This window comes from Lepidochelys olivacea (assembly GCF_965140295.1).
Source record: "Lepidochelys olivacea isolate rLepOli2 genome assembly, chromosome: 5".
Lineage (NCBI taxonomy): Eukaryota > Metazoa > Chordata > Testudines > Cheloniidae > Lepidochelys > Lepidochelys olivacea.
The window spans coordinates 38,984,532-39,106,427 of record NC_140415.1 but is presented as its reverse complement, the minus strand read 5'-3'; the positions used below and the strand labels follow the sequence as shown (position 1 = coordinate 39,106,427).

Sequence of the window (121,896 nt, the reverse complement as noted above, 5' to 3'; positions counted from 1 at the left end):
CCCGCCATTACCCTCAATGCCCCCTCCCAGTGCCCCCTTCGTCACCTCCCAATGCCCTTTCCCAGCACCCCTCAATGTCCCCTCCCGGTATCCCCTCCATCTCCTCCCAATGCCCCTCCCAGTGCCCCCGCCATTGCCCTCAATGCCCCCTCCCAGTGCCCCCTCCCCGTACACTCCCCCGAGGCTGCACAGTCGTTGTGCTGGGAGCTGGCCGATGCATTGGCCTCTTTGTCCTGCCCCTGCCCCTGCAATCAGGGAGAGATGAGGGGTCACGTGGTCACTTTGCAGTCCAATGAGAGGGCAGCATCGTGGGGGCCCTAATTCAAACTCTTCTTCGGCTCCGCCTTGTCCTGTGTCTTGTCGGGTTTCCGTGGAGACAGCGGGGCCTACCGGGCTATGGAGCCGCGACTGGTGGGCCCCGGGCCCTACCGGGCAACCCGGCTGGTAAGTTCCCGGCCCGGCCGTGCCAGGGCATCGAGCTCGGCACAACGCCCCCCCCCCCGGCGCATCTCCCCCCCCCGGCCTCGCGCCCCCCCCCAGTCCTCCTGCCCCGGACCGGTCCCCAGAGCCCCCCGATCCCGTCCCCTCCGAGCAGTCGCCGGAGCCCCCCAGCCTCGCCCCCCTGCCCTCGAGCGGTCCCTGGAGGCGAGCCCTCCGACCTCGCGCTCCCCGGCCTCCCTCACCCCCTTGCGGTCCCCGGAACCCCCCTGTCTCGCCCCCCCGAGCGGTGCCCGGAGCTCCCGGCCTGACCCCGCTCCCAGCGGTCCGCGGAGCCCCCCTTCTCGCCCCCCCTAGCGGTCTGCAATGGCAGAGCCCTCCCGAGGGGTGCCCGGAGCCCCCCGCCCCTGTCCTTCGGGCTGGTCCCCGGAGCCCTGTCTAGTTCCCCTCCCCCCGCATCTGCCTCTTTCCCTCTTTAGTCTGCCTCCAGTCGCCTGGCTGCCATATCCTGGCCACCCCCCACCTCCGCAGTGCTGCTATTTGTAGTCTCCTTGGTCTCTCCCTCTACCTGCAGCCTTCTTCCTGCCCTCTGCTATCCCAGCCCCCAAATGGCCTCCCACGACTGTATCTTAGTCCAGTAGCTTCACCTCCTGGCTCTGAGCCCCAAAATACTGACACACACTTGTACACTCGCACCCTGCTGGGTCTGTTAGACTGTGAGCTGTTAGGGGAGAGAAAAGGAAGAGTGACACCAAGAGGGATGTTCAAGGTTTAATAAAAGCAGAAGTGACCTACAGTGAGCTCTTCCTTATGCACAAACTTACACCAGTTTAACTAAGGCTGTGTCAACACTTAAACTGCGACAGCAGCACACCTGCAGGAACACAATTGCAGTGCTGCAGCTATGTTGCTGTAGTGCTTCAGTGTAGACACTACAGTGACCGGAGTCGCTTTAGTAGTTAATCCACCTCCCTGAGAGGCGGTAGCTAGGTTGATGGAAGAGTTCTTCCAACATTGTGGAGTCTATGCTGGGGGTTAGGTCAGTTTAACTGTTACACAGGCATGTGGATTTTTCACACCCCTGTGTGACATAGCTTGGTCAACCTAACTTTTTAGTGTAGACCTGGCCTTAGGGCTAATGTACACTCAGCAATTGAAGGAGCAGAGTCTGTCACTAGTAACTCACCTCCCCAGGACATAGTAGCTAGGTTGATAGAAGAATGTCTATTTTGGGGGTTTAGGTGGGCATAGCTGTGGTGCTCAGGACTTTTGATGACCCGAGTGTCATAGCTACGTCAACCAAAGTTTTAAGTGTAGACCAGGCCTAAAAATATGTGTGTGTTTTGTTTTAAACTGATTTACTTAAACCGGTGCAAACTCCTCTGCTCCTATTTCAGTTTAAGAGCGGTTTATATTGTTTTTAGTTTAAGCAAGACTGGAATAAGTCACTCTGAAACTGAGTACCTTCATAGGCATTTGCACTGGTTTCACTATATGGGTTTTTAAACTGATTTTAAGTTAAGCTGGTGTAGCTTTCTCATGTAGATGTACTCTAAGGTATAACTTTCAGAATGTATTAAATGAGGAGTTGATACTTTACTCCATGCTCTATTTAACGAATATTCTCTATGTTCAGCAGATTTATTTAACTTGCTGGGGGCATGGCACTGGAGATGTAGCAGTACAGGTATTTTTCATTCTGTCTAGTGGTTTTAGTCCTCAGGCTAACAGCAAAACTTTGGCCACAGTTGTGACATGATTGATAACTCCGGGACCTGAATATTTGCAGTTTTATTTTGAATCCATTAAAACCAATGCCTGCAAAATGCTCTAATTGTATTGGTATTGATTTCACATACAGCATCATTTCACCCATAAAGATTATTTTTAGAGCTCCTGTAATTGTATCTCTCTCCCCCCCCTCTTTTCCAGTGGAATCAGACCATTGAACTCTTTCGTGAAGGGATGCCATTACGGAGGCATCGTAGTCTTTTCAAAAACTATGAGTGTTGCTTCAAAGCCTCAGAGGCAGTAGACTGGTTACATAAACTGCTCAGATGTAACCAAAACTTTGGCCCAGAAGTGACTCGTAATCAAACAATTCAGCTGCTTAAAAAATTTCTGAAAAATCATGTTATTGAAGATATCAAAGGAAGATGGGGCAAGGAAGACTTTGAGGACGACAGTCATTTATATAGGTAAATCATTGTATGATGTATCCTGGGTGAATTTAGTTCTTGTGAAAGTAAGGAATTAATGACATTAGTTAGGGGTTTTGCAAACCCACTTACTTTGTGCATCTACTTATCTTTAAGCATGCTCACCCGTTATCTTTTATTACAGTCCTGCTCTTCAGTAGACCCAGAGATTCTATGTTGTTCTAATATTAGGAATCAAGTATCAGGGAGTAGCCATGATAGTCTGTATCCACAAAAACAACAAGGAGTTCGGTGGCACCTTAAAGACGAACAAATAAATCTGTTAGTCTTTAAGGTGCCACTGAACTCCTTGTTGTTAATATTGGGAATGTTACTTAAAGCACCCTTGTATCTGAAGTTTTATTTTTTGAGCAACATATATAAACAGTTTCTAGTCACTCCCAAATAATCTGTAGTATACAAACCTAGTTTTTGCTTACTGTGACCAATATTTTTACTAAATAAATCAAAACATACACTAAAGTCCCCAATGGACTAACACTTATGCATGTGATTAATTATACACGCTTGAGTACTTCCCTTGGTGGACTCCTGACTACACTTCCAGGAAGTTTTGGTCCTCGTTTATCATGGGCATCTGGGAAAATCAACTCCAGAGATAACTCCATTGAGTTTCTTCTGGGTCTCTTCCTCCTGTTTTCTTTCTCTCTCTTAGCCTTCAGCCCCCTAAATTCCTTACTCTGCTCTGATGTTCAGGAGTTTCTGCAGGGGCCATTTTTTCCAACACCTTAGGGAGAGAAGAGACAGGTGTTTTCTGAATCTGAATCCTTCTTGCACTGTTAGATATCGCTTAGCATGTGAACAAGACTCCACCATCCCTGTCTATCCTGAACTGCTCTTTGTGTGGCCTCTTTTTTAAGTCCCATAAGTTTTCCCTCTCTCAGTATTGTTAAATGGAGGGATTCTTTCAGTTAGTGCCTTTATGTTTTCCTCCAGCTGCCTAATAGCATACCTGCCATGGTAATTGTTCTGGCTTCATTCCTAAACCATGTACCAAATATTTTGATTGTCTTTTCTGGATAACTTTAGAGATAGAGGGTTGATGAACTCTGATGATTTTCAGCATTTGTTACAAATTCATTCCATTTATTACCTTGTATTTTTCCAAGGCATTTGCTTTTGAAGGCATTTAGATGTCTGTCTGTACCTTTCACCAGCTTCCAGCTTTCAAATTCATGTATTAAGATGGAAATAACATTGGAATTGAAGATTTGTAGTTTGGGGTGTAAATTGTAGATTTTCAATGACCAATTCTTGTTTAAACTGGAAAATGTGGCTGCAAGCTTGCGCATCATGATATTATTTCCTTCTGGACACCCCCCATTGGCTTGCACGTTCCTGCCAAGATGTGTGAATTAATTCACTTCTTGTATTCCTTTGCCTTCTAAAGTAATGCTTGAGTGGGAGTTTCTGGAGTTCTTATTACACTTGTTTTTTCATAACTGATTAGTAACTTTGCCTTCTTTGCTATGCTGGACAGACTTGCAATCTCTGCTTGCATGTTAGTAGAACTGTGGCTTAGAAGAGCTACGACTGTCCAAACACTGGGTAAATCTCAAACAAGACTGGAGGCTACGTATGTTGGGTTAAAAAGAAATTTAGGTCACCAAAAATTAAAAATCAACTGTTCATTGAGACCATCTTAGGAGGATGGGACAATTTTTTAAAAATTCCTGTCACTGGGGCCCTCTTCCTTAGCTACTTGAATTAATAACCAGGGATTTATCCCTAGGAAATATCAGTGTCTATTTGTTGTGTGGAAGAGCTGAGATTACTCAATTCAGACAGCTATTCCTTGGTCTTGGTTTGAAATAATACCATGAGATATATAATATACAGATCCCATATTTTCATTGTTTACAAATAAAATATTTTATTGTGAAATTTGGATATAAGACTGCTCTATCTTGACCTTTAACCACATTTGAGGCACTCCAGAGCAAACTGGAAGATCACAAAACATTTAATTTCTAAGACGTATATAATTTTGGTTGAAAAAGATGTTGATCGGAAAATAACCCAGATGAAAAGGTGGGAGAGGGATTTGGACAAATTGATCTAGATGTACAGGTCTCTGTATGGCAAAGGGGATATACATCTTCAATTAGTTTAGCTCACAGATGCCATCTACACAGTAATTTATAAAAATTTCATTAGACTCCAGTTAAGATGCATCATATTTTTGCTACTAGGGATGCACTCCATTTGAGGGATTGCAGGGACAGGGGAACATACTTGCACATGTGGTGGTTGTGTCTAGAAATTAGATGGTTTGGGGAGAAAATTATTAAAGAGATTAATCTTATAGCAAAATGCCAACTTCTGAGAGATCCCCTGACCAGTTTACTTAATGCTCCAGTAAGGATCTACATTTTAAACAGAAATGACAAATTTAATTTTTTTCATTGTTAGCAGCAAGACTTTGTATTGAAAGTTATTGGAAAAATGTGACTTCTCCTATGGAAGTGTGGTGTAGTAAAATATGGACCGGCCTTATAATGGAGAAATTTTCATGCCCAGTACATACACACGAGAAGTGCCCCCAAAAGTTATTTAGAAATTTGGTCACCCTTTTTAGCATACTCTGAGAGGGGGGACTCCTCAGCCACCAAGCCAGAATTGCTAGCTAGGTACTTCTGAATATTAACCTGATTCTGATAAACATATTACACCGTACTATACTTATTACTTAATGTTTTATTGTAATTTCACCTTAATAAAGTTTCAAAAAAGGAAGGGAAAATAAAGGGCAACATCATCAGCAAAATCTAGATCTTCTAGCGTACTGCTGTTGAACCGTATGATGGTTGCGTTGTATCCATTTATACTTTTTCTTATAATGAAGTTAATGGGAATACCCAACAGTAGATTTTATTCCTGCTATTTCTTGGTGCAACCTATGCCCAGTAGGAGTCCATCCAACTCTGGACCTCCAGAGCTCGATCACCATCTTGGGAAGAAAAAGTTCTGGATGAAAACACCTTCCAGATTGTGCTCTTTCTTTCCCCCTCCTTTCCCTCCCTCCCATGGTAATACTATATTATCTGGTCAGCCTGAAGGATACCTACTTTCATGCCTCAATTTATCCCAGGCATTGGCAGTCCTTCCCTTTCACTTAGGGGAATCTTTATTTCAATTTGTCTCCCCACTTCTTCCTATTTTTACGTTTCAGGCTTCCAACAAGATCCTGGTAGCATTGCAAGGGCATATACCTATACCCTTATTTTGACAATTTTCTCATCCATGCCTTCTCTGAGTCCCAGGAGATTCACTCTCAGGACAGTGTTCTTCAATATCTTTGTTTCCATGGCTTCCTGATGAATCTGCAAAGCTCTCTCTCCCACCCTGGTAATGCCGCACTGAGGAGCGGTGGTATACATTTAAATGTGGTAAAGCAGGTTGGGAGCCCTGTTCCAGGTTCTTATTTCCTCTCTTGTCTTGGTAAAGGCTATTTTTCATCTGCCAGGCCATTTCATAACCTGTGTGGACATAGTCTCTTGGGCTTGCTGCTTGCCTTCACCTTGTTGGTTTGGTCAGGTCCTCTCCTTCACTAGTCCTTCTCAGGTTGAGTGGAGCTTGGCAGGCAATCTCCTTTTGTAATGCTGGTGCCGTGTAGTGCAGTTCATTTCAGGATCAGGTAAAAACTGATGGAGAGAAAGATAGCAGGAGATGAAAAGGGATACTGGAAGGAGAGGAAGACAGACCAGGATCTCACATGTATCCGGCTGGAGTCCTCGCTGGTGCAGCGCTGATAGTCAAAAGTTGTCCCCACTTGGTGTCATGATGAAAATCCTTCTGTTGTGTGTGCAGTGGGGTGGGAGAAGTTCCTTTCTTTCCTCCCCCATGTCTTTTTTTTTTTTTTTAAGGGTCCCCAAAAGGGGCAATTGGCAGACTTGTCCATCCTTTTGTTATTTTGTCCACCAATTAGATCTAATTTTTTAAGCACCAATTTTGGTCCCTTGATTTCCGAGTCCCCATCTCCTCTTGTTTACTAGTCATATCTTAAAAGTCCTTGGGTAGCATCTCTATTTTTAAATAAATTCTGTCTTTTTTGTCTCCTTCTTACATCTTTTCTTAAACAATCGTATAAAACAGATCATTGTGACAATGCATTAACCTTTACCTACTTTTCACCTGCTAGGCCCCAATTATTACATCATCATGTGCTGAGCCATTTTGTAACCGGCATGTACCTAATGTGTTGGATCTGTTTTCACCTTTGGCTATTTCAACCATACCCAGCTAACCTAGTGCTATTCTCTGAGAGAATCACTTTGTTCCTCCAGTCTTCCCTTTTGACAGCTTCCATTTCCTCAAGAGGGTCTCTACATCCTACTTTCTGACCCTTCTTTCCTTATAACCATTATTATTCAATATTTTATATTGCAGCTTTTCAAATTGGGGTGCCAACATTGGGCTACTTTTCCATTCAAGGGGTTTGGTCTTTCGCCAAACAGAGGCCAAATATCACTCTTCTATAGCTCAGGGCCTTCTTCCTAGTCCTTTAGGCCTGAGAGCTCCGTGTCATGAGCAGACATGTCTTGATTCAATGTGGCACCAGGGCTGCTGTTGCCTACATGAATAGATGGATATACTAAAGCCACCTTCCCCTAGTAGAGGTTCATATTTTCTTCTGGTGTGTGGTTTCTCCAGGGCAAGAGCACTACTGTTGCACAGCGGCTCAGCTGTCATTCACTCACTCCTGGGAGTCGATCTTTTTTACCTCTCAGGATGCATAGTTTAAGGTGTGCAGTCCTACAAGCATCACACTGATGTCAATTTTCTTTGAGTAATGGTTGATACATCCACAGCCTGTCTGAAATATTTCTTCCTAGCATGTAAGAAGATAGAGACATTTGAGAAGGTAAAATTATACACCAGTAATTCCCTTTCTCTTTCCCCGCTTGCTTGTGTCTCTCTTGCATATCTCCTCTAGTCTGTCTTGTCTATTAACATCTCTTTAGCCCAGGAAGTCATTAGTTGATTGGAAGAAGGCTGATTAGATGCTCAGATAGGTAACTTGATTGCCTGCACTTCTGGTAAGTGGAGCCAGAAAGCAATCTATTTAGAATCTTCTTTCCTAGGATGAGAGGTGAGGAGGAACAAAAGGAATGCATGTTAGTAACTTCTCCTGTCTTCAACTTTTGCTAGCTGATAATTGGCTGGGGTCATCAGAATAGGTAAAATTCATTTAAGTGTTGTCTGGGTTTTCGTGTCCACGTACTCCCATGGTAACAACCACCATTAAAATATTTGTAACATTTTTATTAAAGATAGAGAAAAGAAGAAAAAAACGTAATATTTGAAACATAAAGAATTAAGACTTTCATTTTAACAATTTCTCTTAATTCCTTTCCTTTAACTCAACAGAATCTTTCATTTGAAAAAACCCTGTTTGACAGTGCTTTTACATAGTATTAATGGTATTAATTGTCCTATTCGGATCGTCCTATTCACCGCAGCAGTGAAAGGAGCAGACCGTGGGGCCGCCCAGCGGCTCCACGCCAGCAGCTCCTCCGGCGTGACTGTAGCACCTCCAGCCCTTCCACGCATGGCGTCTCCTGTCTGGGGTCTGAACTGCAGGGCTCTCCTGGGAACTGCAGTGGCGAAAGAAGCATAATGTGCAGCTCCTCTGGTGAGGCTGTACCGCCCTGGGCCCTGCCCCCCAGCCCTGTCCTCTGGCGGGGCTGCCTACAGACCCCGGACAGAGGATGCTAGACACAGCCGTGTGGAAGGGCTGGGGGCGGTACAGCAGCTCCATGTTCTGCTCCTCCAGTGTCTTTCCAGTACAGCGTACCGGCTACAAATATCCTACTGGTATGGCATACCATACCGTACCACCCTACTTGCACCACTGGATGTGGTGAGATGATTTAGTTGTCCCTGCCTACAGGCCAATCTCCTTTCTTCAGCAGCAGCATATGCCCTGCACACTCCCCATGCCCTACCCTAGTCATAAAGGGGCAGCTCCCATTTCTGTTATATAATTTATATCACTATTAACAAAAACAACAAATAGAACAATAAATGATGTTCAAAACTGTTACTAAATATAAACAATATTAACCTATTTCTAAAAAGTCTCTTCTAGGGAACTCACTTACATATGTTCTTGACGGGTTCATTGATATTCCTTCTGAAGACCCATCTTTCTCTGGTATCTTGACCACAGTTCTTTGCTCAAGGGAAGCAATTTCATGGCGCTAATATGGGCTTTTTCTTTTTTAGTTGTGATGCATGTGGGTGGAACCTGTGATGGGTCAACAAGTATTTGGATCAGGGTGTGCTCTGTGACTGGTCCATGACACACTTTATTGAGAAGGAAGATACATACGGATCTGTTTCATGTGCTGTCTATTTTGCTTTGGTGCGTTGTGCAACTGTCTTGAGAGCTAACGCTTGACAAGTTCTGCATGTGCCGTCTTATTATTTGTTGTTCATTGTTGTGAAACTTCAACTCTAAGTAACCATTAATCAGTGTAAATGTGGTGGTGGTGTTTTATTATGTTGGAATGAATCTCTGCTTGGGCAATAAGCATTGCACTCCAGGTGGGTAGTAAGGAATGCTAACTCTCTAGTTTTCATGCCTCTTTTCCCCCTTCCTCCCACATTTTGAGAGAACTTTTTGAGGTATTTTTGTATGCATTTATATAGATTTTAATCTCTGGCAGATTATATGTTTTACCAGTATCTTTTAATTGACGTAGCCTTCATTCATTTTCTGGTTTATTTTTATGATCTTAACTCATCTATTTTAGTAATAATTTCAAAACTCGTTTGAAAGATTAAACCAGGTTAATAGATCTTTGATCTATAAGCAACTGCTTACTATAATTCTCATTTTCTTTATGAACCTTGAATACCGTGTGCAGTTCTGATTGCCCCATCTCAATAAAAGATATATTAGAAGTGGAAAAGGTACAGAGAAGGGCAACAAAAATTATTAGCATTATGGAATGGCTTCCATTTGAGGAGACAGGAAAAAGACTGGCACTGTTCAGCTTGCAAAAGAGACAATTAAGGGGAGATCTGATAGAGGTCTAAAAATCATGACTGGTGTGGAGAAAGTAAATAAGGGAGTGTTATTTATTCCTTCTCATAACACAAGAACTAGGGGTCACCAAATGAAATTAATAGGCAGCAGCAATGTTCCCTCTAATTTTTTCCACCCATTTGCGGAATGAATTTTGCTATGTGCACCAAGGTAATGTGCGGATGTGCGCCACCAGTAGAAACAAAAAACCTAGAGATAATATATATATTTTAAAAAAGTTACCATAGGGATAATTACTCCAACCAGGACAGGTCAGGCATTTTAGAACTCACAACTCAAAGAATTAAATTTAAGCATAAGAGAGAAATAAAAATGATGAAATATAAAATAACGCTTTGAAAGAATAAAATTACAGAGAATATATGTGCATTGCAGGAAGTATCAAGAAGTAACAACAACAACAATAATACAAGTGTGTGAAAGACTTTGTGTGTATGTGTGGGAGACATAGACTCTGTGTGTGACAAAGTGTGTGTGTGGGCCGTGGAGGGGAGAGGGATGTGTGTGGGTGTCTGAGAGAGACACACACACACACACACACACACACACACACACACACACACACACACACACGTGTCTCTCCCCTCCACGGCCCCGAGGCTGTGGGGGAGAGGCACCTCTCCTGTCCCAGCCACAGCCCCGGTCGGAGCTGGGGCTGGGGGGGAGAGGCGCCTCTTTTCCCTCCCCCCCCCCCGCACCCCCAAACACCCGTCACCTCACCCCGCTGCCCCCACCCTCCACACTCTCCATGCTCAGCAGTGTGCGTGGCTGGTGCACAGACCCTTGATGACCTCATGTGTGGCCATGTAGGCATGCACCTGAGAGGGAACACAGCAGGTTTAAAACAAACATAAGAAAGTACTGAACTTCTTCACACAACACACAGTCAATCTGCAGAACTTGTTGCCAAGGGATGATGTGAAGGTTAAAAAAAGAATTAGATAAGTTCATGGAGGATAGGTCCATCAGTGGCTATTGGCTAAGATGATCAGGGACACAACCCCACGCTCTGACTGCCGCCAAGGCTCTGACTGCCAGATGCTAGGACTGGATGACAGGGTATGGCTCACTTGATAATTGCCTTGTTCTGTTCAGTCTCTCTGAAGCATCTGGCATTGGCCACTATTGGAAGACAGGACACTGGGCTAGATGGATCATTGGTCTTACCCAGTATGGCTATTCTTATGTTCTTATGAACTTGGAATACTTTTTATTTTATTTTAAAGTATGCAGTAAGATTGTGACTCTTTCACAGCTTGTTTCTTATTGCATGAAAGCTCAGCTATCCTGAGAAATGTTTTTTCTACATTGTATCTTATAATATACAAGATAATGGTTCAGGTTAACTAACAGTACATGTTTCAGTGTATGACTATATTGGTTGATCCATGTTATAGTTAGAGCCCTGCACGGATACAAAAATGTGGATCCGTATCTGATCCGCAAGAATCAACTTGTATCCGACCCGCGATCCACAGTCCGTCTTTTATCTGCATCCGCACCATACCCGCAGCAGCACGCTATCTCACCGTGCCTCTATGGCTTAATAATTGTGCATACTATTATTGTTTGTTTGTTGTTATTTTAAACATCAATCTTATTATACAACAGGCATCAGAACAAATAGCCTTTTACACTAAAAATAATAAAATAAATGTCTCAAGTCAATACTGCTCAAAATCACAAACTGAACTATAAAATAAAAAAGACTGTCGCCTATTTAGAGCGATTTATAAAGTCATCACACTTAGAGCTCAGTAAGCCCAGTTTCTTTGCACCAGCCACTGTTCTCCCTGTGGAAGCATGCAAGGGGAATACTATCGCAGGGCTACAGTGCTTAATTTTTGCTGGGGCTGAGCCCTGGCACCTCTCAGCTTGGCAAGTCATCCTCCTAGAGGGATTGTGAGGAGCAATGACAGGTGCTCCATGACAGTTTCCCCATGTGGATGCAGGAGGGGGGTGCACAGTTTAGGAGGTAAAGGGGGCATAGGAGGGGGAGTGCAGGGGGTAGGGGCGCACAGGAGGGGGGTGAAGGTGCTCTCTGGCTGCTCAGCCAGTGCTTAATTTGTGCCATATCAGGTCAGTCGGAGAGGGAGGAAGCTGTTTCTGCAAAGTAAGTCAGTATGGCTTCCCTCTCTGACTGACCTGATACGGCAATGAAGTCAGGAGAGGTTTTCTAAATTGCTTGACTGCTTAAACTGCGGCAATAGGAGCATGTGGGATTTTACTACCTGTCTTAATCTATCGCCTCCCCTTTCTCTGTATATGGAGGGTGAGGGAATATGGGATCTGGAAGGCGGGAAAGCAGCCTCATAGGCTATGAGATGTGTTTCACTGCCTTTTGAGACCCTATATTTAGAACTCTGCATAAATACAAAATTTGTGTTTGCGTCCCATCTGCGATCTGCAAAAATGGTCTGTGGATATCCGTGGATTTGCAGGGCTCTAGTTATAGTAGAATCACTTTATTTGTATATAGTTCTGTCACATGTTACTCTTATAACAAACTAATCTCCACTCAACTCATTTCTTAATTAAATGTAATTTATCTTGTGACATTTTGTGACCTAAGGGTTTTTTCCCTGGTGAAAAGACTTTCTTTTGTGTGCTGAAAATTGTCCTTTCACATTCATGTCCTCCTTTCAAATATCTTAAAGCAGTTTTGATTCTGTCTGTAGTTGGATTTTTTTAAAACAAGATTATAAATCTGCTTTATAAATGCAATTCTGTTGGTATAGTACACTTGGATTTCTCCAAGGCATTTGACTTGGTACATCATGGCATTCTGATTTAAAAAAATCTTGCATTATATGGACTTAATAGGGGACACATTAAAAACTGGCTTGCTGACAAATCTCAGTGTCAATGAGGGGGCCATTTCTAGAAAGCTTTCATGGTTCAACACTTTTTAATATTTTTTTTAATCAACTATCTAGATGATGGTATAAAGTCTTTGCTGTTAAAGTGTGCGCATGACACACAGATTAGTGGGATAGTAAAGGAGGATAGAGTACTGTAGGAGAGTGATCTGAATCACCTGGTAAAATGGTCACAGGCTAACAAAATGCATTTTTAATACACTTAAATGCCAGGTAATATATCTGGGAACCAAGAATGCAGGTTATACTTAAGGGGTGCAAGACACTGTATTAGAAAGCAGTGACTCATGGCGTGTCTTCACTATGACACTAAATTGGTACAGCTGGTCGATGCAACAGCATTGATTTAGCGGGTCTGGTGAAGACGCTATATGTTGACAGGAGAGCATCTCCCGCTGACATAGCGCAGTGTGGAGACCATGTTAAGTCAATGTAAGTTACATTGCTCAGGGGGGATGGGTTTTTTACACCCCTGAGTGATGTCACGTATGTCGACTTAAGAGGTAGTGTAGACAAGGCCTCAGAGAAAAACTTAGGGGTCATTGTTGAAAATTGCCTCAGCATGAGTTCCCAGTGTGGTGTCATGGCAAAAATGACTAATCTGATCCTTGCATGTCTAGAGGGGAATATCAAGTAGAAGAAGGGAAGTGATATTTTGTCTCTGTATACAGCATTGGTAAGACTGCTGCTAGGATACTATGTTTTATTCGGGTGTCTGGGCTTCAGGAAGGATGTGGCAACGAACAGAACATAAAAATGGCCCTACTGGGTCAGACCAAAGGTCCATCTAGCCTAGTATCCTGTCTTCTGACAGTGGCCAGTGCTAGGTGCCCCAGAGGGAATGAACAGAACAGGTAATCATCAAGTGATCCATCCCCTGTCGCTGATTCCCAGCTTCTGGCAAACAGAGGTTAGAGACACCACTCTTGCCCATTCTGGCTAATAGCCATTGATGGACCTATCCTCCATGAATTTATCTAGTTCTTTTTTGAACCCTGTTATGGTCTTGGCCTTCACAACATCCTCCGGCAAGGAGTTCCACAGGTTAACTGTGAGCTGTGTGAAGAAATACTTCCTTTTATTTGTTTTAAACCTGCTGCCTATGCATTTCATTTGGTGACCCCTAGTTCTTGTGTTATGAGAAGGAGTGTAAATAACACTTCCTTATTTATTTTCTCCACACCAGTCACGATTTTCTAGACCTCAATCCTATCCCCCCTTAGTCATCTCTTTTCCAAGCTGAAAAGTCCCAATCTTATTAATCTCTCCTCATATGGCAGCCGTTCCATACCCCTAATCACTTTTGTTGCCCTTTTCTGAACCTTTTCCAATTCCAATATATCTTTTTTGAGATGGGGCGACCACATCTGCACACAGTATTCAAGATGTGGACGTACCATGGATTTATATAGAGGCAACATGATATTTTCTGTCCTATTATCTATCCCTTTCTTAATTATTCCCAGCATTCTGTTCACTTTTTTGACTGACGCTGCACGTTGAGCGGATGTTTTCAGAGAACTATCCACAATGACTCCAAGATCTTTCTTGAGTGGTAACAGCTAATTTAGACCCCATCATTTTATATGTATACTTGGGATTATGCTTTCCAATTTGTATTACTTTGCATTTATCAACATTAAATTTCATCGGCCATTTTGATGCCCAGTCACCCAGTTTTGAGAGATCCTTTTGTAGCTCTTCGCAGTCTGCCTGGGTCTTAATTATTTTTAATAATTTTGTATCATCTGCAAATTTTGCCATCTCACTGTGTACTCCTTTTTCCAGATCATTTATGAATATGTTGAATAGGACTGGTCCCAGAACAGACCCCCCTGAGGGACACCACTGTTTACCTCTTTCTGTTCTGAAAACTGACCATTTATACTACCCTTTGTTTCCTATCTTTTAACCAGTTACCAATCCAAGAGAGCACCTTCCCTCTTATCCCATGGCAACTTAGTTTGCGTAAGAGCCTTTGGTGAGGGACCTTGTCTGAAAATCTAAGTACACTATATCCACTGGATCCCCTTGGTCCACATACTTTTTGACCCCCTCAAAGAATTCTAGTAGATTGGTGAGGCATGATTTCCCTTTACTAAAACCATGTTGACTCTTCTTGAACAAATTATGTTCATCTATATGTCTGACAATATTGTTCTTTATTATTGTTTCAACCAGTTTGCCTGGTACTGAAGTCAGGCTTACAGGCCTGTAATTGCCAGGATCATGTCTGGAGCCCTTTTTAAAAATTGGCGTCACATTAGCTGTCCTCCCGTCATCTGGTACAGAAGCTGATTTAAACAATCGGTTACAGACTACAGTTAGTAGTTCTGCAATTTCACATCTGAGTTCCTTCAGAACTCTTGGGTGAATACCATCTGGTCCTGGTGACTTATGGCTGTTTAATTTATCAATTTGTTCCAAAACCTCCTCTAATGATACCACAAATGCTAGGGAAAGTTCAAAGAAGGGGCCACAAAAATGATCTTAGAGCTGGAAAACGTATGATTTGAGGCTTAAGGAGTTCAGTTGATTTAGTTTATAGGAAAAAAAAAAAGGTTGAGAGGTTACCTCATTGCTATGTTTTAGGTACTTACACATGGAAAACATTTGATAGTGGGGTTTTTCAATCTTGCTGACAAAGGCATAAGAAAATTTAATGGCTGAAAACTGAACAAATTTAGTCTTGAAATAAGATGCAATTTCCTAACTATTAGGGTAATCAGACATTGGAAGACCTTACCAGTGGAAGTGGTTGTCGTCATTTGGAGTCTTTTTTTTTTCGGGGGGGGGTGTTAATATGTCTACACTGCAATTAAACACTTTTGTCAGCTGATTTGGGCTTGTGGGGCTCAGGCTACAGGGCTGTAAAATTGTGGTGTAGATGTTAAGGCTGGAGCCCAAGCTCTGGGACCCTGCAAGGGTGGAGGGTCCCAGAACCTGGACTCCAACTGGAGCCTGAAATTCTACACTGCAATTTTATAGCCCCACAGCCAAAACCAGAGTCAGCTGACATGGGCCAGCTGGGGGTGTTTAATTTTAGACATACCCTTAGACAAGATTAGGAATCTTTTGAAAAGATAAACTCTAATACATTTTCTAAGGAAAATTCCTCAGCCTGTGTGTGCAAGCAGTTGAGCCAGATAGTTGTGATGGTCTCCTCTGGACTTGGAATCTGTAACTCTGTGAATCCCCCAGTTCATCTCCTTCCTTCATGAGCCTCCTCTTCATGGGGAGAACAGAAATGCTTGCATTGCCCTCAGCATGTTCATAACCCTTGCAGCTCTGCATTAAAGACCACGACTGTCATCAAGTTTTATACTTCAGGGCTTCAACTGGCCACCTGCAGTGGGCAGGAAGGAATTTTGTTTCCTGCAATTGACCAGATGTATTCAGAATTATTCATCAGATTTGGGGTTGGGGAGAAATTTTTCCCAGGTCAGATTGGAAGGGACCTTGGATTTTTTCGACCTTCCCCTGTAGCATGGGGCACGGATCACCTGGCTAGGGTAGGGGTAGTCAATAGGCGGACTGCCAGATCCTTTTGAATTGATCTCCAAATCTTTTTATTTACTTATAATTATTATTTTATTTATTATTTATTATTATTATCATTATTTTTATTATTTTCTCTGGACTCTGGACCTTGACTATACCTTGACCAAGAAATTTGGACCTTTTAAAAAAATTAATTGATTATCCCTGTGCAATGGTCATCTGGTCATATCTCAGCTAATCAATTCCATGCCATTGTGAAGGCTTTGTGGATTGATGGCAACTTAATCTTTCCTGTTTTCTGCTTGTGATACACAACTTAGTTTCCCGAGGACTGAAATGCTTTGGTCTAATTAAAGTCTTTGGGCTCAGTATAGGGGTATTTGGGTGAAATGTGATGGCTTCTGATATGTGGTAGGTCAGCCTAGTTAAAATAATGGTCCCTTCTGGCCTTAAACTCTGAAATATTGGTGGCAATCTTTTGGCACTGGTGGGTATTCAATTCTTATCCTTAAATACTCAACATATTTTGTGTGTTCTGCTTAATATTTGCAGAGAGAGAAAGTCAGTTAGGCAATTTTTGAGTGAAATCAAGAATTTTGCATGATTTCTTCTTGAATAGACACAATCTTTCTTCAAGTATGCTTGATATATTTTTTTGACTTGTTTAAGCCATCTATGACTGTGGAGTTTGGATTTCCAGTACCCAATCATGCTCAATATGCACTAAAACAACTTTCGCTTTCCATCTTTATTTTTCAGTATATTTAATATCCTGGGAGCTCCCTCTGGTGCACTTGCCTTAATGCTGCTTTGCAAATATGTCTTCAGCTGTAATGGTGTAGGTAGGGGTGAAAAAGAGGTGAATGTAGGTATGTTCCTTTTTTTAATTGAATCAACAAATACTACACAAGTTTTGGGGACAGTAGTCACCTTTATACTTTATGTAAACTGTTAAATTGATCCTTTTTATGGTGACTTTCAATGATGCAGTACATAAGACCATTACTAAAAGATGTAAAGGGTAGTCTTCCATTTCTGTTTTATAGGAGTGGAGAAAATAAGTGAGTAAACTCTGACTAAAACTTCCAGGCACATGGTCAAATGCCTAAATTGCTGATGAAATTAAACCACCAAAAATATGAACATATTAAGTACAGCCTAATGCAAGAGAATACTTATCATTTTGTAATGGCAAATACCTATGGTTTATACATCAGTATGTCTTCACTGATTGCCACAATTTGAGGCTTCAGTGCTGTTGGGTGTTATATTTCACTGTGGTGTGTAAAAGCGTTGACACCTGTAGGTTCTGCAGTTTCTGGAATCTGAGCAGTTGCATTTAAAGTTGCTCAGAAAAAAGACCTGCACCTCAGATGGCTGGCTGACATCTGGGAGGATTGTGGCAGCTCTTTCACGACTGGTGGCAGTGTGGGTGGCACTGTCTCCAGTCACCACTTCAACCATAAACTTCTCTGGGGCGTTGTTTCCCTCTTTTCCCACCCCCTCCCACATCCAATACTCTCAGCTGAAGGCTTCACTAACCCCAAAGGTCAGTCTTGGTTTGCTGTATCTAGGGTGCTTGCTATGAATAATTAATCAGATTAGCTTTAACCATCTCAAAGCCTGAGGTGGTCCGTCCGTTGGCTCCACAACCCAAAAGCGTGACTTTGCCTAAAGCTGAGTTCAATGCTATCAGGAGGAGGTGAACAAGCCCACTAGTACCTCTTACTGTGAGAGGTATGATAGCCTACTTTACCTTCCTTCCAAAGGGGAAGAGGGTAGATCTGGGGTGTGACAATCTTCCCTCACTGTACAAAATGCTGGTACCGTTGTTTATTCTTGGACTGCCAGGAGTTGGCTCTATCAGTCTCATTTCCTCATAGCCAGTGCTTCTGCCTGTTAATCACTCTTCCTGAATCTATGGCTTCGGCAGGGAGGGCAGCAGTGGGAATGCTGAAACAATGGAGATGAAATGGAGGTTGCTTGGAAAAAAGGCGGGAGAGAATTATAGGCCAAGAGACCGTAAGAAAAGCACCACAGACATGGTCATTTAAAACTCTAAAAATGATGTAATTAGTAGTGAGGGTATTAACTATATTGGTTATAAGACATACTACTAGAGTTGTGACATTTGTGTGGAGGAGGCTTTTGTTGTCTGTAGTAAGAGTTCATGCCCTTCTTTGGATACTGCTAAACCATCCCTGCCAAGGCTTTGACATGTCTCTGGTTTATAAAGATTCTTTTGAAGAGGGATTCTGGTGATGGTGGTTGTGACGTTAAACCCCATATTCTTCATGGAAATATGGTTGTGATATGAATATGGTATGACTAAGATATACTTTATGCAAGACGGCTCATGTAAGGTATCATTGGAAAGGTTATGATTTACTGAATGTGTTTATCCAATTTGTATGCATGTATCATTTTTATATCTGAAGCTGGGAATATTGACCATGTCTCTGTATTTCAAATGTGCTATGTTGGATGAGGCCAAACAATGGTAGTGGCTTCTTGAAGAAATGCACACAAGCATAAGGATCACCCCAGGAATTGTGTGCAATAGAAACCTCTCAGAGATAGCACTACACAATGGGAACTGTTTAACCCATGTCACAGCAAAAAGCTTTCCAGCAAGTGGGGGGAAGATATAAAAGAGGGACAATGACAACAGGAAGGGTCCTCACTCTCCCTACAACAACACACCTGAAAACACCTGAGGAAAAAAGACTGAACTGTGAGAAGTGATGGTCCCAGGCTAGGATCTTTTAGCCTGTGTATGAAAAGCTGGGAAAGCGAAGGCAACTTGTGCGTTAAGAATCTGCCAACCTGTTTATCACTCAGGATGAGAATTTGTTAATTTGTATCTTACCTATCTAGTGTGTTAAGCTCAGTCTGTGGCTTTTGTTTATTTACTAAGGCAATCTGCTTTGTTTTGTTTGCTATCTCTTTAACCACTTAAAATTCACCTTTTGTAGTTAATAAACTTATTTCTTGTTTATAATAAAACCCAGTTTATGTAATTTCTAAGTGGGAGGGCAAGAAGTTGTGCACGTTTCTCTTCACACTGAGGAAGAGGGTGGATTTTTATGAGCTTGCGCTGTGCAGATTTTTCTATACAGTGCAAGACAGTATTATTTTGAGTTTATCTCCCAAAAGTGGTGGGCACGTGAGTGCTGGGGGAGTCCTCTCGCAGAAAGCTGACTTCAGTTTGTGACTGCAGCGGGGTGTGGCCCTACCTGTGTGTGTGTGCTACAAGAGGCCAGAGAGCCTAATTCAGCAAAGCAGGGAGAGGGAACCCTGGCTGGTTGAGCAAGAGAGGGTCAGTGAAATTCCAGTATATCAGGTGGCACCCCAGAAGGGGGATCCAACCTGTCACAGTGATGTTTTGGGAATGGGTATGTGTGTGTGTTCGTTTGTTCAAAAACGCTTCCCCATATAGGATAACCTGCACCCTGAAAGGACTTTTATCTTGCATACTGCTCTTCCCCCCAAGATGCAGGTGCAGAGAACCTGCAATCTACTCAGTATTGGCTGAGTCGCTTGCACTAGCTAGTTGAGCTTTGAAGAAAGCCTTGTCAACAAAACTGAAGGGAAGAGTGTGTTTGTGTGTGAGAGAGAGAGAATGAATCCCCTTGAAAATCAATGAAAATGTTTGATCAGTTGGAGGAGTGGGTAGTGAATTTTGGGGAAAATTTCTGTCACTCTAGTTAAAATGTCCCCCTCCTGTAGGAGACAGGCCTAAGTTCCTTGTTAGCTGGCACTTCTGGGGGAGCTTCCCCTTGGTTGTAGGGACTGTGCATGGGTGGTGAGGCTTAATGGTTAGTTAGGTTCCAAGCCAAAGATGAGAGACAGAGTCAGATGTCAAGCTAGGGGTCAAAGTGTTGGGTATAGAATCATAGAATATCAGGGTTGGAAGGGACCTCAGGAGGTCATCTAGTCCAACCCCCTGCTCAAAGCAGGACCAATCCCCAACTACATCATCCCAGCCAGGGCTTTGTCAAGCCTGACCTTAAAAACTTCTAAGGAAGGAGATTCTACTACCTCCCTAGGTAACGCATTCCAGTGTTTCACCACCCTCCTAGTGAAAAAGTTTTTCCTAATATCCAACCTAAACCTCCCCCACTGCAACTTGAGACCATTACTCCTTGTCCTGTCCTCTTCTACCACTGAGAATAGTCTAGAACCATCCTCTCTGGAACCACCAGAGAGTAGGAGGGTAGGATGTGGGAGCAGGGACCTGGAGTGAGGCAGGTACCAGGAATACACAGGAGTCTGGGTTAAGGAGGACAAGAACCAGGAACAGCCAGAGAGGCGGGAAGGCAGGGCTCAGGAATCATGTAAGTAGGCAGAGTCTATAGTAGCAGCCAGCCAGGGATTCCTGTAGTTGCTTGGACAACTTCCTGTGACTCTTCACGGTTTAAATAGAGCTTTCCAGCTAATTGGTGGTGCTGGATGTTTTTTCCAGTGAGGAACTTTGAGGGTGGGTCCTTTTGTGAGCTAGCTCCCTTCTCTAGTTGTTCAGGTGAGCTGCTTGGTGGTGTCCATGTGCTGAGCACTGCCTGGGGACCCGTAGGCCTGGGTTCAAGCCTATTATCCCTCACATTGGCTGGACACATTCTTCCAGGGTCCAGTTCCTCACCTACACTGGCTAGGGGATTGAGTCCCCACTTCCTAGGGACTATTGAGTTAGCCCTTCTGGGGGCTCTAGGCCCATATTAACTCCACCCACTACCTCTGAGAGTACTCCCAAATTTGTCCCAAGATAGTGGGATAGGCCAGCCCCACTACCAGGATCATAAGAACGGCAATAGTGGGTCAAACCAAAGGTCCCTCTAGCCCACTATCCTCTCTTCCGACAGTGGCCAATGCCAGGTACCCCAGAGGGAATGAACAGAACAGGTAATCCTCAAGTGATCTGTCGTCCATTCCCAGCTTCTGGCAAACAGAGGCTAGGGACATCATCCCTGCCCAGCCTGGCAAGTAGCCATTGATGGATCTATCCTCCATGAATTTGTCTAGTTCTTTTTTGAACCCTGTTATAGTGTTGGCCTTCACAACATCCTCTGGCAAGGAGTTCCACAGGTTGACTGTGTGCTGAGTGAAGAAATACTTCCTTTTATTTGTTTTAAACCTGCTGCCTATTCATTTCATTTGGTGACCCCTAGTTCTTGTGTTATGAGAAGGAGTGTAAATAACACTTCCTTATTTATTTTCTCCACACCAGTCATGATTTTATAGACCTCAATCCTATCCCCCCTTAGTCATCTCTTTTCCAAGCTGAAAAGTCCCAATCTTATTAATCTCTCCTCAAATGGCAGCTGTTCCATACCCCTAATCACTTTTGTTGCCCTTTTCTGAACCTTTTCCAATTCCAATATATCTTTTTTGAGATGGGGCGACCACATCTGCACACAGTATTCAAGATGTGGACGTACCATGGATTTATATAGAGGTAACATGATATTTTCTGTCCTATTATCTATATCCCTTTCTTAATAATTCCGAACATTCTGTTTGCTTTTTGACTACCGCTGCTCATTGAGTGATGTTTTCAGAGAACTATCCACAATGACTCCAAGATCTCTTTCTTGAGTGGTAACAGCTAATTTAGTCCCCATGCACTCACCAAGGCCACTGTTCTGCAGTGCTGGGCATTCCATCACACTAGTCTAGTCGTAAGGGACTTGGCCTCTGGCTGAGCTCTAGACAGTCTGCCTCCTTCCAGGGTTGTCAATGAACACAAAAAAGAAACACAAATGAATAATCCCACAGCCTGAAGAAAGAGCACCTTACTAAACATGTTCCTGTTAAGCTGTGGTCCCATAGATTAATATAGGGAAAATAGTCCCCTCAAGTAGGTGGATCAGCATCAAGCCCTCTCTTCTTCCAGGGTGGTGCTGCTGGGCAGTGGTCATCTGAAAAGCTCTTGCCTTCAGTCAACCCTCTCTCCAGGAGCTGGAGACTGGGGTTCTGCTCTCCTTTCTGGTCTGCCACCAACAATACTATGTCTTTCCCTTTTAAGTTCCTCCAAATCTGACATTTCTTACAGGTGTGGTGGGATGGGGCTACCTAAACCCATATTAGCTCATTAACCCTGTATTGCCCAGTGTGGGATTTGTTTATACCACATCACAGTTCACAATTATTGGATCGCTTTTTCGTATTAGCTACAGCTTTCCTTCTGCTTACCCAGAAGGAGTTGGAATCTAGACTTTCTTCCTGAACACTTCAAGTTTCTCCAGCTCTTCTACCTTCAGGAGAAAGCCCTCCACAGAGAACTAGTCTTACCTCCTAGGCTCTTCTCTCTTTTTACATGAATTTCATGTTTTAAGATTTGATTTATTTAATCATTACTGTAACAAGCCTTTTTAAAATTCAGATTTCCAGATGTTATGAGTAGCTCATTGTTCAGTTGTATGATTGTGACACAAGCGGTAAATCATACAGTTGACTTGATTAAAGAAAAATAATACATTTTTATTTGGTTTTTGAAAGTAAAACACATCAAGACTGGACAGGCAGGAACCTTTCCCAAGCTGCCGTAAAACAAAGTGCATACACTATAGCAGGGGTGGGCAAACATTTTGGCCCGAGGGCCACATCTGGGTTTGGAAATTGTATGGTGGGCCATGAATGCTTATGAAATTGGGGGTTGAGAGGCTGAGGGCTCTAGCTGGGGGTGCAGGCTCTGGGGTGGGGCCAGAAATGAGGAGTTCAGGGTGTGGGAGGGGGCTCCTGGCTGGGGCAGGTGGTTGGGGTATGGAGGTGGGGTGAGGGCTCTGGCTGGCGGTACAAGCTCTGGGGTGGGGCTGGGAATGAGGCGTTGGGGGTACAGGAGGGTGCTCTGGGCTGGGACCAAGGGGTTTAGAGGGAGGGAGGGGAATCCAAGGCAGGGGGTCGGGGTGCAGGCTCCAGGCAGTGTTTACCTCAAGCAGCTCCCAGAAGCAGCGGCATGTCCCCTCATCAGTTCCGTTGCGGAGGTGCAGCCAGGTGGCTCTGCACACTGCCCCGTCCACAGGCACTACCACTGCAGCTCCCATCGGCCATGGTTCCCAACCAATGGGAGCTGCAGAGCCCCTTGTCTGACCCTATGCATAAGAGCCGGAAGGGGGACATGCCGCTGCTTCTGCGAGCTGTGTGGAGCCACAGCATAGCACAGATCCTGGCAGGAGTTTGAGGGCCAGATTAAAATGTCTGAAGGGCTGGACGTGGCTCCACATCACCTCCATATTCGTGCACATAACAAAATTTATGAGGCAGGGGTGGGACTGAGGGGTTCGGAGTGTGAGAGGGGGCTCAGGGCTGAGGCAGAGGGTTGGGGTGCAGGAGGGGGTGAGGGCTCTGGGGTAGGGCTGGGGTTGAGGGGTTGGTGTACCTGGGGCTACAGCAGGGAGAGAGGACTCCCCCTAGCTTTCTCTCCCACCACAGCAGCACCTGGGCTGGAGGGGAGAGGCACCTCTCTCTGCTGCAGCAGCTCCGGGGCTGGGGCCATGGGATAGGCGCCTCTCCTCTGGATGTGGCAGGTCCGGGGTTCGGCTGAGTTGGGGCGCCTTTTCCCTGTTCGCAGCAGGTTTGGGCTGGGGCTGGGTGGGGGTGCCTCTTCTCCATCTGTGGCAGTTCTGGGCTGGGTTGGGGCCAGGGGAGGGGCCACGCTTCCCCGGCTGGCAGTCCTAGAGGAGTGCATGAGAGGGGCCGGAGAGGAGAGGAGAGGAGTCAGCGCTGCGGCCTCAGGGCCACAGCACAAGTGAAGTGGAGGGCCAGGCCAGTGGGGCCCCTGCTGAGCGTGGGCCTGGCACCATCATAAACCTGGTACTGGCCAGGCTGGGTTGGGGCCGGAGGAGGGGCGCCTCTCCCCGCCGCGACATCTCTCCCCACTGCAGCCCTGAGTGCCTGCACAGTGCTTAGTAGGCTGCTGCACAGCTGTGCAGCTTAGAGGGAACTTAGGTGATCAGCAGCTGCATCTGAGCACCTGGGTTACCCTAGCTCAGGTGTGAGCAGCCACTGCAAGGTCACACTTGAGTTACCATGTTCTGACTGGTGCTTCGTTGAACTGTGTGTATCAGTGGGAACATAATCCATGGTTTTTTGTACTGCTGTATGATTGATTGTTTCCCAGTGAATTGTGGAAAAACTTGTCTTTCCTTCTGGGAACACAGAGAGGGATTTGGGAAATCATTGGAGGACTGTCAGCATTCAAATGACTTGCGTTGTGTTCTCACTGCAAAGGGAATGGGTTACCAGCTCACGTGAAATCTTTACTTGGGTTTTAGATTATAGACCAGTGATTCTCAAACATTTTTTACTGGTGACCCCTTTCACATAGCAAGCCTCTGAGTACAACCCTCCCATCAATTAAAAATGTTTTTTTTTTTTATATATTTAACACCATTATAAATGCTGGAGGCAAAGCGGGGTTTGGGTGGAGGCTAACAGCTCGCGACTATCCAGGTAAGAACCTTGTAACCGCCTGAGGGGTCTTGACCCCCAGTTTGAGAACCCCTGCTATAGCCTCAGATAGCCAGCTAGCTCGTGATGAAAGAATCACTAACCTAGAGAGAAAGTGTTCTGTATGTGAATGAGAAGGATCTGAGGGATAACATCCAAGGAGCCCAAATTATCTCTTCAGTGAAGATGTAATCTAAGAGGTGCAAATGAGTGACAACCCACCTGATTCAGTAAGAAAGCAGAATCCACTTAAACCTTTCCTAGCAGGATCAACATCTCCTAATGTGGAGAAGTATTCAGACATACTAGATGTATATATGTGCACCCACATATCAAGTAATGTAGAAAGACACAGGTTGAAAATAGTAAATATAAAATTGCACAATATTTAGAAGCTTTTTTTTTTTTTGAAGTGTTATCTTTAATGTTATTTAGGTTTCCTCCTTCCTCACCACTGAAACCATATCCAACAAGGCCTCCATATAGAAAGGAAGTAATTAAATTTCCAGACTGGAATGTTCCTGAAGCAGGCACTTCCCAAGAACACATCCCAGTGAAGCCTTTCATGATGGTAAGATTTCTTGTTTCCAGTTTCTAAAATATTTGATATTCTGAAGGGAAAATAGGTAATGGGAAGGGATAAAATAAACTAACGATCTTTTCTTTTTTGATGTATAGTGTTTGGCTGTAGAAAAATTGAAAGAAATAGATTTTTGTTATGTTGAGTTTTTGCTTAAAGGAAGTCATTGTTCTTTCATTTTTAATTATAATTCATTGGTTGTTTTGATTTTCTCTCTCAAATGGGTTGCTTTCTCATTTGATTATTTTTATGTTCACAAATTACATTACAGAATTTACCAAGTACATAATTTAAAGGATAAATTCATAAATTTGAGAGGGTTCAGAGAAGAGCTACAAGAATGATTAAAGGAGTAGAAAACATGCCTTATAGTGATAGACTTAAAGAGCTCAATCTTTTAGCTTAACAAAGAAGGGTGAGTCCATAAGTATCTACATCAGAAACAAATAGTTAATAATGGGCTCTGCAGTCTAGCAGAGAAAGGTACAACACGATCTAATGGCTGGACATTGAAACTGGACAAATTCAGACTGGAAATATGGCATACATTTTTAATAGTGAGAGTAATTAACCATTTTAACAATTTACCAAGGGTCATGGTGGATTATCTATCACTGACAATTTTAAAATAAAGAGTAGATTTTTTTCTAAATGATAAGCTAGGAATTATTTTGTGGATGTTCTATGGCCTGTGTTATACAGGACACAATGGTCTCTTCTGGCCTTGGAATGTATGAATCTATATATTTGACATTTAACTAATGTGCTAATGTATTGTAAAACAACAACAAATTTGCTTCATTCCAGGATAAAATGGTCATTTTGTTGGAATTGTATCGCATGATTGTTTCACTTGAAGGTTGCGCGACCGTACTGGTTTTTTAAAACTCTTATAAAGCTACAGTTTTTATGGATTCCACATAGTTGCTCACAATAAATGTTACTCATGGAGGAATTCTGCACCACTGTGGAATGCAGAATTGCCTGTTTTCCTCGCAGAATTTCTGGCCGCCACTAGGGGCCACTGGACTACACGTAGCCCAGCTCGCAGTGAGCAGAGCGCCCAGACTGGCTGGGCTGGAGGCTGCACGCTCTTTGGTCCTCATTCTCCCAGGGACAGGAGAGGGCCCGGGAGACCCAGCCAGCTCTGACAAAGGGTGAGGAAGGTCAGGGCCAGGCCACACCACACCATGTCCTCTGGCGGGACAGTAAAGAAGTGGGGGAGGAGTAGCTGCCCAAGCACAGCCCTGCTTGAGATCCTAGGTATGTACTTGGGTGGCTAGCCTGAGCTGCTGTGGCCACACGGCTATTTTTGGCATGCTAGCTTGAGCAGAACTAGTGTCTGTAAATCTTCCCGAGCTGGGAATTAAACCTCCCAGCTGCAGTGTAGACTTATCCTTCGAAGGTTTTCTTTGTAACCATTTATAGCTACACCTTTTTTTTATTTTTATATATATATATATATATATATATAATATAAAATTAATCTTTAAGACGGTGGAGAGCCATTGAGAGGTCTATGCACACACTGCTGCACCCTGCCTCCTCCCCCCCCAGTCCGCTGCCCTACCTACTGCCTTTCTTCCATTAGGGTGCACCTTTCATTTTGAGAAATAATACCTTAACCCATGCTATTGAGGCCATGTTTTTTACTCACCATTCTTCTAATCAGGGGCTAGAGGGAGTTCCTTCTGCTGTTAGTCAGTAACATGGCTTAACTTGGTTACAGTTTTTGGATTTATGCAGAGTAGGACTGCCAACTTTTCAAGTTCTGCTCCTCATTCCCCTTCAAATGTCAGCAGTCACTCAAATAAGCTAATATCAATGAAACAAGCTATATCAGCCTGTTCCTTAAAGAAAGACAGGACAGGCATGCCAGTTGCTCTTGAATGCAGTGACAGGATGATAGCATCTTCAGTTTAATTCCTTTTTAAAGAACTACCAAAAAAATCTTGAGGCACAAGAGGAAAAGGCACATCCATTTGGAACTTCTGTAGTGGGTGGGAGATGTATTGTGAAGCAGGGAGGGTGGCAGATTAGCAAGGTCAGTGCATGCAGCATCACCCTCTGATGTACCTAATCAGATAAACTCATTCATTACTGAACTATGTGAGACTCATAGACTTTAAGGTCAGAAGGGACCATTATGATCGTCTGCTCTGGCCTCCTGCACAACACAGGCCACAGAATCTCACCCACCCACTCCTGTAACAAACCCCTGACCTATGTCTGAGCTACTGAAGTCTTCAACTCGTGGTTTAAAGACTTTAAGGTACAGAGAATCATAGAATCATAGAATATCAGGGTTGGAAGGGACCCCAGAAGGTCATCTAGTCCAACCCCCTGCTCGAAGCAGGACCAATTCCCAGTTAAATCATCCCAGCCAGGGCTTTGTCAAGCCTGACCTTGAAAACCTCTAAGGAAGGAGATTTCACCACCTTCCTAGGTAACCCATTCCAGTGTTTCACCACCCTCCTAGTGAAAAAGCTTTTCCTAATCCAACCTAAATCTCCCCCACTGCAACTTGAGACCATTACTCCTTGTTCTGTCATCTGCCACCACTGAGAACAGTCTAGATCCATCCTCTTTGGAACCCCCTTTCAGGTAGTTGAAAGCAGCTATCAAATCCCCCCTCATTCTTCTCTTCCGTAGACTAAACATCCCCAGTTCCCTCAGCCTCTCCTCATAACTCATGTGTTCCAGTCCCCTCATCATTTTTGTTGCCCTCCGCTGGATTCTTTCCAATTTTTCCACATCCTTCTTGTAGTGTGGGGCCCAAAACTGGACACAGTACTCCAGATGAGGCCTCACCAGTGTCGAATAGAGGGGAACGATCACGTCCCTCGATCTGCTGGCAGTGCCCCTACGTATACATCCCAAAATGCCATTGGCCTTCTTGGCAACAAGGGCACACTGTTGACTCATATCAAACTTCTCGTCCACTGTAACCCCTAGGTCCTTTTCTGCAGAACTGCTGCCGAGCCATTCGGTCCCCAGTCTGTAGTGGTGCATGGGATTCTTCTGTCCTAAGTGCAGGACTCTGCACTTGTCCTTGTTGAACCTCATCACATTTCTTTTGGCCCAATCCTCCAATTTGTCTAGGTCCCTCTGTATCCTATCCCTACCCTCCAGCGTATCTACCTCTCCTCCCAGTTTAGTATCATCCGCAAACTTGCTGAGGGTGCAATCCACACCATTCTCCAGATCATTTATGAAGATATTGAACAAAACCGGCTCCAGGACCGACCCTTGGGGCGCTCCACTTGATACCGGCTGCCAACTAGACATGGAGCCATTGATCACTACCCGTTGAGCCCGACTATCTAGCCAGCTTTCCATCCACCTTATAGTCCATTCATCCAGCCCATACTTCTTTAACTTGCTGGCAAGAATACTGTGGGAGACAGTGTCAAAAGCTTTGCTAAAGTCAAGGAACAACATGTCCACCACTTTCCCCTCATCCACAGAGCCAGTTATCTCGCCATAGAAGGCAATTAGATTAGTCAGGCATGACTTTCCCTTGGTGAATCCATGCTGACTGTTCCTGATCACTTTCCTCTCCTCCAAGTGCTTCAGAATTGATTCCTTGAGGACCTGCTCCATGATTTTTCCAGGGACTGAGGTGAGGCTGACTGGCCTGTAGTTCCCAGGACCCTCCTCCTTCTCTTTTTTAAAGATGGGCACTACATTAGCCTTTTTCCAGTCGTCCGGGACCTCTCCTGATCGCCATGAGTTTTCAAAGATAATGGCCAATGGCTCCAGTAAGTGACCTGTGCCCCACACTGCAGAGGAAGGCGAAAAACCCCCAGGGCCTCTGCCAATCTGCCCTGGAGGAAAATTCTTTCCTAACCCCAAATATGGTGATCAGCTAAACCCTGAGCATGTGGGCAAGACTCAACAACCAGACACCCAGGAAAGAATTCTTTGAACTCAGATCCCACCCTATCTAGTGTCCCATCACAAGCCATTGGGCATATTTACTGTTAATAGTCAAAGATCAATTAATTGCCAAAATTAGGCTATCCCGTCATACCATCCCCTCCATAAACTTATCAAGCTTAGTCTTGAAGCCAGATAGGTCTTTTGCCTCCACTTCTACCCTTGGAAGGCTGTTCCAGAACTTCACTCCTCTGATGGTTAGAAACCTTCATCTAATTTCAAGTCTAAACTTCCCAATGTCCAGTTTATATCCATTTGTTCTTGTGTCGACATTGGTACTGAGCTTAAATAATTCCTCTCCCTCCCTGGTATTTATCCCTCTGATATATTTATAGAGAGCAATCATATCTCCCCACAGCCTTCTTTTGGTTAGGCTAAACAAGCCAAGCTCTTTGAGTCTCCTTTCATAAGACAGGTTTTCCATTCCTCAGATCATCCTAGTAGCCCTTCTCTGTGCTTGTTCCAGTTTGAATTTATCCTTCTTAAACATGGGAGACCAGAACTGCACACAATATTCCAGGTGAGTGTTAGGGGGCTTATTCCTTCACCCACTTACTTCCCTGGTCCTTCTCGCAGGAACAGAGAGCCACAATACCCAAAGTCCAAAGGTGCAAACAATTTGATGTTTATTGGGGTGAACTTCCAGCAAGCATGATTCAAGTTTCCTTCCTTAGTGTCCCTCTTCCCAGCTCTGACACCACAGAGCCTTACCTGTGTCCCTGTTCCCATTCCGGCCCTTAGCTAAACATGATTCCAATTTCCCAACCCCCATTCCCTGTTCCCATTTCACACACCCACCCACTTCCTGATTGACTGCAGACTATATAGTAAAACTTGAGTTCTGCTTAGCTATACCTTAACCAATCATTTTCCTGAAATTTAACTAACCAATCCTGACATACTGTAACATGATTATGTAACCAATTATATCCCACCATCTTAATTAGTTTACATCCAGCAAAATTAATTATACAGCAGGCAGAAACAATCACAGAACCAGACAGAGACCATTCAAATAAGCAATAGCAAAGTGGGAGCTATAATGGCAAAACAATACAGAAGTGAGTATTTCACATCCCAGCTATTGATAAGTGAGTTCTTGCCAGACAGGATGCTATCAAACTAAGTTTCCTTTTACATTTTCTAGGCACTTCCCTTTCTCTGGAGGCGATAAGCATTATCAGGACAGGATTGTATTCCTAACAGCCCAATAGCACCTTATTTCAATATGACTAGTTTGGAATGTGAGGATGTGACCGGTCGCTTCCCAGCTTATGGCTGCTTCTGTTGCTTAGCCAAAGATCTTAGCCGAAGCACAGGGCCTCAGACTGTCACAGTAAGAGAAGGACCTTACACCGGCAGACAGTGATTTTGATTCTTTCTCTTATACCTCTATAACTAGCTAAAGTGATAAGAATACACCTAAATTCTTAGGGTATAGGCCTTTACAGACAGGCCTGAATATCTATATCCTAACAATGAGGTCTCACCAGTGCCTTGTCTAACGGTACAAACAGCACCTTATCTCTACTGGAAATACCTCGCCTGATTCATCCGAAGAACGCATTAGCTTTTTTCACAGCCATATCACATGGCAGCTCATAGTCATCCTGTGATCAACCAATACTCGAGGTCCTTCTCTTCCTCTGTTACCTGCAAGTGATGCATCCCCAGTTTATAACAAAAATTCTTGTTATTAATCCGTAAATGCATGACCTTGCACTTTTCACTATTAAATTTCATCCTATTACTATTACTCCAGTTTACAAGGTCATCCAAATCTTCCTGTATGATATCTCTCTATATTGGCAATGCCTCCCAGCTTCGTGTCATCCGCAAACTTTATTAGCACATTCCCACTTTTTGTGCCAAGGTCAGTAATAAAAAGATTAAATAAGATTGGTCCCAAAACCGATCCCTGAGGAACTCCACTAGTAACCTCCCTCCAGCCTGACAGTTCACCTTTCAGTCGGACCCATTGTAGTCTCCCCTTTAACCAATTCCTTATCCACCTTTCAATTTTCATATTGATCCCTATCTTTTCCAGTTTAGCTAATAATTCCCCATGTGGAACCATATCAAGTGCCTTACTGAAATCAAGGTAAATTAGATCCACTGCATTTCTTTTGTCTAAAAAATCTGTTTCCTTCTCAAAGAAAGAGATGAGGTTGGTTTGGTACGATCTACCTTTTGTAAAACCATGTTGTATTTTGTCTCAATTGCCATTGACCTCAATGTCCTTAACTACTTTCTCCTTCAAAATTTTTTCCAAGACCTTGCATACTACAGATGTCAAACTAACAGGCCTGTAGTTACCTGAATCACTTTTTTTCCCTTTCTTAAAAATAGGAACTATGTTAGCAATTCTCCAGTCATACGGCACAACCCCTGAGTTTACAGATTCTTGCTAATGGGCTTGCAATTTCATGTGCCAGTTCCTTTAATATTCTTGGAGGAAGATTATCTGGGCCCCCTGATTTAGTCCCATTAAGCTGTTCGAGTTTGGATGTGGTAATATCTACCTGCATATCCTCATTCCCATTTGTCGTCCTACTATTATCCCTAAACTCCTCATTAGCCTCGTTAAAGACTGAGGTAAAGTATTTGTTAAATATTAGGCCATGCCTAGATTATCCTTAACCTCCACTCCATCCTTAGTGTTTAGCGGTCCCACTTCCTCTTTCTTTGTATTCTTCTTATTTATATGGCTATAAAACCTTTTACTATTGCTTTTAATTCCCTTTGCAAGGTCCAAATGTACATGGCTTTTTGCCTTTTTCACTTTATCCCTACATATTCTGACCTCAATAAGGTAGCTTTCCTTGCTGATCCCCCTCATCTTCCACGCCTCGTAGGCTTTCTGCTTTTTCTTAATCACCTCTCTGAGATGCTTGCTCATCCAGCTTGGTCTACAACTCCTGCCTATGAATTTTTTCCCCTTTCTTGGGATGCAGGCTTCTGATAGCTTCTGCAGCTTTGATTTAAAGTAATCCAAGGCGTCCTCTACCTTTAGAGCCACAAATCTTCAGTCCAATCCACTTCTCTAACTAAGTTCCTTAATTTTTTAAAGTTAGCCCTTTTGAAATAAAAAACCATAGTCACAGATCTATTTTTGTTTATCCTTCCATTTAGTTTGAACTGAATTAGCTCATGATCACTCGAACCAAGGTTGTCCTCTACAACCATTTCTTCTATGAGGTCCTCACTACTCACCAAACGCAAATCTAAAATGGCATCCCCTCTTGTTGGTTCAGCAACTACTTGGTGAAGGAATCCATCAGCTATCGCATCCAGGAAAATCTGAGCCCTATTATTATTACTAGCACTTTTCCTCCAGTCTATATCTGGGAAGGTAAAGTCTCCCATGATCACACAATTCCCATTAGTATTTACTTCATTGAAAACATTAAAGAGGTCTCTATCCTTATCCAAATTGAATCCCGGTGGTCTATAGCACACCCCAAGCACTATCCTAGGGGATGCTCTAGTAGCTTTTTTCCCCAATGTGATTTTTTGTATCCATTCCATCACTTCTTATTTCTTTACAGTCTACCTCATCATTGATATACAATGCAACTCCACCACCTTTGCCTTTATTTCTGTCTTTCCTAAACAGCACATACCCTTCAATACCTGTACTCCAGTCATGACTCCTATTCCACCATGTTTCTGTTATCCTTATATCTCGTTTCACTTCTGGCACCAATAGCTCTCGTTCCTCCATTTTGTTACCTAGGCTCCTCACATTCGTGTACAAACATCTTAATTTTTGCTGTTTGGCCTCGCTCACGTTCTTTACCCGATTAGGCACAGACATTCTACCGCCAGTATCACCTATTAGACTGGTATCTACACTACCCTTCCTCCTTATGTCCATTCTCCTACCCACGGCTGTATCCTTTCTTACTTCGTTTTCTTCCCTCTCAATGCTAAAATCCGGCGTGGAGATTACCTGGACATCTCCCAACCATCTCCCGCAAATTCCTAGTTTAAAGCTCTCTTAATCAGTTGTGCCAGCCTCCATCCTAGAAGTCTATTTCCCTCCCTGCTCAGATGAAGTCCATCCCGAGAGAACAGTCCTCTGTCCATGAATGCTTCCCAGTGGCCATACACCCCAAAGCCCTCCTTATAGCACACTGCCTGAGCCATCTGTTGATCATCATAATCTTGTCACACCTTTGTTGCCCTTCTCTAGGAACAGGCAGAGTCCCACTGAAGATCACCTGAGCCTCGATTTCCTTAAGCGTCTTCCCCAGTCTGGCATACTCTCCCTTGATACTTCCAGCGAGAATCTAGCCGTATCATATTGTTCCCACATGAAGGACAATCAGTGGATTCTTTCCCACTCCCGTTCGGATCCTCTTCAGCCTCAGGTCCACATCCCATATCTTGGCACCCAGCAGACAGCACACCCTTCTGTTCTCTGGATCCGCTCTTGTTACAGGCCTGTCTATCCTTCTAAGTAAGGAGTCTCCAATCATGTAGACCTGCCTTTTCCTGGTGATGGTGCGATTCTTCGGTCTATCCCCTGTTCCCTCTGGCTGCAAGTCCTCTCGATTCCTATTGTCCCTTGCAATCCTCTGCAACCCATGCTGTATCCTCCTGGGGCTCATATTTGGTGTTATCTCCATTGACTCCTCCCCTCTTCCTTTAGGACTAGCTGCTCTTCTCTTCTTCCTTGCCCTCTCACCTTCAGTGACCACCTACTGTGCCCCTTCTTCATTTTCCAGCTCCGCAAACCTGTTCCTGAGCTCTATTTCTCCTTCACTAGCCCGTCTTTTCCGCTGCCTGGTTCTCTTAGTCATATGCCTCCCAGCAGTCTCTCCTCAGCGTTCTTTGGTCCTGCTTCCATCTGCAAATCTGAGTTTTTCACTTCAGCCTCCTCATGTCTTTGCTTCATCATCCGCTCGAACCCCCTTCTAAACTCAACCAGAGTTTCCACCTGCCTCTCCAATCCTCGGATCTTTTCTTCCATCAGCTCTATCAGGTGGCAGATGAAACTCTTTTTAGGTACCCCCTCCAGGATCATGTACATGCCGCAGCTTCCACATGCAGTCATCTTCATTTTGTTTTCCACTGCTGCCTCTGTATCTGTCACAGCCTTCTCATCTAAGTCCTGTTAGTTCAGGAAACACAAACCAAACCAAAACACCACCACCCAGAGCAAAACAAACCCCCAACGAGCACCAAACCACTGCCAGACCACCACACACTCCCTTCACTACCCTGTTTGTTCCTCTGCCTGGCTCTCTTAGTCTTCCCCCCCCACAAACTCCTCTTGCCAACTCCCACTCAAACTCCCCTGTTTACAGCTCTGTTTGCTGGCTCCTGTGCTGCTGCAGCTGTCTTAGGTCAATCGTCCGCCCAGACCTGTGAAAATAAAGACCACTCCATACAACGCAGTTGTCATCTTTTAGGCTAAAAAGGAAAAACTCCTAGTAATTAAGAAAAGTTGCTATTTGTTCCCTTCATGCTAGCTTTGATTATTAATATACAGTATCCTGACACTCCCACCAGTGCATACTGTTTCACTTGGGTTCAAAGTGTGACCTCTGTGTGGTGGTCATACAGTCTTTCATTCTCTGCTGCTTCAGTTCTATTCTTTCAGTCAGGATAGAAATGACTATTGGCATCCTAGTTTTTGTGAAGAACTAGCTTTGCTGAGTCTCCTCAGTTTTACCTATTTGCATTCGTTTTCTGTCTGCATTACACCTGCTAGGACTTGCTACTTAAATTGCATCAGCGTGCACAGAGCCAAGCAAGATGAAGACCATGAACTGGTCTACACAGCATGGCAAAATGCATCAGAGGGGCTGCCCCATGTAGACCCTGCTGGCCTGCTCTAAAAGGTACCAAGTTTGCTTTAACATAGTCCTGTTTGAAACACATTCAAATGCTTCACAAGTCATACCCCTCTAGTGTGCTTTGCTAGTACCGTGTACATAAGACCTGAGAATGACTCTCTCACCTGGTTGTTCTTTGGGAATTCTTAAAGGGTAGAGGCTGTTGTTAAATGCAAATGTATGATCGAATAAACCTTACACATGATTGTAATAATCTTTGTACAAAGTATGCTTTGTAAAGTATCATTTGAAAACTCATAGTTTGCTGGTCAGTATTGTCCTGGTAAAATATGTGTGGCCACGTTGTATGTGAAGTTATAAGATCCCCCTGTATGTTATTAATGGATGTTCCAAACCCCGCAGCTTTCCTAGGCAGAAGTTAGGTCTGTCCTAAACAAAGGAAGGAATTTGCACTTGCCTTAATTTACGTTTAAGTACTAAACAGCATCATCAAGCAGGGAGGGAAAACAAAGGAAGTTCAAGCAGGTGAAAAAAACCAGTAGCTAATATCATTCCCCCTAGATTCTTTGTCTCCTTGGTCTCAGCTGTAAATGTTTTCAATTGGGGGACTGAAACTATAAAAAGAAGGGACAGACATCCCTCCCCCCACCCATTACCTTCACTGCATCTGAAGAGACAGAACAAGTAGCCATTGGATTCTGTGGGGAGGGATCCTGACCAGTGAGTTCAAGTTGAAGGGGCTGGGCAACTCTATTTGGGGTAACAAGTTGTGTGCATATTATTCCCTTAATGGAATAACGGGCTCAATATATTTGTACTGTCCAGGAGAGGATGGATAGTACAGGACATAGGTTTCTGGGGGGAAATCTGGGAGTGTGGTGGGGGTAATCCCGTGGTAGTCTTTGAGGCTGGTAAAAGCCAAGTTATGGCTGGCTGGCTGCAGCACACACAGACAAATTTGGGAGTGACTTACATGCTAGAGAAGGGATGGGAAAACTTTTTGTCCCGAGGGCCACATCTGGGAATAGAAATTGTATGGCGGGCCATGAATGCTCACAAAATTTGGGTTGGAGTGTGAGAGGGAGTGAGGGCTCTGATTAGGGGTCCAGGCTCAGGGGTTGGGCCAGAAATGAGGAGTTCAGGGTACGGGAGGGGGCTCCGGGCTGGGGTGCGGGAGCAGGGAGGTGAGGGCTCCAGCTGGGGATATGGGCTCTGGGGTGGGGCTGGGGATGAGGAGTTTGGGGTGCAGGAGGGTGCTCTGAACTGGGACCGCAAGCACTGCTCTGACATGGGCTCCTTCTGCAGCTTTGGACAAATCACTTAACTGAGGCAAAGATGCTTCCCATCTATAAAATCTAAATAATACTTACTGCTCATGGATTTTACGAGCATTTGTTATTGTTCATAAAGTGCTTGGAAGAGGAAGCATGCTACACTGTGTAAGTGCTATACTATTTTATCATTGAAAAAATTGGTAGGTGAAGGAATGTGCTCTTTTTTTTTTTTTCTTTTGTAATCCAGAATTCTGAAATGTGGTTCAAACGTCACAGTATAGCAATAGGAGAAGTACCAGCTTGCAGACTTGTGCACCGCCAAGAGTTAACACAGGCAAATATAGAAGAGATATGGAAATCCATGACGCTATCACAGTAAGTGTGTTTGTGAGTCCTCCACCTTTACGCTAATGTGTATAGTGGGCAACAGTCTCACCTTCTCTGCTACCTCTCATAATTTCGCCCATTCTTTACTGCTATACTGCCATTAGGTGTATACTTGCTAAACTAATTAGACTTGCTTATTATTTGACTATCAGCCTGTGATTTGTGAATAATCTCTTTTGTATTTAGCAGTTTTAACAATTCCTCTTTCTATGATACTATATAGCAAATTTTTCTGTATGTGTTTGTGTTGTGTAGTGTGGTGAAATCTTTCTCCTCACTTCTCTTTCCACGATGGTAAAATTCAAACAGCTCTTCCGGGAACATGAAATCCTAAAAATCACTAATAAAAAGTGCAATCATAGAATATCAGGGTTAGAAAGGACCTCAAGAGGTCATCTAGCCCAACCCCCTGCTCAAAGCAGGACCAATCCCCAATTTTTGCCTCAGATCTCTAAATGGTCCCCTCAAGGACTGAACTCACAACCCTGGGTTTAGCAGGCCAATGCTCAAACCATTGAGCTATCCCTCCCCCAAATGTTTAGTTTGAGGACATAGGAAATGGAAGATCTGATCAGCTGGGTGAAAAAAATTCTACAAGCTTCCTACATATAGAAATAAGCTGTAAAATTTTAACAATGAGGGTAATTAATCATTGGAACAGTTTATCAAGGGTTGTGATGGATTCTCTATCACTGGCTATGTTAAAATCAGTATTTGATTTGTCTTTTTAAAATGATACGTTCTAGTTCAGTAGTCCCCAAACTTTTTACCGTGCACCCCACTTACACCTGTCTGCGCCCTCTGCCCCACAGGATCCGGGGCCAAGGGGATGGGGGGCAGCTGGGGTTGGACAGAGGTAAGGGGGCTGGGGCTGGGGGCCGGGCCCCAGGTGCGGGGCCAGGAGCAAAGCTGGATGGCGCTCCCTCCCTGCCCTCTGTGGGGGCTGACCCGGTCCCCAGCTGTGCCCCCTAAACATTCCTTAGCACCCCCCTAGGGGGGTGCACTTCACAGTTTGGGGACTTGTGCTCTAGTTCAAAAGGAATGATTCTGGAGATGTTCTATGGCCTTTGTTAGATAGGAGTTCAGACTAGATGATCACAATTGTCCCTTCTGACCTTGTAATCTATTAATCTATATTCTATTATTATTATAGGCAATCCAACATTAATATCCTGCACAATGTAGGGGGCTGTCTATTTTGTGTGTGTGTATGAATTTTATATATATATAATTTTTTTCCTCTGGTTAAAAAATACACTGGCTGTTTGACAACACAGGTGGAACCTAACCAATAATGTTTATAGTGTAAACTGTTAAAATGGCATGTTATTTTTATGAGATGAACTGGATATACATCAATGAAATGTGTAGCATGAAAATATTAATGATCAAATAACGTTCTTGAAACTGCCTCAAGCTTCCACACCCCAAAGATGACAAAAACAAACAGAAAGGAATTAATTTAAACAAGTGAATTGTTCCCAGTTTGTTTTTTAATATAGATGATGTAAACTATTTATTTATTTTAACAGCTTGCAAAAAGATTTGGGCCTGGATTCTCTGGATGAAGTATTGGATACAAAGCTTGTGAACCCAAAGCATATCATCCACAATGTGTACAATGTCAATAAACAGGGCATCGTCATTTTGGAAGACAAAACAAGTGAGTGGGCTGGAGATTTTTATTATGTTTTTAAGCCTTCCTATGTTGATTATAGTTCTTTTAAATTATTTTTTTTTTCTTTTAAGGCTGTATTGTTGGCTGTCTTGGGGTCTTTTAAGACTTGTCTACACTGGAAAGTTTTTTCCTTTAACTACACCTGTATTATTAAAGTGGAAATCCCTCCCCTAGTGTGGACACATTTATACCTGTAGAAAAGTGCTTATACTAGTATTGATTATTCCAGTTCAGGAAGCGAAATAGGCTATGTTGATATAAGGCACCTTTATATCAGTGTAACTACATCCACGCTAGGGCTTATACCAGTATAAATATATTGATTAAAAAGACAACCCTAACTAGTGTCTTTATACTGGTATATCTTTTCTAGTGTTGACCAGGCTTAAGTCAGCCACTAATGGCCTTTGAAGAGTCCTACCAGTGTGAATCAGTTTTTGTTTTTTGCCCTGATCCACCCACAGGCAGTTCAAGGTTTCAAGATGCAAAGGTACTTGAGAGTGAAGGTGGAAGATTTTCTCACTAACACAAGGTCAGGGCTCCTTCATCCTTCTCCTCCCTTCACTCTAGGTGTCAGAGGAGTTTATGCCTTTTCCTACTGTCATATCAGCCCCCTACAGAACTTGGGTTTCCCTCTGAAGTACCTGGCACTGGCCACTGTTGGAAGACAGGATACTGGGCTAGATGGACCTTTGGTCTGACCCAGTATAGCCATTCTGACATTCTTATAATGTCTCTGAAGCATCAAGACAGTATATTCTTAAATCTTCCACAATTTCCCTGTTTTTGACTGAAAACTCCAGCCAAACCTTATATTTTAAAATTACTGTTAAAAATATATATTTTTATATATGTACTAGGGGAAATGTCTCAGTTGAAATTTAGATGTTTGCCACTGTTTCATAAACTACTTTACTGCTATGTTTCTCCATAAAATTGGAGTAGTATAAAATTTGGCCAGTGGCATGTAAGATAGAGTGTATCCTTGGAGTAGCCCAACTGGCAGTATTTTAAGGTGTTGGAGAACTGTAATCTAAACCACATTTACTGAAAGATTTTGAACTTCTCTTGTATTATGCCAGACTGTTAACTGTTTTAAATTCTCATCTCTTCTCCACAACCTCCTTTCTGAGAAGAAGAGCTACCTCACTGGGTACTGTCAGCAATGAAGTGTCTAGCAAATTGTAAGTATATCACCAAATTCTAATAAAAACAAAATTGAAGTAACTCCTATCTCACTTCACCGAATCCTTTTTATTTAAAGGGTCAGAATTATGTCCTCTGATTCATATCCTAGAAAGTAGAGATGGAAAAGATCTTTAGGGTCATCTGGTAAATACTCTTGCCAAAGCAACATATTTCCTGGAGTATATGAAGCTGTTTTGCTTTTAACTATTTAGCTTTCATTTGTGACAAATCTCTGTAAAATGGTCCAATGACCTTTTTGTAGGCATGTGGCTATAAAAATGTAGTTTTATTATAGCAGGTGTTTATGCATATTGATATTCAAGAACCATGTTATTTATGGATGGCTTAGCCCCATGTAAATTAAAGCAGCAGTTAGAGTGAAAATAAATTAAGTTACAAAAACCCTCAAAACAAACAAAACTGACCGTGATGGTGATTGTGAAATGCTCAGGGAGAATAGGGAGGCTACAGAAACAGAAATCGCAATAATAATGGGGGATTTCAGCTATCCCTATATTGGCTGAGTATATATCATGTCAGGATGGGATGCAGAGATAAAATTTCTAGACACTGTTAATGACTGCTTCTTGGAGCAGCGAGTCCTAGAACCCACAAGGGAAGAGGCAATTCTTGTTTTGGTCCTAACTGGAGCACAGCCTCTGGTCCAAGAGGTGAATGTAGTAGAACCGCTCAGTAATAGTGACCATAATGTAATTAAATTTAACATACTTGTAGGGTGGAAAATGCCAAAGAAATCCAGCACTCTAGCATTTAACTTTAGAAAAAAGGGGGAACTACACAAAAATGAAGAAGCTAGTTAATTCGAAATTAAAGGGAACAGTCACAAGAGTGAAATGCCTGTAAGCTGCATGGAAATTATTTAAAAACACCATAAAAGAGGCTAAAAGAAAATATATGCTCCAAATCAAAACAAACAAATAAACAATATGAGTACCAAAAAGAAAAGAAAAAAGCTCCATGGCTAAACAATAGAGAAAAGAGTGGTTAGAGACCAAAAGGCATCCTTTAAAAATTGGAAGTCAAATCCTACTAAGGAAAATAGCATAAACTCTGGCAAGTCAAGTGTAAAACTATAATTAGGCAGGCCAAAAAAGAATTTGAAGAACAACTAGCAAAAGACAGAAAAGCTAATGGCAAAAAATGCTTTAAGGACATCAGGAGCTGAAGCCTGCCAAACAGTTAGAGCAGCCACTGGACAATCAAGGAGACAAAGCCATTGCAGAGAAGCTAAATGAATTCTTTGCATCAGTCTTCACTGCAAAGAACGTGAGGGAGATCCCTGCCTCACAGCCACTCTTTTTAGGTAGCCCCTTTCTGCCAGCTGAACATCTGAGCCGTATCAGGAAGCTAGAGAAGCAAATAAGAAAGGGTATGTGCTGTGAGATCCTCCCTTCCTCTGTGGCCTCTGACCATGAACACGGCTTGGAGGAGCCTTATGACCTGACCATGGAGAAGGACTGAGAATGGAGAGAGCCATTGTTGCAGGAGAGGAAAAAGGACTGAGAAGTGCATTTGGAAATGCACCAGGACATCATGGGTTTGTTCAGGTAACAAACTCAGATGTTGCAAAGCATTATTGACCTATGTGCCCAAAGATCCAGTATTCAGTAGCCTTTCCAAAATCATGGTTGGTGCTCCCATCACACCCAACATAAAAGATGACAGCATGGTGTACATCCTTATCCCCTACTACTCCATGCCGGCAGACAACAAGGAGAACCATAGCTATATACCAACTGTGAAAATCCCAGGATCAGCCACAATACTTTATGCTGAAATTTTTTTGTATATGAACATAAATGTTCATTGTTTACTTGTGTTTTTTTTACTGGGGGTTTTAAAGTATGGTTCATCCTGTTAGCATTGCTTAAAGGTTTGCACCTTATATGTTTGCACTTTAATTTTGTTGCCTGTTTTTTGCACACAATAAAGTTTTGTTTTTGGAAACTTACTGTATATTAGCTTATACCAAGCATTATAGACGCATTATAGAATTTGATAATGGGAGGCGATAACCAACCAGTATTTAAGCTTCGTTACAAGACAGACTATTTCATAAAAGTGTCACGCAACTCTATATTGTGGCTGACAAAATGTTTTTTTAAAGCCTCCCTCAGATGTATAGCTGTTGGCTCTTCTAATAACCCTTGTGTCTGGCTATTCAAATTCTGCAGACAGCTTGTCCATCTCTCCCCTCCATCCTTGCGGTAGCTCTCCCCCCTTCACTTCGCAGCAGTATTCAACATGCAGCTATACTGCTGATCATGTTTCTCTTGCTGAGATCCAATCTAGTGAGTAAACAATGCCACTGACCCTTCAGTCTACCAAAGGCACATTCAATAGCCATTCTGCATTAGCTGAGCTGGTTGTTGAATCTTTCTCTGGTGCTATCATGGTATTCTTTGTATGGCTTCATGAGACAGGAAAGCAAGGAGTAGACTGGGTCCCCCAGAATCACTATTGACATTTCAACATTGCTAATGTGAATGTGCTTACTAGGGAAGAATGTCTCTGCTTGCAGCTTTTGGAAAAGTTCTGTATTCTTAGCGATGTGAGCATCATGTGCCTTCCCTGATCAGCTCACATTGATATCACATAAGTGTCCGTGGTGATTCACTTGTCTTTGTACAACCACAGAAACGGTATCCTTTTCTGTTGATGTGCTTGCTGGCAAGGTGGGCTCATGCCAGAATAGGGCTTTGTGTGCCATCTATTGCCCCATCACAGTTTGAGAACCCCACAGCTGCAAATCTTATCTACCATTTCCTGCACATTTGTGAAAGTCACAGTCCTGTCAGCAGCGTACACTTCATAGCTCTATACACTTGGATGACAACAGCCTCCAGTGTGGATTTTCCAACTCCAAACCGATTGACCTGTGACTGATAGCAATCTGGCATTGGAAGCTTCCAGAATGTGATCACCTTTTGCTTCTCCACTGTCAACGCAGCTCTCATTTTGGTGTCCCTGCGGTGGAGGTCTGGAGTGAGCTTAGCATGCAGATCCAGGAATGTGGCCTTTTGCATCCCAAACCTGCATTACAATGTGATTCCACTAATCAGTGCTCATTTCTTGGTCTCAGAAGCAGCGATTCAATGTGAGGAACTGCTCCATGAATGCCGTCAGCAACCTGGCATTTTATTTACTGTGGTCATCGGCATCCAGTTATTGTTGTGTTTGAACATCTCCATATTTTCTTCATTGCATACTCGGTTGTTGTAGTATTCATTCAAGTTCTGCAAAGACAGGAGAATCATGTGTCCTGTAGTAACAAAGGTCATTTTAACTGCACTGAGCTCTGCAGGATCCATGCTGCTTCCAGAGAGATGGCAGAAACTAAAAAGCGGTGTGTGGGACTGTGGAAGTTTTTTTTTAAAAGGGTGCATAAATAGAGAAAGTGGCATAGATGGAAACTTCTGTGCTGCCTTCAGAGCTGGGCGGTTGGAGAGCGGCAGCTCTGGGTAGGTGCCCAGCTCCGAAGGCAGCACTGCCTCCAGCAGCAACAGCAGCGCAGAAGTAAGGGTGGCAATACCATACCATGCTACTCTTCTGCGCTGCTGCTGGCTGCCTGAAGATGGGCAGTGGGAGAGCAGTGGCTGCTGGCTAGGTGCCCAGCTCTTAAGGCAGCGCCGCCGCCCGCAGCAGTGCAGAGGTAAGGGTGGCATGTTATGATATTGCCACCCTTACTTCTGTACTGCTGGTGGTGGCAGAGCTGCCTTCAGAGCTGGGTGCCTGGCAAGCAGCCGCTGCTGTACACTCTGCCTTCAGAGCTGGGATTTCACAGGGGAGACCAAATTTCACGGTCAGAGATGTGATTTTCGTGACCATGAATTTGGTAGACCCTTAATTATGATAAGTGTTAGGCAACCTGAGCTACAGGATGGCTTTATAGCTCTGTCTATAATCCATACATGAAGTTTGGTGACCATCTTTTTTATGACAGGTTGCAGAGTAACAGCCGTGTTAGTCTGTATTCGCAAAAAGAAAAGGAGTACTTGTGGCACCTTAGAGACTAACCAATTTATTTGAGCATGAGCTTTCGTGAGCTACAGCTCACTTCATCGGATGCATACTGTGGAAACTGCAGCAGACTTTATATATACACAGAGAATATGAAACAATACCTCCTCCCACCCCACTGTCCTGCTGGTAATAGCTTATCTAAAGTGATCATCAGGTTGGGCCATTTCCAGCACAAATCCAGGTTTTCTCACCCTCCACCCCCCCACACAAATTCACTCTCCTGCTGGTGATAGCCCATCCAAAGTGACAACTCTCCACACAATGTGCATGATAATCAAGTTGGGCCATTTCCTTTTTCATATATATTTTTTTGAAAGCAGAATAGCTTGTTTTGAGAGTGGTGCTTTGAAATGAATAGTATGTAGGATGCTGACCGTTCATATGAATGACATATGTCCAAGGGTCAAATGTAGTGACAGCTGTGGTAATTACATAGTCGTTGTAACCCATCAAGGATCAAATAAATGTCTATCAATTCACTGTTTGAGAACTAAGGCTTAGAAAAGTCTGCTGCTTTGAATGTGTGTGTACTGATGGCTAAAGTGTTTCTAGCTGTGGAGAGTAACAAAACATTGAATCTTAAAGCAGGGAATGTTACCTATTGTAGTAAAATATTTTTGCTATGTGTTTGAATATTACCCATCTAGATGTTTCAGTACCTTCATAAAAAAAGTTAAAAGCAGAATTGGTATTTTTATCTCTGATGTGGTTCCTTTTCCTAGCAAAGACTAAGAAGCCATTTTGAATCTCATAGTTTTGCAGAAGTCTGTCATAAGCAGTCCCTGTTTGTATGTTCAAGAAGCACTACTACAGCCAACTAAATTTAGTGAAGAAAATATCAACTTTTGGGTTTTTGTTTCTTAAATCTGATATTTTTTCCCCCTCCATTTCAGTTAGTTGGCTGTAGTAGCACCTGAAAGTTCAGACAGAAACTGCATATGTCCTCAGCAAAAGCCTGGGAGAGGAAACCACAGCAGAGGTACAAATATTAACTCTGCTTTAACTTTTGTGTCTGAAATTACTGAGTGCGTTTACATAGGTAACAGCTATTAATGAATTTATTTTGAAAATAAAAATCATATCAGTTGCAGTTAGATAATACTGATTAATGTCTTGCTCTTTCCTTCAATTCCAGAATGATCTTAGTAAGCTATGTCTACACCAGCACTTTTGCCGGTATAACTTATGTTGCTCAGAGGAGTGAAAAAAAACACACACCGAGCGACATAAGTTACACCGAAGAACACGGTGTGACAGGAGAGTGTCTCCTGCCAACATAGTGACCACTGCTTGCTGGAGGTGGTTTAATTATGTCAACGGGAGAGCTCTATCCTGTTGGCATAGAGCAGATACATGGGAGATTTTTACAGGGCCGCAGCTGCACTGGCCATCTGGTTCATATTCCTATGAACATGTATTTGGAGATAAATGCTTATACTATCCGAAACCTAATTAAGTAACAACTTCAAACATTCATCTCTCATTGCCTAGCATTCTAGTACTAGTGCATTTCAACCAAGGGATGTAAAACTTGAGAGTAATACTTTGATTAAAAGAAGGTATTGTGTAGAGCAGTGTCTGAGGCTCCCTGGAGGGCCGCGAGCAGGCGTCTGCCAGGCAGGGCCAGTGTTAGACTCACTAGGGCCCAGGGCAGAAAGCTGAAGTCCCACCGCATGGGGCTGAAGAAGAAGCCTGAGCAACTTAGCTTCCTGGGGGCCTCAGGCAATACCCCCTAATGTCAGTCCTGGCTTTTATATGCAGAAAACTAGTTGTTGTGGCACAGGAGGGCCATGGAGTTTTTTATAGCATGTTGGGAGCACCTCAGAAAAAAAAATGTTGAGAACCCCTGGTGTAGAGCAGTAAATAGCAAGGAGTGGACTCATTTTAAGGGCAGTAAGAACTGTATGGGTATTTTTTCATGTATTATGTCTGTTTTCACTCGATTAGTTGCAGTTTGTGTAACTACTACTTTGAATAATTAATTTAAATTTTTCCCTTTTGAAACTTTGCTTGTATTGGCTAGAAATGAAAATAGGTGACCCTGTTTGTGGTTTCATTTCCTCTCTTAGGGCCCAGTTGTTCAGATTTGAAGCAACCTACATACTTAGGATTTGAAAGAGATGTCTTCAAAACAATAGCAGACTACTATGGCCAGATGAAGGAACCTCTGCTCACATTTCATCTTTTTGATGTTTTCGTCAGTGTGTTAGGTAAGTTGGCTTGTAATATAATAAATAGAAGAATTGTGAACAATTGTGCCTTTTCCACCCCATTGCCACAAATTATCTTAACTTTTATAAAGATTTAACAAGTCTCTCAAATTTTTTTATGTGTTCCTTCCACTTTAGCTATAAATAGAATATTCTAATACTTAAATGTATTTTGAAAACTAAGACAACACAGTGCTATTGTTACATACCTTAAGTTGTGTTATGAGGCTGAAGGCCTTGGACCAGGTTTTTAAGGGTATTGAAGTGTGGCTCCACTCAGCATTGCAAGGCCTGACTGACTTAGATAGCTAAATCTTATTGTCAAAAGGGGCTCAGCTCTTAAGTTTTATTATTGACTTTCTCTCTGTGCACTCTGTATACATTTGTGCATGTTTTTACTAGCTAGTATTAAAGTCTCTGCTTAAAAAATCCTATTCAATTAAAATCTTTCCCTGTTCTTTCACACACTTTTTGTGTGTGTGTGTGTTACTTCCATTGTACATTGTATTTCACTTCACACAGCACTGACAGGGTTTTATTTCACAGCTGCAGTACTCTTCACAAATAGAATACAACCCCCCCCACTTCACTTATACCAAAGTTTATGTGGAAATGAAAAAAGTTTTGCACACTTCTAGTTAAAAGTGACTTATGCACTTTTGAAAATAGGATGTAGGCAGTACTGAAAGTTTTTACTCCAAGAGCACAGACACCAATGTTCTAGTAGCTGGCCTTTGGAGAATCTTTGTTCTATATGTAACATTGAGGAGGTTGCATTTCCATCTTCTAAAGAGAACCTGGTCTGTAGTAAAATATAATGGTTATGTATCGTAAGAAAAATTCTGTCTTGTGGCAGAAATGTATAGTGTGTTTTTTAAAAGTTTATTAGGAATATTGTTTTCTACAAATAATGGTACTGGAGCCAATGTTAAAGCTTGTTATTACTAAGGATATCTGAATAAATAGGCTTCAAACCTGAGAAGCAGTGGTGCAAGAGAGGGCATTCCCTGGGCCTAAGAAAGGACAAGCCCATGAAGCGGAGTGGAGTGCAACCTGTGTCTGGCCAGTCCTCTGCCCCCGCTCCACAGATTGCACCACTGACTCTGCCCCGTTGACAGGCTCCGTTGAGTCTGGTGTGGGACCAGCTGTTGGCACTGGGGAACATCGTGGCACCAGCAGGATTGTGGTGCCGTTCACCAGGGAGGTGTTCGTTGTGGTCAAGGACTTGCTGGCACTTTCGGTACTGCCGTAGCTGGCAGTGCAAGAGTCGGCACCGGTGGTGAGGGTGAGCAGAAGGAAACATTCTGCCCTGAGCTCTCATTCAGTACTGGAGCCCTTGTTACCGTCTAGAGCAGGGGTGGGCAAACTTTTTGGCCTGAGGACCACATCGGGGTTCCGAAACTGTATGGAGGGCTGGGTAGGGAAGGCTGTTCCTCCCCAAACAGCCTGGCTTCCACTTCCTGCCCCTGACTGCCCCCCTCAGAACCACCAACTCATCCAAATCTCCCTGCTCCTTGTCCCCTGACCGCCCCCTCCCGGGACCCCCCCACCCCCATCCAACCCCCCTGTCCCCTGACTGCTCTGACCCCTATCCACACCCCCGCCCCCTAACAGGCCCCCCCTGGGACTTCCACGCCTATCCAACCCCTCCCCCCCGTTCCCTGTCCCCTGAATGCCCCCCCCCCAGAACCTCTGCCCCATCCAATCCCCCCCCACCCTGTTCCCTGCCCCCGTACCATGTCACTCAGAGCACCAGGACTCGCAGCCATGCTGCCTGGCTGGAACCAGCCACACTGCCATACAGTCTAGGGCAGGCAGACAGCTCTCACAGCCACGCTGCCCGGCAGGAGCTCGCAGCCCCGCCGCACAGAGCATTGGCGGTACGGTGAGCTGAGGCTGTGGGGGAGGGGCCAGGGGCTAGCCTCCCTGGCCGTGAGCTCAAGGGCTGGGCAGGAGGGTCCCGTGGGCCGCAGTTTGCCCACCTGATTTAGAGAGAAGCTGGCCCTGTTGATGTTGACATGGGCTTCACCTGCTTCAGCACCAATCCCCGGATATGCTGCACTGGCCCTTGGAGCTGACGCATACAGCACCTCTGTGGTTCCTGACGATGACTCATCATCAGAGTTTGAGGTGGAGTTGTGCACCCAGCAGAGGGGCCGTTACCAGTGCCCCACCAGACAGCCCTACATGGTGGTGGATCACAGTGGGGGGGTTCTTACCAGATCAGTGGGCATTGGCCCGTGCAAATGCAATGGCCTTTTTGGAACCCGGGGGGTTTTCCCCCGTGGTCTGGCCCTCTTTCTAGCTTTTCCTACTCCGTGGTGTTAGAATGGCTCCTCTGTAACACCGAGCAGTGCCCAACCTAGACTCCGGTACTGATCCCAGTACTGATCCTCAGGAGCTGGAATTGCGGGTTTCGGTCTGTGCAGAAGGAAAGGAGAAGGGCCCAGTGCAGGCCTCCTCCTCCCCAGACAAGTCAATGTCGGGGATGGGCAGTTTAATGCCCCAGGACGACTTCATGGCTCACCAGGAGCTATTGAAGACAGTGGCCTCAAACTTAGTGCCGGAAGTGGATGTAGTTCAAGAGTCCTCCCACAGCCTGGTCAACCACTTGGCCATGGTGGTCGAATGTGGCTCTACCTCTAAATGCGGCCATCATGGGTCCAGTCAGAAACCTGTGGCAAACACCATCCTCTCTGCCTGCCACTTCGAAGAGGAGAGAGAAGTACTTTGTTCCCACCAAGGGGTACAAGTACTATTACTCCTACCCACCTTCTGGGTCCCTTGTGGTCTTGGCGGCCAACAAAAGAGAGAGGCAGGGGTTGCCAGGGGTGACCCCCAAAGCAAAAGACTCAAAGAAGGTGGACCTTTTTGGCAGAAAGGTACGTTCTACTGGCAACTTACAGCTCCACATCTCCAACCAGCAAACATTGCTAGGGAGGTAGGATTTCAGCATCTGGGACTCCCATATAAAAGTTTAAGGACTTGCTCCCCCAAGAGTCCAGGCAGGAATTCTTCACTCTGGTGGAACAAGGGAAGGCTATAGCCAGGGCTTCCCTACAAGTGGCCCTGGATGCTGCAAATGCAGCAGCCAGAGCTATGGCATCCGCGATAGCCATGTGAAGGTGCTCTTGGCTCCAGTCCTTGGGCCTACCAGCAGAAGTTCAATAAGCCCTTCAGGACCACACTAAGTCTTCTGAAGGCCAAGAGGGACAGGGCAAGGGTTAAGCTTATAGCCCCAGCCTGGCCAAACCAGCACTGGTTTGGCACTTGATTGGACTTATCAGTAATTGACCCTAATGCCATTACCTCCCCTCCTGGACCTGATCTTGCAAGATCACCGCCAAACCTACAACACCCTCCACCTGCCCACATGGAAGCTCCATGGTTAAATCCAGTGGAGCTGGCCTGTTTGGAGCAAGACTGCCAGGTTTTAGTAGGGAACCATCTATTAGAGCTACCTATGTCGCCAAGTGGAAGCGTTTCTCCATTTGGTCATTCCCATTGAGGCCTCTTGTCCGCTAGGCCACCTCTCCAGACTGTGCTGAAGTATCTGCTTCTGCTGAAACAGCAAGGCCTGGCTATTTAATCTATTAAAGCACATCTAGCGGCCATCTCAGCTTTCGACACTCCAGTGGATGGTTGGTCATTTTTTTCGCATGAAATGTCCATTCATTTCCTCAAGGGCTTACCCACAGATCCAGGAATCCATACCCCTGTGGAACTTAGACCTGGTCCTGTCAAGACTCTCAGGCCCTCCCTTTGAGCCTCTGTCATACCTTTCCTGGAAGGTCATCTTTGCAATTACCTTGTCGAGGAGGGTCTCTGAGATTAGGGCCCTCACTTCAGAATCCCTGTACACTGTGTTCTTTAAGGACAAGTTACAACTTCACCCCTATCCCGCATTCCTCCCAAAGGTGGTTTCACAGTAATCAGACCATCTTCCTGTCTGTTTTCTTCCTGAAACTGCACAAGAATAGGAAGGAGTAGTGTTTGCACACACTGGATGTTAGGCATGCCCTACCTTTTTACATAGAAAAGACCAAGCCGTTCCATAAATCCATGGAGCTATTTGTGGCAGTAACACATAGGGTGAAAGACCCAATTTGGCTTGGAGAATTTCATCCTGGATCACTTCCTGCATTCTCATGTAGTATGAGCAGGCGGCTATGCCACCACCTGCCATCCTGACCACCCATTCTACAAGAGCACAAGCTTCTTCAGCAGCGTTTGTTGCCCAGTCCCAATCCAGGACATTTGTAGATCGGTGACCTGGTCGGCAGCACGTACTTTTTCCTTCTACTATGCCATCACCCAGCAAGCTAGGGACGGTGCTGGTTTTGGTAGGACAGTATTGCAATCCGCATGTCCATGAACTTCGAGCCCACCTCCTAAGGAACTGCTTGGTAATCATCTAACATTGAATGGACATATGCAAGCACTTGAAGAAAAGACAGTTACTAGCCTTCTGTAAATGTTGTTCTTCAAGATGGGTTGCACATGTCCATTCTATGTCCCAGCCTCCTACTCCTCAGTCGGAGTTAGCCAGCAAGAAGGAACTGAAATGGTGCAGGGTTGGCCGGTCTCTTTATAGAGCACCATGAGCGCATGGCACCAGAGGGCGCCAAAGCCAACCTGACGGGTACCACTGAGGGAAACATTTTGGGTGACTGCATGGGGAGCACACACATCAAATGTGGGTTGGACATGTGCAACATGTCCAACAGTTATAGAAGAACAACAGTTATAGAAAGGTTAGCAACGGGATAGGATGGGTAGAGAGCAGATGTGTTTTATAGCAGGAGAGCATAGAGGGTATACATATTACAATATGTAATATGAACTGGAACAGGACTTGAAGACACATGTCTGAAGTTGGTCTGTTAAGAAGATTTAAGTTAGGAATAAGGAAGCTACTCTTACTCTTGCTCTTTATAGCAAAAAATTCAGTCCTAAATCTGTGGACCCAGGCAATGGCTCCTGAATCACTGGAAAAAAAAAAATTAGAATACCTAATAATGGGCAACAGAACACGTTTTATGAGAACAATGCCAGACAAATTTGCAGAAATGGATAAATTAATATGTAATTAAATAATACCTTGCAAAGGTAAACAATACGAAAGAAATACAGACGCCCCCTGACTTACCTAATCGTTCTGTTCCGGAAAGCCTTGCGTAATTCAAATTTTGCATAAGTCGGAAACGTATACTTGTACGTTACGCAAACATTTCCGCAACTCGAAAATCCTATTTCTGGCTTATGGAACTTTTTCTGTAAGTGTGAATTTGCATAAGTCGGGTCTTGCGTAACCCAGGGAGCGTCTGCAATGAAATAATTGAGATGCTTTGATATCGACATGATACGTTCACTTGGATGTATAGGGTGAGGACCTTTGTGGGTCTCTAATCATTCCTTGTCAGAGAGAATGCCTAACTTCACATTACCCTGCTGTTGGCAATGCTGTCTGATCTCCCATTTCTATATGGAAAGCAACCCTATTGGGGGAGGGATAGCTCAGTGGTTTGCTAAACCCAGGGTTGTGAGTTCGATCCTTGAGGGGGCCATTTAGGGATCTGGGGCAAAAATTGGGGATTGGTCCTGCTTTGAGTAGGGGGTTGGACTAGATGACCTCCTAAGGTCCCCTCCAATCATGATTGATTGAGTTCAGGGAGGGGAAAGCTGCATGGTACAGCAAGGTGAGATGATCCAGCCACGGTTATTAAATTTCAAACATTCTTGCATGGTAACTGTACCAATACATTAATCTTTCGTGATGAGAGAGTTCAAGCTTCTTGCTATTTTGTTTCTATCAGCATTTCTTTCACAAGACTGTGACTGCTCCTTTCGTAACCACAAATACCATAAAGTGACTTTTTCCCTCTCTCACTCACCAGGCTGTGGTGGTGGTAATGTTTACATTTTTCATTTTCAAATTTACTGGAAGAAAGTTACGTGAATTCCTGAACTAGTACACAAGGGGGAAACATATAAGTTCAAATTGTATTATTGTTCAACTTTGTGTGATGGAATTCTGCTAGGGGGTCAGAGGAGTAGGTAGCAAAATTTGGAAAATAGATTTTAGATGTGTGTTCTTAAGATTTTTTGGGGGGAAACTGTAACTAGGAAAGGTAATTAATTTAAATAAATCTCTCAAATCTTGTTTAAACTAGGTCTGCTACAGAAAAACAAAAAGGCCATTGAAGCACTTCGGGTTTCCTGTCTTCTGCTGCCACCAGAAAATCGGAAAAAGCTGCAACTACTGATGAAGATGATGGCAAGGATCAGCCTCAACAAAGATCTGCCACCTCTTTGTGACTCAGCTGGGACCAGAACACTGGTATGCATATTTCTAATGTGAAAAACCGAGCAAGGCTTATGAAATCTTGAAACAACATAGATGAAAGATTCTTGTTAATACATACAAAATACAGTACACTTTGGAGATGATAGCAAACAAAGTTCAGTTGATGATTTCAGCCATATAGATCGTGATTGATGAGAGCACCATTTGGAAGTTGGAAGTTCTCCCTGTTTTCATGGAAATGGATAACAGTCATGAGTTGTAACCTAAATACTTGGTCTCCCACAGTATCAAATTTGTTTAAACTGAACAGGCTGCTGTACTTTGAGAACCTCTGGTGCCTTCAGGGTGAAACTTTGACAAGCAATTTATTTGTAAAAGATTCTAGTGAGATACCATATTTCTTTTTTTATATATTCTAACAGTTGAGGAAAAACTTCATGGCTATGTTACCGCAGTTTGAGAGAACAAGTAGGGGCCACTTAAAGATTATTATGGTTTTAATATGGAGTATCGGATACACAGAGAATGGTTTTGGCCATGAGGCTTTTACTGCAGCAGAGTGCTTCAGGGGAGGGGAGGGATGGCTAGTTTCCCACTCCCCCAGATAGCAGGATTTCGGATGGACTGCTATAGAGGGAAGTAGTGTGTGTGGGAGGGATGGTGCCTCTAGTAATCTGCTTTCCTTTCTCCCCCTTCACAGAAATTGCATCTGGGGGGACGGTGTGTGATGGGAGATGCTTCAGGTGGACTGCAGTCACTGCCTTTTTCAGACATAGATTAAAGGTTAAAGAGAGATTGTTGTGTGTATACAGAGCCCAGAATTTGATTTACTTAGTGCTCATCCATAGGAAAATGTATGCCAGACTCTCAATATTTTTGTTCACCACTCTGCTATAAAAATGTTGGCTTTAAGTGCCATTTTTATTAGATTTTGACAAAGTCATGGTTTATGCTCAGACCCTCTCTCCAACCCTGTTTCCTGTGTTTGTGTTGCTGCTAACACCAATGACAGTATAGTGAGGACAAGGAAGTACAGTAAGCAGTGCAAAGTCACATTGCCATTTGTTCTATTAGACATAAATGGCAAAGATTCCATGTGACATAGAACCAAGGGGATAGTGAAAATATGGCTTTCTTGCCTTTGAGTATTTTGCAAATAAAAGCACAAAAGAAAATTAATCATGTCCCTTTCACTGTAAAATGAAATCAGAGTGAATGCTCCTATATTTGTTTTTAGTGATTAAGATTTTAATTAACTATACATGATAACTTGATTAAAACCTCCTAAGTGCCATTATTTTTAGTGGTGTAATCTATCCTCTGTGTGTATTCTATACAGTGTTTTAATGTAACAGTTGAAAAGTTAGTCTGTTGCATGTGGCAGAGAAGTAGAACTCCATTTGCCTGCTGTGCTTACAGTGGCAAGTAGTGACTGGAAAATAGACAAAAGATGATTGCAATTAATTATTACAATTATTACAACTAATGTGGTAGCTTGCACCTGTGTCTAACCAGCTGTGGTAATTTGGGTCCAGAGCTGCATGACAATGAGCTGGACAGCTTTCTGGAATCTAGTTAGAATTACTTAGAAACATTTTCTTTGTTTAACAATAAGGAAATCCAGATAACCTTGTGACTTTCCACTACGTAACAGTCCATGATTTATTATAATGAAATACTACTCTTGTTTTCTATTTGGTTTGATATCCCATGTGAAGTGGCTATCTTTTCAGGTCTTAACAATAATGGAGTTTATTTCCAGTAGTCTAGGTTTGAAATAAAGGCTAGACTATGCAACTGCACCCCTGGAACAATCTAATATATAGTGCAAACAATACATTCATCAGTCTGGTTTAACAGTTTCACTTACACCAATATTTAAACAAGTATTGTGTATTGGAAACACGTTGCTTCTGTTGAAGTCTACACTTTGAAACCATTTACAATTTTTCCTGCAAACCAGGAAAAATATATACGTCGTTTCCTGATTTTTATTTCAGATGGTTCAAGCGTTTTCTCGTTGCATCCTCTGCTCTAAAGATGAAGTGGATTTGGATGAACTGCTTGCTGCTAAACTAGTAACATTCCTGATGGACAATTGCCAAGAGATCTTGAATGTTCCCTCCTCCTTACAGACTGTCATAGAGGAGCATGTAGTACATCTCCGAAGAGTCCAGGTAGGGCTAATAGAAGTGTTCGTTCTGTCATCACATGACATTTCTCCCTTCTGTTCCTAAAAACAAGACAAGTCTTACAGCTTTTGCTATCTCTCTGATATCTTAGGCATTGCATATAGCATGAATGAATTGCTGCTGCCAGCAACACGTTATATACATTGTATATTTATACAAACCCTAAGTAGACCTCAGGTAGTTCAGGCAAAGTAATAGTGAAGGGGGAGACTATACCCATTGCATGTCATGAAGCATTGCTTTTTGGTGATGGTCTAATGAAACATGGTGGGGGCGGGGATTTGCGACCTGATTTAGGGTAAAATTTTCAAAAGCTCCTAACTGACTTGAGTCATAAATGCGACTGGGATTTAGGAAAAGTTTTATCTAAAATTTAATTCAGTGACAAAACACCAACCTGCACGTGGGGAAGGCTGGGGGTTGTAGCAGTGGCTGAGCTAGTGATTCATGGCTTGGGGGAGAACATTTTATTCTTCTTGATCTCCAGGGAGATCCCAATTCTAAAAGGATGAAGAGGAAAACAAAGTAAAAAATCAAAGAGAAATAAGAACCCTAGTTATGGATAGCATGTAAGTTATTTTCAGCCGTACTAAGATGAACCGACTCGAGAAGGCACTCAGCCAAATTTAAATGAATCCTTAACTGCTTCTTCTGTCAGGGATAAAAATCCCTATCCACTTACTGCAGGTGAACTCCGGAATGTATTCAGTCATACCTAACCTACAATACTAATGGCTATCTTGTTCACCTAGAGCCAGGAAGTATCTTTTCCAGTATGGCAGGACAGAGGTCAACACAGATCCTCATTCAGCAACTCCAGCAGATGGTCTAAATTAGCTGGCTCACAAATTTTGAAGCTTAAAAAGGAAACTTAATTATTTCCTTTTTCTCCTCCTGGGTTGGTTCTGCTTCAGAAGTATGGGTTTCAAATGTCATATAAAAGGGAAGCCTTGTGGAATTTCAAGGGATGTCTTCTCTTCTAACATGTCTGCCACTATATTTATATTTAAAAAAATCTGGATATTAGATGCCATAATCACAGTGCCACCCTTGTAGTCTTGTGCAGGAATTTATTTTTGATTCTTTTTAGTCCCTCCCAGAGAGAAGGTGTTTGCCTCTTTTTGTTAAATCTGTTAAGGGAAGTCAAGCTTCACAATGGCATAGCGCCACTCAACCTTTTTATGTTCAATAGTTCTTCATAATCCTAATTTCACTTTCTCACCAGTCCTGGTGATTGATGTTTCCTGCAACTCAGGAAAATTTCTTTTTGCTTTATAGAAAAATGAGATTCTTTGTCTCAAGACCTATACCTTCCCTTAATAACCTTGTCCCTTGTATTAAAGGACTTGCATTACCCATTCTGCCATGTTCCCAAACCTCACCCTTTACCCCAGCCCTCCCCAAGTATGGAAGGTGGACAATATCCTCCTTGCCCTCTTCCAATCCTGCATGTATAGACATTAGTCTTAATGATCCTTCATTACCCTTTATGAGAGAGGACTTAGTTCCCCTGATAACTCCCAGCGCAGCTTCTGAGAATATCTGTAGGGGCATGTTCAGTTAGGCAAACCTTTGTGAGTCATTTGCCCCAAAGCCATCAGTACAATTTATTCATACAGAAAGTACATACAGGATCAGAAGGCTAGAACAATGGGGAGAAGCAAGATCAACTCCTTACTGAGGCTGTTGTACAAACCATTAGCTAACACTGTGTTTCGCTGACTTAGCAGAACCTCTCAACTGTTTGCGTTTTGTTGTTGTTTGTTTGAGTTTTACCCAAGTCATTCACTGATTATTTGAAGGTAGGATGGGAGGGAGTTTAATGTAGTTCACTCTGTGCTTTACTTATTTTTTCAGACTGATTTCGCGACTAAATTTAAAATAATGACTTCAAAGTTTGAGTCCTTTTTGTGACTGATTTAGCAAGAGATAGATTTATCTTGTAAAATCTTCACAGTAACACACATAGAACTGCAGCCTTAAGTGTCACACTTTCTAATACTTTTCTGCTCTGTCTTTCAAAGCTTTAGTGTCTCTGAAGAGCTGTGAAGTTTGCTATTGTATAACACTGTAACATGCCGGCTCCTGTTAGATTAGTTTGGATTGTGGTTTTGTTTACTCTGTTTCATAAATGAGTGGTTGTATGTTTTATTGTCAGTTATTTGGACGACATGCAAATCTTCCTCCCTCCCCCATACCAATAGAGTTAGGTGTGTTTACTGTGCCTATAGCGCCTTAGATTGTTTGATTAATCAATTACTATGTCTTCTTCTTTTTCTTTCATATGGCTTGTAGTTGTTGTTACCTACTCAAATTTATATCTAAGTTTGATAGCCGGCACATTGCCGCAGCAGTGAGCTGGTGAACGTCCTTCAGGCCCCCGGCAAAAGAATGAAGGGGACATTCAGCTATGATGTGCTCTATCGTTTTGTGCCTGGTGACCACAGTCGCATACAGATGTTTGCCTCATTTTCCATTTAAAGAGGGTTTGTCCACATCTCCCATGAGATGTCCTGATGCGATTCAATCTGCACCAGTCTTTCCGACATAAATCAAAACCTGGTGGTTCCTCAACAGGATCAACGACAAGCTGTTTGTTTTGAGCAGTCAAGGTGCTCTATGTGACTCTCCATTGAGCCTCAGCATCAAAGTTGGGTGTAAGGATCTTAATACAGTTCCATAGAGGGGTGCGGAATTTTAATCTAGTCTTTGGTGGGTTCTGCAAGTCATGGTGCAGTTGGATCGTCGTATTTGCATTGACATGATTAAGAAAGTGAGATGTTTGAGCAGCTCTTCTAATCTGTGGAGGAGGCTGGATGTGCGACAGGACCGGGGAGCCAGTCAACTGGAGTAGATTTGAGCTTCCCCGACACTATGCGCATAGCATTATTGAGTTGAGTGTCAAGGAGTTTAGTGTGAGTGCTATGAGACCACACTGGTGCACAATATTCAGTTGCAAAATATACCAAGGCAATTGTTGCGGTTCGTAAGATCCGTGGACTGGAGCCCTAGGATGTTCTGGCCAATTTTCTGAGAAGCGCAACAAGGGACTTGACCTTATTGTGGGTGTTCTCGAGATGTTGTCGAAAGGTCAAACTCTGGTCCAGTGTAACGCCAAGATACTTTGGATTAGCTTCGTGGCTGATGCTGTCACCGCAGATCTGCACATCAAGTTTGGTGTTAGCCATTTTATTGTTCAGATGAAAAGCAGTTACCATGGGTTTTTTTTGGATTAGGCCTAAGTTTCCAGGATTGGAAATAATCAGCAATTGTGCTAAGATCCTGGGTTAGGGTGCAGCTGATGGTATGGAGGCTTGCATGCTGAACAGCGAGGGCATGAATTTCCTTGACTCCGTTGCTGGTATATCTGCAGTGTATAGATTAAAAAATATTGGGGCCAGGACAGAGCCCTGAGGGATGCCCGAGTTAAGAGTTCTTGGTCTCCTGCCTCAATGTGGCTGGTAAGTGAAGCTACTTGGTCACAGCAGCTCCTCTTCAGGCGAAATCCTGCCTGCTCCAATGGGAGGATGTCTTCAATAATATCAGCCAGACGGTGGAGCAGCATGTGTTCCATGAGTTTGCTGGTGGTTGAGAGGAGAGAGATGGGGCAGTAGCTGATTATGTCCTCTGGGGGTTTCCCAGGCTTCAGTAGGGCAACCACTGTTGCCTGTCACCAGCTTGTTGGCACTTCTCTAGTTCTATGCATGACAGTAAAAAGCGCCGCCAGCCATTGCCATCCCCCTCTCCCCAGATTTTTGAGAAACTCTGGAGGAATACCATCAACCCCTGCAGCTTTCCAGCTTTTGGTTTCCAACAGCTCAACATTGATCTCCTTGACAGAATATGGGGAAGAGAATGGGGATTCCTCTGGGCATTGTTGAAGGTTTCTTCAGAGTTCCCGCTGGAACTTCTGACATGTAATCTTGTCTGTCAGAGTCTTGCTGTTAGAAAGAAGATGAGAGCACCTTTTGTTAAGTGCTGCGTTTTGGCTGGATTCCTCCAAGTTGCTGCAAAAAAGCTCTTGCCTTGCAGCTTGAATGGGTGAAGTCAAGGCTTTCAATGGTCACTTTCCACCTTTCCAGGCGCGCCAAATTCAAGGACCAAAGCAGCATAGGGCTTATCTAGGTTGCCGCTCTTTTCATATTCCCTCAGGAGAGACTGATTCTTTTGTCCAGCAGGGGATGAAAGCCTTGCAGTGTCCACACGGATTGTACTTTTTAGTGGTTGATTTTAGGATGTTTGTAAAATGACCAAAGTTTCTAGGTACCGGTTACGAGCCGTGAGATCCGAGGTTCTGTTTCTGAAGTGTAGGCGGGCCAGTCAGCCTTGCAGAATTTCCAACGTGGCTTTGTCACAGACAGCAGAAGAGGCACTTCTAGGCCAATCTGGAGGATGACTGGGCAATGTTGGCTATGTGGGAAGTGACTCAGGATGGTTCTTGTTGTGGCCAGTAGGACACCTGCGCTATTACAGGTCATAAAACACAGGTCAGGGTTGTGATCCTTTGTCCACATCGTAGACCAGAAAGATCCAGGTTGCTTCAGATCATAGAGCAGGTGGAGGTCTTCAAGGAGGGCCCATTCTGTGATCTGCTCCCCGGCTGTGTCATTTGAGCAGTATCCCCAGTCTTGGTGATGGCTGTTAAAGTCACCTGTGTAAATGGCCAGATGAGGAAGGTAAGGTAAGATGGGATCAGGCCACATGATGTTAGGTGGCTTGTATATGTTTACTATAACGATGTCCCTGATTCTAATCACTTCCACTGGTCGCTAATTCTTTCAAACTTCCACATCCACTAGTCCATTTCACATATTGTTATTTTATTATTATTGTATTATTGTTTGAATAGGATGGTCTTCGAGGATTCACGAGGGGTAATCCGCTTTTCCCCTGGACATCCCTCCAACATTAAGTTGGTATATTCGGAGGACTGGCCCAACTGTTCTTTTTTGGTCCTAGAAAGGATGGTTTGAGGAAGTGTAATTGGTGCTGCGTTCACTGGGAGGTCGGTAAAACAACTTCCAGTGACCAACTGCCAACATTGTTGTGTTGGTGGATTTGCACAAAACACAGAGCACAAAAAACACCAGCACTTAACAGAAGCACCACATGAAGGTTGTCATCTTGCTCCCAATTACTATGCAATAACGTAGAACTGAGTGACAAGGAAAAAGTGTAAGATTAAATTCATTAATTTGGAGTAAATGCTTGTTCATCTAAATCTGCACAGGAAATTCTATTGTAGTGTTCTGCAACTGAGTTAAGATTGCAGGGTGTCCTACATATTAAACTGTCCATGTTAAGATTCTGGGACATGTTTTACATGGTTTCAAGGGTTTTTTTAGTGGTCATAATAGTACTCTGCCCCTCTCTGACATCTTTCAACCAAGGATCTCAGTCAACTTTCTAATCTTTGCTTTACAGGGATTTTGGGAAATATAATTCATCCCTTCCTGCCAATAAAGTGGTGTTGGAAACAGTAGAGGACCAATCAAAGGGTTATGGATTTCTGAGACTGCCAAATCCCTCTTTGTGCGTGCCTGCACACACACACACACACTCTCTCTCTCCCCCCCCCCCCCTTTTGGCAGACTCTGCAATTTCCCGATGGAGGAAGTATGTGTGGGAGGGTGGGGGAGAAGAAGCCGCTTAATAGCTGTTCACTCTCCTTCTGCCAGCTAGCTGCTTCTTGGTGCTATCCTCACTTACTCAGATCCTATCACTGCACTCCCCCGCCTCTCCTCCACACTGTCTGTTTCCTAACACCTCTATTTATTTACCTTCTTTCCACAGGTGCCAGGGTTCTCTCTCCTCCTCCTCTCCTTAATTTATGATGAAGTGCTTTAGTGATTCTGTATTTCTACAATAAATGGCCTGGGTGAACTGAAGCATCAACATGTTTCTTGATTTGATCAAGGTCACACAGTGGTCAGTGAATAACACCGGCCCTCTCTTTAATCAAGCCAATTTTTCCAGATTTATTCTTGAAATTACAGTCCTTTCCCCCCCACCCCCTTTCTCTTTCAGATTAAATATGCAGACGCTGATACTGATACAACTCTTCCTGCTCCGTCGTTTTGTCGCCAAATCAGTACAGATGAATTTGAATACCAAAGAGTAAATGGCTCTCAAGAACCACTGGCAGCTCTGTTGGAAGAAATTACAATGAATAAAGAAATATCTGTTAAAGACAAGAAGAAGAAGCTGAAGCAGGTAAAGAAAACTCTCAAAAATCATTGCTTGTGTTTTCTTTTCAACCTCTGTGTATGTGATGGATTTGATATTATTTGCTTCTCATCTTTTACATCTGTATAAAGACCAGTTTTATAGTTGTTTAATCCTTGAGGATTAAGTTACAGTGAACTAAAGACACATCAAATCGTGACTGAGAACATCCTCATGGGGAGGGATGCAGGGGTGTTAACATACTTTTATGTATGCAAATTGACTTTGCACTTTTGGTTGATTTCCTTTTACTTTCCTGAGTGTCCCTGTGTAGACATGGCTTTAGATTAATGAAGTTAAAAGATGGAAATGTTTTTTTGTGTACTTTGAGATTTTGAGGCGTTTTCATAAAAAAGTCTGTATCAAATTATAAGCTTCCAGTTCTCAAAAGGAAAAGGAAACTGGCGTTAAAACTTAGAATGTAGACACTCTCTTGTAGATTGAATAATTGTAATTTATTTTTACTTTAATTTCTCACAGTAGGGGCTTTGCAGTAAAACAAATCCTATTGGAAAAGACGACCAAGTTTTAAATGCATAGTTCTAGACTGCATGGCACAGGAAAGCATATTTTTACTGACTTGTGTAACTGAGATTTGCTTTGTTTGTTTCTTTTTTAAGTAGTTGAATTAGTAATGTCAAGCTTTTGCTGTGGAGTTTTGTTTAAACTGTACTTCTTTTTTAGTTTCAGAAATCCTACCCTGAAGTGTATAAAGAACGATTTCCTACTCATGAAAGTGAGGCAGTGCTGTTTCCGGAAAAAAATAAACAGAAACCACAACTGCTGATGTGGGCATTGAAAAAGCCTTTTCAACCATTTCAAAGAACCAGAAGCTTTCGAATGTAACATTTCCAGAGTCATTAGTGAACTGTATCTCAGTATATTAGCGATCAGATAGATCTTGTGCAAATGTAACCTAAATAGCATTTAATGACTGGAAAAAAGTTTAACTACTGAAACAGTGGGAAAAGGTTGTAATGGCAAAATGTTTTGGAGGGGATGCTATATTGAGCCATTATCAGTATTTTTGTCACTGGCTATTTTTAATGATTTGTTATTTTTAAGTACAAGATGGGTAATCATTATGAATGATAATATGGAAAAAATTCTTTGCTTTTATACTTTTAGTTGTCATTTCAAGTGTTAGATGTATTTTTATGTATATATTTCACTGTCTTGTTTGTCACTGGTCAACAGCATTTTTCCTGAAAAGGAGATTTGTATTATCTTTGTTTATAGCTGGCATGCCTGAGGGATTAAAACATTGTACATACTTGGGTGAACTTGAAACACTGGATCTTGTACTGCATTGCTGATTGTGTCTCAGGTAGTAGCCCTGATATATTTTATAATGCTGATTTCAACAGTGTACCCTTTGTTTCCTCATTCTTATGTTGCACTGGGGCCTGATCCAGCACCTGTTGAAGTTCCATTGACTTCATTGGTGCATGGCCAGGCCTTTGAAAACTCACATGATCTTACTAAATATTGCTGTACAAAATTAGTTACTAACTGGATGGAAGTTACGCATTTTTATCTGAAAATCAAATGCCTTATATTTTCTGTGAAAAGGGAGGTATTTGTGGCAAGGTCAAAAATTAAATAAGAACTACAGATTTTATTTTTAATGAGGATGCATTTGTTCTATATAACGAATTCTACTGTTCTTTTGTATATATTTTGGTTGTACTTGAACTGCAGTACTTCCAATTTTTTCAGTTATTAAAACAAAACTTTTAAAGGTCATTCCCTGGAGGCAGTGGTTTTCATCATAGCCATCTGTAATGATGCTGGTTCTGGTGGGACCCAACTGAGAGTGCCAATTCAGGACAAACTGCTTAAAGCAAGGCAGTTACAGCCCAAGGCTGTGGTTTCTATGCACACCAAGGCAACCCAAACCAGACAGACAGAGAAGACTTTGGTTTTACCCCACTGGCTAACCACAGGTCACACAAACAATTCCCTTAGACACTCCAGTTTCCCAGTATCACCACCAGTGCCACACGTTATGGGGATGAATGGTTATGAAAACCAATACCCCAGTAAAGGAAAAAAGGTTCTCTCAATCCCAAAGGACCAAGCTCCAGACCCAGGTCAATATACAAATCAGATCTTACCCACAAATAATGCTGTTGCCAATCCTTTAGAATCTAAAATCTAAAGGTTTATTCATAAAAGGAAAATATATAGGTGAGCGCTAGAATTGGTTAAATGGAATCAATTACACAGAGTAATGGCAAAGTTCTTGGTTCAGGCTTGCAGCAGTGATAGAATAAACTGCAGGTTCAAATCAAGTGAAGTGAGCTGTAGCTCACGACAGCTTATGCTGTAATAAATTGGTTAGTCTCTAAGGGGCCACAAGTACTTCTGTTCTATCCACAGCTGGGATGGGTCATCAGTCCTTGGGTCAAAGCTTCAGTGTAGCAAAGTTCCTCCAGAGGTATGAAGCAGGATTGAAGACAAGATGGAGGAGCTGCAGCAGCTTTTTATATTTTCTTGCCATGTGGTCTTTCTTTCTTCGTTCCAAAGACAAGCTGTCCATCACATGGCATGGAAAAACCTCAGAGTTCTGACCATAGGCACATGCCTGCATACCTTGCTGAGTCACAAGGTGTGTTTGCCTTCTCTCAATTGGGTCAGTTGTATAGCTGATGGTACTTAATAGGCCAGCAAGCAGGCTAGGCAGAGCTGACACCAACTTGTCTGGGGTGTCACCCAGAGTATGTCTACACTACGAAATTAGGTTGAATTTATAGAAGTCGTATTTTTAGAAATCATTTTAATATATTTGAGTGTGTGTGTCCCCACAGAAAATGCTTTAAGTGCATTAACTCGGCGGACTGCTTCCACAGTACCGAGGCAAGTGTCGACTTCCAGAGTGTTGCACTGTGGGTAGCTATCCCACAGTTCCCGCAGTCTCTGCTGCCCATTGGAATTCTGGGTTGAGAGCCCAATGCCTGATGGAGCTAAAACATTGTCGCGGGTGGTTCTGGGTACATATCATCAGACCCCCATTCCCTCCCTCCCTCCGTGAAAGCAGCAGCAGACAATTGTTCAGTGTCTTTTTTCTGTGCAGATGCCATACCAAGGCAAGCATGGAGGCCGCTCAGCTCACTTTGGCAATTAGGAGCACATTAAAGCACATTAAACACCAAACAGGAAATGAGATTCAAAAGTTCACGGTTCTTTTCCTGTCTACCTGGCCAGTGCATCTGAGTTGAGAGTGCTGTCCAGAGCAGTCACAATGGAGCTCTCTGGGATAGCTCCCGGAGGCCAGTATCGTCGAATTGTGTCCACAGTACCCCAAATTCGACCCGGCAAGGCCTATTTAAGCGCTAATCCACTTGTCAGGGGTGGAGTAAGGAAATCGATTTTAAAAGCCCTTTAAGTAAAAAAAAGGGGCTTCATCGTGTGGACGGGTGCAGGTTTACATCGATTTAACGCTGCTAAATTCGACCTAAAGTCCTAGTGTAGACCAGGGCCCAGAAGCATAGCATAAGTTTGAAATACAGACATTATAGAGCTAATATTCATAACTTCAACTACAAAAATGACACACACATATAGACAGCATAATTATAATCAGCAAACCATAACCTTGTCTTAGACAGCTCATTTGACCCCCTTTATATAAGATTTGGTGCCACTATAGGACCTTGGTTGCAATGATGATCTATACGATCCCAGATTATGTCAATAATGTCCCACCTTCATATCTGTAATGAGCCACAGTTCTGAAAGAGTTGAGTCTGAGTCTCCACAGTGGACTCTATTGTAGGGTTGAGGGTGGTTTAAAAAACCTTGATCAACTTCCCACTTTCAAGTTACAAGGAATATAAAGAGGTTGGCTGTAGTATGAAGGCTGGTTGGTAACTGGCTAATCTTGTCATTGCCCCTGAGAGAGCAGAGCTCTAGGTGCTGAACTATAATCAGACCTGAGGGTGTTCCCTGTGAGTTGTAGGAGCTTGCAGCTTAAATCCCTGGTCAGGCAGGAGTGGATTGAATGATCCCATCCCAAGGAGAGTGACCGCTCAAGGTCTGAGATGTGAGGTACCCCCAAGGAAACCACAAATCAGTCAGGTGCAGTTACCTCTAGAACTGAGACACTTAGGACTTGTTTTCAGAAACTAGTTTCAGAAACAATTTTCCCATGTAATTTTGCTTTTTAATTCCACAATAGTCGTAAGAACAAGGCTTGGGCAAAGCACTACTTCCCACCCCTTTCCCAATTTTTACTGGCTTCTCTCTTGTTCCATCTTAAAGAAGGGAGTGTCAACAGCCTAACTGGCCATTTAAAAAAAAAATGAAATTGTTGCTGAGATAGATCGGCAGTGGTCTTCATCTTTCTTCGAAAGATCAATTTTACCATAGAATATAAATTCCTTTTTACTACAGGTCTTCTTTTTTCTATCTGTAACCCATGCTAACACACTGGGCTCGTTCTCCCACCTAGTGACTTGCTCACAGAGATTTATCTGCCACTGCCTCCAAGTTTATGGAGCAGGTCCTTCAACTCAAGTATAGATTATTCTTTCAGATCATTAGTTTAATCACCACAGGCAACCCCTCCAGGGGTGTGAATGCACATGCATTTGTCAAATTAATATATTGTGCACTGAACAGCTAAAGTGCTTTACCATCCTTGCAGTGTATGCCAGTATGTTACTGTCTTTGTCAATTTGGATATGGGGATGCTGAGGCAGGAGTGTGCAATTTCCACAATGCAAAGTGACAGAGATGGGTTGAGAATCCTAGGGAACCTGCCTCTGAACCTCATGCTCAAGTACTTGCCATTCACTTATTTCACATGAATTTTTAAAATGAACTCTTGTTGCTCTTTTGATTCTGATAAAAGAAGTGAGTTTCTATTCAAAATAAAGCTTTGTTGTGAAAATTAAATAACAACAGACAAGGCCCCCTTTAACCCTCTGTCGTGGGAAAGGAGCAGGATCATGTGCTTGTATCACCTGAGGATGATGAAGTATTTTCCATTCCATTCATAATCAAGGAGGATGTTAAATGTCTACTCTGGATAAACCTTTTAAAAACAGCAGGCCTGGATAACTTGTACTCAAGAGTCTTAAAGGAGCTGGCTGCAGAGTCCTCTGGCTTGCTAATGTTAATTTTTAATAAATCTTGGAATACTAGGGAAATTCCAGAAGACTAGAAGAGCACTAAAGTTGTGCCAATATTCAAAATGGGTAAAGGGAGATGAGCCAGATCACTGATATCAATCCTGGGCAAAATAATGAAAAACCTGATACGGGTATGAATTAAAGGATAAGACTATAACTAATGCCAGTCAAAATGGCTTTATGGAAAACCATAAAAGGTGTCTGTAGAGATGTAATCTACTTGGACTTTTGTAAAGCTTTTGACTTATTACTGCATGACATTGATTAAAAATTAGCACAATACAATATCAATAAAGCACACACAAATTGATTAAGAAGTGGCTAACTCTCAAAAAGTAGTCATCAGTGGGAAATCATTATTGAATGGGGGTGTTTCTAGTGGCGTTTTGCAGGGATCAGTCTTAGGCTGGATACTATTCAACATTTTCATCCATGATCAGGATAGAAATATAATATCACTGCTGATAAAATTTGCAAATGACACAAAGATTGGTGAAACTGTAAATGATGAGTACAGGGCAAGCATACAGAGCTATTGGGATTGCTGGTTAACCTGGGTCCATTCAAATACAATGCATTTTAATACAGCCAAGTACAAAGTTATACATCTAGGGACAAGGAATCCAGGCCATAACTACAGAATGTGGGGCTGTATTCTGGAAAGCTGTGATGCTGGAAAGGATTTAGGGGTCATAGTGGACCAGCAACTCAACCTGAGTTCCCAGGGTAATGCTGTGGCAAAAAGGGCTAACACAATCATTGTATGTATTATGGGGGAGGAAGGTGATTTTACCTCTGTATATGGTATTGATGAGACTCATACTGGAATACTGCACTAAATGGTGTCAACATTTTTAAAAGGATGTTGAAAAATTGGAGAGTGCAGAAAAGAGCCACAGAAATGGGTGAAATTTAATGGAGTGTGATATGCAAGAAGTCAGACTTCAGAAAAAATGGGTTAACAGTCCCTTCTGGCCTTAAACCATGAATCTCCTCACATCAGGAACATAACTCTGTACTAACTAATTAGTTTCACTTACAGCAATTTAAGGCTAACAATATATGTCATTAAAAGTTTGATTTGCTCTCCTGTCCTGTAGCAAAGTCTACAGATCCTTTAGGACTGAGCAGGGAAATCCTCATGGGTCAGAAGTACTCAGTTTATGTTCTACAGATTAAAACAATAACACTTATGCAGGTATAGGAAAAGACAAGCCATCAGCTACAGTTAACAAGGCACAGGTGCTTCCCTACCCTACTCTAATTGTGGGGTAAGCAAATGCAGCTGTGCTCTTCCCAGGACTGTAGTCAGGCTAGCAGCTAAGTCTTTTTGTTCTAATGCAAGGAGTCTCTACTGAAAGGTAAAGGAAGGATAGAGGTATTGAAGTATATTCTGCTGATTGGCTCCCAAATGCTAAGTATGATTCTTAATGTTTTCTTTGTTTTGCACTGGTTATGAACTTGATTGATACCTGGAAAATGTGGCATGGGGGCTAAGAACGTATTCAGTGTTTATCTGGGGCTATGTGCAACTGCTCTGAGTAAAACTGATGTCTGGAATAGAAAATTATCTTCGACTTCAAAAGTGATATGATGAATTGTCTCTTGTACCCGTATGAGCCTTGGGCCTCCTATGCTTCCTTTCTCATTGCTATGTTTTTTGTTTTCCCCTGTGTGATAATGATACTTAGATCTATCACATGACTCTCTAGAATTTTAGGATTAGTTTATAGTGAGAGAACCTTCCTGTAATTCAGCTGTACTTCCTGACAATCAATTTTTGGCAGGGGACTGTCTAGCCCCTGGAAACCCCTGCATTAGGAGGGTAGAAAAATAGATTAAAAAAGCAACTGTGTGTGTGTGTGTTCAGCCTGACCTTTGCCTCCTGTTATCAAGATTTATTATGCAATTTTAATGTTTAAATATAATGTTCATGCTTAGAGTAAACGTTATTAAAAGCAGCTATCTGATGTTCTATCTTTACAGTTAAATTGTGGAGGGAGAGTGAGCTTCTGGATAGTTCATTCTCTGATGAATATGTGTTTGTAGTGGCAGCTTTCCTATTGCCAAAGGGATAGTAAACAGCTTTGGTGATGGAACCTACATTAAATATCTGGGGTTTGAAAGGATCCTTTCTTCCCCCCCCCCATCCCTCCCCGAGCAACACACAAGAGGTTTGTGTGTGTGTGTGTTTTTGTTTTGCCTCTGTTTTAGGAGTTCTATCATTCAATAATTCATGATTCAGCTAGAGGTCAAAAGCTTCCCAGTAGAGGTCAGCCTTGTGACATTATTCTACCTATATAACTGAAGGAAAAGAATGGAGACAGAGTTGTGTAGTTAATTGTAGTGCACTTGATATAGATCTTACTTTATAAAATGAAACTGAAATTCCACACACTTTGCCATCTCAGAACTGGTCTGATATTACTGCTTTACGGTTACAGTATCTTCAACCCCCCCCCCCCAATAAACTCTCATTACATAGCACAGAAATGCCTATTGCTTGTTTAAACAAAAATACAAACTATCTCTCAATATCCTGCCTATCAGCATAATAAACAAATATCCAGCTGTTGATTTGGTTGAACAGAACAGGGCTGTATTTCCAGCGTTACAGAGCTGTCTGAGAAGCTAAATTTAAAAAAAAAAAAATCATCAAGAGTGAATATAAAAAATAAACTATTTAAATAGGGGTGGTTTTTTGTTCTTTGAAATACCTTCTTAAAACACTTCTACTTTATCACAACATAATGCTACACTCCCATGTTTATAATGACACATTTAATTAACATTTGTTTTATGTTCCTGGTTTGTGCCCTAGCATCACTAATGAGTTCAATAAAACTTTGGGAGTACTGAGTGTTAGTTGTAGAGTCACTTTCAGAGCCAGAACATAATCATGACATTTTTATTAGACTTCTTGCAAAAACATGGGGTTTTGTTTGTGATGACAGCAGAATTCCCTCACTCCCCCACACAGCAGCTCAGTAGCACAAGAGGTTATAGAAGCATGTAAAACACTGACACTACAGTGTCCCATAAACACTGTCATTGATAGGCCTGTACCAGTAATACATGATTACTAGCAATCTGCTTGTCTTCACTGCCGTGTTTAACTCAAGTTTTGTCCACACAAACAACCCCTTAACTCAACTGTTGATGGTGCTTTTAATTCCAGCTGGCTGACGCATCAGATAGGTATTGACTATAGCTTGAGTTGTACAACTGACCAGATGCTAATAACACTCTGCTCAGTTTGAGTTTTATTTCACAGTGTGATTTTGCAAACTCAGGAGGAGTTAGTTCAGATGTAGACAATTTGATTTAACTCTGCAGGGAAGACCTAGCCATAATCCCAGCTAGCGGAGTCTACTTCAGGGAAAGTGGTTGTGGTCTGGTGGCTAGAGTATGTGACTGGGAGTCAGAAACAGGGGCTGTTTCAGATAGTGATGTGAAAGGGAGACACTTTAAGGAAATTCTCAATATTAGAACTTCATCAGTGAGTGAGGACATCTGACCACAGACTCTCAATGTGGTATTAAATCCTAAAACTAATGCTAGGCTCCTCGCATATTTTGGATTGCAACAGACGGATATTGTTCCATCTTCTGCTATTAAGGAAACCGTGCCCTTTCCTCTTAGGGTTTATCTACAAGGGGACATTAACTACATAGCTATAGCGGAATAGCTTAGTCTGTTATAGCTATGCCAATTAACCTCCCCTTGCAGACATAGCCTTCATGAAGGCTGTTAATGAAGTCTGTGTCTGTGGGTGATGAACACTTCTGGAAATCAGGTTCCTTTTTATGTAGGTGCCTAACTTTAGGTTCACACACTTGAAAATTAGATTCTAGTCCATGTACGAGGTCGCTAATGGGACTTTGATTGACTGGCAGGACCCTGGCAGTGAACTTCTTGCAAAATGTAAGAACTCAATTTCAGCCAGTGGCTGACTGTACTCAGAACAAATAATGTGACCCAACTTTTCACTGCAGAGGTGATCACAGCCCACAAGACATGGCACAGTTCTCCACTGAGGAGGAGGAGGAGATGCAGGGAAAATACCCCTTATCTCCCCATCACTCCTCACCTAAGGCCCACCAACCAACATGGAGCCACTGGGTCCAAGTCACCAGCTGAACCAACCATGGTGCGGATCCCCATGGATGTACCCTCCTATGGCTTTCCCAATGTAATGGGCCCATTGGGAACCATGGAGCTCATCTAGGGGTCAGCATTCTAGACCATTCACAGTGCATGTACATGAACTGTGCTTTAACCCAGAGTCTCCCACACCACAACTCTTGGAGACACAGGAATGAGGAGAGGACACGGAGACAGGCTCAGACCATGACACATCTCCTGTACACAATTCATCTTCTTTGTGTGCTTACTCATGTCGATTCCATTTTAGGTGTACGCATGCCCATGTGTGCAGCTGTCAGAGATTTTTTGCCTTAGCAGTACCCGTGGGGCTGGCTGTAGTGCCCTCTCGAGTGCCATGCTCACGCTGCGGTATATCTGGCACTGCTGGCCAATGCCCTCTCAGTTCCTTCTTACTGCCTGTGGTGGTCAGTTGGAGCACCTCTCTTGACTAAGGTTCCCTGAGAGGGCAAGCTAACTGCTAAGACCCCTCTGGGGGTGGGTAAGCACTGTAGGTCGCTGAAAAAGCAATCCTGTGGCAGGTTGCAGCCGCAGCGCCAATTGCCCAAACTCTCCCCCGGACTTTGAGACGTTATTCCCCACTGAGGGGTCGCTGATCCACATCTAGATGTCGGTCTCAGCTGCTGGCACCACGGGACTGCTCCCCCTTGTGTTAGCAGTCCCCCTGGCACCGTTATCTCTGACACCAATCTCCCTGGTACCGGGACCATTCTTCCTGGTATAGTCACTGGATGCTTACACCTGGTCAGCACTCACCCGTAGCCACGACCAGCAAGCAGATCCAGGCGTTGACGATTCTTCCCTGGTCACAGAGAGTGGTTCCTCCAGCGTGGAGGCCCAGTTCAGTTTCCCCGATCTCCGCAACTGGAGTGGGCACTGGAAATGGCTCTGCTGTCCACAGCAGCGCAGTGGCAGCTAGGCCAGTGGCCAACACAGTGGCCGTATTGGGGAGCATGGGGCGTTCTGGTGATGACGATGCCCCCTTCGCAAAGCACATCAGTGGCTGAGTCAGAGCGAAGATCGATGGCCCCACCAGCACCGGGCCCGGTACCGGAAGCTCACTCTGAGGGTGGAGGATCTGGTGCCCACTGCAAAACCTTCCTCTCCAGTAGCTGCTGAGCCCTCAGCACCTCCACTAGCAGCTAGGGCAGCCTCCTCTTCCCAGATGACTTTAAAGAACACCAAGCCCTTCTCAGGTGGGTGGCCAAGAACTTGGGGCTGGAAGTGCAGGAGATGGTGGAGCAGGAGGACACCCTTTTCAATGTCCTTTCAGCCTCTATGCCCACCCGGATCGCCCTATCCATACACAATGGGGGTCCTTAAGATTGCTAAGGCTCTGTGGCAGTCCCCATCCTCCATCCCACCCACCTCAAAATGGGCCGAGAAAAAGTACCTTTGTGCCGGCCAAAGGTTTCGAGTACTTGTATACCCACCTCTGCTGGTGGTGTCGGCAGCCAACAAGAAGGACAAGCAGGTCCCCAGTGCCTCTACCCCCAAGAGAGAAGAGGCCAAGAAACTTGACTTATTTGGCAGAAAAATGTTATTCAACTACCAGCCTACAATTCTGGGTGGCAAACCATCAGGTCCTGCTGGGCTGATACAATTTTAACCTCTGGGATGGCCTCTGTGACAAGTTGGATCACAGAAAACCCCTGGGGGTTGCCAACTGATGTGCCAAGACTACTTCTGCCCTTTTTTCCCTGCCAGCTTGGGACTCCAGCACGCTGTCTTTCTGAGCCAGACATGCCAGTATGCTCCAACACAGACCCAGGGTCCGAACCATGTGCCCCAAAGCTGCAGACTTAACTGAAAGCAACTTAAGAACTGTTCCTGCCTTTAACACTCAGATGTCCAACTCCCAATGGGGTCTAAACCCAAATAAATCCATTTTATCCTGTATTCAGGGTAAACTCATAAATTGTTTGCCCTTGTCAAGGTTCCTTCCCCACTCTGAACTCTAGGGTACAGATGTGGGGACCTGCATGAAAGACCCCCTAAGCTTTTTCTTACCAGCTTAGGTTAAAAACTTCCTCAAGATACAAACTTTGCTTTGAATCCTATGCTGCCACCACCAAGCATATTAAACAATGAACAGGGAAAGAGACCACTTGGAGACGTCTTCCCCCCCCCAAGCCCTCCACCCCCTTTCGTGGGGAAGGCTTGATAAAAATCCTCACCAATTTGCATCGGTGAACACAAACCCAAACCCTTGGATCTTACGAACCATGAAAAAGCAATCACGTTCTTAAAAGAAGAATTTTAATTGAAGTAAAAGAATCACCTCTGTAAAATCAGGATGGTAAATACCTTACAGGGTAATCTGATTCAAAACATAGAGAATCCCTCTAGGCAAAACCTTAAGTTACAAAAAGACACAAAAACAGGAATATACATTCCATTCAGCACAACCTATTTTACCAGTCATTTAACAAAAGAAAATCTAATGCATTTCTAGCTAGATTACTTACTAACTTAACAGAAGTTCTGAGGGGTTATGAAGAGCATTCCTGATTTGTTCCCAACAAAAGCATCACACAGACAGACAGACTCTTTGTCCCCCCCCCCTCCAGTTTTGAAAGTAACTTGTCTCCTCATTGGTCATTTTGGTCAGGTGCCAGTGAGGTTATCTTAGCTTCTTAACCCTTTACAGGTGAAAGGGTTTTGCCTCTGGCCAGGAGGGATTTTATAGTTCTGTATACAGAAAGGTGGTTACCCTTCCCTTTATATTTATGACAGCCCTCTATAACACTGATAGAGAGATATGCACATCTGTTTGCTCCCCCCCCCCAGTATTAATACATACTCTGGGTTAATTAAGTAAAAAGTGATTTTACTAAATACAGAAAGTAGGATTTAAATGGTTCCAAGCAGTAACAGACAGAACAAAGTGAATTACCAAGCAAAATAAAATAAAACACACAAGTCTAAGTCTAGTACAATAATAAAACTGAATACAGATAAAATCCTCACCCACTAAGCTTCCTTTTGCAGACTAGTCTCCTTCTAGTCTAGGCTCAGCAATCACTCACATCCCCTGTAGTTCCAGTTTCTTTCAGGTATCCTAGGGGGTGGAGAGGCTATCTCCTTAGCCAGCTGAAGACAAAATGGAGGGGTCTCCCTGGGGTTTAAATAGACTTTCTCTTAGAGGTAGCAACCATGGTTCACATTCTTCTTTGAACGTCCTCAAGTAGACTTCTTATGTGGATTGGAGCATTCCAAGATCCATTGTTCATTAAGTGCTTCTTGATTGGGCACTCACTTTGCACATTCCTTTCTCCAGAAGCTGACCAAATGCTTTACAAAGGTTACTTAAAAATCAAGCCAGTACACAGACAATATTCATAACTTCGAATACAAAAATGATACATGCATACAAAGAGAATTAATAGATTCAGTAGATCATAACTTTTACAGAGATATGTTACATGGCATATGTAGCATAAAACATGTTCCAGTTATCTCATATATACATTCATAAGCATATTTCCATAAAGCCTTGTGGAGTGCACCATCACAGCCTCCAGGAGTTCCAGGACTCCCTTGGTCAGGGTCAGGAGTTCAGTACCCTTGTAGAGGAAGGGACTGCAGCAGCCAGATGCTCCCTGCAAATGGCATGAAATGCAGTGGACTCAGCAGTGAGGGTGGTTGCATTGGCGGTGCTTATATGATGCAGCTCCTTGCTGCAAACGGTGGGCCTTTCCCAGCATATGCAGGCCTCAGTTCAGGACCTCCCCTTTGATGGAGCTGGGATCTTCTCCAATCAAATGATGCCAGACTACATGGGTTGAAGGACACAAAGGCTATCTTTCGCTCATTGGGCATGCTTACCCCACAATCTGCCAGAAAGCCATTCCAACCTCCACCACCATGAGGCCATGGCAAACCCAGCAGGGATCTACAAGGCAAAGGGACACGAGATGAGGTGGCTATGCCCCCACCATCAACCTTGGTGGGTGACTTTAAACAGTTTCAAGAGCTGTTCAAGAGAGTTGTGCAAAGCTAAGACATCTTACTAGAGGAGGTAAAGACAAACCAGCACAAGCTGGTACAAATACTGCAACTGGCATCTACCTCCATGACTGCCCTTCCCATCAACCAGGCCTTCTTGGATCCTGCAGAGACAGTCTGGTAGACACCTGCTTCTATTCTGCACACCTGCAAAAGAGCAGATAGAAAGTGTGCCTCCTGGGATGGCACATAATATTTTCTATTTGCACACCTGCCTGCCAACTCCCAAGTTGTCAAGACAGTAAATCACTGTAACAAACAGCCACAATTGAAGGTTACACCCCATGACAACAAACACAAAAGACTTGACTTGTTTGGACACAAAGTATATTCCTCCAGCACCCTTCAGTTTCGAGTGGCCAATTATTCAGCACTACTGGCCAAATACGACTATGACAACTATGGGAAACTTGCCCAGTTCACATCTGAGCTCCTAGAGGAAAAACAGACACCATTCCAGGCCATTGTCACCGAGGGCCAGCTCATATTCAAAACAGCCCTTAAAGCAGCATTGGACACGGCAATCAGAATGACAACCACAGCTGTACTAATGCACTGAGCCTCATGGCTTCAGGCCTCAAAGATACCAAAAGAACTCCAGACAAAAGTAGAGGATTTACCTTTCGACCAGGAACAACTCTTCTCTCAGAAGATGGATGAGGTGCTTCATTCAGTGAAGGACTCTTGGGCCACGCTCCACACTTTGGGGATTTACACCCGCCCCTGCAAAGAGAAGGCGATACCAACCATATCAGAGACCTAGAGACTCTTCAAACATGCAACAACAACAGCGACCATACGATAATCAATGCTAGCGTCAACCATCGCAACGCTGGTGAACATCTCAATCTCAGGCTCTGACTTCTCAGTCAGCATCTCCAAAACCACAATTTTGAAAAGTCGGTCGAGGGTCTGAACGACCTCCTTCACAAAACTGCACTTATACCCAACCCATCCCCAATTTTTGGCCATTGACTCCGGCCCTTTTACCACATCTGGGCCACCATAACATCAGACCAATGGGTGTTGGAAGTTATCAAGTCTGGATACACTATTCCCTTTACCTCCTGCCTGTAGACATTTCCTACCTCCTACACAGAACAAATCCATTTGAATTATGACCGACAACATCACCTACATTTTCTACATCAACAGGCAAGGAGGAGCTCACTCACATTCTCTGTGCACAGAAGCCATGAGACTTTGGAATTGGTGCATAAAACACAATGTAAACATCTCGGCGCAGGTTGAGGTTGTTAGAATGCGACAGCAGACATGCTCAGCTGGTACTTCTCTCAGGATCATGGATAGGAGATGAACAGAGAGGTCCTGAGTTCAATCTTCAAACGGTGGGGCATTCCCACCATCGACCTGTTCACATCCCTGATGAATCGCAAATGCGTCATGCTCTGCTCAAGAGCAGAGCATGGGACTACAGTCATTAGGGGATTCCTTCCTCTTCAAATGGGAGGCACAACTCATGTATGTGTTTCCACCAACACCAGTGATATAACGCGTGATACACAAGATTATCCTTATAGTCCCAACATGGCCCAGACAGGCATGATATCCTTGCCTGTTACACATGGCGATATGCGCCCCGCAAGCTCTCCCTTGCTGGCCAGATCTGCTCTCTCAACACAATGATCGCATTTTCCACCTGAATCTGGAGATACTCCATGTGCAGGTGTGGCTCCTGAATGGTTCCACCATGTTGAAATAACCTACTAGGAACAAGTTAAACGTGTTATTAAACAGCAGGAAACTGACTACGAGAAATACCTACCTTCAAAAATGGAAGTGGTTCTCTATCTAGTGTCAAGGAAGACACTTGATGAGTGATTCAGCACCATTACCATTAGTCTTAGAATACCTATTCGAGTTAAAAAGCACTGGCTTAACGATGAGCTTGATCAGAGTCCATCTTGCAGCCATTTTAGCATTCTACCGAGAGATTGATGGCACTTTGACTTTCACACACCCAACTACAAAACTCTTTCATAAATGTTTACCCAGATGTGTGAAAACCTACACTAACATGGGACCTCAATCTGGTACTGAAATGCCTCAACAGACTACCTTTCAAACCATTAGCCACCAGCTCATTACTCCACTTATCAATGAAAGTAGACTTCCCCGTCACCATTACCTCGGCCAGAAGGGTGAGCGAGATAGGGGCACTCACGGCAGATCCTCCATAAACAACATTCTTCAAGGACAAGGTCACGCTATGTCCACACCTTTAATTTCTTACCGAAAGTAGCCTCAGCATTTCACATGAACCAGTCTATTCAACTACCAACATTCTACCCTAAGCTTCATGGTACTCCAACAGAAGTTGCTCTACACACACTAGACGTTAGAAGGGCATGAGCGTTCTACCTTGAAAGAACCAAACCTTTCAGGAAATCCCCTGAACTTTTATCTCTACTACTGAAAGGAGAGGTTATATCCACACAGAGATTATCCAAATGGATTTCCACATGCATTCAAATGTGTTACCATATCCGGAATACAGAACCACCAGAACATGTTAAAGCACATTCTACTCAATCCATTTCAACCTCAGTAGCTTTCCTCAATAACGTTCCAATACTAGAGATCTCTAAGGCGGCCACTTGGGCCTCCGTCCGCACATCTGCAAAGCACTGTGCAGTCACACAGGACCCCTGGGCTGACGCCATAGTGAGCCTCACAGTACTTACCTCAATGACTCGAACAAACCCAAAGTCTCTTCAGCCCTCAGAGAGGCACTTCTCTAGTCACCTAAAGTGGAGTACCCACAGGGACACTACTCGAAGAAGAAGGAAAGGTTACTAATCTTGTGCAGTAACTGGAGTTCTTCAAGGTGTGTCCCTCTGAGCGTGCGTCACTACCCACCCTCCTCCCCTCTACTTTGGAGTTCGCAGTGAGGACTCTGCAGTAGAGAAGGAATTGGAGAGCTTGAGTTGTGTGCGCGTTACTTGCGGCACAAATGGCACCGCGAGACGCCTACTGCGCATGCATGACCCGCATGGATACTGCTACCATAAATTTCTGATCGGTGCTGGGACGCATCACTACCTGAAGTGGAGCACGCACAGGGACACGCATCTCGAAGAACTCCAGTTACTGCACAAGGAGAGTAACCTTTCCTTACTGACCTCTTTCCCACAAAGAAAGGAGATGGAATATAAGGAGAAGAAAACTAATTATTGGCAGTGTGGAGAGACTGAGAGATGTGATCATTTGGGGCACTTTTAGTACTAATTCCACAGCTATGCTTGGCACTTAGATACCATGACAATAAGTACCTTAGAAATATGGAGTGAGATTCCCCCAACCCCATATGCTGGGGAAAGAGGCTCTAAACTTTGTGGATCTTTCTGATGAAGAACCCTCCTGATCCAGAAACCGAGGAGTACAGCTGCAGGTTTTTGTCTAAGAACCCCTTCACAAACTCTAGCATAGTGGGGTGTGCTGGGACAGGGCTTGGGGCAAAGCCACAGCACCTAAGGATGTGGACATTGTGAGCAGTTTCACAAAGGCAGCCTAGGACAGGCTGCCCTTCACAGCTAAGTTACACTTAGGGCTGCTTTGGCCCCTGGATCAAGTCACCTTAGCTGCCTCAGCTGTGAGTTCTGTGCTACAGCTCTGCAAAGCACAGCACAATATCTGGCAAATGAGGTCTTTTCCTCTTTATGATTAGAAATATGACACATTCTTCCATATAATCTGCATTTAAGAAGCTAAATATTAAAAATATCCACAAGTAGTCTCTGTTTTAATCATTTTCCTGAGAGATGCAATCTTCCATAACAAGAACATTTCAGACTTTTGCAAACCATCAATCAACTCGAGGAATGCAGAGATATTCTCCAGTAATGAATGATGGAAAGATTTTTCTAAATTAAATCCAGACCACACATTTTACCATCTTATACAAATTTTAAAGCATATAGGAAAGATTATGGAGGATCCCTTTTATAGTGAACTCATCTGTCCTCAAACAGTTTCTCTCTCCAATTGAGTGCTCGGTGAGGAGGGGGCACGATGTGACTCTCAGACCTTTTTCAGTGCTATGGTACTTCAGAAATCATTCATATGAGTAAAATTGGGAAATGATCATAAAACAAAGCTCCTAGAACATGCAATTTATTAAGGGGCCAGTTCAGAAATGCTCTTAACCACGTGCTTAAGCCTATCCATATACAGGACAGTACTTAAGGATGGGTTTGCCTCCTCTTAAGTGCTGGACACATTTGAAATACATCCAGTTTCAGCACCACTAACTCTTCATGTGAGAAATGTTCTGTTGGATTATAAAGTCATGTTTTGTTTTGTTTTTCTTAAAGAAAAAAATTGCATTGTATCTAGTTGTAAAGGGTAAAGTGACAGTAAACTTACTGTCAATCAACTTTAAAAGATTTTGAAAATCAGTGTACCATCAGAGGTGTCACAGGCAGTAATGCCTATAGTTTAGGTTGTCCAAAACTTTCTATTGTAAGACTCTGTTTGCAGTTTCTTAAAACTTTACCAAACTTTCGCTGGCTGGGCTGAAATTTTCTATGCCAGCTGTTTGCCTCAGACTAAATGTACGGTTTGGTTTGGTTTGGTTTGTTGGAGAATCTCTCTAGTGCCCTCAGTGCTCCCCCTGCTGGAGCTCCGGCAACCTGGTGGAAAAGAAAGAAGCCTAATTGGAATGCAGGGGGGGAGGAGCCAACTCCTGGGTGGTACAGAGTGGGGGTGACTAGGTCAAAAAGCTGGGGGTGGGGTGGGATAGGATGTAGAAACAAAGTTGGGACTGGACAAAAGAGAGGCTTGTGGGGCCAGGACAGTAGATGTCTGGCTTTAAGGAAACAAGGGTCTGTGACTTAGGTTGCCCTCTTTTCAGAATCTGGAGTAGAACCCATTTCCCTTGCTTTCAGCAAATAGCTATGAAACCCACTGAAGAAATATGTCCATCTCCCTCTAATGACTGGCCCACAAAGAATGGAAGCCTACTACTGCTGTCAGTTCTCCATTAGCTGAAGTGGCAGAGGTCTGTGCTGGCATTCTAACACTGCTGATGAACCATGGGGGAGTTAATATAGTTCCACAAGATTGAATTTCTTGATATTTTTTTCCACTTTGTTTTTTTAAAAATGTAGGAAATCGGGAGACTGTCCTTACTGTTCCTGCAATCCTCTGCCTTGTTCACCAGAGACCTCCCAGCTTGGCACTTAACCAGTGCATGGGGCTGTTCACTCTGAGTATCTCCTGTCTCATGCTCTGGGAGGTGAGGGCAGCCTTGCCTTCTGCTTCTTTTCCTTTCCTTGAGCAGGTCCTGCAGACGGGCACTCTCTATGCGCTTCTTACCCCTGGCCCTCCAGAACTCATCACTGGGCCCCTGCCATGCAAGTCTCCCCGGCCACCCTTGACATTCTACCTGAGGTGGCTGTATGGTATCCAGCCAATCCACCTCCATACCACACCCAGAAAATATCTGTATGTGCTCATGCTTCACACTGTCCACTTCTGCACCCCTGTGTCCCGCCAATTGTGGAGTGTGAGGAACCCTGGTGGACCAGTCTGTACTCCACTCTGGTCGCACAGCCTGCTGGGGATGTTAGTTGGTTGCTCCTCCATGGAGCCATAAGCACAGGCATGTGCCTGGTGCAGATCATGAACTCTCCTGGTGCTTGGGCCTTCTGCAGTGAGAGGGAGACCCTGGCACACATCTACATAGGGTGTGTCAGGTTGCAGCCCCTCTTCTGGCTCCTCCAGAGCCTCTTACTGAGGTTCTGGCTGCACTTTTCTTCTCACCTCCTGATCCTGGCACCTCCCATCCTTGTTCCTACAAAGTTTCAGGACCTCCTCATCAATGTGCTCCTGGAACTGGCCCAGATGGCCATCCACCCATGGGTAGAGACTGGGGGGCGTTGCCCCCCCAACTGTATACATTGATAGTGGGGGGGCACAATTTAAATGTTCTGGGGGGCATATGACTTGCCCCATGCATCACCTCTGGATCTACAGAGGTTTTCAAACTGGGGCACAACCCCCGGGGATGGGGGTTAGCAATGACGCCAGGCAGCTCTGGGAGGGAGTGCCACCTCTACCCCGACTCACTCATTAAGTACGCTGTAATTTAAGTACCACTAACTATCCGTATATTTAGAATTTAGACCTATACCTATTAATGTTATTAAACCCCCTGCCTCCAAATACAGAAGTCAAACTATGCCTAGTACCCCCCATGCCAGGAGAAGGAAGTTGGATGGGGGTGCTCTGCAACGGTGGTGCCTATTTCCAATCCCTTGTGAAGTCATGTCTCTGAGCAGAGATCCTCTGGGTGGCCTCCACTAACTCCCTAGTTGCTCACTGCTCCTCAAAGGCACTGTTGGAGGTTCTCTGCTTGGTCTCCTCTCCCTGATTTTCCACCCAGTGACACTCACTCCCATCCCTTTTTTTTTTTCATTTGTTGTCCCCAGTATTCAATTATATCCTGGGTCCACTAGCCCCTCCTGCCTGGCTAAAGGGAAGGGCCTTTAGCTACAGGCAGGCCTAGGCCCATCATCTCCAGGTACCCACAATAGACACATACTTTCCAGCTTTTGCAACAAATGAAGCAGGGGGTCCTCCAGACAACAGCAACACACTCCTGATTCTCTCCCTGACCACCATCCATCCTGTGCTCTGAATGAGGCAGCGGTCCTGTAAGAAAAAATAGTACTGTCATATAATTAAAGACTGTGTCATAATGCCTATGCATAAGGGGGCAAATTAAAGTTTCTCAGGGAAACTTATTTTGGGCATTTGCTAACTTTTGAGTGCTTGACTGTCCAACCATAACATTGTTTTAATGTATTTATTAATATAATATAGCTTTGTGTACAGCACCATGGCTTTGCCTGACATTTTATACCATAGGCGCCGACTCTGTGGGTGCTCCGGGGCTGGAGAACCCACAGGGAAAAATTGGTGGGTGCTCTGCACCCACCGGCAGTTCCCCGCCCCGCCCCAGCTCGCCTCTGCCTCCTCCCCTGAGCACGCTGCCGAGTCCTGCTTCTTCCCCCTCCCTCCCATCACTTGCACCGTGAAACAGCTGGGGGGGGAGGGGGGAAGAGGAGGAACACGGTGCGCTTGGGGAAGAGGTGGGGCCAAGGGGCAGCGAGCTCCCACTGGTGCCATGGAAAGCTGGCGCCTGTGTTTTATATCCAAAATAAAATGCCTTGAAGCTTTCAGACTAGAGCCTCAATCCTGCAACTGACTGTATATAGGCAGAGGAATCCACCTGGCCTAAATAAGGCAGGACCATGGGCTAAATAAAACATAACACAGAAAAGAATGACCATGAACCATTAGTTATTAGTTAAGATAGTTTAATCCAAGGCAGACTGCGAAGAGCTACAAAAGGATCTCTCAAAACTGGGGGACTGGGCAACAAAATGGCAGATGAAATTCAATGTTGATAAATGCAAAGTAATGCACATTGGAAAACATAATCCCAACTATACATATAAAATAATGGAGTCTAAATTAGCTGTTATCATTCAAGAAAGAGATCTTGGAGTCAGTGTGGATAGTTCTCTGAAAACGTCCACTCCATGTGCAGAGGCAGTCAAAAAAGCAAACAGATTGTTGGCAATCATTAAGAAAGGGATAGATAATAAAACAGAAAATATCATATTGCCTCTATATAAATCCATGGTACACCCAATTCTTGAATGCTCTGTGCAGATGTGGTTGTCCTATCTCAAAAAAGATATATTGGAACTGGAAAAGGTTCAGAAAAGGGCAACAAAAATTATTAGGGGAATGGAAAGGCTTCTGTGTGAGGAGAGATTAATAAAACTGGGACTTTTCAGCTTGGAAAAGAGACAACTAATGGCCTATGATTAAGGTCTATAAAATCATGACTGGTATGGAGAAAGTAAATAAGGAAGTGTTAGTCACCACTGGTGAAGTGGTGTAAACCCCAAGAAGGGGACGAGGCTTGTTTGGAAGCGCAAGCGAAAGGCTGAATTTTAAACGGCCCAGAGCTGTGGCTGAAGACCCTGGAGAGGGCAGATAGACAGTTTCTTTTGGACTTTCTGCTTCCCTGGAAGGCTATCATTCTGATTGTGTGATCCAGCTGGTGGGCTGAGCCACCAAAGACCCACCAAGTGAGATCGACAACCTACAGGGGGTGCCAGGAGTGTGAAAAGGACTGCAGAACTGCTCACGGCAGCAGGAGGCATCCTGGAGTTGAGTGGCCCCCATCACAAGACTCAACTGTTTTGTATGTAGAGTTGGGATTATGTTTGCCAATGTGCATTACTTTGCACTTATCAACACTGAATTTCATCTGCCATTTTGTTGTCCAGTCACCCAGTTTTGTGAGATCCCTTTGTAACTCTTCCAGTCAACTTAAGACTTAACTGTCTTGAGTAATTTTGTATCATTCGCAGCCTTTGCTACTTCAGTGTTTATTTCCTTTCCACGTAATCTGTGAATTGAAAAGTCCCAGTACAGATCCTTGGGTGACCCTGCTATTTACCTCTCTCTCCACTGTGAAAACTGATCATTTATTCCTACCATTCATTTCCTTTCCTTTAACCAGCTATTGGTCTGTGTGAGGACCTTCCCTCTTACCCATAACAGCTTATTTTTCTTAAGAGCCTTTGCTGTGGGAGCTTGTCAAAGGCTTTCTGAAAGTCCCATGTACACTATATCCACTAGATCATGCATATCTACATGCTTGTTGATCCCTTTAGAGAATTTTAATACATCGAAGCATGAATTCCCTTCACAAAAGCTGTGTTAACACTTCTCCAAAATATTGTGGTTATCTATGTGTTTGATAAGTGCATTCTTGACTATCATTTCAACCGCTTTGCCAGGATCACCACTGGAGCCTTTTTAAAAAATTGATATGATATTAGCTATCCGCTAGTCACTTGGTACACAGGCTGATGTAAGCAATAGGTTACATACCACAGTTCTGCAATTTCATATTTGAATTCCTTCAGAACTCTTGGGTGAATACCATCTGGTCCTGGTGACTTCTTATTGTTTAATTTATCAGTTTGTTCCAAAATCTCCACAACTGAAACCTCAGAGTGGGACAGTTCCCCATACCTGAGCATTCTTTTAAGGTGGCCGATCTGAGGATCTCTCTCTGACCCTGTGCACTGAAGCCAAATGCAGAGAAGCTAAATGAATTTTTTGCAATGGCCCTGTCTTCCTTGAGTGCTCCTTCAGTATCTTGGCCTCACTGGCAGGCTTCCTGCTTCTAACACATTTTAAAAACTTTTTTGCTGTTTAGTTTTTGTCTTTTGCTAGTTGATCTCAAATCTTTTGGCCTGCCTAATTATATTTTTACATGTGACTTGCCAGCGTTTATGTTCTTTTCTGTTTTTCTCAGTAAAATTTGACTTCCAGCTTTTAAAGGCTGATTTTTTTGCTTCTAACTGACTCTGCTGTTTAGCCATGGTGACATTTTTTCGTCCTTTTTACTATTTTTTTTATTTGGGGTATATCTTTAGTTTGAGCCTCTTATGTTTCCATGCAGCTCGCTGGCATATCGCTCTTCTGACTTTTCCTTCTAATTTCCATTTAATCAGCTTGCACACTTTTTTGCATAGTTCCTCTTTTGAAGGTAAATGCTACTGTAGTGGGTTTCCTTAGTATTTCTCCCCCCCACCCCAATAAGGATGTTGAATTTATTTACATTATGGTTGCTGTCATAAATATAAAGGGAAGGGTAAACCCCTTTAAAATCCCTCCTGGCCAGAGGAAAACTCCTCTCACCTGTAAAGGGTTAAGAAGCTAAAGGTAACCCTGCTGGCACCTGACCAAAATGACCAATGAGGAGACAAGATACTTTCAAAAGTTGTTTTTGAAAAGCTGGGAGGAGGGAGAGAAACAAAGCTGGGAGAACTCAAAAGCTGGGAGGAGGGAGAGAAACAAAGGGTCTCTGTCTATATGCTGCTTTTGTTGGGGATAGACCAGGAATGGAGTCTTAGAACTTTTAGTAAGTAATCTAGCTAGGTATGTGTTAGATTATGATTTCTTTAAATGGCTGAGAAAAGAATTGTGCTGAATAGAATAACTCTGTCTGTCTGTGTATCTTTTTTTGTAACTTAAGGTTTTGCCTAGAGGGATTCTCTATGTTTTGAATCTAATTACCCTGTAAGGTATCTACCATCCTGATTTTAGAGGGGATTTCTTTACTTCTATTTACTCCTATTTCTATTAAAAGTCTTCTCGTAAGAAAACTGAATGCTTTTTCATTGTTCTCAGATCCAAGGGTTTGGGTCTGTGGTCACCTATGCAAATTGGTGAGGCTTTTTACCAAACCTTGTCCAGGAAGTGGGGTGCAAGGTTTTGGGAAGTATTTGGGGGGAAAGATGTTTCCAAACAACTTTTCCCCAGTAACCAGTATTTGTTTGGTGGTGGTAGCGGCCAATCCAAGGACAAAGGGTGGAATATTTTGTACCTTGGGGAAGTTTTGACCTAAGCTGGTAAAGATAAGCTTAGGAGGTTTTCATGCAGGTCCCCAAATCTGTACCCTAGCATTCAGAGTGGGGAAGGAACCTTGACAGTTGCTATTACCAAGCGGTTCAGCTATATTCACCTCTTGGACTAGATCCTCTGCTGCACTTGGGATTAAATCAAGAATGCCTCTCCTGTTGTGGGTTCCAGGACTAGCTGCTCCAAGAAACAATCATTAATAGAGTCAATACACTTTATCTCTGCATCCCGTCCTCAGGTGAGATGTACCCAGTCAATGTTGGGTTTTCTCTGCAGGCTCTCTAATCTCCCTGAGCATTCCACAGTCACCATCACTATCCTGGTCAGGTAATGGGTAGTATATTTCTACTGTGTTACTCTTATTATCCAAGCATGGAATTTCTGTCTACAGAGATTCTGTGGCATTTTGATTCATTTAAGATTTTTAATATATTTGACTCTATAGTGCCACTCCCCCACCACCATGATCTATTCTGTCTTTCCTGTATATTTTGTACCCTGGTACTGCTGAGTTTCATTGATTATCATTGTTCCATCAAGTTTCTGTGATGCCTATTATCACGTATGTGAATGAAGAAATTTTGAAAATAATTAAGGAAAAACAACTTGCACTGGGCCTGAGGATCAATTTGGGAGGTTGTACTCTGTCAAGAACTACCAGTGCAAATATTAATAAAGGTGAACATAATGAAAAATGCTTTAAATATTTGAGGAGCAAGCAGCCAGGCAATCAAGGAAGCAGTAGGGCCATTAAGCCAGACTGAAAATTTAGTGACAGGTCAGCTTGATACTCTTTGAACTGAATGATTTTGAATTAATACACTTTGACATATTATTCATGAGAGAAACTGGAGGTCAAATTCTCAAGACTGGGCTAAATTGTCCTGGGAAGATAGTGAAATGATAAAAAGGCTTTCTCATCTTGACAGGACAAGGGAATTAATTTCATGAGGAACTGACAAAGCACCAGTCTCTCGCAAATTGTAGCTCAAAATTATAATACTTGTATAGAGCTTTCCCAGGATTAGATTCAGGTAGGATCCATTGATGAAGAGTGGGAAAGGGGCCCACAAAATTTGTACCCAAAGCTCCTCGTAGAGGTCTCACCAATAGAGACTGACTCTTGCAGGAAGAAGCATTTGCGGGGCCAGAGCCAAATCTATTTGACTTCTGTTTTGGGGGAATCAGCTATGCCTCCCAGATGTATCCCATAATAGAGGTAGGAAAACATTACTTTGGGTCCCAGGGAACCACTCCCCTCCATATAGGACAAACCCATTTGAATATAAGTCTCTTGGAAAAACTCCCCATTCTCTCTCCACACCATAGTGACTCTGTGAGAGTTGTAGTTCCATCAGAACAGCCCTTTCTTTAGAAAAGTGACAGTAGGAGGTATCTGGAAAGAATGAGCTGAGTGAATAAATTTATTCAACAGCTGCACGGAATGTTGCATGAGCTGATGGTGACGCTCTTCTTTATTCATGAATTTCTTTAGCTAATAAATCTTTGTCTGCATCTGGCTCACAGACAGTTTGTGTATATTCACTGTTTGTAATTCACATCATGTAGATTAGTTGCATAAATCATTTGGTATTGGGTATATGATCTGACTGAATGCTTAAGATGCCAAGAAGGGTTTTGAATTCTTGTATTCACTTGTAAAATTCACAACTCGCATCTCTGGTACATAAATTATTCCATCTTAAAATTTCGAGACCGTCGATTAGTAGATGGAATACAAAAACTCAGTAGATTCGCTTGTGTCATTTACTTTCACTGTTGGCTCATGTTGGGGTAATTCATTAGCATTCTGGGTACGTTTGGCAGAACACTGCCACCTCTGGACTAGAGACAGACAAATTCTGGACAGAGCCAGGTTTTCTCTCTCACTAAGAGGTGTGTAGATAGAGTTTTGCCCTGCCAGGAACCCCACTTGTTGTCAATCAGGCTCAATGAAAGTTCCTAGGATTCACCTGTATGATATTCTTTAAGGAGCAGGGTATTAAAGTGGCCTGCAAAGAACATTTGGTTAGCAAGCTGCACAGTGGTCTGCCTATAGAACCTAAGCACTATAAATAGCTATAAGCACAAAATAATTCCTCTGTTACACCAAATATAAAAATCATTGAGCATATTCAGCCCTAAAACCTATTCTCCTTTCCCCTCTGTTCGGGGAACTGTGGAGGAGGTGGTCACCTTCACATAGTTACAAAACACTGTTTTATTTATAACAGAGGGATCTAAACATTCTGTAACCAGGAAATGGAGTATCTCCTGGAATGGACAAATGAAGATTAAAGCCTGACTCTGCAAGCTGAACTGTGAAATCCGTGGGCCTCCGTGTAGACACAGAGGTTCACCCATGTAGGTCAATGTGTAGGATTAGGGTATGTTTACACAGCCTACAGAAGTAAGTCTCCTAGCCTGGACTGACAGACTCAGGTTCGTGCTAATGCTCTAGAAATAGATGTGTAGAAGGCTCTTGGAAGTTGTGGGTTGGGATGGAGCTCAGGCTCGGAAGCCTAGGGAGGGCCGGAGGTAGGTAGGCTTCAGAGCCAAAGCTCCAGCCTGGGCTGCAATTTCAGAGCTTTGTCAATACAGCTATGTTAGAGAGTTAGTGCGAGCTCCACTAGCCTGACTCTGTTGACCTGGGCTGGGAGGCTTGCTCCTGTGGGCTGTGTAGACATACCGTTTAATGGCTAAAGCTGGAAGTTGTTAGTACAAAGTAACAGCTTGTGGTACATAATGGTTTAGTCTGCCCCTTAAGGATAATGGGGCCTAATTGTCAGCCCACCCCCATCATGTGGCGGAGCCCTTTAAAAGTTTGAAGAGTCCAATTATATATACACAGACCTGGAAGATATTGGGAGGGAGGAAGTAGTCCTGGGAATAAGAAGTGTTTGGGAGGAAATCCTGTTACTGTTTAAGGGCTTGGGGCCAGAAGCCTTGTAGAGAGGGTGGGGCAAGACTCTCTCTCCCCCAGCGAACTGGAGAAGGGAGCCAGCATAAGGGTTGCCTCCTTCTGCATAGCAGGGCAGACACCAGAAGGTACCAGCAGGGAAGGGCTGGCTTGCTGAGCACTCTGAAGCCTGATGAATAATTAAGGAAAAGGGCCCAGTTGAGGGAGAAGCTGGTAAAGGCCCTGCAATTGGCTAACCCACAACTCAAGACAGTGAGCAATAGAACAGTGGTGATGACCTGTAATGGATATGCCACGTTATTTTCCAGCCTGCAGACAGAAGGGATTTGATGTACATGAACGGCAAGTTGGTGTCTGTGCTAGGAGAAAAGATTGTTGCATTGGAGGGGCCAGTTGAGATGCTAGTGAGAATCTGAGAAGTTCCTAGACAATCCTCTAAGTGAAGAGTATTTGAGGGGTTCATCTTGTTTTTTATAGTCCAGAAAACCCAGACAAAGTTCCTTTCCCCTGTTGGGTCACAGACATCATGCTATCTTCCTCATCCTCTGGTCAATTTGCTTTTTCTATGGCCTTAATCATTTTGTTTATGTTAGATGTAAATGTACTTCCATTGTCTCTGGCCTCAACTTGCTCAATTTATATTGGAGAAACAGCCAGAACAACTTCCCTTTGTCAACAACAAACTTGTTTAATCACTGAACTCATATTGCTTGGTCTAACATAGTTTAGTAACATTTCCAGCACACACACAATTTTATACATGCTAACTGTACATACATCATGCAATAATATTAACGATCAGCATCTCACCAGTTTTTATATGATACCTTACAAGACACTATTTGGCTCAATATTCTGACAACAGTATGTTGCATGTGCCTTTCCCAGTTGACATAAAGGGGTCTTAGGGTTATACCCATGTTACAGGAGGGCAGACTAGATGATCTTTCATAAAAGGATCTGTCTGGACTTCATTGTAACCCAAATGAAGTGAGGCAGAGCTCACCTGCAACACATGCTTGACTGAAAGAGGGCTCAACAGGGTGGCCTCCATACTATCACAAATTGTAATTGTACCAAGTGGTCACAAGCTGTAATAGAGCCAAAATGTTGTGATTTTTTTTTTGCTTGTTACAGTCTTTATTTTTCTTTAAGTCTCAGCTGCTGAGACATGTTTATAGGAGTGTTTTTTTTTTTAAGGACGTTTCCAATAACTAGTTTCTAGGTGTTCTCCTTTTAAAAATAAATCATGTGGAAGTGATGTCTTCACTGATCTATGGTGTGATCAATATAGCTTGAAGTCTATGGTATTGTATTATTTCCTTTTCAAACTGAGGCCTTGCATTTTCTTTATAATAAGTATCAAGTACTGAATGCCTATTCAGAGTTGCTATTGATGTATGTATTCTAGCGATGACCTGCATGACTATAGTCTAGTCTTTAGTTGACACGTCATGAGATTTCACTTGGTTCTTTAAACTGACATGCAAGTGAAGCTCTGACCCACCTGGTTTAGTTGGCACATGCATTGCCCACAGGAAGATCCAGTTTAAATGTGACGAAAAAGTCAGTTGATAAGACAACAACAAATACAGTGGAAATGATCGAGGCAAAAAAATTGAAAACATCTCTTATAAAACTGTCCTATAATTTTGCCAAAAGTAATGAAGGTATAAGTGATAAGAATGTAACAAAGTACGCTGCAGAGCATAAGCCAGGAGATATAACAGGTTAAACAAAATCTTCATGGTGTTGATATCAGAGAAACAAAACAAAAACAAAAAACACTTAGTGGGTGCTGGTAACAATTATACAACATGCTTGATTTGTCTGGTATTATTAGAGAACTTAATTAATATTGCCACATGCTGCTTTATACTTAAACCAAGGAAACTGCAGTAGTGAAAATAATACAGAATGTGGTTTGACACTTTGGAGTTCGACCCAGAGCCAGTGAGGGGTTGTGTTACCAACTGCCCTACAACTGTGGGTGCCTTCAAAGCTATGCTGCTGTGACTCACAGCTCTGACACCAGCAGCCACCTTTTCAAGCATGCAGGTCACACCCTGGTTTCTACTGCCTTGTTACTTTTTTGGAGAGTCACCCCAACACCCCATCCAAAATTCCCCAGATTTGTCTGTCTGTCTCTAGCGTGTTCAGCCTCCTCCTGGAATATTCACAGAACTTAAATTAGTTTCTCCTTTTAAAGAGTCAGTAATTGGCAGTTCATTAATTTAACTCGTGTTTGACAAACACTTTTATTTCAATCATAGCACTGATGTGGTGTGTATATAGAGTAAAAGTAAAACCAAGTTTATTAACAAGAAGTCATAAGTTAAGAGATACCAAGTGTAAGGAATAAAGATAGAAAGGGTTACAAGCAAACAAAAATGAAAATACATTTCTAAGCCTAAAACTTAATTTTCAGCAAGTTAAAATTTTTGCCTAAGTAAGTTTCTTACCTAAACTTAGTTCCCAGAGACATCAACCTCCTTGGTTGAAGGACCCAATGTTCTGTGATTTCAAGAGCTCCAGCCCCTTGAATTCCCCCAATTGATAGACTATTCAAATGTTTTTTTGCCTGCCTCGTATCACCTAAAAATTCACTTGCTTTCTTTCAAGAGCTAGGAAGTCTTCCTGCTATTCTTCCCTTCCTATGGACTTCCCATCCCCCTGCTGATTCATATGCAAAGGGTTGGTCCAATAAAAGATATTACCTCACCCACTCCAATGCTTTACATTGTCCTTTTGGAGAGCATCTCTTTTTCTCTCTCCCTCTCTCTCACCCCACCTCCTTGTGAATGCCTGGAGGTGTGCTGAGCTCTCATGGGATATTTGTGGTGAGCAAGGCACTCTCTAAAGAGACACAAGCTGGCTCCTTCCCCAGGCTGCTTAACAAGTGTAAGCCCTAATTTCATGTTGAAGTAGTCTTGGTTTAGACTTCAGTGTTTCAGACTGAAGCCTGTTCAGGTTAGATTTAGGGTAATTATTTGCTGAATGGTATAGAGAGAGCCATGATACTAGGTTGGAAGTCCTCTCAGCTTTATGAGAATCTATTCATGATCAGTTTGGTTTTGTTTTACTCGCTCATTAGTATTTGTACTGAAAAAGGCCTCTGAGATCAGGGTTTTGTAGACCAGGATCACATGAGAAACTTCTTTCATGCAACAAAAGCTCCAAAGGCCCAACCCCGTTATGTTCTGAGGATGGCGCCACCCTTCTCAAGGACAATGAAGCTGTTAAACAACTCTGAAAGGAGGTTACTAAACCACAAATCCATGGTCTCTGAAGTCACCGTCGGGTTCATTCCACAATGTTCAGCAATGGAACACCTTGCTGGTTCCCCATCTCTTGAGGAAGTCTGGCATGTCATCGCTCAGACAAAAAAATCACAAAGCACCAGGCCCAGACAGTATCCTAGCTGAGGTTTTAAAAGATGGTGCAACAATGCTCCAGCACAAATTTTGCCAACTACTCAACAAAATCTGGACCTGTAAAGAAATTCCACCTGACTTTAAGAAGGCCAACATTGTTACAATATTCAAGAAAGGTGAAAAATCTTTGTGCGGGAACTGCAGAGGTATTGCTATCCTCTCCATTGCAGGGAAGATTCTTGCCCAGATCCTACTAAACTGCTGTGACAGGATCAGGCCAGATGGCTACAGGAGAGTGCTGGAAGGCAGGTATATTAGCCCCAGGATATGCCGATCCCTTTTCCCTTGGTAACTAAACAGAGGTTACTTTAGGTTAATAAGGACATCTAGGGCCAATCAAGGGCCTGCCAGAACCTGCTAAAAGCCTCCCCTCCAGCCAGATAGGGGAGTGCAATAGGAGTAGTGGGAGGAAAGTGCACTACTGGAGAGCTGGGCGGTGCAGACGTTGGCAAGCACCAAGAGGGAAAACCCCACAGGCACAGAGGCGAAGGGAAGGGGAAACCCTACCCAACAGGGTGAACAACCCTTCTGAGCCCCAGACATCTGAGGGAAGAGACCTTGCCAGGGGGAGAGACTAAACTGGGTGCCTGGTTTGTTGCCACCATGCCTGGAGGGACTACCAGAGACTAGAGGCTCCCCTTCCCCTCCCCCCTCAGGGAGGCCAGGAGGAACCCTGCTCAGACAAGGTATGGACAGCAAGTCTAGGGGCGTGGGGAAATTCTGAGGTATAGAGGAATATCCCAACCCACCGCTAAGTGCAAGAGCAGAATCCAGCGAGGCAGAGAAGGAGCTCTGTCACACTGCCTCCACCCCTTTGCCGAGGAACTCCTCCCTGAATCACAGAGTGTCTTCAGGCCATCCCAAGGCACAACCAACATGATCTTCACGGCACAACAGATTCAGGAGAACTGCAAAGAGCAATAGCAGGAACTGTTCATGGCATTCATTGACCTAATCAAGGCCTTTGACTCTAACAATCATGATGCCCGATGGAAGGTGCTGTGTAGATTTGGCTGTCAACAGAAATTCATTTCCATCATTAGACTACTCCATGATGGGATGACTGCCACCATTTTGTGCTACGGCTCAGAGACTAAACCATTCACATTGTTGTCAAGCAGGGCTGTGTCATTGCTCCAACACTCTTCTCCATTTACCTTGCCGTGATCCTGATTCTCATGCATGACTGCCTTCATGACAGAATCGGGATTGAGTACCGCATGGATGGCCAATTCCTGAATCTTCAATGGCTCCAAACAAAATCTAAGATCATGAGAATTGGCATCACTGACCTTCAGTATGCAGACGACTGTGTCATTCTTGCACACCCAGAGGCTGACCTGCAAAGCACCCTAAATCTTTTTGCAGATGCCTATCACAGCCTGGGTGTGTCTCTCAACATTGGGGAAAATCAAGGTACCTCTACCAGCCCTCATCTGCACAAACTACTCTTCATGCTCTACAAATCACCAACAGCAGAGAACCCCTGGAAAATGTGGACCATTTGCCATATCTTTGCAGCCACCTCTTCCAAACGGCCAACACTGACACAGAAATAGAATACAGGATCCACTGTGCAAGCACATCTTTTGGAAGACACTCAAATGAGTCTTCAATGATAAGACCTTGGTACCTGTTTGTAGATCCCTGGTTTACAAGGCAGTTGTCATCTCTGTCTCTATGGGTGTGAGACCTGGGTAACTGCAGACGTCCTCTCAAGCGGCTGGAGTGGTTCCAGCAGCGCTGCCTCAGGAGGATTCTCAGGATCAGCTGGGAAGACCAATGCACTAACATCAGCGTTCTCTCTGCAGCCAACATCAGCAGTATAGAAGTGCAGGTCAAGAAATACCACATTCACTGGGCTGGCCACTGTGTATGTATTCGAAGGAAGTATTCTTCTCTCAGTTAAGTCAGGGAAGAAGGGCTTGCAGAGGGCAGTGGAAGCGTTACAAAGGGAGGAGTCAACCCAACAAACTGGGAGAACGTGGTGTGGAACAGAACACAGTGGCACCACACCATACAGCAAGCCACAGCTCACTTTGAGGAGAACAGATATGCTCATGAGACAGAGAATCCTATAACTGGAAGGGACCTTGAGAGGTCATCTAGAGTAGACCAGTCCCCTGCACTCAAGGCAGGACTAAATATTATCTAGACCATCCCTGACAGGTGTTTGTCCAACCTGCTCTTAAAAATGCCCAATGATGGAAATTCCACAAACTCCCAAGGCAATTTATTCTGTGCTTAACCACCCTGATAGGAAGTTTTTCCTAATGTCCAACCTAAACCACCTCCAAGATTACACCTGTCACTTCTGTGGGGAAAATCTGCAGGGCAAGAATTGGGCTCCTCAGCCACTTAAAAACTCAGACATCATCCTCGTATCAAGGGATAGCCGAAGATTCATGAATAGGTTTGGGGACGTACTGTCTTAACAGGTATTGGGGAATAATATTATACAAAATACATCAGCCCAGCTTCTAATTGCCACTTTTTAGGAAAAATCTTCAAGCACAATGCTCTGTAACACCTGGGGATCTAGCTTGTGTACTGTAATTCTTTCCAGCTCTAAATTCTGTGATACATGGCGGCTTCTCATAAATATCTTATTTACATGGGGAGATAATTTTTAGTCCTAATGTTCTGGTAGGTACCTTGGAGCTTTCAGCCCCAAAAGAATGTGTTAAATGATGCAGTTGTTCTGTGGTCTGAATGTTTCACTTGTGCTGCATTTCCCCTTGTTCACCGTGCATGTGGTGTATATCTTCCCAAGGGTCCAGCCTAGAACAGGGAGTTCGGCTTTTGGGAATGGGATAAAGTTTTTGGTTTCGCTAATAAAAATAAATTTACTGCAAAGCATGAACATAACGAGAATGTAGGCCATTTGACTTTTTCTCAGCCTAAGTAAGGTTCTCTTTGGTAGATGATTGTACTTTGTCATAATTTATAGTAAGAATATTCTTAGCATTGGTCTGCGACAGAGCGTTGTTGTAGTTGCTATTTATAGATTTTAGCAGTTTAATAGTGTGATTTAAAACATTGTGTGTTATCTGACACACTTAGCAAGGATACATAAAGCCTCCCCCTCTTACCTCCCCCCAGCCCACAAAACAAAGTAGCTTACTTTTCTGAATACACAGAGAATTGGGTCCATTGCTGCTGAAGAGTTAGCTTCCTTTACATTAGCAACTATTTGGCACTGTTTCTTGAGGCAATCTTCTGAGGATGACCGTCTATCCAGTAATCTCCTATCCCTGACCTCCCTCTTTTGGAAAGGGTTTCTGGCTGAGCAGCTTGGGGAGATTGGGAGTCCTGAGTTCCTTTTCTAATTTCACCTCCTGCTTTGTCTGGCTGTAGAGCAAAGACAACACTGATCTTGTAGGATGATGATTTAGTGATAGACAAAGAATAAGTGTTCAACTGTTATAGATCTGTCATTAGCCTCTAATACAGGGGTCTCAAAGTCCCGGCCTACGGCCCATCTGCGGCTCGAGAACCTTCCCACTGCAGCCTGCGGAGGAGAGACGCATGTAGCCACTCTGCCGGCTCTGTCTGCTGCAGGTGCTGCCTCCCGCAGCTATCATTGGCTGGGAGAGAGGGACAGAGATATCATCACTAGTCGCTGGGCAGTCAGCCATGGAGGCAGCATCATTAGTTGCTGGGCAGAGTCTGCCATGGAGACAGTGTCCCTGTTTTCCACAACGAATATAAACAAGTCTGAATACCGAACCCAACTATCTGATGCCCACCTCGCTGCAATCCTGAAGGTTTCAACTGCTCAGTCGCTGAGGCCAAACGTCAACAAACTGACAGAATTGAAGCATTGCCAGGTGTCTGGCAAACACTAAAAACTCTCTAGCCGGTGAAGAATTGTATAAAGTTGTAGGACAGTTTTATTATTTCTAAGAAATTCGAAATAAAATATACAATATAAACATTTTCCTTTCTGAACACCATCTTCAGTGACATTATTGGCCCGCTGGGAGGATTTGAGGACAGGCCCTGGCCCTAAGATACATTGAGTTTGAGACCCCTGCTCTAATATTTTTTAACCATGAGGTTTTCACTTGTCTGTGGTCCCTGGTGGAAATGGCTGCAGTCACTTTTTAACAGCTCCTTTCTTTCTTCTGCGATCCCAGTGTGTTGTATGGGTGACTGCTTGTGTGTTAGGCAGTGTGTTTGTCTCAGAGTTCTTCAAAGCTCCATAGTTACCCATCTTGCTTCGTGTTTCTAAGGCTTCAGGGGGATAACTCATTGTAATGTAGAGCTACTCCACTTCCAATGTGAATTAACTAATGCAGAATGAGACACCAGATTATTTGGAAGAAAAACTTGTGGGGATAAAGGCAGTTTATTCTGAACTCACTAAAGTTAATAAACAAAAGCTTCTCCTAGGTAGCCAAACCCATACACTCTGTATGTGGACATCAAAACATTCAGTCAAATATTGAAAATATATGGAAACTAGAGTGACTATAATAATGCATTGATCAGTATAAATTAAGAAATATCTATTTAATCTGGGTTCCCATAAACTTTCCAAGAGCTGCCTTGATGTTGTAAGAAGGTGTTTTGTGATACATAGAAAAATGAGATTGCCTCCTGAAAGTAGGTCAAAGTGCCCAAATAGAAGGACAGATCCCAAGTAGTGACAACGTTTCAAAGGGTAATGCAGATGTAATATTTAGCAATCTATAACCTATGAATAAATTATCCAGGAAAAAGGCATCCTGGAGTATGTAGTAGGTTACAGAAATGGGGAATCCTTCCCACCTCCCTGAGCACTCTACTTACTACCCTGGGAAGGTGAGGACTTGGTTTGTTACCGATGTTTGGTTGGAGAGGGGAAACTGAATAATAGTTCTGTTGACAATAAAGCCACTCTCTGATTATTTTTAAATAGTCACTCACTGAGCTCAGGCATGTATATTATGAAAACAAAAATGATGCATGAGTTTATCTAGTGCCAGATTTATGCTTATTAAAAAGTGCTTAGTGGAGTCAAACAAATACATTTTAAAGGTCATCTGACTGAAATACATGCAGTATAATGTCACCATTGTCAAGAAACTTAACTGAACAATTGTGTTTAAATAAGAAGAACAAATACCATTCTATTGCAACACACAAAAAGGGTCCAGTATTTAGCTCATAAAATAGCCAGAAGCATAGAAAATAAGTGAAGTATTAGAGACTTTTTTTTCTATTTTAAAGGAATATAGGGATTACCGTTCCACATCGGACTGTTGGTGTATTTTGTCTGGTATTGTTTCACCGTCCATGGACAGTAAAGGATGTTTTAGAGGAATTCCCAAGGTGGACCATTATACAATAATATACGTATAGGAAGGAACCCAAGGTAGCACACTGTCCTAAACACGAAAGCTGAAATCCTATGTAAATTTCTTTTCTAGCTACAGGGTAGTATAACTGGATAATATTCCCAATATAAATGTCTAATTCTTTGACATTGAGTTCTCCTTCTGTAAATACTTGGTAGCAGTGAGTTTCAAAGGTTAATTGTGCTGTAACTTTTAAAAACTTTTTTTCCTTTTTGTCAACTTAAAATGTTGCCTTTTTAATTTCATTGGGTGTCCCATTATTCTTGGGTTAGAGGAAAAAGCACATAGAAGTCTCTATTACCCTTCTCTGTTCTCATTGTTACTCTATATACCTTTGATATTATTACTTCTCTCTAAATAAAACTGTTTTGTTAATCTGTCCTCAGGCAGATTGTAGCCCTTCTCTGGACCTATTTTTCTGCTTTATTCCCCTTGAGATAGGGTGCTCAGATCTGAACAAAAGAGAGTCCATCATCAATTTATATATTGGTGCTATAATATTTTCATTATTATTCTCTTCTTTTCTTAATGCAACCTCATACTCTCTTTAATGTTTGACCACTCATTCACATTGAGGAAATGTATTCATTACATTGGAAAAATGGGTGAACAGTGAGGTGGCAAAGTTTGCAGATGATACAAAATTACTCAAGGTAGTTAAGTCCAAAGCTGACTGCGAAGAGCTACAAAGACGCCTCTCAAAACTGGATGACGGGGCAACAAGATGAAATTCAGTGTTCATAAATGCAGTGTAACACATGTTGGAAAACACAATCCCAACTATACATAGAAAATGATGGGGTCTAAGTTAGCTGTTATCACTCAGGAAAGAGACCTTGGAGTTATTGTGGATAATTCTCTGAAAACATCTGCTCCGTGTCAGTCAAAAAAGCTAAGAGAATTTTAGGAAGCATTCGGAAAGGGACAGATAAAACAGTAAATATCAATGCCACTATACAAATTCATGGTAAGCCCAGACCTTGAATATTGTGTGCAGTTCTGGTTGCCCTATTTCAGAAAGAATATATTAGAAATCGAAAAGGTGCAGATAAGGGCAACAAAAATGATTAAGAGAATGGAACAACTCCCATATGAGGAGAGATTAAAAGGGCTGGGGACTATTCAGCCTGGAAAAAAAGATGACCCTGGAGAATATGAATGGTGTGGAGAAAGTCTAACCCTCCATGGTTTGGCCCAGTATGGCCATTCCGATGATGTCCCAATTCTAATTTTTAAGATGCGTGGTTGAGTGATCAAAATAACATGTAGGTGCAGCCAATCAGGACGTAAGAAACAACACCATGGTTAGGCTGGTTAACAGAAACCATTTTGGCTTTTCTCTGGAGCTTTAGTGGATTGAGGGAGGAGAGGGTTCTTTATCTCCCCTCCATCTAAACACACATGTACGAGCACAAACTACCCAGAATTTTAAGGAAAAATGAGCCTGTCTGTCCCCTGAAGCCACCAAAGATGCTAAGTGGGATGCAACAAAACAAATAGCCAGTAAGATTTATGTGGTATTGAGGAACTAGAGGCCACGTGGCCTGGTGGGATCTTCCAGAAGTTCTGATGTCTTGGACAAGTATCCAAATTGTGAATCTTTTGAATTTCCCCACTTGCAAAATTTTTATGAGGTTTGGTCAAGGTGAGGTAAGGGGGTCACACATTTATTTTTCTGCCCCTTGCATTCACAGTATTCAGGCCAATAGAATCAGTGATTTTATTTTATTTTATTACACAGTGGGGTCATGGTGGAAGACAGAGTGCCTCTATCTATTGCCAAGTTATTGTTGTCATCAGCACTACTATGTCCACCACCTCAGACTTGGCTAATTGAATTTTGCGGTCCCAAATTCTGATTTAAATTCTCAACTTCTTGACTGGTTGATGCAGAAACCAATAGATCCCACGAATTCCTTGAGGCTGAACTGAAGTGTATGTCTCTGGCCCCTTCCATCCAGAGTTGACCTGTTTGTATCTCTCTCTAAATAATATCTAATATTTGTGTTACTTTGAATGGTGGTCTACCCCATTTTATCTTTTCTTTAAAAGCCATAATTGCCAAAGATGGTTGTCACTGTAACTGTGCAGAATCTCAAATGTGCAAAGTTGTGAAAGAAGAATTTTTGTAAACTGATCTGTGAACGTTTTAAATTATGCAGAAAAACAAATTTTGAGGACTGCAAAATGGTGAGTACTAGTTTCTAATTCAGTAATATTGCGAACCCTAAGCATTCGAGAATCATGAGACGGGACCCCCAAAATCATGAAAATGGCATGGATTTAAAAAAATCAACAATCTTCTTTACCTTCCAGTTTCTGGGCTTTTAGGACAAACTTAGGTGACACTTTCAAGCTTTTCTTCAAAACTGTGGAGGTAAACAAGGGCTAGAAACCATTTCTTAATGAAAGCTGAGGTTTTCATGTTCATGATTCAAGAGCTGGGGCTATAGTAAATGAAGAAACCACCAAATATCAGAGGACTGACCATAAAGTAGCGAGAGCTGGCAATAGTGACTGCATGTATTGTAATGAATCTTAGTGTTAACCTCTGCATCCAACATCTAGCCAGCAAAGGCAAGGGTAGTATTGCCTGATGGCAGGGAGACCTGTCTTAGGGGACAGCGAGAGGCTGCATGAGAGCAGGAGTAGTAGGCCAAAGGTGGCAGCCCTGGAGCTGGCTGTGGAGGAAAGGCTGGGTAGCAGTGCGTAAGAGCTGGAGGGACAGAGTGGTAAATGGGAGGACTCAAACAGTGGGGCTGGAAGGCCTGAGTGCTGGAGCAGGAGGACATAGGATTGAGTGAAAGGGTCATTCAGGTACTGTTAACTTTACTGCCTTAACTTTAACTGTGTAAGGATAACTGTGCAAAGGGTATTTGCAGTGTTTATTTCTGACAGATATTTATAAGAAGTAGGGCTGTCAATTAATTGCAGTTAACTCATGAGATTAACTCAAAAATTAATCACAGTGTTAATTGCACTGTTAAACAAAGAGTACCAATTGAAATTTATTAAATATTTTTGATTTTTTTTATATTTTCAAATATATTCAATTACAACACAGAATACAAAGTGTACAGTACTCACTTTATATTTATTTTTATTACAAATATTTGCACTGTAAAAATGATAAACAAAAGAAATAGTATTTTTCAATTCACCTCATATAATACCATAATGCAGTTTCTTTATCGTGAAAGCTCAAATTACAAATGTAGATTTTATTGTGTTACATAACTGCACTCAAAAACAAAACAATGTAAAACTTCAGAGCCTACAGGTCCATTCAGTCCTATTTCTTGTTCAGCCAATTGCTAAAACAAACAAGTTTGTTTACATATACGGGAGATAATGATGCCTGCTTCTTATTTACAATGTCACCTGGAAGTGAGAACAAACATTTGCATGGTACTTTTGTAGCCGACATTGCAAGGTATTTACGTGCCAGATATGCTAAACATTTGTATGCCCCTTCATGCTTCAGCCACAATTCCACAGGACATGCTTCCATGCTGATGACGCTTGTTAAAAAAATAATACGTTAATTAAATTTGTGACTGAATTTCTTGGGGGAGAATTGTATATCTCCTCCTCTGTGTTTTACCCACATTCTGCCATATATTTCATGTTATAGCAGTCTCGGATGATGACCCATCATGTTGTTCATTTTAAGAACGCTTTCACTGCAGATTTGACAAAACACAAAGAAGGTAGGGTTCCCTGCCATTTGGTTAGGGTTGCTATGGGTAGAGGTCCCCTGTGTAGGATTCCTATTCCTATGGGGAGGGAATTTCGAGCTAGCATTATGGTTTCTGTGGGTAGGGTTAGGGTTCCTATAGATAGGGTACTTGGAGGTAGGGTGAGGGTTCATATGGATATTGTAGTTGGAGCTAGATTTATGTATCCTCTGGGTAGGGCTCCCTGCCATAGGGTTAGGGTTCCTGTGGGTGCAGTACTTGGACCTTGTGGGTTGAATATTTGCAGCTATGATTAGGGTTCCTATGAGTACGGTTCTTGGGGCTAGGGTCAGGTTTTGTATGAGTAGGAACTTGGAGCTAGGGTTGGGGTTCCTATGGGCAGGGTAGATGCAGCTGGGGTTGGGGTTTCTGTGAATGGGACTCTCTGCCCTTGGCTTATGGTTCCTAAGTATAGGGAACTTGGAGGTTCCTATGGTTTGGGGTCCCTGAGCGAGAATTAGAATTTTTATGGGTAGGACTTTGCACCGTAGTGTTAGTGTTCCAATGGGTGGGATACTTAGAGACAGGTTTAGGGGCCATTGCCCCTGAGGTTCTGTACTTAAGTCAGACTACCGAGATAACCACAGTGAATTGCAGGTGTCTGCAGCCTAAATCCTTCGTCTAGAGGAAGGGCCATTTTCTAAGACTCCTGAGTAATCCATTGGCTATTGGTTGTAAAAGAATTCCAGCTATGAGAAAACCCTAAAATCCAACTTGCAGTCTCTCCAAAATAACTACGCTAGTTTGGAGCTCTGGTGACTTTGCTTCTTAAGTAATACCAATATATTATATCGATTTTCATTTCATGAACTTTATAATCTTAAAAAAAAAAAAACCACTAAAAATTCTCCATTGATTTTTTTCAAAAGCCGATTGAGGCTTTATTCCTGTTAGACCAGTTTCACTATGTGAGCTATCAGAACTGTCTGAGCTGCTGTTTGTCAAGTATTCAAACAAATGGATGCTAAATATGAATTTTTGAGGGGGGGGCTGGCCAGCCTGTAAACATCAGATATTGCTCAGTTTTATAATCTGATTTTAATAGATCATTTTTTCACGCCAAGTCCCAAAACTCCCCCACTGATCCAGCAGCTGGTCACTACTGACCTAACTGAAGTGAGAAAAGGCTAAAAGGAAAAAAAAAACAAAAAAAACTGCTCAGGCAAAGAAAAAAGAAGCCAAAGCACACTTGAAACTATTATTACTGAATACTTCCCAGCTGGGCTGCTGAGCTATGGTGGGTTTTTTGTCTTTTAAAGAATATATGTGTGCACTCCTGTCTGTCTGAAGCCAAGGATTCTGTCTTTTGCTAATTACTTTCTTTGTAGACTGGGTTTCTCTGATGGAGCCTTTATGAAACTGGTAAAATGTATGTAGTGAAACTGGAGGTTTTCAGAAATGAGAGGATGTGTGCAACTTTGGTTTCTAAATTGTTTCGATTTCTAAAGCTTGTATTAAATGGAACATAGAATTTAGCAAGTCAAGCCTACTGTCATTTATGCTAGAGTTTAGCCTTGTTATTTCTGCATCAATCCTGACAAGCTAGAATTTGAAAGCTTGTACTCCTGTACAGTAACAGGACTAAAATAATACTTCAAATGTGTGTACCTTAATGGAAAAATATTGGAGTGTTGAGCGCAAAATACAAGGTGAAGAGACATTTCTCAGAATTGGAGGTAATGATATGAAATGTAATGTTTGACTTTTAATCAGAAAACTTTGTGAAGGCCCCAATTAAAAAGAAAAAAAGAAAAAAAATATTTTCACATATAAATTCAGATTTTCAGTAGTTTGTATTGTTAAAGAAATTGGGTTAAAAGATACTACTGTATAAACAATGAGGTATGTTCTAGTGATCAGAGTGAATTGTCAGAAAATTTTGCTTTCTAGGGGCATACCTATATATTTTAGCTATCCAAGATTGTTAATATTTAATTTGGTATGGCTGAAGGGTTTGTAGCAACTTGTATGATTCACTAGCTTTAAATGGCCTCCTAATTCATGTCTTAGTGAAGCATACAACTTTAGTAAAGTCTTCTGTAGGGGAGCATGTAAACTTTTTTGTTTTTCTTTTGCCATTGTACTCTCTCAAACTCTTTTCCGTTAAAGTTTTCATAGCTGAAGTTTTATTTAGATTGACGCTGTAGTTAACAGTACTACTTAATTATTAATCTGATTATATGAATATATATGAATATTATATTCATATAGTACCATAATGTGCACGCTGTCTTACAGACAAATAAGAACGGTTTGCTCTAGGATTTAATAGTCTCTATTTGGGCATAACACAATGAGTAAGGATTATTGTTGACCTCAGGGTTAGGGACAAGGCAGATCAGGATAACCGCAACAACAAAATCATCAGTCCGCTTGGCTTGGTGTGCAGATATCTTGATGGAGCATCGCCTGAGACAACTCCCAAGTGCCTGAAGGCCCCCTCGTGTAGGCTGGAAGATCAAAAATAGCTGAAATGTTAGATCAATCACCTGTGGATTTCTCACATTGCTTAACTTAATATCTATGTATTGTTGCTGAAAAGCATTGTGACATTGAGTATTTGGTTTGGGTCTGAAGTTTTTATATTCAAGATGGTGTCCTGGCCAGTTATATTATCAACAAAATGTATATTGGTGCTGTCTTGCCCAGGATATAGTGAATGGGCGGAGACCAACGTACCACTTCAAGAGGATACAAATGATTAGTTGGTGTTGGGACAATTAAGATTTCTTCATTTTCTCCATATGCAACAGTATGAATGCTCCTAGTAAACACAGGCATGTGAAAAGCCATAATAATATATGGCTTTAATTCAAGGAGAAATAATACATATTTTTATTAAAAGTATAATTTAAAAGATACATTCCAGTCCATTCTCAGCGACTAAACATATCAAATTACATTTTATGGGTGGAAAGAGCAGAAGGTGTAAGGCAATAAAAAGCAGCAGCAGCAGCAAAAAAGCCCAAGAAACCTCGTATTCCCTACACAAGCTTTTTGTTATGGCTCAGCCTGTATGACTATTCTCGTATCCTTACAACACCCAGTCCAGAACTCAGAATACTTAAAAGCTCCAGTAATAAAAGCATGTGTCAGATTAACCACTGAGACTGGTCTCTTAGGCTATGTCTACGCTATACAGCTTTTAGGGACATGGCTGTGTCACTAAAGCCGTGCTGCTACAAGGCGTGCAGGATAGCCACCGTTTGTCAGTTCTCCTGCTGACAAAAAACTTCCACCCCCAACGAGTGGGGTTAGCTTTGTTGGCAGGAGTGTTCTTCTGCCACAAAGTGCTGTGCACACCGGTGCTTGTTGTCTGCAAAACTTTTTTGTCTTTCGTGTGTGTGTGTTAACACCTCTGAAAGACAAAAGTTTTGTCGTTCAGTTGCCGGTGTAGACGTAGCCTTAGTGTTAGCAAGCAATGCCGTTCTCCTGTTGCAAAATATATATGTGTATAAAATGATTAAAGAGAAATAAATAAATTAGTCTGTGACTGCATGTAGCCTACTTTTACAAGACAAGCTTTCACAGTATCTGATACATTCTTTCGGCCCGGTGTAATTTCTACATTCCTATCTTACTTTCCTCTTCTACTCAGGGCTGCCTTTCATGGCATCAATAGGAGGCCGAAAGCTTTCTCTGGTTCTGTAGTATTCAAACAATCAAAAATTGGAGCCACCATTCCCCTGAGATTTTACTGGCCTGAAGTCAATTATGGAAAATGTGAAGAAAAATTTTAAAACGTATTGGTGTTCAATATTTTCTTAGTTGCAGTGGACCAATCTCTAGTAACAAATCCATCCATTCAATATGCGTCCCAAGTCTTCAGCTTGCACACACAGTGTACAGGAATGGAGATATCCCACATCGCACTCCCCTTCCACTTGAACAAAGGGAACTTAGATTCTTGACCTAGAAGTAGATTCTTGACTAGACTGCTATAGCACAACCTGAGGCAGCATGTATTAGGTTGTGTATGGGAAACCTTCAATATCCTTAGTTGGATAATCTTTGCCTAACACGATGTTACAGTACCAGATATGGAGATCTGTGTGGCTCTCCTGTACTATGCTAGAATAGAAAAACTGCTTATGATGACTGTGTACAGCCCCAAAATATCTGATGTTAAACTTGGTTCTCTTTTCTCCCTCCACCTCCAATCCTGATTTATTGAACTGAAGGCCTCTCAACAAATTTAGATGAAGCAGAAATGATCTTCATATTGTTCTCTCTTTCTAGAAATGATTTATTCTTAAAATTCCAGCAATGGAGTCTGACCAAGTTATTTCACAATTCATTCTGCCGCACAAAAGGTCATATTAGGTGCTGCCTACGCTGCCAAACACCTCCCAACCTCATTTCATGTCTAAATGCATTAGGTGAATAGCACCAGAGTCAGGCAAGGTACTGTCTTACTGTTAAAATTTCAATTTTTGTTAGGGGCTTAATTGCTTAGATGTCTGGAAGAAGACTCTCCCTTACTTGATGCATTGAAAGCAAAGGTGAAGATCCGTGTGTATGTTAATAAAACAAAATAGTCATTGCTCCCTAAAAAATAAATGGGATTAATTAAATTCTAAATTCCAAGTGTGATCTAAGTGTGACTCAGAGAAGCCTGGAACACTTTCTGTTCATCACATTTTAGCGAGCTCCCTTTCTCTGAAAATAAATAACTCATTGTTTTGGAACTATGATGATAACCTTAGACTGTATTGTACCAAATCAGTGGGTAGTTCTGCTGGAAAATGGATAGTACAATATGGGCTACTGTTAAAAAGAACACACAATTCTTCCAGCCTGCCAAAGTAAACAATCCCAATTGCTGCACAACAGAAAATGGTTAATAACCCCATTTCAAGATCAGACTCGGCCAAAACATTAACAAATGATGTAACATTTAAAGAGACTGTATACCAAATAACTATAATCTTGAATTACTCTATTTGTTTCCTTGTTTAGGTCATCTTCTGCTGGAATTAATATAGTCCTTCTACATCTTAAGACTCATGTGTTTGGCCCTTCCCTCCTCCCCCGAATCAGAGGCCTCTTATTGGCTGTACTGTGCAGTAACTAGAGCTTGTGCCATAATCTCATAGTCACCCCTTTAGTAAGGTTGTCTAATGCTTTCCATTATAAAAGGTTCTAGTGACCTATTTTTCTTGACGCTCTCATGCCTTTTTAGTTTGCAACAGGCCTTTGATATTTAGCAGGGGGAGCATCTTTGAGCCAGGGAAATGTCTCTTCTCTATCCCATAAAATTCCATTCAGATTTAGCTGAGACACAAACCATTAAAAATTGCCATTTCCTTTCTCTTGTTTGTGTTCCTCAGGGAAATTCTAATAACATGCCCAAGTAAGTCAACATGTGAATGCTCCGAAGTGCAGAAGACACTATTTTTTCCACAGGACTTATCCCTCAGTCAGTGTACCAGCTGGATGCACAAGGGTGCAGAATTAAGTTTGCCTGGGCAACTGGAACTTAAGCATTTTGGAACTTTCAAATGCTAACTTAAATATGTTCTTTTAATGTAGGGTTTGGTGTTTTTTCCATTTTGGTATGCAGTTATTGGAACAATTTACCAAGAATCATGCTGGATTCTCCATCACTGGCAATTTTAAAATCAAGATTGGATGTTTTTCTAAAAGCTATGCCCTACGAAATATTTTGGGGGAAGTTCTATGGCCTGTGTTTATACGGGAGGTCAGACTAGATGATCACAGTGGTTCCTTCTGGCCCTGGAATCTATGTACTATGTACATAAATGGCATGGGTGATGTATTTGGGGAGGAAGAACAGTCTTGAGACTAAAGCACTGTAAGAATTGGGAGCACTGGATTCAATTTGTGGCTCCGACACTTGAAATCCAGATTTCCTCTATGTTCTTGAGCAAATCACTTAATTTTCAGTTCCGCATCTGTAAAACCAAGAGAATAATATACTTGTCTATTTAGATTATAAACTCTCTGGGGCAGGTACTTTCTCTTACTGTGTTTGCACTGTGCTTAGCACCAACAGATAAAGGTGATGGGTAGCTCTGTACATCGATGAAGCAGTAAAGTGTAAAGAAATAAAACGTGATAATATCAACAAAACAGAATCTGTTTGGGTCAAAATCACTTTGGAGAAGGATTGTAAAAGAGGTTTGTGAAGCATCCACACACCAAAAGTGTGCCTCCTTGTTGCTAGGTCTTGGAATTAGCTCTCGCCTATCTGGCACTCCCTTTCATCGGTTGCTCTCTTTTTCTCTCCCCCTCCAAGACTCGGGGATTTCCTTCTTTGTGACTCAGCCCTTCAGTGGGTTGCTATGTTTCCCCACCCCTTTTCCCCCCGCATTTCCAGGGTAACAAAATCCCATTGGACAAGCTTTCCAGATGCTGCCTCCAACAGTCTTCCGGCCCACATTGCCGGGTCCTGTGCCACTTCCCAAGGGCTGGTAGGTGAACCCAGGCCCACCTACTACTCTGTGTTCCAGCCCAGGGACCCTATGACTAACAATCCTAGGTCTGCTCAGTCTCAGACCCTGTTGCTGTTTCCCTAGGCTCCCTTGTACCAAATTTCGCTATCTTCTTGCCTATCTCTGGTTTACTTCTGGGGTTTTCTCTGCTCCCCATGGCTACTTCACCCTTCTCAGCTTCTTGTCAGACTCTTTAGTCCAGGACAGGATCCCAGGGCTTACTCTCCCCCTGAATCTCCTCCTTGTCTCTGGTCAACTCCCTTTCCATCTAGGGAGTGACTGCAGACCTCCTCATTGCTACCTTTTTCTGCTCTTTGTTCCTGGCTTTTATACTCCTATGCCAGCTCCACACCCAGCTGGGCTTTATCTGCATTTAGGCCATATTAATTCTTGGGTCCCCTACAGATGTAGCCTGTAAGGTTAATTGGCCCCTTTTGACCCACATTAATCTTCTCAGGTCTTACGTGGGGTGGACATCCCATCACAAGGTTCTGTTAGGGGTCTGCTGTAGACCCATAGGGTCAGACTCGGATATGGATAGAGATTTCTCTAATATTGGTAGAGAGAAATACTATTGGAAATTGTCATAATGGGAGATTTTAACTTCCAGATATAGATATGAGAATTAATACTACTCATACTCTAGGGCAAGTTATTCCTGGATGTGATAGATGAGTTTTCTTCATCAAATAATTGTCACTGAACCACCAAGAGGTGATGCAGTTTTAGTCTTACTTTTAGTAAGTAGTGAAGACATCCTAAAAGGACTAGTTGTCAGAAATACTTTTCTATCTAATAATCATGCATTGATCCAGTTACATTACCTCATTTTGATTGTCCTTTCATTTAATCAGCTATGGCTTTTAATTTCAAAAGAACAGACTTTGGGAAATTAAGGGAATTGGTTAAAGAGGTCAGCTGGACTGATTTAGGGCGTTAAAAGTGGAGGAGGCTTGGAATTTCTTCAGATCAGCTATTAAAAAAACCTATCTGAAATTTGCATTTCAAGCAAGGAAAACAATTGTCTGGAAAGGCTCCAGACTCAGCTAGATGAATAACCACTTCAAAAAGTTTATTATAGAAGAAAGCAGAGCGACTAAGGTGTTGATCAACAAACAAAGCTACATGATGGGTGCTAGAAAATGTAGGAATAAAGTTAGAATGGCTAAAAGTCAAGCTGAATTAGCTCTTGCCAAGAAAATGAAAATAATAAGAGGGTTTTTAGTTATAAATAAAGAGAATAAGGAAGGATGAGGTTAGGCTGCTATGCAGTGTGGATGGAAAGAAGACTAAAGATATTCTAAGTATGGACTGAAAACTAAATGAATACTTTGCGTCATTTTTCACTAAGGATGATGATAATGGAACATGTGCCTGAAGGCCATATGGCTCATGGAAATGAGTGTCTAGAAATGGAAATTATCACATCTGAGTGGAAAGAAAAACTTAGAGTTTAATGCATTCAAATTGGGAGGACCAGATAATTTCCATCTCAGAATGCTGAGAGAACTGGCAGATGAGATTGCAAGTCCAATAGAAAAGATTTAAAATCAGTCTCTCTCTTTGGGGGGTAGTAAATATGACTGGAAAATAGCTAACGTCATACCTAGATTTAAGAAAGGGGAAAAGCGATGATGCAGGGAATTAGACTTGCTAGTCTGCCCTCAGTAGTATGCAAGGCTTTAGAACTGATTGTGAAGGAAAGAATAATTAAATTCATGGACATAAATGATAAAGGGGATGTAATGCAACATGTGTTTACCAAAGGTAGATCATGCTAGACTAACATGATTTTCTTTTTTGAGAAAATAACTGATTTTTTTAAGGTAAAGGAAGTGCAGGAGTTCTAATATCCATGGTCTTCAATAAAGCATTTGACTTGGTACCACATAGGAAATTATTAGTCAGTTTAGAGATGATGGAAATCCGCATAAGAATTGTAAGGTGGGTAAGGAGCAGGCTACAGGGGAGACAGCAACAGGTTCTGCTGAAAGGTAAATGATTGTACTGGTAATTAGAAGAGTTCCTCTAGGATTGATCTTGGGATCAGTCTTATTCTAATATTTTTATTAATAAGGTTGGCACAAAAAGTAGGAGTATGACTTATCTGTTGGGAGTGACAGAGGAGGGGAGAGACCTGGGTGTGTAGATTGATCACAAGATGCCTATAAATCACTCATGGCTGTGAAAAGGCAAATGTCATCCTAGGATAGCATCAGGCAAGACATTTCCAGTAGCGAGAGGAAAAGTATTGTACAAGGCACTGGTAAGACCTCATTTGGCATACTGTGTACAGTACTGTCACTCATGTTCAAAACAGATGAATTTAAGCTGGAACAGGTGCAGAGCTACTAGAATGATCAGAGGAATGGAGGGCCTGTCTTATGAGAGGAGACTGGAAGAGTTTGGCTTGGTTAGTCTGGCTGAAAGGGGATATGATTACTCTCTAAATGCACTGGGGTAAATATCAGGGAGGGTGAAGAGCTATTTGACCCAAGAACAAATGGATATAAACTGATTATAAACAAATCCAGGCTAGAAATTAGAAGAAGGTTTCTAACTCTCAGAGGATTGAGGTTCTAGAATAGCCTCCCAATAGGAGTTGTGGGGGCAAACAACTTAACTAGCTGTAAAAGATAGCTGGACAAATTTATGAGTGCAGTTGTATGATGGGGTTGCTTGTAATGTTTGGGGCAGGGCACACAGTCCTGGGGTTCAGTTTCAGCTTTTAGGACAAGACATGCTTTTAGGATAAGACATGCTTCAGGATTTCACCCAGCCACCTTCTGGGGTCAGGAAGGGATTCCCTGTTTCTGGCCCCTGGGTATTTTTAAAAATTTCCTTCCTCTGAAGAATCCAGGATAGCCAAGGCTGGAGATGGGACATTGGGTGGGGTGGGCCAAGGCTCTGAGGTGGCACTGAGAATTCTCTCTCTCAAGTGCTTGGCTGGATGGCTCTTGGTCACGTGCTCAGGGTCTAACTGATGGGTTGGGAAGGAATTTTCCCCCAGCTCAGATTGGCCTGACCTTGGGGATGTTTTTGCCTTCCTCTGCAGCATGAGGGTGTGGACACATGCCAGGATTATGTGAGTGTATCTTATGTAACCCTTCTGCCCGTCAGAGTTGGCAGCAACAAGGGCCGGGTTCAGTATCTAGGGGTTCCATTCCAATAACACAATGCAAAACTGGCTTGAGCCCCCACCCAGTGACCTGGGACAAATATATACCACCCCCGCCCTGGGCGCCTCTAAGAGGCAATACTTCCCCTCTCGCAAGTACAGAGTCTGAGTGTAGCAAAAGCCTTTTAATAACAGAGAGAAACAATGTGGCATCATGTTGGGGAAACACCACCAACAGGATTCATAACATAGACCATGAGCAAAACCCACCCCAAGCAAATTTGGCTGTGTCCTTTCCCTTTGGTTCTTGAGTCCAGCAACCCAAAAGTCACCCAAAGACCAACAACCCCAAAGTCTCTGTGTCTGTCCTTGGTGAGTCCAGAGTTCAAAAGTTCATCTGCAGAGTTTTAACCCCCGCAGCCTGTGTGGAATGGGGCTGGGGGAGAGTAAAGGGGCACCTTACATGCTCCGATGGCCAACTGCCCAGCCTCTCCGGGGGTTTCTGCTGCAGCCTTCATCACCAGCTGCTCCACTCCACCAGCTGCTCCTCTCCATTAATTGTCCTGCAAGCTGCTCCACCAGCTGCTCCTTCCTGGTAGCCGTCTTTCGAGCCGCTCAGCAATATATCTTCAGCCCCCTACTACTTAACACAGTACTTAGTGATTTCAGCTCATAGTAGGGGAGCCCCAGTGCTGGTGCACTATTGGCCCAAAGTGAATTCAGCTCTGCAATATGTAACCAGACTCCCAGTGGAATCAAAATTAGCTCTGCTATTATGCAGTGGAGAGAGAAAAAAGTGCAGTTAGCATTCGAGGCCCTCAGACAGGGCCTATACCACAAGGCACAAATGCCTGTCCCCAACTTTTTTGTTCACTGATTTTTTGGAACCCATGTCCCTTGCCTAGTGAGTGCTACTTAGTTGATGGCGAGTCCATCATAACAAAAAACCAAAACCAAATCCACTGTCTTTGATTCACATAATCAGGATAATAACACTTTATTCTTCCTGCCCCAATAACAGAGAAACTGGGGATCCCACAGCAGCCAAAGCGACCATCTAGGCAGGGTGGGTGTACCTATGCAAATGAGATCAGCCCCTGAAGTTCTTTTTCACAACCTGCCACAACTCACCACCAGATGTCAGGGTAGAGCTCATCCTGACTCTGCTTACACGTACTTAATAATTTCCCTGATGTTGCATGTGCCTCAGGCATTGGTGCTCTTTGGTTTTTCCTATTCTCTGCCTGTGGCACACAATAGTCTAATCTCCTGTAGGTTGTAGTACTTTGGTCTATTTTCGGGTGTTGGGTGTTGGGTGGTGTTGGTGGCCTGTGATATACAGGAAGTCAAACTAGATGATCTGATGGTCCTTTCTGGCCTAAAACTTTGTGGCTCTAATATAATAGTGCCCTGATCTTGTCTGAGGTCTCTGTGCTTTACTGAAATACAAATAAACAATAATAAATGAGGTCACTTTTTGAAGCAATATTTTACTTGAGTCCTTCCATGGGCTAAGTACATAACAGAAAATAAACTTTTGCTCTGTTTTTGAATAAAGTATTCAACTTAATAAAGGTTTGTTTGTTTTGTTTTAGAAGAGGGGTCAAGCATTTCCAGAAATATGGGAGCAGAATGCGAGGACAGGGTAGGTTACTAGCAGTAGTAATTAATATTTAGCTGATGCAGATGAGGAGGAGAAGAAATTAGTTGCATACACGATGTTGTATGTAGCTGGTTTAAGTTAATGATCCACCCCAAAAAAAAAAAAAGTGGGTAATAAGAGGCTTCATAGCGATGACTGTCCTAAATATAGGAGGGAGAACAACTTGATAGTGGGTAAAATTTGTCTAAAGTACCCAAATAAATTTAGGCAGTTGCGTGTTTTGAAAACTTTACCCTACATGCCTTGTCTTCTTTCTGCATGATTTCATAGTCATGCGCAGTTTGACCTTATCTAGAGGTTGTCCATATTTACTGTAAGCTGCGGTTTCAATTTCTGGTAGTTGTTGTTTTGGTAGGTTGCTTTTCTCTTGCATATTGGTCAAGATTCTGTTTTTAACACAGCTAAAGTGTTCACGGATCATACATACTTTCAATATTTCTGCTTTAGTAAAGGGAGTCTTTGAACAGTGTGCAAATTAACACATACAGAAAGATTGAAGTCATTTACACATAAATTACTTGTTAAGGCCCTGATTCTGCAAAGGCTTATTCATGTGCTTAACATCATGCACTATGATTAGTCCCATTGACTTTACTGAAACTACTTGCAATGTGTAAAGCTTAGCATGTGAATAAGTCTTTGCAAAATCAGGGTCTAAACCTTGCAAATTTTTCAGTTCATGTTTGTCTGATGATAATGTAACACCAGCAGACCCCGGTCATTGGTGGGTGGGATCAAACCTGGGACCTCTAGAGCTAAATGCATGAGCTTCTACTGCATGAGCTAAAAGCCATACGGTCCTTAGCTAAGGCTGTAGAGAAGACTCATTAATCTCTCTCTAAGTGGTTGCAGTGCCACAAGATGGGACAGAGCATCACACGCAGGAGGTGTGTGGGTTACAATAACTCTAAGGTATTGACTTAGAATCACAGGTATATCAGCCTTTAAAGAAAAGAATATGGTAGAAAAGCAACAAGCAATACGTATTGCTCTTGTTAAACAAAAAGCTTTTCAGCCTGGTCTGGTCTGCCTCGGAAATACAGCCTAATTTCTTGTGCTATTCCTTTGAATGAACGGGCATATTTCCCACTTGAAAACATAATTGTTAGGTGGGGGGGGGGGCCACGCGGAGGGGAAGAAAGAGGTCACTAATATGACTAGAAGTGGCATCCCTTGCTTTGCAGAAGAGTATGCTATCAATTGGCCTAAAGAATGAAATCTTCTGCTTTAAGAGATCAAAAAATTCCAAAAGGCCGCCTTGGGATAAGAATATTCAATTAGACACACACACACATTTTGGGGTGAAGTTATGGAGGTGAATAACTTGACAAAAATACGTGAATAAGAATAGATCATTATTTGATTTGGGTAGCAACCACGAGGTAGTATTGTGGGTTTCCCTTCCCCTTGTTTTCTGTAAATGTCTTAATCACTCAACTCAGGCTTTGTTATCTGAGGATTGTGGTAAATTATCTGGCAATAAACTTAACCTTGTAGTCAGGTCAGGCTATGCCTGCTACCATAATGAGAGTAGATGGTACTATCTGCAGTACTACCTTAATGGGATCACCACCCACCCCAGGAGTTTGGGGGTCACCACCCTCTCAAGATTGATCCCAAGAGAAAAAATAAATATGTTCAATTTTCATTTTCCTCAAACCAGGGCAGCAGGAAGCTAAAGCAATCACCAGTTGGCTTCCTTCCACCTAACCCAAGGAAAAACCACCACGCAGAGCTGTTTCCGTTGACCAAAGGTCCCAATAAAAACAAACACAAACAACACAAGTTCCTTCAGCCTAGGTCAAGTGAGATCCCAAGAAAACAGTCCTTACTATAGCTGTAGTGTTTTGGGAACAAATAGCTCTCCTGTGTCAGTCAATTGTCGTTAAATAGGAGTGAAATGTTTGGGGCTTTGATTTTTCATTAGAACTCAAGTTATAATCTTAAAGATTATATATATAAAAAACAGTAATATCATAGGAAGAAGAGTTCTGTGCATTAAAAGTTGGTCATAACTTTATGGTAGTCAGGGACTTGAGAGGGGTACAGATGTCTACAGATTATAGGTGTCTAATTTCCCCAAATGTTTTATAATAATGAGTAGAAAATATTTTCCAGGACAAGTAAGAAATGTAGCCAACCACCCTCTTCTTACAACTCTATGTAGTATTGTCCCCAGACCCACAATTTTGGTCCAAATATCTGTATTTGGGTTCTCATCCCTTTGAACTCCAAGCTTCATCTCTGTCAGCTGGCTTGTCCAATAAAATTGCAATCCTAATATTCAAATATTGGATTCTGATGCATTTTCTAACTCAAGAAGAGTGGATTCAATTAAAGACTGTTTACTATTGGTACAGACTGTGGGATGCTGCAATCTTTGAAGATGAATGGCTTCTAGTTTGGCTCTAGTTTAGAGAAAATGAAATACAATGTCAGTTACCATATGATATAAAGCATTTTTTATTTTCTAATAGACTGAAATTGGACACCCGGAAATCTTGACTATCCAATGTCTAGATTATTACTTTGTACCTTTTCAGTGCATTACTGGTACTTTATTTGATAATGTGCATTGTCTTTTTGGTATCAGCATCGAATAAAAAGTTATATAAATTTAAAAAGATGCAGTGCAGAAATAACATATGCCAGACTATGGGTAGTAGTGAGGCTGGAAGGCAGGGAACCTAAAAAGGGATTTTGTAAGTTTTATATGACAAGTTTTTGTTTGCAAAGACTGAAACCTCACATTTCTATAAACCAAATAATGGTGTCCAGCAGGACAAGATGGTCCATATGGTCCATATGCAGCAATAGACCGACCCAAAGCTGTAAAATATGTAGCTAAACTGGTGTGTATGGGTATCATGATTGCAAAAGGTGGAGGGGGATAAATAGCATGTACCACATCAGAGGAATTTCTGCAGTGATTAAAACATGAGTGACAATGGAAGAAATGGCAGAAGGAAGGAGGAGTATTAAAAAGAACGAATCAATATGTTAAAGCAAAAATAGAGGCCTATGTGCACACCCCAAAAATGTGTGTGAAATTACATATCTATGTTTTTATGAAAAATTACCAGGATTGTATGCACAAATTGGGTGACTGCTCACTTTAAGAGCCATTTAGCCATCTTTGTTCTTTTTGTTCTAACTATACGCAAAATGTAGCTAATAGAGCTGACTGAACATTTTTGAACACAATTATTTTCCATCAGAAAATGCTGATATTTGTTAAAATAAAAACATTAGGGTCAAAGTTGTGTTTCAACCTTAATGGAAATTTTTTGATTTTTTCTTTGTTTTGAATTTAATTGATTTTGATACAATTTAAAAAATTCAAAATCAAAACAATTTTTCAGTTGATTCAAAACGAATTAGCAATCATTTTGCAGGAAATTTCAAAATTCTTTCTTCTTTCTAAATTGGAATGAAAGCAAAAGGTGAAATAACACATTTTCCATTAAATGGAGATTCCAGTTCCCACACAGATATAGTCTCTAACTCAAAAAGAAAAGGAGTACTTGTGGCACCTTAGAGACTAACCAATTTATTTGAGCATAAGCTTTCGTGAGCTACAGCTCACTTCATCGGATGCATCACGGATGCTCACGAAAGCTTATGCTCAAATAAATTGGTTAGTCTCTAAGGTGCCACAAGTACTCCTTTTCTTTTTGCGAATACAGACTAACACGGCTGTTACTCTGAAACCAGTCTCTAACTCTTATCTGTCCTTAATTGTTCTGAGGTATTGGGGGTGGGTTTTTTTTTTTTTTTTATATAATCTGTGTACCTAAAAATGATTAAACTCACTCCTGATCCTCCTCTTTTTCCTTATGGAAAAGCATGGCCTTTTAAATCTTAAATCCTGTATTTCTTTACATTAGGACTGTGCGACTCCTGCTTGCTCTTCACTGCATTTTGATAATCTGAATGACCACCTGCAGTCTAAACAAAAACTTGCTCTAAATAGATTAGTGAAAGGTCAAACCACATTAAACAGCAACACTATCTTTTAAATTACCAGCAAGAGAGAAATGAAGCAATAATTATTACTGGGAAGGATGGTTCTGTTTGCTCTTACAATATTCCAGTGGAAATGGATGTTATGATTCCTACAGCCCAGGCATGCCTGAATATACCCCGTGTGATCTAAAAATAGTAAGAGATCCGTCTCCATGTATCTTGTTAGGTTGACACAAGTCACCTGTTCTTCGGTTTAAACAATGAAGCTGTGATTTTTCTCTCTTTATTTTTCTCCCTCTCTGACAGAAAGCAATCCCAGATAAGCAGATTAATGTGTGGGGTAGCTCATCTTTATTGTTCTATTGCAGCACTTGCAGCTCTCTGGAGCCAGTTAGACTTGTTATGAGGAGCTAACTGATTGGCTGGTTCTTGAGCTCAGTTTCATAAATTATAGTCCAGCGTGTATGAGCGTGATTGCTACAGTTGCAGTAATCCAGAGGCCTGTCAGTTCCTGACTTTATGCATGTTTGCTCCTATATGTGTTTATAATATTGGCTTGGACTTTCCTGTCTTAAATAGTTTGCTATTGCATCTTCAGGAGTCTGTGAGTAATTTTGACTTTTCAAGTTAATTACATACTATAAAGAAGAATGCTTGTAATTAGGAAGTATTGTATTAGCTGCTGATTAACATTTGAGATACTGTACTGTATGAGATTCAATACAATTCACCTTGGGGCTATCAACCTGACAGGGTTAACACAGCATCAGGCTATAAATTCCTGTCAGCTTTATTTCAAATGAATTTTTTTCAGAAATGTGCCATGCTTTGACCCTCCATATTCTGTGTGTTTTACTATAAAAGTATGAGATGCTATATTTTTGGGTTATTCATGCTGACATTGCACCTCATTAGTGTCAAATCAAAGGCATGTGATATATTTGCGTTAGGAAAAACCTCTTCATGCGGGTTGGACATAGTATGCTAGCTGTGGATGATGAATTATTAGGAGGAATGCACAGACTGCCAGTGTATAGTTTTTGGTTGTTTCTGGTTTGTTTTTTGTTTTAAGAAAAAGAGAATCTAGATGCTGTTCTCACATACAGTTTTTTAAAATACTGTAAAGTTTAAAGTAACTCCAAATTATTTTTAAATTCTGTTTTACGTGAATAATCTATGATTGTCATGTTTATAGCAAGCTAAATGCCAGCACATTAGAGTTTAGGAATTAAAAAGAGAACAAATCTACTCAACACTGAATTAAAAACCCAGTGGGAAATGCTGTTTGGGATTTGCAGTTTAATCAGATGAAGTGATCACAGTGACTCCCTGATTGGTTTCCTGAGATTGTTGAGTGTTACTTCTGTTGCAGTTGAGGTTTAAAACAATACAGAAGCAGACTGAGATCAGAAACTAGAAAACACTGAACTGATGTTCTACTACTCTATAGCAAATGCAGAGTGGTCACATTTATTGCTACAAATGCATCAGTTCATGAAAGGAGTTCACTAAGTAAACTTTCCTCAGTGCTTGCTTTTTGTAAACATCATTTTATAGTGTGTAATAAAGTTAGCACTTGTGGGTAAATTGCTTGTGTTAGTACATGCATTACAGTATTTCTGTTAACCCATCTTAAGCCTTTGCTGTTTCTTGTTAAGTTTCTTTCTGTAGCTGTCCCTTCTCTGACAGATTAATGTAAGTAAGCAATAATTTTTCAATAGCTTATTTTCTTCAGACAGCTGACTTGTACTGTACATTTGAAAGGTGTAAAGCTTTTTAGGCTGGGCTGAACATAGTTGTCTGAATATCTATGACATTTTGTCTTGATGTCAAACTTCTGTTAATTATTTTTGTTAGGAAATAAGTCTCGTGATTAATGTTGTGTATCTTTTTTTTTTTTTAAAGTAGCCTTCACTTATGACATAAAAATAGGACTACAGTTAAAATGTGTTGCTATATATGTCACAGGAAAAATTTGCTCTGCCAAAATTTTTATGGTTAAATCTCCTCCTTTTTGAAATGCATTTTTAGCTCTTTTACATGCTCAGTACAGAAGTAAGAGGTGAAATGTTTCTTTTATGCTAGTGGCCTTATATTTGCGGTGTATGTTTTAGAATACATGCAGATAGTATTCCTGCATTTCCTTGAATGGCTAATTTAACAGGTACTGCACTGTATTCTGATATAAAGTGTCCATACTGTTGCTGTAACACATTGTACAATGTGCGAGTGATGCAAGGGAGCACTATAAAATGGAATTTAATGCTGCTGTGATTTTGTGAAGTATGTTTCTGTTACACATGGGTCATTATATTACTGTTAGTAAACAAACTTAGTACCATTAGAAGTTTCATGATACTAGACATAAAAGGCTTTTATTTAGTCAAGGTAAACTTTGAATGAACCACCTGCAACCAACTAAATGGTCATTTATAGTAAGCAGACTTACCAATAGGCGTAGTATTACAATAGTTCCATGTGTAAACTGTGTGTATACATAATTAATTTGTCTGGGATTATTCACATTTAGTCCTTGCAGAGAAAATGTAGTGTAAATGGTTACCTTATTGAAAAATATTTATATAAGGAATCATAGTTAGCTTTCCATTGGATGTAGAAGAGAAGTCTAGAATCAATCAGTGCAATTTCCATATATTGTGTGTGAGGTTTAGGAACAATTCTAGTTGATATTTCATCATCCAGACTATTGCCTGTTGCTGTTCAGTGCTTCTCACAAGTTATGGATCACCGGTTATGCTTTTTTGTCATTTGTAATCGCTTTTTTGTTATCCAGTCTGGATATTAATATTAAACTTGGAAGGATAAAACTTATTTGTGTTTAACACAAAAAGTAAAAGAAATCAATCTGCGGAACAACTGGCATATTTCTTAAGTGTATCACTTGGGGAAGTACTGTAGGCCATAATCCCCAGGGTAGTAATGTGAAAAGAGGTCTTATTGTAGCTGAGTAAATACATCCCTACAATGCTTTCAGTTCCATATTGTTAAGAACTGAAAACTGATTGAAAAGACTATTGGTGAGACTTAGTACATAACAATGTTACTCCACTTTTTCCTAGAGACTAAACACATCAGGGCCCCATTGTGCTGGACGCTGTAAAAGATGGTCTCTGCCCGAAGCAATTGCAATATAAACAAAAATAGACAAAGGGCAGGAGGGAAAATAGAATACCATAGAAAGTGAAGTGCAGCCTTGGGCAAGTCACAGCAGGTCAGCAATCCAGCTAGGAGTGGAATTTCTATCTTCTAGGTCATGCTACCTTCCCCCTGAGGAAACGTTTCTGACCAGTAATATGTTTCAATAAGTGTAAAATACTAGAATAATCATTCAGAAAGCCTATGCTGGACCTTGTTTAACTGAACTGTTTAAAAACAAAACCAGTATTTTAAATGCTGTGAGCAGGTAGGTACTTAAACTAGCACCCTAACTGTAATTTAAAAATAATGGGATTGGTGGCAGGGGATTTTTTGTAAAGGTTCCAAGATTTGGAGGCTTATCCTCACAGTAGAGTTAACTGGAGTTATACCTTGTGTGATGCCCTTAACTCAAGTCCTGTCTACCCACACACACACTCAACTTGAGTTCCCTGGCCTGTGGGGGTTTAGGTTAAAACTTGAGTTCTCATCTCATCAGAGATTAACATGACCAATTTGAAATGTGGATACAGGCTAGCTCCACTTGCACGCATCTAGAATCCTAAAAAAGTAGGGCTGGAAGGACCTTGAGAGTCCATTTTGTCCATCCCCCCTGCTCTGAAGCAGGATTTAGTATACCTAGACCACACCTGACAGACGTTTTTCTTAAAAACGTCCAAGGATGAGGATTCTACAGCCAGCCTGTTCCAGTGCTTAACTATCCTTGATCGTTAGAAAGCTTTTCCTAATATCCAGCCTAAACCTCCCTTGCTGCAAACTAAGCCAATTACTTCCTCTCCTACCCTCAGTTGATATGGAGAACAATTGATCACAGTTCTCTTTATAATCTTTTACATATTGGAAGACTGTTATTAGGTCCCCCATCTTCTCTTCTCAAAACTGAATATGCCCGGTTCTTTTAAGCTTTCATCATAGGTCAGGTTTTCTAAACCTTGTATCATTTTTGTTGTTCTCCTCTGGAGTCTCTCCAATTTGTCCACATCTTTGCTAAAGTGTGGCACCCAGAATTGGACACAATACTTCAGCTGAGGCTGAGTATAGCAGGACAATTACTTCTCGTGTCTTGTATATGACTGTTACTACATCACAGGATTACATTTGCCCTTTTGTAACTTCGTTGACTGATATTCTGTTTGTCATCTGCTATAACCCCCAGATCCTTTTCAGCAGTACTGCTACCTAGCCAGTTATTAGCTAGTCCTCTAATGCTAATACTAATTGCTAGTCCTCCAGTACATTCCCAAAATTCCCCCCATGTGTCCATAAAGGACAGACAAGTTCTCCCACAATTCACTTGGACAGAATTGGTCGAGTGGCTCAGCTTATTGAAGTGCAAAGAACAATGGGATGTGCCACAGATGAGCTAGTGCAGTACCAGTGTGGACAGAGCAGCTCAAGTGGTACTTCACAGTCTGGCCGCTCTCATTCCAACCAACTTGAGTGAGGTAACTTGAGATAAATCTATGTGAAGACCTACCCTGGAACTGATCTCTTTGACCCAGTAAAGACCAAATTTACTAATTTTTTTTGGAAACAACACCTAGGGGCACATTAGGGATCAAGTCTTCTTTGTGCTAGGCACTGTACAACCAGCCAGAGGCATTGAAACAATTTTTATAGTGGGGGTGCTGATATACATTGAACCAAATTGTAAATAATGTGTATATAATAGAAATCACTTCAAGCCAGGGGGTGCACCAGCACCCCTAGTTCCAGCACCTATGCAACCAGCATAAAAATAGTCCTTGCCCCAGAAAGCTCACAATCCAGGAACATATTTACCTTCAGGCCACGCCAAAAGATTTATCTATTTTTCCCAGGCTCTTGGTAAGGTTTGGTCGGCAGTGCTGAGAGGACTGGGATGGGCTGCTGAAGTTTCTTAGATAACTTGTTGTTTTATGCATTGATGTTGATGTGACAGGTTCCCCCCGGGGTTCTACCTGGAACTGGAATACCACTGAGCCCCCCTGAACCATCAGCCTGGGCTCCCTCTCACACTGTGCTGCTGTGAGAAGTTGCTAAACTCCTTAAGCTTGCTCTTTCAATCAGCATATACACCGATAGGGACACACCCAGCTGTAGTAATATGCAGACAGGCTTTCTGACCAGCCCCTGCATGGGAAGGCTATACAGCTCGGGCACTTACCAACTTTTCAGGCACCCCCCCACCTTCTGGAGGGTAAACCCAAAATTATACCATCTTGCACTGCACAGAGAACTGTACAGTGTAAGCTCATCAAATTCGCCCTCTCGCGCAGTATGGAGAGAGAGATGCAACCACCTTCTTCCCCAAGCTATGATTTCCATACACTGGTTTTAGACAAAACAAAAACAAGTTTATTAAATACAAAAGATGGATTTTAAGTGATTATAAAGGATAGCAAACAGATCAAAGCATTTTACCTAGCAAATAAACAAAAATGCAATCTAAGCTTAATATACTAAAGAGATTGGATATGAGTTGCAAATTCTTATCCTAATTTTTGATTTAGGCAGTTTGCAGAGATTCTTGAGGGCAAGCTGCACTTGCTTGCAGCTTCAAATCCCAGGTATTCCTTTCACAAGCAAGAAATCCGTCTGGCCTGGGTTCAGCTCTTCTCCCCCAGTCCAGTCCTCCTTCCTCAGGTGTTTTCAGGAGTCTCTTTGGCTGGGGAGTCTGTGAAGAACCCTGATGATGTCACTCCCCTGCCTTAAATAGCTTTTGCATATGGCAGGAGCCCTTTGTTTCCAGGCTTAGTTCCTACACCTTTCAGTGGAAAAACACTAGTATTCCAAGATGGAGTCCAGTACCAGGTCACTTGGTCACATGTCCCTGTAGGGTCACAGCTGCCATAACTCGTAAGCTGTTTGTAGCATCCTCAGGAAGGCTCCCCGGTGGGAGATTAGCTTCTTCCAAGACCTGTTGTTTTCCCTAATAGCCCTTCCCAGCCGGCCATCTAGACCAGAGGTGGGCAAACTAAGGCCTGAGGGCCGCATCTGGCCCACAGGACCCTCCTGCTGTGCCCCTGAGCTCCTGGCCCAGGAGGCTAGCCCCCTGCCCCTCCCCTGCTGTTCCCCATCCCCCGCAGCCTCAGCTCGCTGTGCTGCCAGCTCTGTGCTATGCTGTGGTGTGGCTGGCTCCAGCTGGGCGGCCTGGCTGCTTGCCCTGGCGCTCTGGGCAGCGCGCTGTAGCTGTAGCCACCGCTGCTCCAGGCAGCGCGGTAAGGGGGCAGGGAGCGGGAGGGGGGGTGGATAGAGGGCAGGGGAGTTTGGGGTGGTGGTCAGGGGGTGGGGGTGTGGATGGGGTCGGGGTGGTCAGAGGTCAGGGAACAGGGGCGTTGAATGGGGGCAGGGGTCCAGGGGGCAGTCAGGAAGGAGGGGGGGGGTTGGATGGGGTGGTGGGGGGCCGTCAGGGAACAGGGGGGGTTGGATGGGGCAGGAGTCCCGGGGGGGCCGTCAGGGGGGTCAGATAGGGGTAGGAGCTGAGCCATGCCTAGCTGTTTGGGGAGGCACAACTAGTCCTCCATACAATTTTGGAAACTCGGTGTGGCCCTCGTCCAAAAAGTTTGCCTGCCCCGATCCAGACTGATTGCATTCTGCCAAGTGGTTGTTCCCCAGGTCTAAACATATTTGTAATAGATGCATAGACAATATTCCTAACTTCAGATACCAAAATGATACATGCATACAAATAGGATAATCAGTGAATCATAACCTTTTCAATGATCTCTTACATGACCTGTCTTGCACAAAATACTTCATAGTTATGCCATACTCATATCATATGATGTTACTATGAAGAATTTGGGTCATAATGCCATAGTTGGTCTGGATGGACAAGTTGTATAAATAGGTAAATCCATTTTAAATACAATATTGGCATGTGTATAGAGCTTTAGGTATTTATTTAAATTTGAAGAAATGAACCCAAATTGCTCTCCTTGAGTGAAACTTTAGG

At 42.7% G+C, this 121,896-nt stretch overlaps 1 protein-coding gene across 2 annotated transcripts; it reads left to right on the top strand.

Annotated features, from left to right (window-relative positions):
* Positions 1–277: 277 nt before the first annotated feature.
* DEPDC1B (DEP domain containing 1B) lies at positions 278–62,011 on the top strand. 2 transcript variants are annotated; one of them, XM_084629660.1, is made up of 11 exons: positions 320–444; positions 2,371–2,636; positions 24,972–25,107; positions 36,381–36,508; positions 38,053–38,183; positions 39,335–39,382; positions 45,500–45,640; positions 51,814–51,980; positions 53,948–54,124; positions 60,167–60,352; positions 61,049–62,011. In XM_084629660.1, the coding sequence occupies exons 1-11, from the start codon at positions 397–399 to the stop codon at positions 61,208–61,210; spliced, it is 1,590 nt and encodes a 529-aa protein (XP_084485786.1). In that variant the 5' UTR covers positions 320–396; the 3' UTR covers positions 61,211–62,011. The 2 variants fall into 2 exon arrangements, with proteins under 2 accessions (XP_084485787.1, XP_084485786.1); XM_084629661.1 differs by lacking the exon at positions 2,371–2,636 and having other exon boundaries at positions 278–444.
* The last annotated feature ends 59,885 nt before the right edge of the window (positions 62,012–121,896 follow it).

Coding starts and splice junctions, on each gene's coding strand:
- DEPDC1B (XM_084629660.1), top strand. CDS start 397: ATGGAGCCGCGACTGGTGGGCCCCGGGCCCTACCGGGCAACCCGGCTG. Junction 445..2,370: donor CCTACCGGGCAACCCGGCTG/GTAAGTTCCCGG, acceptor CCTCTTTTCCAG/TGGAATCAGACCATTGAACT. Junction 39,383..45,499: donor AATGAAGTGTCTAGCAAATT/GTAAGTATATCA, acceptor TTCCTCTCTTAG/GGCCCAGTTGTTCAGATTTG.